At 48.4% G+C, this 137,658-nt stretch overlaps 3 protein-coding genes and 1 long non-coding RNA gene across 12 annotated transcripts; 3 read left to right on the top strand and 1 right to left on the bottom strand.

Moving 5' to 3' along the window:
- Positions 1-31,660: 31,660 nt before the first annotated feature.
- CEACAM1 (CEA cell adhesion molecule 1) lies at positions 31,661-48,902 on the top strand. Of its 2 annotated transcripts, XM_081274484.1 has the most exons (9): positions 31,661-31,777; positions 32,771-33,130; positions 36,913-37,191; positions 37,695-37,949; positions 39,467-39,742; positions 45,218-45,365; positions 46,286-46,338; positions 46,987-47,018; positions 48,102-48,902. In XM_081274484.1, the coding sequence occupies exons 1-9, from the start codon at positions 31,714-31,716 to the stop codon at positions 48,222-48,224; spliced, it is 1,590 nt and encodes a 529-aa protein (XP_081130610.1). In that variant the 5' UTR covers positions 31,661-31,713; the 3' UTR covers positions 48,225-48,902. The 2 variants fall into 2 exon arrangements, with proteins under 2 accessions (XP_081130610.1, XP_081130611.1); XM_081274485.1 differs by lacking the exons at positions 36,913-37,191; positions 37,695-37,949 and having other exon boundaries at positions 31,664-31,777.
- A 4,983-nt stretch (positions 48,903-53,885) lies between these two features.
- Positions 53,886-137,196, bottom strand: LOC308637783. The gene is made up of 4 exons (XR_014019686.1): positions 137,157-137,196; positions 118,564-121,691; positions 60,549-60,625; positions 53,886-54,467 (listed from the first exon to the last, which is right to left on the bottom strand). It is a non-coding gene; the product is annotated as an uncharacterized lncRNA (long non-coding RNA).
- On the top strand, positions 97,130-113,399 carry CXCL17 (C-X-C motif chemokine ligand 17). Its single transcript, XM_081274599.1, has 4 exons — positions 97,130-97,470; positions 107,827-107,907; positions 108,856-108,957; positions 112,863-113,399. Exons 1-4 carry the CDS (start codon positions 97,395-97,397, stop codon positions 112,958-112,960), a joined length of 357 nt encoding a protein of 118 aa, XP_081130725.1. The 5' UTR covers positions 97,130-97,394; the 3' UTR covers positions 112,961-113,399.
- On the top strand, positions 116,505-133,705 carry LIPE (lipase E, hormone sensitive type). Of its 8 annotated transcripts, none has more exons than XM_081274596.1 (11): positions 116,505-116,658; positions 124,235-124,770; positions 127,140-127,230; positions 127,339-127,484; positions 127,687-127,872; positions 128,030-128,324; positions 129,009-129,236; positions 129,473-129,649; positions 131,788-131,811; positions 132,069-132,490; positions 132,968-133,705. In XM_081274596.1, exons 2-11 carry the CDS (start codon positions 124,255-124,257, stop codon positions 133,187-133,189), a joined length of 2,307 nt encoding a protein of 768 aa, XP_081130722.1. In that variant the 5' UTR covers positions 116,505-116,658; positions 124,235-124,254; the 3' UTR covers positions 133,190-133,705. The 8 variants fall into 8 exon arrangements, with proteins under 8 accessions (XP_081130722.1, XP_081130717.1, XP_081130718.1 ...); XM_081274591.1 differs by lacking the exon at positions 116,505-116,658 and adding an exon at positions 116,940-117,118 and having other exon boundaries at positions 132,968-133,703; XM_081274598.1 differs by lacking the exon at positions 116,505-116,658 and adding an exon at positions 117,163-117,282.
- Positions 137,197-137,658: the final 462 nt, after the last annotated feature.

The following is a 137,658-nucleotide window of genomic DNA, read 5'->3' as shown; positions in this document are numbered from 1 at the left end:
CCTTCTAGGGCTCCCAAGGGTCCCCAGTCTACAGACCCTGGGCCCCTCACTGAGGTGCTGTCCATGTCTCCTGCACAGCAGGTGTGGCTATGTGCAGCCTGGGCCTGCGATGTCCCAGCTTCCAGGGTCTCCTTAGTCCCCCTCCTGAACTCCCTACATTTCATCCCTTCTCCCCCTATAACAGGCCCCCAAAGCATGTCCCCCTAAGGACATGGATCCCCCATTTGCCCAGACCACCCCAAGCAGCTCCTGGGCTTTGGGGCAGGTCGCTGAGGCACAGTCCAGAGAGGAGGGCCTTTGAGCTCACCCTGGAGGCCCACCCCATGGTTAATATTCCCCTCTCCAGTTCTGCATTCCTGGGGGAGGCATGAGCATTGGAGAAATGTGAAGGACACCAGGCAACGTCCTTGGGTGAGAAGTCCCTGGCATCTGGACCAGCAGAAGGAAAGGCCACTTGGGTGATGGGTGGAGGGAGCCCACAGCTCTAGAGCATGGGGATACTGAGTTGTGTGGTGTGGCTTCGGTCCTGTGGGTGCCCAGGTGTGTCCTTGGCTGACGCTGGGTCCTGATCCCTCAGTGTATCACCAGAGGCAGCTGGGATTCGGGGGGGGGGGGCTCAGCAGGGCCCAGGAGGGTGAGCCCCTCCTATAGGACCCAAGGCCCCCCATGGCCACACCACATGGCCCTGAAACATGATGTGCAGCCGCAGGACACAGAGACACACGTGCACAGACCTTTCCAAACACTGATCATATAATGAGCCACAAAAAAGCTTTAATAATGTTCAAAGAATGGTATAGGTGTGTAGTATAATGTTTATATATGTGGTGTGTGTGCAGTGTGTGTGTGCTGTTTGCATGTCGCGTGTCTGCTGGGTTTGTGTGTGGATAGTTGGGTGCTGTGCATGCCCTGTGTTGTTTGTGTAGCACAGTTTGGACAGGATGATGTGTTTTGTGGCATGTGAGTTGTAGTACTGTGTGTGGAGTGGGTGTGTGTGACATGTGTATTGGGTTGTGTGATGTGTAAGGAGGTGTGTGTTTGCCAGATGTGTGCCTCCGTGTTTTGTCCATGAATTCCAGGGACACTATGCCTTTGCACAGTCAGACCCTCAGATCAAGCTGAGCAGAGCTGGTGCCACCCATCCTGCTGGCGAATGGCAGTTATGGTGATGGCAATGATCCTGTGTCCACAGGACATCATGTGGCAGACAAGAAATGCCCCTGAGACTGACATATAAGCCAAAGCCCAAGTGTCCATCACAGAATTCCATGGCAGTCGGTTGGTGGGGCCAGTGCCCAGCAAGAGTGTGGCTTCCAGTGGCCTCTTGGAGGACTTTACCAATTTCCTCTTGGTTCTTGTCTCCTGAATATTGAAGAATAAGATCCACAGACAATCATAAAAGGGAAGAGTAAAAGGATCAGGATTTACTTAAGGGAGAAGTGACAGATTCACCATGTGGGAGGAGGCCTGATAGCAGAAAAACCCATTTTGGTGTGCCAACTTAGGAGTTTATACATGGTTCTGGGTAGAGCATGGAGCAAAAGCTATGTTAAACACTCAGAATCAAAGCCACTGTCTTCCTTTCCATTCAGGTTCACCCCCACAGGTCCTCCTATAACTCCCATCTGGGTTCACCCCCACCATCTGGTTTTCCACCTCTGGGATAAAGGAGTTGGCTGGACTGTTCCATAGGACAGTCCAGCCCACAGGGGAGCCTCAGGTCTTTTACATTTGAATTAGGCCTTGATGGTGTTCATTAATGTCTACCCTTAGCCTCCAGGTGTGCTTACTGTGACTGAAGAAGACTAATAGCGATATTCTTACACAGTGTTACCACTGTTCATGTGCTTGCTTAGAACTCTTTAAAGGAAAAGAAGACTTATCCATATGGGTTCTTTCCATTGTTCTTACTTGTACCCACCTTTCACTCCCTTCAGAGGAGTCGGGGATGCAATCTACTTGATTGGCTAATTTTAGAATTAGGGTGGGCAAAAGGAAAGGGCTGCGATTGGATCCAATAAGGGCTGAATACCAAACTGTGAAAAAGAGCCACTAGACTTTCTATTTCTCACACTCAGGGCATCTTCCTGTGGATCACCCTGCCTCATCCTCCTGGGGCTGGGGCCAGAGGCTGCCCAGAGCCCTGTTACAGAAGACTTAAAGGGTCTTTCAATGTGGACTCCCAGAGTGACCCTGGAGAGATGGAAGGTAGAGCTCTAACCAAGAGGAAGCTGCCAGGTAGGGTCACAGGGGGTGTCCCTGGGGCTGGGTGACAGCCCTCTGGAGCTATGGGGGCTGACAATGGCTCACAGGGTAGGGGTAGCTAGGTTTTTCCTGCTCTCTGTTGATTGGTTAATTTGAACAATTTGGGTGGACAAAGGGGCATAGGACTGCCCCTAGTTGTCCTGTACTGGGCCCTGGGGCTATAGGGCAGAGCTTCGTGTTAACAGGAGGAGGAAAGTGGTTAGGGACTGAACATAACTGCTGCTCAAAGACCACACTGGAGTCTCAAGATTAGACCCAGACAACGAATAAACAATAATAAAAAACCCAGCTCCCTACTCAGGCCAGGGTGCTGAGTGCATGGTGAGGGTCGGGCAGCTGACATTCAAATGCACCTGCAGCCAGCGGGGCAAGAGTCTGAGCTGGAAAGGTTCCAGGTTCCCTCAGTCACAGTGTCTCCACCCCATGTCCAGTCTCCCTGCAGTGCCTGCCTTGCAGCTGCATTGGGCCTTCAGGCTGGTGAGCCCCTTGTTGGAAATACCCTGTGCTGCAAGAAATCAGGCACTGCTCAAGTTACTCAGCAAGGCAGACATTACTTCTGCAGAAGGATGTGCTCTGGAACAGTTCAGTGAGAAAGCACCTGGGGTGGGCAGGCTTCCTCTTTTTATCCCTAAGGCAGCACTGCCCCTTGCTCTGATAAGAAGCCCTCAGGACCTACCACCTATGTGATTGGCTCACTTTAAAACTGTGGAAAAGGGAAGCGCTGTAGTTAAAATGGCAGCAACTGGCTCTTACACCAGGCTAGCTAAATACTCATTCTGAAAATGGACCACAGGACTTTGTGTTTCCCCCACCTTCACACCCATCCTCCCTGCCTGTCAACAACCCCTGCACAGTCTCACTGTCCCTTTGAAGGGTAGTGCGACTTAGCGAGACTGGCCCACTGGCTGGGTGGTTGTCCTCACAGACATTGCCCCCCACTTTCCAAGTTTCTGAACTTCTGCTTGAGCAAAGGTGACCCCCTTTGGGACAGTTACTGGGGTCACTGCCAATGTTACCACAGCAACCACCAACGCCTTCTGGCCGCACAGTCCCTGTTCCTCTGGCTGGTGCAGTCTCCCTGGCCAGGCATGGGGGCTGGCAAACTCAAACCCCATTTACCACCCACATTGGCCCTGGATGAGGCCGGTTCCTGGATGGAAATGGGCTGGCCGGGTGTGCCACAGGCGTGGAGAGCGTCCACCTTACAGGGGTGTCCAACCATTGAGTCGCATCCCCAGCCTTTTTTGAGAGAGGGTCTCGATTGTTTGCACAGGCTGGCCAGAACTTGAGATCTTTCTGCCTCAGCCTCCCTGGTGGCTGGGATCAGAAGCATGGCCAGGAGGAAGAGGCTCAAGAGCAGAGGCATTCCCTCAAGCTAGCTCCCTGCCGGTCCGGTCCGGGTCCGAAGCCTGGGGTAGGGAGCTGCAAGCCGCCCTGTCTTCATCCCTTGTGCGTGACGCCGGACCTTTTGCACCCCAGTCTCATTGTGAAGCCTGAGCGGGCGCCATAGTAGACAGCAGCCCTCGGCGGCCGGCGTCCAGAGGGGAGCAGGGAGGTGGGTCGCCGCGTGCCCGCTGCCTAGCTCCCCCTAAAGGTTCCGAAGGAAACCTCGCGCGCGCCCCCAACCGTCGAGAAGGAAACCTCGCAGGCCAGAGGACAGACGGTTCAGGAAGGAAACCTCCCGGGCCAGGTGGGCGACGCCAAGGCAAGTTGTGGGTTTATCTTTACTACTATTTATTTATTTATTATTAAGTTGAAATGGAAAACAAGAGAATTTTAAGAGAACGTCCTGTTTTTTTATTTTAAAAATATAATTTTTATTTTTTTCTAATTAGTTATGCATGACAGTAGAATGTACTTTGATATATCATACATAAATGGAGTCTGATTTCACATTCTTCTGTTTGCACATGATGTAGAATCCCACAGGTATTATAGTCATATATGTACATAGGGTAATAATGTCAATTCATTCTACTGTCCTTCCTACCCCCAGACCCCTGCCCTTCTGTCATTTTTGACAAACCCTTACACTACTGGTCAGGACAAGATGCTGAGGATTCTTTAAAAAGCCATCAGTCGTTGAGTGGCTCTGGCCTGTAATCCCTGCACCTTGGATGTCTGAGGAGGAAGATCACAAGTTTTAGAGTAGCCTGGGCAACTTCAAGACCCTGTCTCAAAATAAAATAAAAATAGGTCTGTAACCCAGCAGTCAGTGCCCCTGGGTTCAATCCTCAGTACTACTAAATGAATTGATTAAATAAATTAAATGAAAATAAATAAAGGGGAAAATCTTTGGAGCTGAGTTGGTGGCAGTGCTACCAGAACAAAGAGAATGTTGAGCCCCACAAGTGGCTGCAGGACCCCTGTGGGCTCAGGACACTTGAGGTAGGAAGCCCAGGCCTCTGGGCAGGCCCAGCTTCAGAAACCTCCCCAGAACCTGGAAATGCCAAGGGTTACCCAGGGCTGGAGGCCAGAGGCTGCCTGGACCTGTGTTTCGGGGTTCTGGGCTGAAAGCAGCAGCCCCTGGGATGCACAGTCGGGGGCTGTGTCCAGTCCCTGCCTGCTGGCAGAAGTGCCAGACCAGTTACACCAAAGTGTGGTCTTGTGCTAGGGGTGCTCCAGGCTGCCAGGAGGAAGAAGGTGAGAATGGGATTGGGGGTGAGGAATCCCTGGGGTGACAGAAGGCTCTTTCATGGCTGCTTGTCAGGAAGCAATCTCCAGGGAGCCAGATGTGACAGGCACAGAATAGCAGAGCTGGCCCACAGGACTAGAGTTAGAGCCCTGGAGAGGGATGACATGTGGACAGCCTTAGGAATCTGGAGACATAAACGAATAAGTTGCTCTGAACAAGGTTCCCAGGCGTAACGCTAGGGCAGTCCCTGGGTCAGTGGCCAGAGCCTGCCTGCCCCCCACTTGAGATGTGATGCTTGCTCCAACACACCCCTGCTGTTGAGGTCCCCATCGCCATCATCATGGGGCCTTCACAAGAACTGAGCTGAGGCAGGTGCCATGGTTTTCCACCTTCAAAACTGAGCTAATTGGCCTCCTCTTTTCATAAAGTTAGCTGCACTGGGCATTTCGTGCAGTGATCCAAGTCTGACTAACACGCAGCTGACATTCATGCTCAGTTCCGCAGGCTCATAGTCCAAGGTCATGGCACTGGCAGACTTGGTGTCTGGAGAGGGCCACTTTCTGGTTGGCAGACATCACCTCTGGCTGTGCTCTCACATGGCAGAAGCTGTGCTCCTTGGGCCTCTTTCAGGAGAGCAATAACGCCACCCATAGAGCCTCTGCCCCCCTGACCGAGTCCTCTCTCCAGTGCTCCACAAATTTCAACATTCAATTGGGGGAGGAGGTCAGGAAGCATTAAGGCCATGTAGTTCCTCCAAAAATACACATCCTTCTCGAACATGTAGAATTCATTTGTTCTCTTCCAGTAGCCCCAAACACCAATTTAAGATGAGTAGGTTTTCAGGAAATGGATGGGGACTGAGGAAAAAAAAAAAGTCTTAGAAATTTTCTAACTTTAAATGGGCACCATTACAGTCCACCCCACTCCCCATTCCCATCTGTTCCTCAGTTTGAGGGCTCTGGAGTGCCATCATCTGACTGGCCATTTGCTGCTGGGCTGCAGTGGGAACCCTATCAAGGCACCTGGGGCAGAGCAGATGTTTCTTCCTGAACACAGAGCACTGTCACAAATTGCAGAGCAGGAGGCAAGAAGGAGCCCAGGCGCAGAGGTGCCCAGGAAGCCCAGTGACTGTGCCTGGTGCAGGATGCCTCAGGACTCTGGGCTGACACCAGTGACTCCATTTTGACTCTGACAATTTCCTCCTCTTGAGGGGCTTTCTCGGAAGACTTTGCTGATCTTCCACCAGGTGGTTTGGTCCCTCAGTGCCGAGGTGGATTTGCCTCATCCTTGGTCTGATCTGGTCCCATATCAGAGGGGAAGTCAGTGTGGAAAGGCCCTTTGGGTCTAACTTGGGTGACAGAGTTAGAAGGAGTGGTTCTTAGGCTGAACCTACCTGGAACCCATCATCAAGTTACATTACAGGAGCTGTCCATGGTCCTGTAAGGCAAGCAGACTCTATTACTCAGAGTTTTGTCCCTGTGAAAAAACACCAGAGAAATCAACTTACAAGAGGAAGGGTTATTTTGGCTCATGGTTCCAGAGTTTCAGTCCATGGTCACTGGCTCTATTGACTCTGGGCCCCGGGTAGAACATCATGACGGGAAGCTCCTGGCAGAGGAAAGCTGCTGGCTTCTTGGGGGCTGGGAAGGAGAGGGAGAGGGAGGGACTGGGGATGAGATCACCCTTCTTCTCCCTAAGCCGCTCATCCTTCCTCCCCACCTTCCAGTATTCTCCTCCAAGATGACCCAGTAAAGGACTGATCCGTCAGCGAGGTCAGAGTTGTCTTGATCTGATCACTTCCCCCAAGCCCCACTTTGAACACTGCTGCCCTGAGGACCAAGACTTCAACACAGGACTTTGAGGGGACAGTTCAGTTGCAAAGACTCTAATGTCTACCATGTGCACACTCCAGATGGACCAGTGCCATGTGCAGGTGCAAATGCTGGTCACTCACCATCACCAACAACAGCACACAACAGATTTGGGTGTGAAAAGCTCAAGAGTTTTGTTTTTCGTTGGTCCTGGAGATTGAGCTGCATCCCCAACTCTTTTCGTTTTTATTTTGATACAGGGTCTCACTAAGTTGCTAAGGTTGTCCTTAAATTCACAATCCTCCTGCCTCAGCCTCCCGAGTTGCTGGGATCACAGGCGTGTGCCACCTGGCCTAGCTTAAGATTTTTGTTTTTGAATCCTGCAAGACTTTCCTGAAACACCAAATGGATTTAAAAAAGTACATTTTAAAGAATCTAATGTAAGCAAAGGAGTGATCGAACTAGAGCAGCAGCTGACATTTTGCAGAGAAGTCCCTGCCGTCCCTGCTGGCATTGGGCCACTTAGTAAAGGGTTCTCAACAGGCAGGAAGGGCCAGAGCTGCTGCCTCTATTAGAATAGCCTTCGCCAGCCCACCTACCACAAAGCAAACTATGTTTCCTTCAACTGACTGCTACCTAAAATAGAAGGCAGCTATTTTAAAGCTTAAGTATTGAATGAGTTGTCCTTATACAAATTATTGACTTCCAGATATTTTAAAATGGATGACAAAAATGATCCTTAAATATCTGAAAACTTCATTGCTCAAAGTCCACTGAAGTATGTCTCCATATGAGATTGCTTTCTAATTGAAGTTTGTTTCTAGATACTTACATTGTTCCTCTAGAATAGTAATTCTCAAAAGATCAGATAATCCTTGATGACATCAGTGTTTTTCTATACCAAGAATCTGTGAACCACATGGAACAGACCCAAAATGCAGTGCCTTTTAACAGACTTCATGAATCTGAGTACTTGATTCATACTTGCAGAGGATGGCTTAGTATTTTAACTCACTTATAAATTATTTGGATGTTTTACTCCTATTACATATATTTATAAACACTTATCCCATTTATCCTCACCAAATTTTTTATTATTATTATTATTATTGTTATTATTATTATTATTTCGTTTGGGGTTTGAATTCAGGGACACTCAACCATTGAGCCACATCCCCAGCCCTATTTTGTATTTTATTTAGAGTCAGAGTCTCACTGTGTTCCTTAGCACCTTGCTAAGTTTCTGAAGCTGACTTCGAACTCACAGTCCTCCCTCAGCCTCCTGAACTGCTGGGATTATAGGCATGTGCCATAGCGACTGGCCACCAGATTTATTTTTAAGTTATTTCTTGATTACCTTCTCATGAAATTTTGAGATCCCAGAGAAGCATTGTTAATAGTTTAACCTAAAACCCTAAAAATTGCTGTAGTAATACTGAATGGCAGGAAACCCCTGGCCCCAAACAAAAACAAAACAAAACAAACGTGTTTCAGTTTTGAAGTCGACTTTATTGTCTCTGACAAATCTAAATTAACCCATTTGTCAGAGATCTTGCTAGGTTAAGATTTTAGCCATGAGTCAAAGCACCATGTATGTAAGTACCAAGTCTATACACAGGCAGTTAGATCTGAGTCGTGCTGTGATCTGCTGAAACAAGCTGAGGTCACGTGGTCGTATGATTTAATTTTAGGATGCTATGTGCAAGTCTTTATCAAAGTCTTCCATGCTCAAACAGTCTGAGAGTTAATTTATTTCCTTCCTTCCTTCCTTCCTTCCTTCCTTCCTTCCTTCCTTCCTTTTCAGAGTGACGATTTATTTAGGAAAGCAGATTCATATTCAAGGGTGCAGGCTAGTTAATTTGAGGATTGGTGGGCAGTCCCCTAAGTAACTTTGAAAAAGTGGAGCTTACCAGCAAAGGAGCAGAGAGGGCCCTAGAGCCAAAAGCTTCCTTTGAAACAAAACAGATGTATAATTTAAGTGTGCAAAACCAAAGGATGAATTTATCACTAAAATCCTCCAAACCCATAAGTCCAAAAGGCAAAAGCGAGGCAGCCGTGGACATCCTAGTGAAGTCGCTCTGGGACTTCTGGGCAGTCTGCTCAGGTGGGTTCTGATTCAGTGCTGCGGTTTCTGGCAGAGGCTGATCTGGTGGCTGAGCTGTGGTCCCTGCAGCCAAACCACTGTCCCTGCCCATCCCCATGGGGCCCAGACACCTCAGGGCTCCTTTAAAACCACAGCCCCCTGGAGAAGTCTGTGGCGGGTGTGAAAGTTGGTAATAAGGACATGCCCCAGCTCTGGAGCCCTGGGGACACTGGGGCTGGCCTGTGGGGGAGAGACAGGCTCTGCCTGGTCACAAGTGCCCCTGGCTGAGGAGCTTGAGGACTCTGAGAGATCCCGGACCTGTGGTGGGACTTTCTTCCCACCCTTCAATGAGACCACACAGGAGCCTATGGGACTCCTGTCAGGGTCAGAAGACCCAGTGCAGCATGGCAGTGTGCATGTGCCTGGGGAGGGCTGGAGAAGGGGAGAAGAGAAAGGGGAGACCCAGGCTTCCCGGAACTGAGCACAGAGGAAACGAGGTTTAGAGACCAGGCGTGGGGTCCCTATTTAGAAAGCAGCAGGCAGAGATGCCCCTGGCACCAGCAGGAACTACATGGGAAACTGGGGCTCTCAAATTCCACAGTTACACTGTGACCCCAAAGCCCTGATGCCCAGGACAGCACCCCCAATGGACAATTCGAAGGAGAAGAATCAGAAACTGAATTGGCCAGGGCTCTTCAGGTATCAGACTTGAACCAATGGGGGCAGAGGTCATTAGTTCCAATGAAACAGACTAGAGGACAGTCAGTCTTGAGGCCACTGACACCCTCTCCAATGACTTGAGCCTGCCCCTCCCCCACCCATTATGACATCAATAACATACTGGATGCAAAGGAGAGAGGGTGGGCAGAGCTCCAACAGACTACCTGGAGACACTTCTCAGACCACCAGGGGAGAAGACACAGTGAGGCACAGGAATGTGGAGGGCACCACCCTGGAGACTTGGAGCAAGGTGGAGAGCTCCTCCTGGCAAACACCTGGCTTTTGGCCTTTGGTGCGGCCCTGCAGGCAGGCTTGTGCTCCAAACCTGCGACCCCAAGAGCACTGTGAGGGGATCTCAACTCCAAGGGCACCCAGGACCCGGATCCATCCCGCCGGACACACCATTTTCTGGCCTTTGGGCCCAGCGGGCTGCGCTCCTGTGCATGACCCCAACCTGCCCGGGATTGCGGAGGTCCCTGGCACCAGTGGATGCGGGGCCAATTTCCAAGGCCTGTGGGGATATCCTGGGACACGCCACCGGGCGCTCTCTGGGCCCCAGGGAAGAACCCTGTGGGACCCTTGGATCCGGAGCAACGCCCACCTGGGCAGGAGCGGGGGAGACTTGGCAGAGGACATCTCCCCACCATCGTGGAGGACCTGATGAGACCCGTGAGAAGGGCACCACTGTCCCACCCTGGCCCAGGTAAGGGGGACTTGGGGCTGAGGGCATCTCCGCAAAAGGGGCCCAGGACTCTGAGGCCGGTGGGTGAGCGCCCCTCGCCCATGAGCACTCATTCTCCAGGGTTGCTGCGGGTGAGCTCCCTCAGCCCCCCAGCCTCAGGCTGCTCAGGGTTTTGGGGGTTAGCGCCCCTGGCCCAGCAGTGCTACTGGCAGACCTGAGTGTGGAGGGGAGCCGCCTGGCCCTGGGTTGGCGGGGGGGGGGGGCTCAGGCTTCCTTAGTTTTTGGGGGTGAGCACCCCTCCCTTCGGCAGTGTTGGGCCTGGCCTGCTGGCTGTGGGTGAGCGCCCCAGGAGGCCTGCAGTCCCCAGGGCGCTCTGGGCCCTGCTGGTGAGCGCCCCTCGCCCTGCCTTGCTCAGTGTGCTCTGGGGTCTGCTGGTGCATGCATGGCGGCCCCCGCCCCAACTCCCCGGGTTCCCAGCCCTGTTCCCTTTCCCCAGGGTCCTGCTTGGGAGGGCCCCTGGGTCCCTGGCATTCATTCTGCACTGCGTCCTGCGGGTGAGCGCCCCTCGCCCGCCAGTGCCCAGTGTCCTCAGGGTCCTGTGGGTGAGCCGCCTGCCTTGTGGGGGGGCCCAGCAGGCTTCCTTGTCCTCAGGGGCCTGCGGGTGAGCGCCCCTCGCCCGTGGGTCCTCTGTGTGCCCGGAACTCTGGGCTTAGCCCCCCAGGCGAGCCAGGGACCAGTGACCTCTGGGGCCCGCGGGTGAGCGCCCCTCACCTGCTGGTCTCCAGTGTCCTCTGTGTCCCCAGGCTGAGCGCCCCTGGCTCAGGCCACTCTGGGTCGGGAGGTGTGAGCGCCCCTCGCCCAGCAGTGCCCAGTGGGTCTCCTCTGGGGCCCGTGGGTGGTGCCCCTCCCTCTCCAGTGCTCAGTCTGCCCTGGGCCCTGTGGGTGAGCGCCCCTCACCTGCCAGGGCTCAGTGTCCTCTGGGCCTGTGGGGGAGTTCCCCTCTCCGGCCAGGGCCCAGTCTCCTCTGAGCCCTAAGGCCACCTGGCGCCTGGGGAGTGAACTGTGTGGCTGGGGTCTTTCTCTCCCAAGCTGGGACACCCTCTTTGGCCTGAGGGTTGAAGAGTCCCTGTGGAGGGAGCCACCCTGAAGACTTGGAGCAAGGTGGAGAGCTCCTCCTGGCAAACACCTGGCTTTTGGCCTTTGGTGCGGCCCTGCAGGCAGGCTTGTGCTCCAAACCTGCGACCCCAAGAACACTGTTAGGGGATGTCAACTCCAAGGGTACCCAGGATCTGGATCCATCCCGAGGGCACATGCTCTCCTGCCAGGGCCCATCTCCTCTGAGCCCTAAGGCCAGCTGGCGCCTGGGGAGTGAACTGTGTGGCTGGGGTCTTTCTCTCCCAAGCTGGGACACCCTCTTTGGCCTGAGGGTTGAAGAGTCCCTGTGGAGGGAGCCACCCTGAAGACTTGGAGCAAGGTGGAGTGCTCCTCCTGGCAAACACCTGGCTTTTGGCCTTTGGTGCGGCCCTGCAGGCAGGCTTGTGCTCCAAACCTGCGACCCCAAGAGCACTGTGAGGGGATCTCAACTCCAAGGGCACCCAGGACCCGGATCCATCCCGCCGGAAACACCATTTTCTGGCCTTTGGGCCCAGCGGGCTGCGCTCCTGTGCATGACCCCAACCTGCCCGGGATTGCGGAGGTCCCTGGCACCAGTGGATGCGGGGCCAATTTCCAAGGCCTGTGGGGATCTCCTGGGACGCGCCACCAGGCGCTCTCTGGGCCCCAGGGAAGAACCCTGTGGGACCCTTGGATCCGGAGCAACGCCCACCTGGGCAGGAGCGGGGGAGACTTGGCAGAGGACATCTCCCCACCATCGTGGAGGACCTGATGAGACCCGTGAGAAGGGCACCACTGTCCCACCCTGGCCCAGGTAAGGGGGACTTGGGGCTGAGGGCATCTCCGCAAAAGGGGCCCAGGACTCTGAGGCCTGTGGGTGAGCGCCCCACGCCCACGGGCACTCATTCTCCAGGGTTGCTGCGGGTGAGCTCCCTCAGCCCCCCAGCCTCAGGCTGCTCAGGGCTTTGGGGGTTAGCGCCCCTGGCCCAGCAGTGCTACTGGCAGACCTGAGTGTGGAGGGGAGCCGCCTGGCCCTGGGTTGGCGGGGGGGGGGGGGGGTGGGGGGCTCAGGCTTCCTTAGTTTTTGGGGGTGAGCACCCCTCCATTCGGCAGTGCTGGGCCTGGCCTGCTGGCTGTGGGTGAGCGCCCCAGGAGGCCTGCAGTCCCCAGGGCGCTCTGGGCCCTGCTGGTGAGCGCCCCTCGCCCTGCCTTGCTCAGTGTGCTCTGGGGTCTGCTGGTGCATGCATGGCGGCCCCCGCCCCAACTCCCCGGGTTCCCAGCCCTGTTCCCTTTCCCCAGGGTCCTGCTTGGGAGGGCCCCTGGGTCCCTGGCATTCATTCTGCACTGCGTCCTGCGGGTGAGCGCCCCTCGCCCGCCAGTGCCCAGTGTCCTCAGGGTCCTGTGGGTGACCCGCCTGCCTTGTGGGGGGGCCCAGCAGGCTTCCTTGTCCTCAGGGGCCTGCGGGTGAGCGCCCCTCGCCCGCGGGTCCTCTGTGTGCCCGGACCTCTGGGCTTAGCCCCCCAGGCGAGCCAGGGACCAGTGACCTCTGGGGCCCGCGGGTGAGCGCCCCTCACCTGCTGGTCTCCAGTGTCCTCTGTGTCCCCAGGCTGAGTGCCCCTGGCTCAGGCCACTCTGGGTCCTGAGGGGTGAGCGCCCCTCGCCCAGCAGTGGCCAGTGTGTCTCCTCTGGGGCCCGTGGGTGGTGCCCCTCCCTCGCCAGTGCTGAGTCTCCCCTGGGCCCTGTGGGATGTCAACTCCAAGGGCACCCAGGACCCGGATCCATCCTGCTGGCCACACCATTTTCTGGCCTTTGGGCCCAGGGGGCTGCGCTCCTGTGCATGACCCCAACCTGCCCGGGATTGCGGAGGTCCCTGGCACCAGTGGATGCGGGGCCAATTTCCAAGGCCTGTGGGGATCTCCTGGGACGCGCCACGGGGTGCTCTCTGGGCCCCAGGGAAGAACCCTGTGGGATCCTTGGATCCGGAGCAACGCCCACCTGGGCAGGAGCGGGGGAGACTTGGCTGAGGACATCTCCCCACCATCTTGGAGGACCTGATGAGACCCGTGAGAAGGGCACCACTGTCCCACCCTGGCCCAGGTAAGGGGGACTTGGGGCTGAGGGCATCTCCACCAAAGGGGCCCAGGTATGTGCGCCCCTGGCTCAGTCCCCTCTGAGTCCTGAGGGGTTTGTGCCCCTCTCTCAGCAGTGCCCATTGGGTCTTCTTTGAGGTCTGTGGGTGATGCCCTTGGCCCTGTGGGTGAGCGCCCCTTGCCTGCCAGTGTCCTCCTCTGTCTTCATCCCAGGTCCTCTTCTTTACTGGACTCTCATTCACTCTCGTCTGCCTTCTCAGTCACCTGGACACTCTGATGACAGCCACTGTTGGCTTCGTGGATTGCCTGCTCAGCCACCTGGACTCTTTTGAGTATTTCTTTTTTGCTTGTTTTTTGTAGAGCTTGTTCTGTGGTTTCTTTTGGTCCCTTTAGATACTGGGAGTTTGAATTTCTTGGCTGCCTATGATGCGGTGCATGACTGCTCTAAATGTGTAGCTGACCTTCATGTCCCCAGCTTGTGATGTTTGCTGGAGACATTTGTCTATCCTGGCTGTTCCTTCCTGGAGGAAGTGTTGGGGATTTAGAGTGGTTTCTCCTTTCCCATCTTGAGTCCAGCATTTTGGGGTCATACTCGCCATGTTCTGCTCTGTACCCAGTGGGAGGAGCAGCACTGAGGGGAGGAGCAGAGCTCCAGGCCTAGCAGGTGAGTGGGGAAAGGATCTGAGTGGGGTGGGCCTGGGCCCTGCGTTGTCCTGGGCCTCACCCAGTGGTGTGCCATGCCCCTTAGCCCTCCTGGGATTTCAGAGGCCCCCAGTGGGCCCCTTCCTGCACCCTACCTGTGGTTCCATTGGATGTGGATCAGCAGGCTTTCTGAAGAGCACTTGTGGACTCATTATTAACTTCGCTGGTACAGAGGATGTCACACACACTTTACAAATCATCTTAAAATAAACCTCTCTTGATTGTGAATTCCATAGATCAAGGGCTTTTCACCAAATGCTTCAGTTCTGGCTGGACTTTTGTATCTGTAGCCAGCTGATAGTTGCCACAGAACCACCATAGACGAGATCAATCTCATAGCAAATGCTTCACTGCTATCTGATTCAAGACAGAATTTGCTTGTGGTGTTCAGTGGCTGATATTGAGTGTAGTTCTGACAAGAATGTTGGTTGATAATTTCATTTATACATAAGACAAAAACAAAGCAAGCAGAACATTCATGTGCATTGCATTACTTTGTGTAGGGCAAAGGGGTGTTTTTGGTTGAATGGATGCTAGTGTTGAGTACTGGAAGTGTAGTTCCACACACTTTTGTAGCTATTCACAATGGAATAGCTACAGACATAAACATTCCTGCATTATTAACCTTTTCTCCATCTCATCATTAAATGGAGACAATTATCAAAACAGCAAACCAGCCTGCAACAGGTGGTGATTGCCAATTTTCCTTTTGTAGATGCCTCATGCGACCCGTACTCTGCATGGCTAGGAAGGGACCTGGAGTGGAGCACGCCATGTTTGCAACTGAAAAAGATTCAAGTGATAGCAAGACTTGGTGGAGAGATCCCCAGGTCGTAAGCCATAAGAATAGCAGGGAACAGGAGGCCCAGAGTCTGGTCCTAGAGCATAGGGTGGGCTGAAATGTCCAAGCATGAGCCCTGCCATGGCTGAGCATGGCTTCTACACACATGTTCCCATGCACAAGGAAACATGCACATGGCATTGAGGGAGGATGCAGCAGAGCTGGCGGGGTTTGGGGCCACAAGGCCAGCTCTGTCCTAGAGCCCAGCTGTGAAGGCTAATACCCTTTTGCTGTCTCCCCTGCTTCCATCCAGCTTCCAGGGCTGCTCTCCCTCCCCAGGCTTCTCCTGGCCCTCTGGTCCCTCCAAATGACTCCTCCTGGAGCCTCCACCACTGCTTCCCTCTAGAAGAACCCAAACCAAAGATCACAGCTTGGCTTGGGCTCTGCAGGGCTCCTCTGAACCTGAAGTTAGAGTTTAAGAAAACCATATATACCTTCATTCAGAGCAACCAACAGGGACTTTCAGGAGAAAAAGAAACCGCTGAAAACTGAGAGATTGGGCAAACGCATCCACCTTAATAGGGCTTTAGGATCTGGCACTCAGAAACATAAATAAAAGCAAAGCCACCCTTCTGATGAGCAAAGATATTTCTTAAAATGAAAATATCAAGTGTCACTGAGGATGAGTTGAAATGGATATTTCCAAATAAACTACAGGCCAAGAAGCTAGTAGGAAGTATATGGAAAGTAAGTTCATAACTGGACCAGCACACAACCCAGCCTCAGCACACATGCCTTGGGCTCAATAATGCAGATGGAACAATCAGAAGGAACTCTGGCTCACTTGTCCACTTCTAGAAATTGTAAAGCACTTGAAAGGGGCAGGAGGAAGTGTTTATCCAGTAAGGCAGGATGTGCCCATGAAATGGACAGTGCAGTGTGATAAGAAAATTCTGTTTCAGACCAAGGGAGGAAACTCCATGTGATGAAGAGTGAAGGTGAAGGAGCTGAAAGCTGGACAGAGTGGGCAGAACATGGTGCAGCTGCACAGAAGGCCACAGGGAGCAGGAACAGACCCAGCTGTCAGATGGTCTCAGGACAAGGCACCCCCTCTCTGCACAGTTCTGGTTCTGAAGTTTTGCCCTTGGAGTTGTGTGCCTTGGTCCACAGGTACGTGTCTGTGGAATATGATGCGTGCATTCGTTAGCTGGTCTTGGGGAAGGTCTATTTGTCTACTAGATGGTATATAGCAGCCTTTCCCACACAGGCCTCTGCCCTGGCTGCTTGCCCTGTGCCTCCAGAGCCCTGCACTGCTGCCGCTGCCTGCCACTCTCTGAAGCTCTCTCCCAGTAGCCCTGGAGCATTCTTTTTTTTTTTTTTTTTTTTTTTTTTTTTTTTTTTTGAGAGAGAGAGAGAGAGAGAGAGAGAGAGAGAAAGAGAATTTTTAATATTTTTTAGTTTTTGGTGGACACAACATCTTTTTTTTTATTTTTATGTGGTGCTGAGGATCGAACCCAGTGCCCCGCACATGCCAGGCGAGCGCGCCACCGCTTGAGCCACATCCCCAGACCAACCCCTTGGAGCATTCTTGTGCAAGCTTCATCCCTCAGCCAGACCTGCAGGCCATCCTCAAGAAGGGCACAGCCACAGAGCTGACACCATCACCCTCCAGAATAAGCAGGGCCCTCTATTGAGCTGTAGGACTGGCCTCTGCCCCAGCACCAAGCTCAAGGCGTGGGACTGAGCCTCTTTTTGTAGGAGGAGAGAGGCAGTAGAATTGGAGGGAAACAGGGAGAGGATGTGAGCACAGAGCAAGTCGGCTGTGTGGGAGCAGGAACTGAGGGGCACTGGGAAGGGACTTCATAGGTCTGGTCCGACTTGAAAAGGCACAAGGGTAGGAAGAGCTTCTGGCTCCATCCTGGGGTAAAACTGGGGAGTAAAGAGCTTTCCTCAGTTGAGAGGTTTTTTCCTACCCTGAGTCAGCAGGATGCTCGACACACCTGATGTCATAGACCACCTGCCTCAAGTCTGTAAGGGAGCAGGGATCCCCTCAGTTTCCAAACGGCAAAGGTGCTCAGGGGATTGATGTGACTTTGTCAGTGGAACCCAAGCAACGAGGGGCAGAGCAGGTACCAGAATCCAGGCCCATCTGCCCCCCGGGCCCATGCTCTGTGTGGTACTAGTAGCACCTTCCAGGGAAGGATGCAGACAGGGGCCGGTTAAGGAGAGGCTGAGTCCTGTCCTGTGGCCTATGAGGCTGTTCTGCCTGACTGTTCCAGTGAGATGACAGGTGCTTTACCAAGCAGCTGTCCCCAAGGGTTGGGGGAGCCCCATGGGTTGGGGGGCTCATTCAGAGACTTGGACATACCTAGACTGAAGTTAAATCTAGGAGCACACAGAAGCCTATGTAAACAGAGTAGGATAAGTCACAAGGCCAAGGGTCCATACAAGACTAAAAGCCCAGACCAAGTCCAGGCTGAGCTGAGCCAGGTCAAGACAAAACAAATGCCAAGATAAAGACCAGGGCAACCCCATCCTAGACACACCTGAGCCAAGCTCAGCTGACAGGGGACAGGCAGCAGGACCAGGCATGTGGAGGCAGGGACAGGCGTGGTGTGCTGGGTACTCGCTTCCTCCACAGGCAGGTCTGGGATCATCCTGGATCCTCTGCTGGCTCTTGGCACATCAGTGTGTGGATGCAGATTGTGCTCCTGACCAGGCCTGAGATGAAGGGTCTAGTCCATAGATGAAAGGGACAGACTGATGGGGGGACTATAACTAGAGAAAAGATCTGATCCACATGGCTTGAGGGATGACACTGATCTGAGAGGTTCTTATTTCTGCCCTTCCAGGGGAAAAGTGGCTGTAGTGACAGGTAACACAAGCCATCTTCACATGGAAAGGCAGCCTTGGCCCTTTTGGAAAATCCGACTGCAGATGTCCCCTGCCCTCTAAGACAATGGCCTTGCTCAGCCCTGCCATGTGGAAAGGAGGCACAGGCCAATGCAGCCCTGGTCAGAGGTGGAGTGGAGGCATCTACCAAGTGCCTCCTGATCAGCTTCAACAGCAGAGTGCTCAAGGTTTGGCTGCTCTGCTGGCCTCCATCTCCCTGCTCACAGACCGCAGAGATGCCCACCTGGCTCCGGGGCTGAGGTCTCCTGTGCGTCTCCATGCAGGCCACCACTTCCTCCTGCTCTCTCCTTCTCCACCTTCCCCAATGACGTGTGCTGTTTTGTAACACAATAAAGATAGAATTTAATTGCAGATCAAATGTTTTCCCAAAGACCCTGAGTGTGAGTTTGTAGCCATGGTCACTGGGTCACTCTGCTGATGCCTCATTGACCCCACATCTGGGGCGTCCGGGAGCCTGTTCCTGATCACAGATGGACTCCCAGCTAGAGCCGCTGGATCCCCACTTTTAAGGGGGAGGATGAGACACAGGAGGTACAAGAGCGCTCTGAGCTCTACCGTTAGAGAAAGTGTCTGGGTTTGGGCATCAAAATCAGGTGTAGGGAGCCAAAGGGTGAATGAGGAGAGAGTGAGGGCTCAGATGGCAAAGTTCTCCATGTAGCCAGGGTTGGGAGGATGGCGAATGAGATGGGAGGTGGGTCTGAGCACCTGCTATGAGCCCCATGTCCTCACGGACTTCCTCAGTGACCTTCGTGGTGGACACCCACAGAGCCCTGGAGAAAAGAGGGGCCTGGGAACTTGCACAGGTCAGTGACTGCAGCTAGAGAGCCTGGGGCTGGGCAGGAGGGCACATGCTGACCAGGCTCGCTCCACACTGCAAGCCCTCCCGGTGCTGCACCTGGCAGACCCCAGGCAGGTGCTTCAGGACTCAGGTAAATGCTTATCCTGGGAACCGCTCTTTCTAAGCCTGTTTTGTTGCTCAAATTTGGCAAAAATTTGATCTTTTGACACTGACTCTTAACAGTCTGTTACTTCCCCTTTAAAAAGATCATTTAGATCAGTCTAAATGACGGGACAAGTCCATCCTGGTGACATGGGCTCAGACCACTTGATGGACAATCAGTAATGTCTTCAGAAAAAGTTATTCAGAGATGCGGGAATTGTCAAAATGAAGAGGGCCCAAACCAGGTGTTGTCAAGGCTTTGGAGCAGGGTTCCCATGCCCTCCACTAGGTGGAGCCAGTGGACGTCTTTGCAGGTTGGCTTTTTCACTCACAAGGTTTGGGTGCCCTTGAGGGGATCTCAGCATCAACCCCTCAATAAAGGGCCAGATGACATGGAGCCCGACATCCCTCAGGACTGTGGGATGGACAAGGCGGAGGACAGTGACACCGCCCAATTAAAATCAGAAAATTTCAAAGAAAAGCTCCTAGTTACTTTTTTCTCAGTCCCTGCCATTTCCTGCCATGTCCCAGCTCCCTGCAGGCTAGAGTTCCTTGACCAGGATGGAAGCATTTGCCAGGCCAAAGCCCTGGCTCAGGAAGAAAACTAGGGCTGGAGGGGACTGACCATGCTCCTTAGCAGGGTCCCCAGGGCGTACCCATCTGTGCCCCCAGGCTTCCTTCCTGTAGGTGACAGTGCTTCTGTGGGACAGGCAGATGCAGGTCAGCTTCTTCCACTGTTTTGACCAAATTGTGATTAAATTCATTTTTCCTTTTTACGTTGTCTTAGTTCTGATGTTGGCCAATACCCCAGTCAATCAGCAGGGACCCAGAAAGACAAAAGTTCTTCTCCTGTGCCTGTGACCCTGCTGGGACTCCCAAGTGTCCCTAGGCTACTGACCTTGGGCCCCTCACTGAGGTGCTGTCCATGTGACCTGCACATCCAGTGGCCATGAGCAGCCTGGACCTGCAGTGTCTGAGCTTCCAGGGTCTCTTCAGTCCCCTCTCGGACTCCCCACATTTCTTCCCTTCTCCTCCTCTGCCAGACTCCCACAGCAAGTCCTCCTGAGGGCAGAGCCCCACCTTCCCAGGCCACCCCAAGCTGCTCCTGGGCTTTGGGGCAGGTCACTGGGGCACAGTCACTGGGGGCACAGTTGGAGGGATATTCCAGAGAGGAGGGCCACCCTTCTGCCCCCCCATCTGCTCTGAGAGCTCTTTGCCTTTCCTGCTGTTTCCAAGGCCTGGAGTCACCTATGGCCTAGACCAGATGGGTGAAGTGGATGAGGGAGGCCATGCCATCCAGGAGGCAGGGAAGGCTCTGGCTGAGACAGACACTGGGGTAGCCATGGGGATGTGTTGAGAGCCACGGCCAAAGGGGCCCCAGCAAACTTCCAGCTGCCAGCAAATCATTGGCTCACAGCCATCTTGCTCATGATCTTCTTCAAGAGATACTGTCAGATCAGACAAGGCAGGCAGCGGCCAAAGGAGGCAGATTTAAAAGGGCAGAACTCGATCAGACCCACAGAGGGGACTGGGGAAGGGCCTGAGGAGAAACTGCGTGGAAGCTCGACCGGACTGGACTTTTATGGGGCTTACAGCAGGAAGGGAAGGGCTTCGGACAGGAAAAGGTGTCTCTAGGGTCCCTTGCCCCCTTGGAGTTGGTCAGGGGAGTTGGCTGAACTCCAGGATTGGCCAGGGGGTCCTGCTGATTGACAGGCGTTAGTCAGGAGATCTGGCTGATTGGCAGGCGTTTCTGCCAGCATCTGATTGATGTTCTTTTCAGGCGCGGGCTGCTTTGTTCTAAGTTGCCACTAAGTCGCCACCAAGTCTCTGCCACCAACCTAACAGATACCTCCCATGTCCTTCCTTTGAGACCTTGGGACAGATGGCCTCTCCTAAGGCTGACCATCCCTGGGTGCAAAAATCTCCCCACTCTGAGCAGCAGTCCTCAGGTGAACTCCCGTCCTCTCCCTAGACTCACCCAGGCAGCCTGGGACCTGCACTGAACAGGACCCACCCTGCAGGCTGAGGTCAGGGCCACCTGGGCCCAGGTTTCAGGGCCAGCTCTCACCATTTAGAACCTGGTCAGCTTCCCTACTACAGTCCTGACACTGGCCACGGGTCTCCTCATGACTTCCTGAAGTGACATTGGGACTCACAGCCAACACTCAACATAGTGTGATTCTGTGTGACAGGAGCGTGGCTTTGGCTGGAGACGGAGGTGGAGATGTCACCTGTGTTCCACCTCAGCCCCTGGGCTCCCTCCCACATGCCTGCTGTCCCCACACTCCTTCCTGGTCCTGGAGAACCCTGCTTGGCCATGGGTCCCTGTGTAGTCCCCTCCTTCCTGGCATCACCCACGGGAAAAGGCAGGGTGACCACAAGAGAACCATCCAGGCAGAGGACAGAGGCCACCCACAGAGGACATGGGCAGGCCTGCGCCTCAGCGGCACCAATAAACAGAGAGAAAAGCTTTCCCTGAAATCTTTCCCCAAGGGCAGCAGAGCCCAAGGTCACCTTCCTCCCACTGCCACAACCTCCCTTCCCAGGACACAGGTCACCTGCCCCTACACACCCAGGCCCTGAAGCTTCCTCTGAGACACTAGAGTCTGGGTCTCTGAGGTTGGGCTGGTGACACCAGATAGAGGGCAGGTCCCTGTACTTGTCATACATCAGTGGGGCCCATTCTAGCCTCCAGAGCCAAGCTGTCCTCCTGGGAGGAAATCCACCTTCCCAGAGCTTTGGAGAACGTTTGGAGAACGTGGGGAAGACGTGGGCCAAATGGGATTCTCTATCATAAAAGGAAATATGCCCAGGGTGAGGGGACCCCAGGGGTTCCCTGGGTGGTGCTGAAAGCCCTGAGGCCAGGACACAGCTGAGGCCAGTGCTGGGTGAGCCACTTCTCTCAGGGGACAGCGTCCCCACCTGCCTTGCTCCTCAGGGTGTGGCATGCAGTAGTGAAACCCAACAGGGAAAGCTGAAGGGACAGGAGGCAGGACTGAGAGGGAGGGGACAGAGAGGTTCCTCCACAGAGACCCCGCCCCCAGCCCTGTGACCCAGGAAAGTGCTCCTGTCCTGGGAGGAGGCTGAGCTCAGAGAGGAGCAGGGCAGCAGGGCTGACTGGCCTGGGCCTCTGCCTCCCAGTGGGTCTGCAGTGAAGCTCCTTCCACAGAGGGGACAGAGCAGCAGGGAGTCAAGGGAAACCTCCATCCAAGCCACCAACACCAAACTGCTCTCTGTGGTCAGGACCTGCCTCTCAGATGACACTGGAATCCTCAGCAGCCAGAGTCTGCAGGTCACAGAGAGCAGGCAGCTGTCCCAGGACCACAGCACCCTCAGCATAGACGCCGACAGACAGGAGGCTGCAGGCAATAGCAGTGTGCGGCTCCCAGCCTGGTCAGTTCCACCCAGAGAGACGCCCTCAGCTGCAGTGTATGATAGCCCACCTTTGGCCCACCCAGCAGTTATTCAACTCTGAGTTTATGTTTCTTGCTGTAACGTGGTAGTTATCAGGCACTTATGTTATTACAGCTGGTGAGAATCATGAAACAAGTGGAGAGTCCTCAGAACTTGAACTGAATCAGTAATGCTCAAAACTGACGGGCCCGTTATTCTTGACCTAAGATCTTGGGCAACACCAGGTCCCACCCTTTGCAGGTCTCACAGGCGCCCTCTCCGAAGCAAGGTGGTATTCTGTAGGGACAGGGGCACCTGGGCTGAGACCCAGTGAGAGATGGTGCTGAGAGGACAAGGCCTCTCCCCTGAAATGGAGTTTTTAAAAAATATTTTTTTTAATTGTAGATGGACACAATATCTTTATTTATTTATTTTTATGTGGTGCTGAGGTTTGAACCCAGGGCCTCATGCATGCAAGGCAAGCGCTCTACCACTGAGCTACAGCCCCAGCCCTCGCCCCATGAGGTTTCACCATCCCCCTGGAAGATGCTCCCAGGCACACCTGTTCCAGGGGACCCAAGCCCAGGCTGAGTCCTGCTAAGGATGAACCCCAAAGTCCCGAGCACCCACCACCAGGCCTGACCAGCCCCTGCAGGCCTCACCCTCCTGGACCAGCAAACACCAGCCCCTACCCAGGGAGTGGTCTTCATCCGCCACGACACATGTAATGTCATTGGAGTGAGGATCACAGGACAGGCCTGCCTCTGTCCTCCCCAAGGCCCAGGGCTCTCTCCTTGTCCTGAAGTTTTCTGAAAACTGTGTACCTCAGAGCCCCAGTTTGAAGAATGGTGCCTCAATGCACCCCTGACCCTATTAGGGACAGCTGGGCACCGGTGGGCATCATCATGGACAACTGCAGAGGTGCCCCATGCCCTGGAGCTATAGAGGGTTTCTGGTAGAACTGCTGGTGGGTGAGCCTCTGCACACTGTAGGCTTCAGATCCTCAACCACAGAGCTCACATGGTGACCTCCATCCAGACTTGTGCCCCTGGAGCACATGACCCCTCAGTCCCTGCCCTGGGCATAGTGGTGGGTCCTGTCCCATAGAGAAGGACTACTCTACTCCCCCATAGAGCCTGCTAAGGGGGAGTTTTTCCAGTGAAGTGAAAAGAAGGGGATTTACCTCAGTGGCGGAGAACTTGCCTAGACTGCGCAACGCCCTGAGTTTGGTCCCCGATTCAGGATAAGAAAAAAAAAAAGCAAATAGTGGCAAGGCACGAGACCCTTTAGGACAGAAGCATCCCTAGCTCCCACCATGGTGGGTGACTAATGAATGAGCAGGCAGGGTCTCTAGCTGAGCTCTCAGTGTGTCCGTCAGGCTCCTTCCACCCCAGCACCCAGGACTGACCACATCACCAGAGAAGGCCCTGGGACAGAGAGCTCAGGGAGAAATGGACACACGGAAGCCCTGGGCCCCTGCTGCTTGCCTTCCAAGGACATGTCCTGAAGTCACTGTCCAAGAGTGGATGCCTCTGCCCAGCCTGGCTCTGTGGACAGGGCCTGGGTCCTCCTGCCCTGCCCCGCACACTCCCTGGGTCCTTCTCCAGGTGCCTCTAGACAAACCTGGTGTGGCTGTGCCCCTGTGAGGTGTGTGGAGAGGCTGAGTCTCTGGGGCATGTGTCTCAGAACCACGTCATGAACATCTCTGGTGTCCAGGACGGGAGAGGAGGGACGGGGCTCCAGCTCCTCCATGTGAGACAGGAAGTGCCAATCCTGGGTTCCCGTAAATGCTGCATGGGTCCTTCTGCAGAGAGTCAGGCCTGGTCACCTGGAGCAAGACCTGGGCCAGGCCCTCCTATGTCAGCGCATCCTGGAGTCTGTCTGGGGAGGCCGATGCTCTGTTCCTGGGACACCAGGCCTTGATGGGACACTTCCTGCCTGACCTTCAGGACGCAGGCCTCTAAGCCCTGAGTTCTGCATGCACAGAAAGGATCTTCCTTCCCATAAATTAAGTGTGTCTTCGCCCTGCTCTGACCCCTCCTCCTCCTCCTAGTCTCAATCACTGGATGGATGTCACAAACCACAGTCACCTCAGAAGCAAGGAGGCCCCATCTCCCCCTCTTCCTGTGTCTCAGAGCCCTTCCAGATTCTTTTCTGACAGACTCGCAGGGCACTTGGGGAGATCTGGGCCTGGTGCTGTCCTGTAATCACAGTAGCTCATAAGGCTGAGGCAGAAGGATCACAAGTTCAAGGCCAGCCTCAGCAACTTAGCAAGGCCTTAAGCAACCTGGTGAAAATCTGTCTCAAAATACAAAGAGCTGGAGATGTGGTTCAGTGGTTAAACGCCCATGGATTCAATCCTTGGTACCAAAAACAAAACAAAACAAACAAACTACTTCAATAAGATCATTAGGAAGCCATTATATAGGACTGGCTCCCATAATGAGCCCCAAAAGGACAAACTCATGTGGATCATTTGTACTAACTGAAACTAATCAACACAGGAGTCTACTCAAGTAACATTGGTTGAGTGACCTTTGGTTACAGCCCCCAGCTTCAGTGGGTCAGAGGTGTCAATCAGTCTGTCCTGGGCAGCCAGTCAGGCTCTGAACCTCACCGCTGTCTCCACACCTCCCTTCTGTTTCCCACCGTAAACCATGCTGGGCCACGTGGCAGCCCCCAGAGGTATTTGAAGCTGCTGGTTCTGAGCACGGCCTGATTCTAGACAGTGGTATAAAAGCCATTCAATATCTTTAACCAAATTTGTTGTAATTGTGTCTTTTGATAAGTCTTACAGCCAGCACCAGACTCACTGATCAAGGCCCCAAGTTGGTGCCAGGACAGGGGCAGAGCCACCCGTCAGAGAAGGACAGCAGAGGACAAGGCAGAGTCACAGGAGGGCTGGTGAGGGGCACCGTGGTAGGGGGCAGAGCTTCCTGAGGAGACCTGGGCCTCGGAGAGGGCAGCTCCAGGGACCTGGAGAGCCAGGCTCACCTCCCTGACCACAGCCCACACATGGGAAGCCAGTGCTGTGGGCCTTTTCTGGGGGTGACTCTGAGGTGACCTCAGGAATGTGGCACTCAGCAGTTTCCCTGCATACACTGTAGACAGAGGGGCCTCCAGAGGACACTCTTCTTGTGGCAGATCTGGACACAGTAGGACAACATGCTGAGCCCTCTCTGGTGAGGCAGAGCTGACTCAGGTCACTCCCCTGCAGTCCACCCCCTGCTCCTGTCTGGTGGGTGGAACTCCAAGGTCAGTGGCCAAGAGTGTGGATGGACAGTGTTCCCAACAGGAAATGAACAGTGAACAAGAGTGGCCCAACCCACAACAGGAAACACCATTTATTATAGGTACAAGTCCTGATTCTTTGATTTTTTTGGTTTAAATAAATATATTTTAAATGGCTCTCAATACCCCTTAGCTGAGGCTGCACGTGTGTGCAGGTATGTGCTCGCTCTCTCTCTCTCTCTCTCTCTCTCTCTCTCTCTCTCTCTCTCCTTCCTCAGGATACCTGGAGGATCTTGGAGAGTGAAAGGAAAGCGAAAAACCTGGAGACAGGTGAGCAAGAAAGACGGAGACCAGGCAGAGATACACAGAAGAGATGATTTGTCAGAGCTGACAAATAAAGGTACATCTCTCCATGAACGAAGAGAGCCAATACAGGCTTGAGTTCCGCGACTTTATGGGGCAGGCTTGGGGATCAGAGCCCAGAGGGTCCTAATGCAGGTGGTTAAAGGTGGGGTCGGTATGAGGAGTGCTGATACTTCCTTGGGCGGGAAAGAATGCGGACAGTGAAGGGCTGGGTTGGTCACTTAAGATGGTCATCCAGATGCTAAGCAAGGACCTGACAGACAGCACCAGAAAGACATCAGGAGCACACACAGCCAATGACAGGCAAGAAGCCCTTGGGCAGCCAGCTCAGAGACTCTGAGGGCTGAGATACACTGTATCTGAATACACTGTTCCCTGCATACACTGTGAATAGAGGGACCTCCAGAGGGCACTCTTCTAGTGGCAGATATAAACAGAGTAGGACAACATGCCTAGCCTTCTCTGGTGAGGCAGGGCGCTGGGGGTGAGAGCTGGGTCTGCCAGGTGGCTGGGGCATCAGAAGCTGGGATCAGGAGGCCCGGGGGGTGGGGGGAAGGAGCATTATTCCCATCAGAGAGCACATCTGCAGCAGCTGCACATGCAGAGAGTCCCCTAAGCCAGGCTGATGGTGCTCCCAATACCAACCCACCACAGAGTGTGGAACCTGAAGTCTTACCACGCATGAATAGCACTGAGGTTGACAGTGACATTCAAGGGGAACTTGCAGTCCAAACCCCAAAATCTAAGAAATAAGAAAAACCTCACATTTCCCATTAAATTCCCTGTTCCCACAGCACAAGCCACCTGCCATCTGCACTAGCACGTTCAGTCGTTCCTGGGTCCCACCCACCCCAGTCCCTCTCTCCAGCTCTGCTCAGCTGCTGCCACCTCGAGGTGACTCACTGATCAGGGGCCCCTGTTGCTGGTCCCTCAGCCCACCAGGAAGGACTCTGCCTTCAGCTGGCCTTTTACCCTGGTGTGGACTGGGGTGTAAGGCAGCCACTCTGAAGACCTGGGGTAGGAGAGAGGTGGGCAGCCACACAGAGCTGCACAGTGAGATGGGGACAAAGTGCTGGTGTAGGACCCAGGGCCTCAGCTGTGAGGGTGGCTGTGGCGAGGAGCTCAGGAAGGGAACTGAGGAGCACAGAGGTGGGGAGTTCCTGAACATTTGCAGGGACAAGGCTGGATTCCCAGAGGACCACTCTGACCACTGTCAGCTGCAGCACTCAGAGCCTGGGCGCCTCCTGGCTGCCCATCAACCAAGAGCTCCCACCTCCATCTCCTAACTCACCTGCTTCCTCCACTGTCTGACTCTAGGGGAAGGTTCCAGATCTGCCTCTGCCCTGCAAGGGGGTGGTGGGAAGCCCAGTTCCCTACAGACAACCAGCAATGGCCCCTGCTGAGGTGAGTGGGCAGGACCACCACGCCCAACTTCCTGGTCCCCACTCAGGGGTGACAGTGAGGCCTGGAGACCTCTTGCTCCCTCAGGCCCTGATGGGCATCTGTGCCTGGTGACTGTCACATCCCTCCTGATTCTTCCAGTGAGGATACCTGGGAGGACCCGTCTCCCATTGTAGAAGGTCCAGTCTGGAATGTTCCACAGCAGCCCTGCTGACACCTGATACCGCTGTTGACCGGTGACGAGTCCTTGCTTCCCCGATGTTGAAGAATAACACCAAAGAAGCACGCCGAGGCAAGGTCAGAGTAGAAAGTAGAAGTTTATTAAAGGACAGCAGAAAAGACTTCTCCCGGAGGAAGAAGGGGACCCAAGAGGTGGAATCCGAGGAAGGGCTGTTGTCTCCCCTTTTTATAGTTTTGGTGATGGAATGTAGGTTGAAAGGCCCGAGGGGTGGGACACTTCTTTGTGATGGGCTATCTTTAAGTTTGCTGGGGGCTGTTCATTAACACTTCTTTGAGGTGGACTTTGGCCTAGGGCCTTTATGGGACTTCATTAACATTCCATGAGTTGTCCTGTGTTTTCCCTGAGTCATTCCCAGCATGGCCTCCATTTTAGATTTCACTCGGTATTAGACCCGATTTACCTAACTACACTGACTACCTAACTTTAAATCTGGCTTCACACCTATTTACAAAAAGCCCAGGTGACACAGCCTTTAGGGACACAGGCTCACAGACATTTCCCCCAGTGGCCACACGGGCAGAGGCATCAGGGTCCTGAGTGTCCAGCCTCTGAGTCTGACATTCCCCCTCCGAATGACCTAGGCTCTGGCGTTGGTTCTGGGTCACCAGTCCAGGTGCACAAACCTCCTACGTGAGGTTCTTCCCTGGGTCCCAGGTGCCTGTCCCAGGAGCTCCCTCTAGAGCAAATCCTCAGCTCCACCCAGGACCAGGACTGGGACAGTAAGGCTCACCTAGGCTCAGGGAAGAGCGTGCACGCCCTCTAGTGGACACTTCCTGCCAGGTGCAAACAGAGGCCCCGTAGAGGGCAGGTGAGGGCTGACCTTAGGCAAAGGGCACCCTCAAAGGATGAAACTGAAGATGCAATGGGAGGGAGCGGTGGTGGGGGAGGGGTGGTGAGGGATGGGAAGAAGCAGGGGGAGGGGAGGCACTGGGCAGGTTGGGAAGGGCACAGAGCAGGGCTCCCCTCTCCTCTCCACTGACACTGGGGCTGGTCATCCTGTGGGGCTGTGTGCTGTGGAGTGTTGAGCACCATCTAGGATTCTTTTACTAAGTCCAGGGGGACCCCGTCCCCCAGCTGTGACAATCAGCAGTGTCTACACCAACCTCCAGTAACAACTCGGCATTTGAAATCCGCCCCCTCTTGGCAGAAGAACTGAGTGTAAGAGGGCAGAGACTGACTGGTGCTTGTCACTACCAATCACTTGAAGTCCCTGGAGAAGACATGTGTCAAGGTATGACCACACGGCTGCCTGAACCTCCGCAGCACTGAGGGCTTCCCGGGTCTGTAGCCACACATGAGTGACACCTGCTGGGTCCATGACATCACGGACGTGGGGAGCTCTGTGCACACTGGGAAGAGGAAGCCTGTGATCTGATCCTCAGCAGTACTTCCAACAAGCAGGATGCGGGAGAATGAATCCTTACCTGTAAAGACGTTCAAATGTGAAAATGAATTTATTTTTGATAACCCTAAAAGTATTTACCTTAGAAGACTGAACTTGTTTTTGTAAACGAGTGTGGACCCATATGCTTTTGTCAAAATTACTTATAAACAAAGAAATGACAGAATAGAAGAAAATATTTGCAGATATATTTCGTGATATGGATTTCATATCTAGATTATATAACAAATGGGTATAAATCTGCAACCAAAGAATAACCTAAATTTAGAATATGCCAAGGACCCTTGCACAGTCCTGGGCATCTGTAATCACAGGTGTCTAAGACACGAGATTCACAAGTTTGATGCCAGCCTGGGCAACTGTCCCAAAACAAAAATAAATAAATACATGTAAAGGCTGGGGGTGTAGCTCAGAGGTACAGCGCCCCTCAGATCAATCCCCAGGGGTGAAAGAGAAGAGGGAGGGCAAAGGGCTTGGAAGGCCTGTCTCCAGAGATGTTCCAGTGGCCAATAAGCACATGACAAGATGCTCAGTGTCATTAGTCACTAAGGAACCAAATCAAAATCACAATGACACCTCACCCCACATCTTCCTACATTCCCCAGGGACTCTGAAGAGCTGCAGTCACAGTGAAGAGCACTTGGGCACTTCCTGCCAGAGCCAGGCAGAAGCCCATCTACCCAGCACTCCCACGGCTGGGCACGTGCCCACAGGATGGCAAACAGGGACTCCAATAGCTCCCCCAGGCTAAGGCTCACCACACCATTCTTCACAACAGGCAGGTGTGGAAACAACCCCGTGTCCATCAACAGAGGAATTCATAAATAAACATGGCTTACAAATATGTTGGATTATTGATTGGCCATAAAAAATAAAGTACTGATGCACATTACAACCTAGGTCAACCTGAAAACATGATTAAACAAGAAGCAAATGGTATGTAGTTGTATAATTTCATTTATATGAAGTATCTAGCATAGGCAAATTCATAGAGACAGAAAATAGATTCAAGGTTATCCAAGGCTAGAGAGTCCTGAGATGTGATAGCTTAATGGTTAGAGTTTTAGTGCAGGTGATGAAAAAAATCCTGGAAATAGTAGTAGTCATTGCATATTTGAATGGAATCATGGCATGTATTTACATGTATTTACATTTACAAGGGTTAATATAGCACATTTTTGTTATAAGTATTGCACAATAAAAAGTTTTTAAGAAAGATGTATAAAATACACCCACTCTGCTTAGATAGTGTGTGTGTGTGTGTGTGTGTGTGTGTGTGTGTGTGTGTGTGTGAGAGAGAGAGAGAGAGAGAGAGAAAGAGAGAGAGAGAGAGGTGAGGGGACTAGGGATTGGCCCCAGGGGCACTCTATCACCAATATACATTTCATTTTTTATTTTGAGACAAGGTCTCACTAAGTTGCATGGGCTGGCCTCAAACTAGCAATCTTCCTGTCTCAGCCTCCTGAACAGCTGGGGTGAGAGGCTGTGTCATGTGTCTGGCCAGAGAATCTTTATAATATTCACACGATGCTCCACTAGGCCCTTTGAGACGAAGATCCAAGGATTTAAAGACAAGAAACAAGCAGCCAACTGCAGACCCAGCTCACAAAGCTAGTACTTCCACCATAAAGCCTCAAGCGACACTTCCTGAGGTCCTTCCTTTGAACCCTCAGACACAGATGGCCCCTCCTGAGGCTGCCCATCCCCTGGGTGCACAGTTCTCCTACTCTGGAGTAGGAGACCCCAGGACAGCTCCCGTTCTCTCACTTCACTGGACAGAATCAGGAGACCTGGAGACGCTGAGTAAGCAGGACCCATTCTGCAGCCTGTAAGTCAGGACCACCTGTGCCCAGGGTCAGGGCCAGCCTTCATCATTTGGACACTGGGCCCCATCCCTGCTACAGACCCTGACACTGGCCACAGTTCTCCTCATGACCACCAGGGGGCGACATGAGATGCACAGTCAACACTTGGCAAATTGATTCTGAGGCTTGGACTAGGCTTTGTCTCAGGAGGTGGAATTGTGGCCTGATTTCCATCCCCAATAGACTGCAGGGTGTCTCCCACCTTCACTCCTTACTGGTTCTGTGAGGACCCTGCACAGCCAGGGGGCTCTGAGAAGGCCCTGCCTCCTGGCATCACCCGTGGAAAAAAGTCAGGGTAACCACAGGAGAATCACCAGGTAGAGGACAGAGGCCACCCAAGGAAGGCATGGGCAGGCCTGAGCCACAGCTACACCAAAAAATGAAGAGTGAGGGTCTCCCTAAAATCTCTCCCTGAGGACCAAGGAGCCCATGGTCACCTACCTCCACTACCACAGTCCTCCCCTCCCAGGACACAAAGGATGTGAAGTCCTGAGATAGCCACTCAGAGGCCAAGCTGGAGACACCAGGACAGAGAGCAGGTCCCCTCACCAGCCATCACTCACTGGGCCTCTTTCTAGACCCTAGACCTGTTTCTGTCCCCTTCCTATTGGAAGGAAAGCCACCTTCCTAGAGCATTTGAGAACATGGGGAAGATGTGTGGCTAACCTGGGATTCTCTGTCATAACGGAAATATGCCCAGGGGTGAGGGGACCCCAGGGGTTCCCTGGGTGGTGCTGAAAGCCCTGAGGCCAGGGCACAGCTGAGGCCAGTGCTGGGTGAGTCACTTCTCTCAGGGGACAGCGTCCCCACCTGCCTTGCTCCTCAGGGTGTGGCATGCAGTAGTGAAACCCAACAAGGAAAGCAGAAGGGACAGGAGGCAGGACTGAGAGGGAGGGGACAGAGAGGCTTCCTGGACGGAGACCCCGCCCCCAGCCCATGTGACCCAGGAAAGTGCTCCTGTCCTGGGAGGAGGCTGAGCTCAGAGAGGAGCAGGGCAGCAGGGCTGACTGGCCTGGACCTCGGCTTCCCAGTGGGTCTGCAGTGAAGTTCCTTCCACAGACGGGGACAGAGCAGCAGGGACCATGCAGCCCGCCTCAGCCTGTCCCTGCAGAGGGTGCATCCCCTGGCAGGGGGTCCTGCTGGCAGGTAAGAGGGGACAGTTCCCTGAAAGAGGGTGCGGGAGCCACAGTCTTGCTGGTGCCACCCCTGGGGAGAACATGACCCTCACAGGGGACACAGGGCTTCATTGGGAACCCAATGGGAACAGAAGACAGACAGAAGCTCACCAACAGGAAACTCTCAGTGTCCAGAAACTGTTGAAGGTAGACGGAAAGCTCAGGGGTTCTCTTTTCCAAGTTAATCACCAGGGGCCTTTATATTTTGACTATCAATGTTGGCATCTCTGTAAGGGCAACCCTCCAAATAGAAAGGGCAACAGAGGGCTGGGGCTGCAGCTCAGTAGTAGAGCACCTGCCTCGCACATGTGAGGCACTGGGTTTGATCCTCAGACCCACATAAAAATAAATAAAGATATTGTGTCCATCTATAACTAGAAAAAATGTTTTAAAAATAGAAAGACCAGTGAACATTGTCTGCAGCCACCAGCCTCAGACATTGGCACACAGACACCTGGACCCTCAGTGTGGGGACCCTGCTTCACTCATCCTCAGGAGGATGAGCCTGGTCCAGGCCCTGGGCTACAACAGGGTCAGACTAGTCTCTGCCTCCTGGAACTTCCTCTCTAGAGGGCAGGAAGCCAGGCCAGAGGGAGATCTGCAGGTGAGGCCAGGTGCTGTGTAGATCTAGGAGGGCAGAGAGCAGGGAAATGTCCACAGGGAAGACCTGGGGGCTGTAAGGAGGTGGTCAGGGGAGGCGGGTGCCCAGGTGCCCTGGGTGTGAGCAGGGATCTGAGGGCACTGAGGGGCCAGCCTTGTAGATACCGGGAGACGATTGTTCCAGAGGAATGACAGGCTTAGGGGTCCTGAAGGAATGCATATGCTGGCTTTGACCCAGGGACTCACCCACTCACCACACACCCCAAGGCTGAGGAATGAGGACTCCTGCTGAGGACCTGGGCCCCATCTTTCCACCCAATACAAAGGGCCCAGTATTGATGGATTTCTGTCTCTTCCCTCCTAGTCTCACTGTTAACCTTCTGGAACCCGCACCCCACTGCCCAGCTCACTATTGAACCAGTGCCTTTCGATGCTGCTGAAGGGACAGACGTTCTTCTCCTCGTCCACAATGCATCACAGAATACCATAGGCTACTACTGGTTCAAAGGAAAAACAGCAGAAGACAGCCATGAAATTATATCATACTCGATACTCACACAGAAAATTAACACAGGCCCTGCATTCAGTGGTCGAGAGACATTATACACCAATGGGTCCCTGCTGTTCATGAATGTGACAAAGGAGGACACAGGATTCTATACCCTACGAACCTTAAATAACGATCTCAGGCCTGAATTAGCAACTGGAGAGATCCGTGTACATGGTGAGTGATACCCCAGGCCCTCGGGGTGTTGGAGGGGTTAATTCCACGGCACACACAGGACCCTGAGACCTCCTCCTGTGAGTTACGTCCCCACAATGGAGTTTGAGCATTTAGTGCAGGACACACAGAGTGCAGACACACTTCAGAAGATCTGAATCCTCTGCCTGAATCCACTGGCAGAGAGCAGGGTGGTCTGGTGGGAGACTCGGCCCAGGCAGAGCAGTCGCAGCCCAGCCCCTGTGTCCTTCCCAGGAGCATGGCCCTGAGAAAGACCCTGCAGGACTGAGTCAGGCCTGGGCTGAGGTCCCTGGAGTCATCACAGAGAAGGTCAGCACCAGGAAGCTCCTGCTCCAGACCTCTGTCCCCGGCTCCTGGCTCCAGGTGACCCTGAGGACATGTGGCCAGGGATGGAGTTTGGCTTCCTGTTGAGGGCTGCTGGGGAGCAATGATTTACTGGCCACCTGATCTGGTAGCTCCTGGAGGTGGTCACCAGCCAGGGCACAGTCCCAGGAGCCACATCTGGGCAAGGGCACCTGGGCATCTCCTTCTCCTGGGACTAGGTGTGGTGAGCACAGAGGGACAGGTGCCTCAGGCCAATCAGGTGCCCTGATGGACTTCTATGAGGCTCCACAGGAAGGTCCATGTCCCCAAGGGGAGGAACAGAGGAAAGAGATGCTCCTGGAGCTCCTGGTCCTCCCGGGACCAGCCCAGGGTGTTCTCACTGGGAGGCAGATCAGAGTAGGGGCTGTTTCTTTGGGGGCAGCTCCTCCAAACCAAGGTCAGGTTACTGTGAAAATTTCAAGGTTAATTTATAGACAACATGGTGAACCAGACACCACTTCCCAGGTATCCAATAAATGGAAACTGAGGAACGGGGAACACAGCTGCTAATCAGGTCACACAGACCACGGGTGGCAGATCAGTGGTGCATGTCACTCTGCAGCCAGAGCCCCTTGCTCTGCATGCTGAGGGCCTATTAGGCATCTGTGGTCCAGAGACCAGTCATTGGCTCAGGGCACTGGCAGCTGGAGGGGACAGTTTGGTCTGGGAGTGAGAGCAAATGGAGGATAATCTACTTTTACTCTGGAACCAAAAAACCTGCCTCAACAGAATGTCCAGGCCTCCCCCTCCCACAGCCGGTCCACGCCCTCCCTCACTGAACTTGAAGTCGCCTGTTTCCTGGTGTGTTGGGTGTCACTCCCTCTGTGGCATAAGGTGTTTCTTTTTTTCTTTTCTGGGGGGAGCAAGGAGAATAAGGGTACCAGGAATTGAACCCAGGGGCAGTCAATCACTGAGCCACATCCCAGCCCTGTTTGTATTTTATTTAGAGACAGGGTCTCACTGAGCTGCTTTAGCCTGACCATTGCTGAGGCTGGCTTTGAACTCACCATCCTCCTGTCTCAGCCTCCTGAGCCACTGGGATTACAGGTGTGCACCACCAGCCCAGCCCTCTGGAGCATAAGGAACAGGACTTTTCTTTCTCACTGCCCACCAGAGCCTGCAGCCAGCACAGGGCCCAGTGTGTGGCCAACTCTCAGAGGTTTTATGACAAGGGAGGAAGGGAAGATCATGAATGAATGACCCTGAACCTCTTCAGAGCCTGGAACCTGCATGTGCAATCCCAGGGGGTTCTGCCAGCTGCTCCCTGTCCCTCCTGGAGGCTCAGGCTCTTGCTCCATCCCAACAACCACCTCTCCTGAGGCCACCCAGGAGCCACATCACAGGATGCCCTTTGGGTAGCCGGGCTGGGGAGGTCTTCAGGGTGGCCCTGGGTCAGTTCTGAGGCAGCCATGAGGCTCTTGGACCTGGGGCTTTAAGTCACTGCATCCCCTCTGCTCCCTGCCATGGCGATTCTGGCTGTCTTGCTCCTGCCTGTCCGTCCTCTCCCTCCTTCTCATTCAGGCAGGACTGGCCCTGCCCTGCACAATGAGCCATGCCCTTCCCTCCTGCACGAATGGCCATCTGTCCTGTCCACTTCCTGCTAACACCTGGGGCCAGGCCACCTGATGGGCAGTAGTAAAGGGCACAGAAACAGTCGAGGCAGGTGCCCCTGTCAGGCTGCATCAGGGGCAATGTCCTCCACTGTGAAGGAGGCCCCACTGTGTCCCATCCAGGGCTCTTTCCTTCCATGACAATGACATGTGAAATAGGCCAGGACACAGGCCTGAGCATCTCCCCCATCTACTCTCTGCACTGACTCAGCGAGGGGGGCAGAGGCAGGACAGGGTGGCAAGACCCTAGGTCCCAGGCTCCTTACACCCAGATGACTGGTGGCTCCATCCTGGTCCCTAAGTGGGGCTCACCCTCCTCCAGTGACTCACAGGACCTTCCCCAAGGGGGCGCTGGACTGAATGGTGCTGTCTCAGGGGCTAACTGTCTATTCCATATGTGCCTGTGTCCCCATGAGGACACCATCACCACAAGGGAGGTCTGTCCCCACATGGTGTGATGCTCCAGCCACGGTCACTTACATTAGGCTCTAGGCTCTGATTTGGATCAATTTGATGATCTCATTGCACTTCCTGGGGTGAAAAGAACAGGAAGAAGGCATTCCACAGGCCTGTGTCAGGTTCTTCCCCACTTTGCTGAGTCTCCATAGCAATTGGGAACATAGACTTCTAGATTGATTAACATGATCAATAATACTTCTCTGAATTAGGTGTTGTGCCTCATTTTACATAACAGAGACCCTCAGATGTCCCCTCTGACCATTCAGTCCTCCACCAAGACCCACAGGTCTCTCCTTACTCAGGAGGCTGCTAAGGTTTCAAAGTGACCTTAGCATCTGCCTTGGGTCATAATGTAACCCCTCAGGACTTCAGAGCTCAGTCTAAGACACTGTGCTCCTTAGAGAAATTTTTCTTTCAGAAAGGAGTCTTAGATCATGGGTATCTAAAACTATTTTCCCATATGGGATAACTTTAACATCCCTCATTTCTACTCCAGGTCTGCCACACACAAGCCCACGAGGGCCACATTTTTAGCAAGGTCCTGGTCCCCTCATTCCACTTCTTAGAGCTTATGTGTTTGGAACCATCCACTGGTCTCTCAGGACAATTCCACATGCCTCACCTGCTCTCTGCAGGGGGAGAAGAGATGTAAAGACCAAAGACAGGAACATGATTCTGCTCTAAACCTTGTCTGTTCCCCTCACCCTAGAGCATTCTTTGGACCCATGCTTTGTCTTTCAGGTGCCACTGGCTCCTGTCAATCACCAGGAAACACCTGAGCAGAACTGCCCCCCTTGTGGCCCCAGCCTGACCACCAAACTGAATGCCCCCTGGTCTCCTAGTTTGGGATTTCTGTTCACACACCCCAATCTCACATCAGGCTGTGGGGTTTTCTTGGGGTTTAAGCACAATGGGGTGTCCCACCATGACCCACCTCTAGGATGGCCTTGAGAACCAAAGGCTCAGAGGACACACATGTGGGATGAGCCCCGGAGTCTGTGCAGCTGGAGGGACTCTGCGTCTCAAGGCCAGCCAGGGCCAGCAAGGACCAGCAGAGACACGGGGTTTCTAACTCCCAGTCCTGGGTCTGTCCAGGACCAAATTCTGCAATTAAGTGCACCTGTGAGAAACTCTGTGCTTCTCCCACACACAGCCCAGGGGGCCCCACGACCTCTGAACCCTCATATCCTCCTACATCTGCCCAGGATACCCACTCTGCCTGGTTCTTCAGGACTCAGATTGGTGGGAGGTGAGAGGCCAGCTCAGGTGGAAAGATGCCTTTTCGGGGATCACAGGTACCACAGGGCAATCCTCTCTTTGTTGTCTGCACAGAGAAATTACCCAAACCCAACATCACAATCAACAACTCCCAACCCATGGAGGGTGAGGACTCTCTAGCATTAACCTGTGAACCTGAGGTTAATTATGCAACCTACCTGTGGAAGATAAACAGTCAGATGATCCCAGATGGTGACAGGCTGAAGCTGTCCAACAACAACAGGACTCTCATTTTATTCAATGTCACAAGGAATGACACAGGACCCTATGAGTGTGAAATCCAAAACCCAGTGAGTGCCAGCCGCAGTGACCCACTCACCCTGAATATTTCCTGTGAGTAACTTCTATTCCTCCATTACCCTGGCTGTGAACTCAAATACACAGGGCCAGAGGCTGGGCCACTTAGTCCCTCTTGGGTCCAAGTTCACAGACCCTCTCTCCTGGGCACCTGGACTGGCGGTGACAATAGCCCCAGGCACAGCCAGGCAGGCCCAGCCTTGGGCCATGAATAAGAGGGGAGGGCTTGTGATTCCCTAGAGAGGCCTGGGGTCAGCCACCTGGGACAGAGAAGCAGGGGAATGTCACAGACTAATTTCAGTGAACAAAGGGGGTTTGGTTGAGACTTTCTGTGAGTGTGTATGTTGCTGAGATTTGAACCCAGGGCCTCATGCATGCTGGGCAGGTGCTGTACCACTGTACTCCCCAGCCTAGTTGTGACATTTAAAAAAAAAAAAAGTTGTGACATGGATCAGTAGTTATATTGTGGTCTTCTACAGTCTAGGAAGTTCCCCTTCTCTCTGATGACATTACATGTGGCTTTATTCTGTTTGCTCCAGATGGCCCGGATGCCCCCATCATAAACCCCCCAGAATCACATTTCCCTTCAGGGACAAATCTCAACCTCTCCTGCCACGCAGACTCTAACCCGCCTGCTCAGTTCTCTTGGTTTTTCAATGGGAGGCCCCTGGAATTCACACAAGAGCTCTCAATCCTCAACCTCTCTACAAATAATAGCGGATCCTATGTGTGTGTCGCCCATAACTCTGTTACTAACCTCAATAGGACCACAACCAAGAATATTACCGTCTCTGGTAAGTGGACCCGGGAGCACAGTATCAAGTATTGGGTAGAACCTTGATTTTTCTGGAAACAACATGGAAGAAGTTACTTCCTAGCCTGGCACAAGCAAATCCTATCTTCGCCTGAGCCTCCTGCTCCATCCCAGAGACTCTCCTCTTGCTTCTGATTCCTTATGACCAATCTAGGGTCCAGCCTGGAATGTGGGGAGGGGCTTCTCGCATACCCAGAAAGTCTCTGGTAGTGGAAGGAGCTTCCCAGAGAGGGGGAGGGTCCTTGAAGTCAAGTCACTTCTTTCCATCACTAACTTGTCCCCCGCCTTTTTTTTTTAAAGAGAGAGACAGAGAGAGAGGGAGAGAGAGAGAGAATTTTAATATTTATTTTTCTTAGTTTTCGGCAGACACAACATCTTTGTTGGTATGTGGTGTTGAGGATTGAACCCGGGCCGCACGCATGCCAGGCGAGCGCGCTACCAGTTGAGCCACATCCCCAGCCCACTAACTTGTCCCTTTCTGTCACCTCTGCTTTCTTTTACCTCCTCCGTGAGCATCCAGGAACCTGCATGGCTTTGCAATACGTTCATCCTCTTTTTCCCCAAATGACAGGAGCAAAGCCCCCTCAGATGGGGGATGAGCAGCTCTGCTCCTGTCCTGCTCCGACTCCATCTGGGGTGGGAGGGGTGGGTGGGTGGGAAAGAGGCCTGGGAGGCCCATCTGGAATCTGGATCAATCGTGTGGTCAGTTGGTGCCTCCCAAGTCAGGAGCAGGGGAGGGAAAGAGCCAGCCTGGGGGCAGATGCTTCTGAGTAGTGTCCTGGCTCTGAAGTCCCCAGGTGCATAGGGTTGGGAACACAAGCCCATGTCATGCACCGCGGAGAATAGCAGAGATGCACACCTGGAGGGACGGGAGCCTCACCTGCAGAGTCCCTGCAAGGCCGGGCAGGGCGGTGCCGAGAGCATGTGTTTGCAGGGAGGACATGGTGCCGGGGTTGGTCAACACTGTGACCTTCATCTCCACAGGTTCCTTTCACTGTGATATTTAATCCACAGGCCAGGAAATAAAAGTCCTCTTCAAACTGACAAATCCTGTAGATTGGAATTTCTCCAGTCACTAAGATCATGAAGACAGGCTGGACCATCTTAATTCCCTGACAAATTATTTAATGAAAACTATACGCTTTGCCTCTGAATGTAAAGCTACTTCCTGCCTGAGAGCCTGACCTTCTAGAGGCACAGAAGTACTAGAAAGAGGTTGCCCAAGAGTGAATGGAAAAATTGTTCCACCTGAGGATGAGCTTGCTGGACAGATCCTATAGAGATGTCCAGGGACCCTCAGGGGTCACCTGGGTGATCTGAGGTCGGAAGGAGGGGCAGCACTTCCTTTATGTTGTTATCTGAATGATGACACCCAAACTCTGCAGAGGGTCAGGGCCACCTTCTGGGCCACCTTACACAACTCACAGTGGGCCCTGAGCACTGGCTAAGGTCTCCGAGAAAGGACCACCTCAGTTTTCCCCTCCTTTTTGTCCACAGAAGAATTGACTTCGCCCCACCTCACAGCTAGCAACACCACAGTGGCAGAAGGGGAGTCTGTGGAGCTGACCTGCGTCCCAAATGACACTGAAATCTCCATCCAGTGGCTCTTCAATAACAAGAGTCTGCAACTCACAGACAGGATGCAGCTGTCATCAAACAACAGCATCCTGACCATAAACCAGGTCCAGAAGAAGGATGAGGGAGAGTATCAGTGTCAAGTCTCCAACCCAATCTCTTCCGAAAAGAGCAACCCCATCACGCTGACTGTGATCGGTGAGTGACCCTCTGCCCCTCCTACATCTTACTGAGGGGATTTCTTTATCAGTGGTATACAAAATGGATAAAAGTCACAGGGGAAAGAATATCAATTAAGACACTAAAGCAGTAAGCAGAATTGCAAAGTGGTTTCGAGTTTAGGCTGTCAGTAAAATGTGTAGTCAACTTCTGCATTCTGCATCTAGAAGTCCTGCATATACCAAAGGATGCTCTAGAGCCTTATAAAGAATGGCATACTTCACAGCAGCTTGGGAAGCTGCCGCAGGAGGATCACAAGTTCAAGGCCAGTCTTGGCAACTTAGCGAGGCTCTAAGCAACTTAGTGAGACCTTGTCTCAAAAGAAAAAAATTAAAAATAAAAGGTCTGGGGACTTAGCTTAGTGGTAAAGTGGCCCTGAGTTCAATCCCCAGTACAAAAAATAAATAAGAATGTCATAGTTTTTGTGTATAACCAACATTCTCCCTATTCCCTATACTTTATTTTGAAGTACTAGGAATGGAACCCAGGGCCTTATGCTTACTAAGCAAGAGCTCTACCACTGAACTACATCCAAGCCCTTTTTATTTTTATTTTACTTTTCAGTGCTGGGGATAGAACCCAGGGCTTCACACATACTAGGCAAGTGCACTGCAGCTGAGCTGTTATTTTTATCCACAGCCCTTTTATTTTTGATTCAGACTCTCACTAAATTGCCCAGGATGGTCTCAAACTTTTGATCCTCCTGCTTCAGCCTCCCAAGTAGCTGGGATTCCAAGCATGTACCACCATGCCCAGTAACTTCCATACACTTTAAATCATCTCTAGATTTTTTTAATATCTCCTACAATATAAATGTTGTATAAATCATTGTTATATGGTATCGTTTAAGGAATAATAACAGAAAAAACCTCTGTACATTTTCATTGAGAACCCAATTTTTGTCAGACTGTTTTCCTTCTGCAGTTGGTTGAATCCACTGGTATCAAGTCCATGGATGCAGAGGGCCAGCTGCACTGAGCTTCTTATCTTGAGTCTGGCATTTACTCTATGACCTCGCACCAGATTCTTTGTTTTTATTCTTTTTTTTTTTTTATTTTTTTGGACAGTACTGAGGTTTGGACTCAGGCTAGGCAAGTCCTCTACCACCAAGTTAAATCCCCATCCCTTCTTATTTTATTTTGAGACAAGTTCTGGCTACGTTGCCCATGCTGACCTCAACTTGCAATCCTCCTGCCTCAGCCTCTCAAGTATCAAAACTACAGGTGTGCACCATGTGCCTGGTTCAAGATTCTTTTCTGTCTGCTTTTCTGTTCACTTTTTTTTTCTGGTGTGTGGTAAAATACACACAACCTAAGATTTGCCATCTTAGCCCCCTTGAAGCGTACGATTCAGCAGCATTAACCACGTTCTTGTGCAGCCATCACCACTGTCCGTTTCCAGAACTTTCCCATCCTGCTGAGCAGTAGATCTCAAAACATATTCCTCTTGTCTGTCTGAAACTTCAAACCCTCTGACCTCCTTGACCACCCAGTCTCTGGTAACCCCCATTCTGCTTTCTACTTCTAGAAATTCAACATTTGTAGATTCCACATACAGGTGAGATCTTGCAGGGTCCCGCTTCCTGTTCCCCGTTTATTTCACTTCCTGTGCTGTCACAGTGATAGAATGCCCTTTTTTTGAAAGGCTGGCCAGCATTCCACTGTGAACATAAGCCACCTTTTCTTTATCTGTTCATCCATTGACGGACACTGGCTATTGGCAATGCTGCATGAACGTGGGGGTTTGGCGCTCTCTGACAGACTATTTCAACTCCTTCTGTGCCTATATTGGGAAGTGGAATTGCTGGATTATGTGGTTGATAATGTCCTTGGATGCATAGAATGTTTCAGCTCTCATGAGGTCCAATTTATCTGGTTTTTGTTATTATGAATACTTTTGTTGTCATAGCTAAGAAAACACTGTCAAGGCCAACGTTATGAAGCATTCATACTACATTTTCTTCTAAGAGTTTTATAACTTTAGCTCTTACATTTAGATCTTTGATCCATTAGGAGTTAATTTTTGAAGATGATATTAGACAAATACTCAGATTCATTCTTTTTAAAAATATATATATTTCTTTGTTTTAATAAATGCTTGTTTTTTAGTTTTATTTATGTGGTGCTGGGGATGGAACCCAGTGCATGCTAGGCAAGCGCTCTACAACTTAGCCACAACCCCAGCCCTTCAGATTCATTCTTTTGTATGGATATCCATCTTCTCAACATCATTTATTGAAAAGATCCTTTTCCCCATTGGACAGTATTAGCACCCTCATCAAAATCATCTGGCCACAGGGGTGTAGTTAGATGGAAGGAATAACTTCTAATGTTCTATAGCACAGTAGGATGTCTGTGTTTGACTACAATTAATTCTAAATTTCAAAATTTCTAGCAAAGATGATTTCAAATGTTCCCAACACATAAAAAATGATATTAATCTATATGTCTTTCTTTATACCAGTAGCATACTTTTTTGGTTACTGTAGTATTGTACCAAATATTGAGTCTTGCAAGTTTGGGCTATTTGGGGTCCCTTGATAATCCATATGAATTTTTAGGATAGATTTTTCTATTTCTGCAAAAAAATGTCCGTGGGACTTTGGCAGACTTGTATTGACTGTATCGATCACTTTAGGTAGTACTGTCATCTTAACAATATTAAGTCTTCCAAATCATGAACATAGGATGTCTTCCCATTTATTTATGTCTTCTTTAATCTTTTTTTCTCCCCAGCAATGTTTTGTAGTTTTCTGGGTAAAAATCTTTAACCACCTTGGTGAAGTTTATTTCTACATATTTCATTCTTTTTGATGCTCTTATAAATGTATTTTTTTAAGTTTCCTTTGGGATCATTAGTATGTAGAAATACACGGTTGTTACATTGCATATTGATTTCATTAGCCTGCAACTATGCTGAATTTGCTTATTAGTCTTAACAGTTTGTGGAATCTTTAGGATTTTCTACATATAAGTTAATGTCATTTGCAAACAGAAATTTTACTTCTTTCTAAGATGTCTTTCTTTCTTCCTTCCTTCCTTCCTTCCTTCCTTCCTTCCTTCCTTCCTTCCTTCCTTTCTTTCTTTCTTTCTTTCTTTTTCCTAATTGCTCTGGATAAGACTTCTAATACTAAGTTGAATAGAACTGGTAAAAGCAAGCATCCTTGTATTTTTCCTGATATAGAGGGAAAGCTTTTAGCCTTTTTCCATGGAGGACAATGCCAGCTTGGGCTTTTCATATAGAGCCTTTACTATACTGAGGTGGTTTTCTTCTAGTCCCAGTTTGAGTGATTTTTAGTATTAAGAGATGTTAAATTTCATCAGTACCTTTTAAAAGTTTTGGATTTCTTTGTTTGTTTGTTTTTATCTTTGAAACAGAGTCTTCCTAGTTTCCCAGTCTGGCTTTGAAATTAAAATCCTCCTGCCTCAGCCTCTGAAAAGCTGGGCTTACCAATGGGCACCAACACAGTTGGCTAGTGCCCTTACTGATTCAGCCTCCTTACTAGTTAGAAATCTGTTCAGATATTCTCTTTTTTCATGATCCTGTGTTTGTAGGAATTTGCATTTCATCTAGATTATCCAATTGATGGCACACCATCAATTGAACTGAAAAATCTACCCTAAAATTAGTATGGATTATCAAGTACTCTTATTCTAAAGAAGAAATAATAATGTCTCCAATTTCACTCCTAGTTTTAGTAACTTGAATCCTCTCTCTCTTTTTTTCCTTAATCTGGTTAAAAGTTGTCAATTCTGTTCATCTTTTTTGAAGAACTTTTGATTTCACTGATTTTCTCTACCTTTTTTTTTTAGTCTTTAATTTACTTATCTTTAATCTGTGCTTTTCTCATGCTACTAGGTTTGGATTTAATTTGTTCCTTTTCTACATCCAAGTTATAAAGCTAGATTGTTGATTTGAGATCTTTTTTTAATGCAAGAATTTATACCTATACACTTCTTGCACAAGATTCTTAACTTCCTTGAGCCGTGGATTCCTCAACTGAAAACTGCAAAAAAGTACTTGCTTCATGGTATTCAATTTAAAGATTGAATATAATAATCAATTTACCTTTCAGAAAAATGCCACACAGAGAAGAAATGTTCCATAAATGTTAGCTTCTATTACTACTATCACCCTTAGCCTCAAGGTCAGGTAGCCAGATCCACCTCTTATTAGCCACATGAATTTAAGTAAGCCTTTTCACCACTTTGAGTCTCAGTTTTTTCATTCATAAAATGGGAATAATGTCTATCTGACAGGTCACTGGTCTGTTGTTGTTGTTATTGTTGTTGTTGTTGCATTGTTTTTAATTTTTTTTAGACAGGGTCTTACTAGGTTGTGAGGCTGGCCTCCAATCTGAGATCCTCCTGCCGTGACCTCCCCATCACTGGGTTCCAATCACTGGGTTTACAGGCTTGCACCACTGTGCCCAGCTATTTGACAAGCTTATAGTGTAGATCAAATGAGATACATACCAAGTATTTAGCACAGGGTCTCCATACCGGTAGACAACAATAGTGTTAGCCATCAGCCTTGAGTTAACTGGTGAAGGCTATACCTAAAATAGTTGCTGCAGAAATAAAGAAGAAACAGATGCAAAAAGTATTATATATGGGCGGGGTGGGCCCGTGTTACACAAAAAACAAAACCACTGGGACTTGGTTACTGCCCAAACGTGGGAAAGATAAGAAGGAAGTTAAGTGCAGACTTTTGAGCCTGGTGTTGGTTTTCATCTCCTGAGATGCAGCCAGGAGGGAGTTAGGGTTAGGGTTAGGGTTAGGGTTAGGGTTAGGGTTAGGGTTAGGGTTAGGGTTAGGAAAGTGGAACAAGACGGGGAGGAGCCTGGGAAAGGCCTCAGACCACAGGGCAGAGCTGATCCCCGGGAGGAGGCTGGGAGGAGGAGGAAGTGTTGGGAGGCCGTGGGGTTCTAAAGAGTTTCTAAAGAGGCCAGGGGGGAGTTCTCAAGACTCACCCATCAGAGGAAAGCCTCATCTTGCAAAATTGGGCTTCCTTTCCTACTCTACAGGGGGCCGTGGGAAGCGGGGACTCCTGCACACATGGAGGTGGATTCCGAGTGCTCCCATCGGGGCTTTCTGTCCATTACGGAGACCTGAGAGGCACATAATCGTGGCTCCCACAATTGCGAGGCCAAGAGAAAATGCACCCCTGAAAGGGTTGGCAGTCGTACAAAAATAGCAACTGCCTTTCCCAGGTTTCCAACGCCTTCAAATGACTGCCGACAGGGCAGCATGGAATTGAGGGGAGACAGATCACCAACACAGAAACAGGGAGTGGAGGAAGGATTGTGAGGATGTAGTATGCTGATCACCTCCCAGCACCTTCCACAGAAATGCATCCCTCAAGGAACAGAGACTACTTGGTGCAAGGCGTTCCCCAAAGCACTCCCTCAGTAAAACCACTTCACCTTCATTTCTTCTTCTCTTTTCTTAACAGCTGGCCCAGGCGGAGATGACATCCCAGATGGACACCCACCAGGTGGACTCTCACCTGGAGCCATTGCCGGCATCGTGATTGGAGTCTTGGCTGGAGTGGGGCTGATAGCAGGCCTGGGGTATTTCCTGTTTTTCAGGAAGACTGGCGGGTATGGTGCCTTTCCTCCTCTTCCATGTTCTCCAAGGCCAACTGCCACGCTTGGGAGAGGGGAAGACTTCTTTACCTCCATCTCTGGGACTGGATCTCCTTTCCTTTCCTGAACTCCTCCTTCTCGGCACTCATTCCTGTGGGTGGTGGCTCTCCCTGCCTTCCTGCTCCCTGCCCTCCCTCTTGGACATGGTTATCCCCATCCCCAACCAGTTTGGAGGAACAGATCTGATTATGTTCCCCTGTCATCCCCCATCAGGAAGCCAAGGTCCAAGAAGGAAAACACAGGAAGAAATGAAAGGAGTATTATTAGGAGAAAGCAAATTACATGCTCTGTCTACCACAGCAGCTGGAGATGGGAAGGACAGGACAGGAGGAGAGTCTAAGAGAAAGTGGGAAGAACCAAAGTCCTCTTGGACAATAAATAAAGGGGGGGGGGCTATAAGCCAGAATGGAGGATCATGGGTTCGAAGCCAGCCTCAGCAACTTAAAGGAAGGCTATAAGCAACCTGACTCAAAATAAAAAATAGAAAGGGCTGGGGATATGTCTCAGTGGTTAAGTGCCCCTGGATTCAATCCCTGGTACCAAAAAGAAAGAAAAGAATAGACCTGTGCAGCAGGAGATGTAGCTCAGTGGTAGAGTAGTTTGTACTGGGTTTGGTCTCCAGCACCAGAAAAAGAAGAGAGAAAAAAAAAAAATAGACCAAAGTGTGAACATCCAGCAAACGGGAAAGGAGTAAGCACCAAAGGAATAGTGGTTATGTTGAAGACTGAGGTCCTCCAAGGGTCAGCAGGACCAACCCAGTGTGAATGGACATCAAGGATCGCCAAAGAATTTTCTGCTAACCGTGTCCTTCCTAACTCAGGGAGCAAAGGTCCTGTGCTTGGGAATAGCAGTCACAGTGTCTGATATTTGTTTAGGGCAAGCGACCAGCACGATCTCACAGAGCACATACCCTCAGCCTCCAACCACAGTAAGTAAAGCCACTCGCCCAGTGAGAACCGTCTGCTTCATGTGTGCCCTGCAGGAAATGCCACAGTCACAGGCCACTCCCTCCCTTCTGAATTCTGACAGAGGAGGTCTCCACTGCCCAACCCGAAATTGGCATAGGTTCTCACACCCTTCCCAGCCACAACAGTGTCTTGAGACTTGGCCCCTGAGACAGGTTAGGCAGGCCTGAGTCAACCACAGTTCCAGGAGCCATTCCCTCCCCCCTCCCTCCTTCCCTTCCTGCTCTACTAGGGATGTGGGCATTCATTCTCCCTTGGTGAGACTTTCCTTATCTTGTGAGTGTGCTGGGTGCTGCGGGTCTCAACGTCCCTCCTTGCCACGGGAGCATGTTACTGAGAAACACATCTGTGCGAAAAATCAAGCCTTGAGAGCTGGTAGACGGGTGGACAGAGGCCTCCTTGGCTCCACCCGTCTCGTCTTCCTCTGGTTCTAATGTGCTGGGTCTAAACCACAGACCCCAAGGGAAGCAGATTCCTTAATGGATGGTGGGCCACCCCCCTCAGCTCCCCACCCCCAACCACCACGGCCTGCCACCTCCTTCAGGTAGAAGCGCAAGGCCTTCATCAGCTCCGCGTTCCCTTGGTTGGTAACTCCTCTTTTGTTTCCTCAGGTCCGGGCCCCTCTGACCACTCTCCTGACAAGGTAAGCACAGCCCGTTTGCTGGCTCATGTTCCCCTGGAGAGAACGGAGTATTCTTGGGGACAAAATGTGAGACCAAGTCTGGGTCTAAGTTCTTCAATGCAACAACAAAGAAATATTGGTTAGTCACGAGTCCACCCCAAGGCGAGAATATGTCCTTTGCAATTGTCCCCATCCTGCATTTAAACCCTGGTGGCAACTCTTAGCTCTGTGCACCCTTGACAGGTTACTTAACCTCTTTAATCTTCAGTTTTCTCACCAGTAAAATGGGCATTCTGCCCACTTGAATAAGCTAAAAGGATTAAGGAGTTAAGTACATAAAACACCCCATACACTTCCCAGCACAAGGAAGGCACCCATCCTTCTCCCATGCCTACTTCAAACAGGTCCTGCTCTTACTAGCAAAGGGGAGTTTCCATTCTAATGGATCTGAGGTCTGGCTCCTTTATTTTATAATCATTTTTACAGAATTTTTCTCATCTTAACCTTTCAATTGATTGCACATGAATACTGAAAAGTACTGAAGTCATAAGTGATTTTTACCACACGTGATCTTTCACAAGGGGAACACACCCATGTCTGCAGTACCTGAATCCAGACACTCCGTGGTCATCTCCTTGCCCCCAAGAAGAATCCTTCTAGTCATTTCCCTACGAGATAGACCTCTGCCCAGATTGAGAGCACCGGAAATCAGGGTGCAGCATATCCCTTATGCATCTGGTTTCATTCAGCATTGTCTTGTGAGACAATTCATCCACAATTGTACATGTTTGTGGTTTATTATTATTTTTAATTTTTTTTTGCAATGCTGGGAATCGAACCCAGGGCCTCAGCATGCCAGGCAAGTGCTCTACCACTGAGCCACATTCTCACTGCCGGGGTATGGTATTCCATTGTATCAACACCGTCATCCGCCTCTTCTAACCATTATTCATGAGGATGCTAGCAAGCAGAAAACCAGTAACCAAAGTCCCCTGCCAAAGCTAAATGTCCAGAAGAGGTGGCCACGCAGTGCCGTTGAGTCCCATCAGCCAGGGTGACACTCTGACCTGTGACACTGAGCTGATTGCTGTTTCTACTTTCCAGGGGGATGATGTTGCTTATTCTTCTCTGAACTTCAACATCCAGGAACCAACACAACCATCTTCACCCACCTCCCCGTCCCCGACAGCCACAGAAACTGTTTACTCTGAATTGAAAAAGAAGTAATGCAACCTGTTCTGCTCGCTGCACTGGTGATGTGCTCCAAGTCTCAGCACCCTCACTAGGAGATCTCTTGGGGGGGAGGGGGGAAGAAGTCCCTCCCCACCCCATTACACACCTCCCTTCTGTGTCAACAAATGGAAAGAACATCCGGGAGTGTTCAGGCACACCAATCTTCCTTCTTGTTGAAATTTGGCAAAGTAGACTTTGGGAGAGAATTGAAGGACCTTCCTGTCCCTCCAGGCTTCCTGACTTAGACTTGTTTTACATTTACTTATCCAGAGTGTACCAATTCCTTCCCAACCCAGTCCTGACCTATCAGATTCTAACCTGAATTTTCCATAACCTTGAGAGTTATGTCCTTTTCCACTTAATTACTTATGCCAGAAAAAAAGAGAGAGAGAAAGTAAAAGCAGTAGTAGTGGCTTTTCCATTCTCTCCAAAACCCACCATCCACAGGAAAATCTAATATATTACCAGTAGTGACCTGGGAAATTCTATAACTTTGTCCACTGTCAGGGTCGCTTACCTACAGGACCAGGGTCTGAGCACCTTGCTGCTTAGCTAGAATACCACCTAAGCCCTTTGGCAGAAATGTTTCCAGAGAACCCACCAGAAACAACTGGAAAAATATCTGCCAAGGTCCATAGGTGATTCCTAAAAAAAAAAAAAAAAATGCAAAAATCACACCTATGCCTTTAATATCTGGATGGGTGTTATTCAAGGAAGTGCCCAGAAAAGAAGAGATTATAGCTTTTGCAGTGGGGAAAGAAAGCTTTTCATAGACAACCTGCTGAGAACTTGGAAAAGGAGTAGAGAGCTCCTCTTCATAAATTATTTAAATTACTGTTAAAGAATGTGTAATTGGAGGGTATTGGGAGTTTTTTTTTTCCTCCTTTTCTGATACTTTCTACCATTTTAATCTTTGTAACTGCTTACTTATGTGAATGGAATTATTCTTACTGGGCTTACCTGTGTAGGCTGATCAGACCGCCTGAGGTTAAAGAAGCCACCAAAATGTCAATAGCCCTTGGCCAGAAGCCTCTGTGGTTTTTTTGACAAGAGCTCCAAATAGAAAACAAGAAGAGGCTTTCCTCATTCGTGCCAGGAATGGACAAGTCACCAGCTCCTTCTCCATGTTTCTGCCCGTGTGTTCTGTCCCTGTCTGCTGGCGTCCCTTAGGGTGTGTTTGGTCCTTAAAAAATGGGAGCCACTAAAGGGAACACTACGGCTCATACCAATGCGCGTGGTTCATGACCCAGAAAGCTGCACTGGTGCTAGTGCCCTTGGGACATAAGGGCTGTGAGAGGGGTTAGGCCATAGTGGGGGATTAGCTGGCCCTGAATTTTCTGCTCTGAAACTTATCTTTTCTCACATAGGGTCAATGAGTCCCCATGTGTTTAAGATAAAAATGAAAGACAGGAAAAGGAAAGGCAAATGTGCTTCTCATGCAGTCTTCTGCTACACAGATGGACTCTCTTTGGGGCTATGAAGGGAAAGGTTGTATTTGATATTTGCTGCTTGATCTCCTGCTCTGCCTAACAGGCCTCCTCCAAGAGAATTCACTGGGAATTCTCCTACTCAGGTACCTCTTCAGGGATTTCCAGCCCTGACAGAGACTGTATATAGTTTCCCTCATCCATCCTGTGCTGGGTTATTTAATTTTGCCAGACTAAGGCCACTTCTGAATTATTTGTAAAATTTGCTCTATATTTATAATAAAAAAAATCATGTATCAGACTTTCATATGCTGTCTCGTGGTTGGTACCACTTTAGACAACGCAAGTTTGCAGACAGAAAAGATTGCCCGTGGGTACACCTATTTTTAAGTCAACGGGTATCTGATGCAGCGATCAGAATTAGCTAAATTCATTTGCATATTTGCTAACAAAGTGAGCACATCTGGAAGCCACAGGTCACAGTTCTAACCTGCCTGGAAGGAATGTGGATCTTCCTCTGAGAGAGGAAATGCCATCAGGAGTAACAGATCTCCCGGCCTCTTCCTTAGGGGCAAGTGACACTATCTAGGCATCTCCAGGTGAATCAGAAATGGAATACAACTGTCACTCACGAGGTGCTCCACAAACGGGGTCATATAGAAATCTCTCCAGCATCTTCCATCTCTTCGTTGCCAGTGCTTTTCTTCTGCCTTCTTACAGAGCCAACCTCGATAACTTTCATTTATTGACTCCATTAGGTATTAACTTATTCTCTCATTCCCATCACTTGTGATCAGCTGAAAGGTGCATGCTCTTTCTCTTCCCCCATCCCGTTTCTCCATCCCCAAGACTGCTGGAGGCAACACAAAATCAGTATCCACCTCCTGGCCAAATTCAAAGGAATTCTCACCGTCCTCACATTTCATTTTTATATCCTCTAACACCACCGATGACCTTTTTTCTTCTGGGCATTCTTCCATCCTCCACCTCTGTGGCACCCCTCTTCCACACTAGAATTAGTCCTCCGACCTTTATGTTTGCCTCCATGCAACCTCTCCTCAGCTGCAAAGAGCTCTGGGCAATGGCTCCTGCATTTATGTCTCTGGCCCCTGCTTCCCAGAACTGACAGCACTCACATCCAAATATCTTCTGAACTAGTCTTTGTTGAGACTGGCTGTCCTCCTCAACACACTCATCTCTGTCAGTGATACCACCAAAGTTCCCTGCTCTGTCATTTCCCAGACTCAATACATCGTCAAAGTCTGTTGTTTTGTTTTGGGGGAAGCTGTACAAGGGATTGAACCCAGGGATACTTTCTCACTGAGCCACATCCCCAGCCCTTTTTATTTTTTATTTTAAGACAGGGTCTCACTAAGCTGCTGCAGATGGCCTCCAATTTGCTCTCCTCCTAATCTCGGCCTCCCAAGCACCTGGGATTACAGGCTTGCACCATCACGCCAGGCCTGTTAATTCGGGGTTTTTTTGTTTGTTTGTTTAAGAGAGAGAGAGAGAATTTTTTAATATTTATTTTTTAGGGTTTTTTTGGCAGACACAACATCTTTATTTATATGTGGTGCTGAGGATCGAACCCAGCACTGCATGCTACCAGGCAAGCGCGCTACCACTTGAGCCATATCCCCAGCCCGCCTGTTAATTCTTTTTAACATCTTTCATTCATGTAGTTCTCTCCATTCCCACAAACCCAACTGACCTGACACTTCAACAACTGCACCAAGTACTGCTTGACTTATTTCCTGAAATCTTTCTTGCATATTACTGCCTCATTACCTTTCTAAAAAGTCGTTCATTCTCCTCCTCAAGAATCTACAGCAGGGCAGGTGTGATTGCCTGTTATCCCAGGGAGCTGGGAGGTTGAGGCAGAAGAATCACAAGTTTGAGGCCAGCCTCAGCAACTTAGCCAGACCCTATCTCAAAGTAAAAAGGACTGTTGGATGTAGCTCAGTGGTGCTGTGCTTGCCTAGTATGCTCAAGGCACTGGGTTTGGTCTCCAGTACCATTAGATCAGTTCAATATTTTTCTCTTACCAATCTTTCTTACCATCTTCATGGCCTTTCCCCAGCATAATTCCTCCATTCTAATTAGATGCATGTCTCTACACATCCTTGCCCATCTATCCAATGTATGCTAATTCTTAGTCCCAATGTTCTGCCTAAAAATGCATTCCAAACAGGGTGATCTCTCCATTATCTGCCCTGCAGTTACCCTCACCCTTCATCACAAGCAACCTCTAACCTCATGGAGGACAAAGATTGCAGCATAAATGTGTGAATCTAAGGCAAAGGACACTGCTACATGTGATTGAGGATCTTTTCCTAATGACTAATTTATGTGATGATGAGAGATAGAGAAATGAGGAAATCAGTGTCCCTGCTCCCAGGAACATAAAGCCTAAAACAGAAAATAGACATGGGGGGTGGGGTTGTGGCTCAGTGGTAGACCGCTGGCCTAGATGCTTGAGGCACAAAGTTCAATTCTCAGCAGTGCATATAAATAAATAAAGATCCATTGACAACTGAAAAAATATTTTTAAAAAAAAGAAAATAGGGGCTGGGGTTCTGGCTCAGCGGTAGAGCGCTTGCTTAGCATGTGCGAGACACTGGGTTCAATCCTCAGCATCACATAAAAATAAATAAATAAAATAAAGGAACTGTGTCCAACTACAACTAAAAAAAATGTTAAAAAAAAGTAAAATAGAGATGAAAAAATAATATTAATATAAAAATGAAAGGGATACATGCCTCAGGAAGACAGACATCCAATGGAAAATACGGCTCCACACTGAAATCACTGGAAAGTTTGTTAAAGGAATACTGATGCTCAGACACCACACAGATTTAGGAGTGGGGCCCAGGTGTTGGTAATTTTTAAACCTTCTGCATGCTACTGATGCATGGCCAGGATGGAGAACCCCTGCTGTCATAGATAGGAGCCGGGTCTACACCGATGGGTTTTAGCTAAGGTTATACAGAGTTGCCCAGGGAATTTTTTCAACATACACCCTCTCCATCCCTGGAGAAGCAGGTACAGTATGCCCAGGCTGTGTATTTTTAAAAACTCCCAAGTGATTCTCCCGTACATTCCTTATTAGAAAACAGTGACCTGGGGCATGGGTAGGATTGAAAAGATGAAAAAGGAGTTGGAAGAACATTGGACGTGCTAGGCATGAGGTGAATAATCTATTCTGCAAGGTGCAGAGAGAAACACAGGAAGAAATTGCTGGTGATGGCTAAACTTTTAAAGATGGGTGATCCTGCTTCTTTTGCATCAAGACAGCTGGGTTGATGTCTGGTCAGTAGAACATTTCAGCAAGAGCAACCCCGGCCCTGTGTGGAACTAGGGGCTGTTTTGAACCCAGGCGGCGATGTATGAGGTACAAATTAATGAACAGGAGAAGATTAGTACAGAAAAAAAGTTAAAACATGGCATTCTGAGAATGTTTGATTGCAAGCACCGACCTCCCGTGGTAATGATGACGCTGGCTTTCAGTGGTATATTGGGCAGGTACACAGAGACGCTAAGATGGTGAGAAAATCCCAAAACATCTCACAGAATGCTGAATGGAGAAGTAGTTGATTAAAACCTGACCCATCACACCTGCAACGTGGATGTTGATGAATACTAATGAAGTGATGAATTGTCCCTGGCTCTAGTCACTTCAGTCTGAATGACATGCCCATTCAGAAAGGCCATTTTGCTGTAAAGTTCATAGGATAGAACAATTTCTAACTAGTACCACAAAGTTTCCTTTTTCTGTTATATGAAAACCTGGTAATAAGAAAAACATCCAGGAAAGGCAGACATGAAGAGTAAGCATACAGTTTGGGACTATGTCTTTTCTTTTCTTTTCTTTTAATTCATAGCTAAACCATGAACTAATAGGTTTTTTAACAGAAAGTTCTTGACTTTCACATAATTAACCTTGTAATCAAATTATTCATGAGCACCTTTAATCACCTCTTTGGATTTAAGATACATAATTGTAATTAAAACTGAGAAAAAGTTTTAATGTAACAAAGATTTATGAATGAATTTAGTGATATTTTTATAGAGAGGTGTCTGTTTGGTCATTGAGCACCATAAGTGGTTAGTAGCCAAGTCATGGAATATTTAGTCCTAATGTAACAGTAGAGAAAGGTGGGGTGGGATATTGAAAATGAAAGGAGAACATAATACAACAATAAAGTTTTTATTAACCTCCACTCCCCCCAAAAAAAAGACTTGACAATCCCAAGTGTCATGAGGAGGGGAATAACCAGAATGCTTATAGATTGCTGATGATGATCCACAATGGCAAAGTCCCTCAGAAAAATGGCTTGATGGTCCTTATAAAGTTTTGACACACTCTATAACCCAGCGATCCCACTCCTACATATTTACTTGAGAGAAATGACAATGTATAGCCGTGAAGAACCACACATGAATGTTCACAACAGCATTTTTCATAATGACCACAAAGTGGAAATAATTCAAATGACCATCAGCAAATGAATAATAAGCAAATTGTGTTGTGCCAATAGGACAGGATTTACTACTCTTCTGCAACTAAAGTGTTCAAACTTGTAAGAAATGGACGAATCTTGCTGGGAGTAGTGGTGCATGCCTGGGATTGCTTGAGACCAGGAGTCCAAGGATGTTCTGAGTGACATAGTGAGATCCTGTCTTAGAAGGAAAAAAAAAAGCAAAACAAAGGATGAATCTTTAAAATATCATGCTGTAGCCCGGTATGGTGGCACACTCCTGTAATCCCAGCAGGTCAGGAGATTGAGGCAGGAGGATCAAAAGTTCAAGGCTAGCTCAGGAATTTAGCAAGGCCCTAAGCAATTTAGCAAGATTTTGTTTGTTTGTTTGTTTGTTTGTTTGTTTGTTTGTTGTACTTGGGATTGAACCCAGGGGCATTTAACCACATTGAGCCACATCCCCAGCCCTTTTTATTTTTGAGACAAGATCTCACTAAATCAACTATCATGCTGTGCAAAGTCAAACAGACACAAAAGAGCGTGTATTATATACCAGTTAAATGATGCCTGCCAAGAATAGGCACTTTTAACTAATGGTGCTAAGAATTCATTCAAGATGGGGGGAATTAATTAATTGTAAAGGCACTTAAAGGAATTCAGGGATGGCAGAAATGTTCTACATCGCAATTCAGGTGTGATTGCATGGGTGTACACATTTACCAAAGTCAAATTGTAAAGTTCAGGAGTGTAGCTCAGCATCATGAAAAAAATCAAATTTTATACTTAAGGTCTGTATGCATTTCAGTGTATTTTAATTTTTGCCTCATTTTTTTTTTTTTTTGTAAGGGTGCGTGTACTGGGGATTTAACCCAGGAGCATTTAACCACTGAGCCACAATCCCATTTTTTGAAATGGTCTCACTAAATTGCTCAGGCTGGCTATGAACTTTCAATCCTCCTGTGCTGGAATTATAGGTCTGCACCACCACACCAGGCTAATTCTTACCTTAATTTTTAAAAGTAAAATTAGATGTGGCTAATTCAATCTATCAGTACAAAGCACCAATATTCATATTCTGTTGCTGCCTTACAAATTACCATGAACTCAGTAGTTTAAAACAACACTTGTTTATTAGTTCACAGAGCTGAGCTCCTTGCAGTCACAGGTTGAGGTTTTCATTGACCTACTGATAACAGGGACCATTCTTAGAAGCTAGAGGATGTTCCAAGGTCCCAGCCCCATGACCGCCCCATTTCAGCAACAGAGAATCTCCCACTCACACTTCTAAAGTCCATGATTTCAAAAAAATAAATAGATAAATAAAGTCCATGATTTCTCTTTCTGAAACCAGCCAGAGAAAACTCTTTGCTTTTAAAAGATTCATGGGATTAGATTAGGTCCACTCAGATAATCTCCTTAATTAACTCAAAATCAACTGATTTGTATCTTTAATTATATCTTCAAAATCCTGATTGCCAGAACTGAGCATGGTGGTGCACACCTTTCATCCCAGCAGCTTGGGAGGTTGAGGGAGGAGGACTGTGACTTGAAAGCCAGCCTAAGCAATTTAAGAGGCCCTAAGCAACTCAGCAAGACCCTATCTCTAAATAAAATATATATATAAAGAGCTGGGGATGTGGCTCAGAGGTTAAGCGCCCCTGGGTTCAATCCAAGGTAACAAAAAAAATTTTTTTTTAAATCCTGAGTGCCACACAAAATAACCATCATGGATGGGAGGTGATAACTCATCATATTCTCCATTCCAGGAGAGGCTGGGGGCCATCTTAGAATTCTTTGTGCCACAACACCACATGAAGCTGTCCCTGCTCCTAAGGATCTTCCCCAAAGAGACCCCTGAGAGACCCTGAAGGGACCCCTGTGGTGCAGGGGGCCAAAGAAGCCAAGCATGATCAGTCCAACTTAAAGTGAGATAAGAGACTGTGATTAGTCTGTTCTCGATGCCATAACAGAGTACGTATGGCACACTGGGCGACTTAAGCAACAGAAATGTGTGTGTGTGTGTGCAGTGCTGGGGTAAATCTCAGGGTCTCTTACATGCTAGGTAAGCACTCGACCACTGAGCTACACAGCCAGGCTTAACCATGGAAATTTATTTCTCACAGTTCTGGAGATCCAAGATATCAATGTGTCAACAGATTTAATTTCTTCTGTTTTTTTAAATTTAAATTAAATTTCTTTTTAACTGATACATAAACATAACCAAAATATACATGTATACATTGTTAAATGTTTAAATCAGTGTCACATCCTTCTCCTCAAATATTTGTCATCTCTTTTTTTTTTTTTTGTACAAGGGATTGAACCCAGGGGCACTTAACCACTGAGCCACATCCCCAGCCCTTATTTATTTTTTATTTAGAGACAGGATCTCCCTGAGTTGCTCAGGTCCTTGATAAATAGCTGAAGCTGGCTTTGAAGTCATGATCCTCCTGCCTCAGCCTCCTGAGCTGCTGGGATTACGGTGTGTGCCACTGCACCCGGCAACATTTGTCACTTCTTTTTGATTGTAAACACTCAAAATCCTTTATTCTAGCTTTTTAAAATGTTGTCATTACCTACAGTCATCTTAGCAACACTTCTTATCAGGTTTCTTCTGAGGCCCTTCTCCTTGGCTTGCAGGTGGCTGCCTGGCTGTCCCCACAGGGTCCTTTCCCTGTGCATTTACATCACTGGTGTCGCCTTTCCTTATGAGGGTACCTGGCAGGTAGGCCCACCCTAATGGCCTGATTTTACTCATCACCTTTAACGGCCTTATCTTCAAATGCAGCCACATTCTGGGTTCTGACCTAAGACTTTGGGAAGCATACAATTCAGCCCATCACAGGAACCCAGGACAGAAAGCAGAAACAAGAAAGCAAGGCTCCTTTTCTCCCAGCCTGTAAACGTCTGAGCCACAGACACACCACAGACCTCAAGCCTTCAGCAATATTCACAGACACAGATGGTAGCTGGCATTTAAGTTAACTCCTAAAAAACGAAAGTTATCAGAGATTGAAAGACATCCCAAAAAACCAAACAAAACCCAGCCAGGATCTTTTAAAGACTCCTGATGTTTTATTCATTCAACAAACACCTCTGAAGAACTCACTCTATGTCAAACACTAAACTAGGTGTTGAGAAAAGCGATCCTGATTCAAACAACCTTGTTATTTGAAAGAGAAGAAGAAAGGAAGTAACTGAAGAACAAAGAAGAAAAAGAAGAGGAAAGGAAGAACAAGTATAAAATAATTTCAGAAATTTGATCATTGGTCACATATTTCTTGATATTATTTTTCAATGTGATAATGTTTTAGTTTTTTGTCTTGTTTTGTTTGGTACCAGGGATTGAACACAGGGGCACTTACAAACTGAGCCATATTCCCAGCCTCTTTTTATTTTTTATTTTGAGACAGAGTCTCACTGAGTTGCTTAGGGCCTTGCTACATTGCTGAGGCTGACCTCGAACTGGTGATTCTCCTGCCTCAGCCTCCTGAGTAGCTGGGATTACAGGTGAGCACCACGCTTGGCATGGTTGTGGTTTCTAAAAGAGCCCTTATGTTTTAGGAGCATCACTGAAATATTTATAGATAAAATAATTTGATGTCTAGGATTTCTTACAAAATAATCCATGTTTGGGGAGGGGGGACATAAAGTCGGAGCATAGATAAAACAAGACTGGACTGGAAGGATAATCATTGGAGTTGGGCGATGAGTACATATAAGTTTATTATACCATTGTCTCTACTTTTATAACTACTTGAAAATTTCCAAGAAAATTAAAAAGTCCTTGTTCTCTAAAAGCTTACCACAGGAATCAGCTAGCCCAGTAAATAGAATTTCATGTAGTTGTTCTATCCACAGGTTCTAGGCAAGCTCCAAGGACAGAGAGTGCCAGAGATGGGCTGAGGGAGTCCGAGGTGTCACAGGAAAGACCCCTTTGACCAGTCTTTAAAGAAGAGTATCCCAGGGCGGACAAGCAGGTAGGAAGGCACGCAGGAGGGACATGGCCAAGCTTCCCGCCCACTCTAGATGACTCTGGATGACTTAGGCAAGAGCAAAGGTTCCTGCAGCCTGACCACCTGCTGTTCCAGAATCCCAGCGCCCCTGGGGTGACCTCAGGCAGGCTTCTTTATCTACAGAACAGGGATTATATCAATACATACAGCTGGTGTCAGGAGTAAAGAAATTAATCCATGTGTAAACACTTAGAAGATACTAGGTGAGCCGGGCACACCTGTAATCCCAACGGCTCAGGAGGATCACAACTTCAAGACCAGCCTCATCGACTTAAGGAGGCCCTAAGCAACTTAGTGAGACCCTGTCTCAAAAAATATAAAGGGATGGGAATGCAGCTCAGTGGTAAAGTGTCTCTGAGTTCAATCCCCAATATCAAAAAGAAAAATTTAAAAAAAAAACAGACTGATGAACAATAAATGTTTTTTTTTTTAAGAGAGAGTGAGAGAGGAGAGAGAGAGAGAGAGAGAGAGAGAGAGAGAGAGAGAGAGAATTTTTAATATTTATTTCTTAGTTCTCGGTGGACACAACATCTTTGTTGGTATGTGGTGCTGAGGATCGAACCCGGGCCGTACGCATGCTAGGCGAGCGCGCTACTGCTTGAGCCACATCCCCAGCCCCTGAACAATAAATGTTAGCCATTAGCCATGGTAGGAGTTGTGACCCATAATCCTCTACCACACACATTTTGAAAATCGCAACGAATTGTTTGTTACCTCTGTCCTTTTGGTTAAGACTGTTAACTTGTAGACCTGTGTTTTTATAGCACCAGAATCCAGCCCCAGGCCATGCCCCTAATAGCCTTTGATCAGGTAACTAACTCTTCCTTCAGGTGGCAGAAAGGGACCACCAACAGCCTCTGTCTGCCCCCCTCCTTATTTCCCTGTGTTACACCTTCCATTTCTGCAGTTCCTGGCCTCCTTCCTTCTGCCCACCTACTCTGCACCAGGAATGTCCATTCACTAACTGTGCATTCCGCCACTGCCTCTCCCTGTCCCCACAGGGACAATATTGCCTAAACAACCTTATTGTTCAATTAATGAAGGCAGAAGGGAGGCCAAATTTCTAGCCCATTGGTCTCCTACCCGTTTGTGAAAAGTAGAAATCTGGAAAAGACAAAAGCAGGTAAGCTGGTAGGCACAGAATGAAGCCCTCCAAGGTAGCCCGAGCCCTGAGGAAATCCTGTAGACACATTTGAACATCAGCTAATGACTCTGTCTGGTGTTCTGGGAGCTCAGAAACAGCTAGAAAGCAGAAGGGGCCCAGCTTCCTACAGGTTTTTTGCTTTGCAAACTTCAGACATCCTCATTTTCCCCCAAGAGCAGACTCAAGGAGGAAGATACCCGACCACAGACCGCCACCAACTCCAAAAATAAAGTAGGAAGGTCAGCAGCAGGTTCTTCTGTGTACCCAGTGCCCTCTGCCCTGACCACGGTGTAGGGCTGGACCATGATCCTGGTCTCCCCAGAAGTGGCAATTACTGGTTGATCATTAACCGACTCCCCAGGCGCAGAAGGAAATGGAAAATGCTCAAGTCCCTCTTCCCCGGGCCATTCCCCCCAAGTTTCCTCTGGGAAGACAATTAAGGCTAGGTCTGCAGTCCCAAGACACGAGGGTTCTATACTGTGAAGAAGGTGGAGAAGGAGAAGGAAGAGAAATGGAGCCCTGGAGAGAGTACACTGAAAAGGGCAGCTGGATCCTGCTCTGTTTAAAGGTCAAAGTCTCACAAAGCAGCACCCGGGCTCTAAGGGATGAGAGTCCTCTGGATCCCAGTGGGCTCCAGAGGGAAAGCTTAAGTCCTAGTGTGTGGTGAAACTGGCTTCCTCGTAGGGCTCAAACTGATTTGTTGTTGTTATTTTAGAGTTTGCGTGTGTATGTGTGTGTGTGGGTGTGTGTGTGTTGCCAGGGGTCGAATCCAGGGCCCTGAATGTAGTAAGCAAGTGCTCTCCCACCCAGCCACACCCCCAGCCCCTCAGATTGATTTTCAAAGTAACTCTATATAATAAGTAACCAAAATATTTTGAGTAGTAACCAAAATTTTTTTTAGAATAAGTGTATATTATTTCAAGGACAACTACTTTTAGGGTGCCCGTGTTGATCTGAATATGATATACTTGCTAAAGGAATCCTCCATCTATAATTGACAGGAGACCCATAATTTTATCATGTTAATTTACATGAGACTGAAGAACAGTCCAATATTAGAGGGAGACTGAGGAAGCCAAGCCCCACCCACTCACCCCCCCCACACACACACCCCACCCCACCCCCGTAGGAGCTTTCCTGGGTCACTCGGTTGGCCAGCTCTACCAGGTGCAAGGGAGTGGGGAGGGTAGGAATGGGTGGAAACAGGTACTGAATTCTCCCGCTTCTGTTAAACCCAGGAAGAGTGCTGTTACCTTTATCACCATTGAAGAATCAAGCTTTGCTCATCTGTTTACTTTTCGTTGGGCAGAGAAACTTGAGTCATGCGATTCTGCAAAGAACCAGTTGTAAAATTGCTTACGACTAAATTAACATCTTATGCTTCCTGTGTTTGTGAGCTTATTCTCCAAAATTGAGCACTCTCTGTTCACAAGAATCTTAAAGACTCTCAATGATCTAGTAATTCCTTTCCTAGGTATATACCCAAGAAACATGAAAACATGTTCACATAAAAACGTGTACACAAGCGGAGCACGGTGGTACACACTTGTAAACCCAGCAACTTGGAGGCTGAGGCAGAAGGATCACAAATTCAAGGCCAGCCTCAGTGAGGCCCTAAGCAACTTAGCGAGACCCTGTCTCAAAACAAAAAATAAAAATAAAAAGAGCTGCAGATGTGGCTCATGGTTAGGCACTCCTGGGTTCAATCCTTGGTGCCAAAAACAAACAAATACTTGTAAACTTGTATACAAATGCTCATAAACAGCTTTATTTGATTATTTGTAATAGTCAATAGCCAGAAGTAGAAACAACTCATATGTCCATCAACGGGTGAATGGAAAAACAAAATAAGTATTATACATACAATGGGATATTATTGGGCAATAAAAATAAATTAAGTACTGATACATGAAACAAGAGGGGTGGACCTTGAAAACATCACTCTGAGTGAGAGGATCCAGGCACAAAGACCACATAGCCTAGGATGCCATTTATATAAAATATCCAGAATAGACAAACCCTTAGGGATAGAAAGCAGATCAGTGGCTCCCAGGAGCTGGAGAGCAGGGCGGGGTGAGTAGAATGAGCAACAATTACTAATGGGTATGAGGTTTCTCACTGATGTGATGGAAATGTCCTAAACTTGATTGTAGTGATAGTTGCAGTATCCAATGAATATACTAAAAAGCATCAAATTATACACTCTAAGTGGGTGAATAGTTTGGCATATGAATTATATCTCAATAAAGCTGTTAGAAAAAAAATAATAATCTAAAAGTCTGTCAAAGGGCGGTGCCAACTGGCTAGGGTTCAGATTGAGCTGCAATATCCCAACAGCCCATGAAGACCCCTAGCAAGCCTGTAAAACTGCAAACACTCTGAATTCAGATCAACTTAAGGGCTAAGGCTGTGGCTCAGTGGCAGAGTGCTTACCTAACATGTGTGAGGCACTGGGTTTGATCCTTAGCACCACATAAAAATAAAGGCATTCTGTCCATCTACTACAAAAAAAAAAAAGAAATTTAATTAACTTAAAAAACACAACTACCATCAAGTCCTGGGAACTTGTTTCTGCTCCTTCCTGACCAGCTTTGTACCTTTTGTTCAACTGATTTAATGGGAAACATGACCAAAGCAATGACAGGGCTCACTCATGATATCACAAACACTGAGCTCCTGTTACATGACTAGTCTGTCCTGGGCCCCGGGAGTCGACAATGAGATGGGGAGTCCCTGACCGTGAGAGGCTTCCTGTCTCCACCAGGCAGTGTTGAGGGGGCACGGTGACTGCTAGCCCGTGCTGGGTACTTCAGAAGCCTGACCCAGGATTGGGTGTTAGCGTGGGATCACAGAAGCAAGGCCTGAAGGTCATCAAAATAAAGATAAGGGAGCAAAGAGGCAAGACAGGAGCATCCCAGACACACAGAGTAGACACAGGACAAAGCAAGAACATGTAAGGGATCAAAGTAGTTTGGATGTGGCTAGAGCACCAGGGTGGGACAGGGAAGGATTGCCCTAGATGAAGCTGGAGGAGACTGAGTTCTTGTAAACCTACTGTAACATGGGAAAAAAAAAAAAAAAAAACAACCTTGGGAGTCATGCTGAAGAGATCAAAGTGCATCCTAAGGGTAATAGAAAACCACTAAAGAGCTGTAATTGTTATTACAATATGATCTGAATTTTGTTTTATAAGACTATTCTGGAGCCTGATGCAGTGGGGCACACCTGTAATCTCAGCAACTCAGGAGGCTGAGACAGGAGGATTGCAAGTTCAAGGCCAGCTTCAACAATTTAGTGAGGCTATAGCAACTTAAAGAGACCCTGTCTCAAAATAAGAAATAAAAAGGGCTGGGGCTATAGCTCAGTAGTTAAACATCCCTGGGTTCAATTCCCAGTACCCAAAAAATAATAAATACTAGTCTGGCTGTACTGTGAACAGAGTATTGGAGGGACATGAAATTAGACTGTGGGCAAGGAAGGAAGCCAGAAAGGAGATCACTGACTGTTGCAGGGATCTAGAGAAGGAAATATTGACTTAGTAGCATGAATGAGGTCAGAGTAAAGGGGTGTTCAGGTTGGAGAGATATTTAGGATGAAGTATCATCAAGACAGGCTGATTTACAATGTGGAAGTGATGAGGGGAGGGCTCAAGGCTAGGTTTCTTGGGAGGATCACTATAAGTCACCAACCGCTGAGATGAAAACATTCTTAGAAGGAATCAGGTTTGGAGTAAGATACGTTTACTTTTGGGAGATGTTGCATACCCAAAAGCAGATGTCCAAAAGAAAATTGAGATATATATATATATATATATATATATATATATATATATATATATATCAACTCAAGAGAACGGAGCCATTCATCACATATTGATTAAAAATTGAAGCCATAGCTGGGCGCATGGTGCTCACCTAAAATCCCAGTAGCTTGGGAGGCTGAGGCAGGAGGATCTTGAGTTCAAAGCCAGCCTCAGCAATTTAGCAAGGCCCTAAGCAACTCAGTGAGACCCTGTCTCTAAATAAAATACAAAAAAGGGCTGGGGTGTGGCTCAGTGGTTGAGCGTCCCTGAGTTCAGTCCCTGACCAAAAAAAGAAGAAAAGGCTGGGGACGGGGCTCAGTGGAGGAAAGCACTCCCGGGTTCAATCCCTGGGGTCGGGGGGATGAAGATTGAAGCCACCCAAGTCTCAGTGAGCATTTGGAACAGAAAGAAAACATAGAACAGAACCCAACAGACCCCTGACATCTAATAATGGAAACATAGAGAAGGTAGCAAAGGAAAGAAGTAGCTACAGAGGTAGAAGAAGAGCCGACAGTGAGGGCCACCGCAGCCACCAGCGTGAAGCAAGGGACACTGTGTAAAGAACTCTGTGACATCAGGTGAAAGAGGGTGAGAAGAGTTCGTGGTATTTTGCAACATCTTTATCACTTGTGATGTCGGTAAGGCAGTTTGGGTTGCACTTAGAAAAAAAAATAGAAAAAAAATCTACTGCAGATAGGAGAGAAATAAATGCTGAGGGTCTCAGACTATAAACTCTTTTTTTTTTGAGGGGGGGGTAACAAGGATTGAACCCGGGGGTGTTTCACCACTGACCCACATCTCCAGCCCTCTTAATTTTTGTTTTGAGACAGGGTTTTGCTAAGTTGCTGAGGCCGGCTTTGAACTTGGAATGCTGCTTCCTCAGCCTCCTGAGTCACTGGGATTACAGGCGTGCACCACTGCATCCAGCAAAACCACTGATTTTGAAAGCATGGAAAATCGGGCCTTCCATGAGGAACAAGGCAGGCCCTGGTCAGACCACTGTGCAGCACCAAGGGCAGCCACTGGGTCCCATGTGCCTGAAAACTAGGGGAAAAGGAGAAGAGCTCAGATTTTAAAAGGGCTCCACGGGTGGAAAGGCATCAAAGGCTAGCATCAGCTGGGCAAGGTGGCACGGGCCTGTAATCCCAGGGGCTCGGGAGGCTGAGGCAAGAGGATTTCGAGTTCAAAGCCAGCCTCAGCAACTTAGCAAGGCTGTCTCTAAGTAAAATATTTAAAAAGAGGCTGGGATGTGGCTCAGTGGTTAAGTTCCTCTGGGTTCAATCCCCAGATCAAAAAAAAAGTAAGTTTAGTTTTTGTGTTCTAGGGTAAAACAGTGGCTGGGAATGTTTCTAAAATCCAGAACATACATGTTTAGTCAGAGTTCTCCAGAGAGGCAGAACCATAGCGTGGGGGGGCAGGTCGTGGGGGTGGGGTACTCGGATAAAAAGAGGGTTGTTGTAAGGAATTATCTCACAAAAGCACAGAGGCAACAAGTCTCAAAATCATCCCTGTGAGTCAGCAAACTGGAGGCCTAGGAGTGCCGGAAGTATAATTTGAGTCTGGAGGCCACAGGCTCAAGGAAGGGCTGGTGTTTCCGCTGCAGGAAACACCAGGAAGCAGACACATCCCAAATCAAAGGCAGCCAGGCAGAGAAACCCTCATTCAGGGACCAGCCCTTTTGTTCTCTTCATGCCTTCAACACTCAGAGCAATCTATTTTTTTTTTAATCATGCAGGGATATTAATTTATTTTATTTTTTTTCATTTTTTATTTTTTTGGCAGTACTAGGAATTGAGCCCAGGGCCTCATGCATGTCAGGTGGACCATCTAACAATGTGCTTCATTCCCAACCTTCTTTATTTAATTTTTTTTTTTAGTTGTGGATGGACACAATATCTTTATTTTATTTATTTATTTTTATGTGGTGCTGAGGATTAAACCCAGTGCTTCACACATGCTAGACAAGCAAGCTACCACTAAGCCACAACCCCAGCCCCTCTTAATTTTGAGATAGGGTCTCACTAAATTGTGGAGGCTGGCCTTCAACTTGGGATCCTCCTATCTCAGCCTCCTGAGTAGTTGGGATTACAGGCATGCACCATCATACCTGAGAAGAACAATCTCCTTTACTTGGTATACCCATTTAAATGTTAATCTCATCCAACCTTCCTCACAAAAATACTCAAAATATATTTACCAAGGATCCCATAGCCCAGTTGACACATAAAAAAACAAGGCACTGGGCTGTGGTTGTGGCTCAGAGGAAAAGCACTTGTCTAGCATGCTGAGACCCTGGGTTCGATCCTCAGCACCACATAATAAAGATATTGTGTCCACTTACAACTAAAAAATAAAAAATGGCACTAAAAGTTAGTAATATAGTTCATCCAGATCATTCATTCAACACTGACCAGGCCCTAGGCTAGTTGCTATGGGACCCCCACAGCTGAATTATATGAATCCTTCCTTCTTGTGGGAATAGGAGTCCATTTATAATGCTAAGTAGAGGAGAATAAGATCCATCAAATTACGTTATGTGCTTATGCAAGTGTGACATAACAAATCCCACTATTATGTATAATTATAATGTAGGAATAAAAAAAAAATACTAGGCAGATAGCATCAGTACCCTGAGGGGTATAAGCACTGAGCTGTGTGGAGTAGGGAGAGATCATTTCTTCCACAGGGTTTTCATGAGGAGTAGCACTTCAGCAAGAAGTTGAATGATGGCAACAATTGGCATAATAGAGGAAGGCATTCCTGACGAAGAAATTTTTAAAAGACAGAGAATCAGAAAAAAATAAAACAGTGCATTGTGTTTCACTGCCATTTAAAGTGGATTCGGAGGAATGAGAGTCATTTGTATTCAGAACTTCCTCATTCCACAAAGGGTCTTTCTAAGAACCTATAATGTGCATCCAGAACCTCTCTGAAATGGTTTCAGTTCAACTGGTAAATATTTCTAGGAAGTAACTTACTTCCCTATGGGTGTGGCGAGGCACACCTGTAATCTCAGCGACTCAGGAGGCTAAGGCAGGAGGATCCCTATTTTGAGGCCACCCTCAACAACTTAGTGAGGCCCTAAGCAACTTAGCAAGACCCTGTCTCAACAAGATAAAAAATTAAAACAGCTGGGGATGTGGCTCAGAGGTGAAGCACCCTTTGGTACCAAAAACAAAACAAACAAAAAAAAAAGAGTGAAGTCATAAAAAGGGTCACAGATGGCCACAGCCTCTGCCACCTGGGTTTTAGCATCTATCTTCCTACCACCACAGTCACGTAGGCCTTTGTAAGGATGAGTCTTCTCTGCGGAGCTCAGCCAAGATGACTGTAATTTTTCTCAGTAGAAAACACAACAACAAGAACAAAAAAAATATATATATATATACCCAAAAGAATTTTTTTGAAGTGACAGAAATTTTTAAGTAACAATAATTGACCTCTAACCTTGTGTCTGGATCTGAACTTGCTTGGATTCCAGATTCAGCTCCTCAGGCTCCTTACCTCCTCCCAACAGGTTTGACCTAATTTACTAATTTACTTTCCACTCCCACTCACTAGGCCCCAGGCAACCATGTTTGTAAACTCAGGTGTCGGGGATGGAGCCCAGGGCCCGGGGGTGCCCTTCCCTTTCTGCTTTCTAAATTCCTGAACTTTAGCCTGATCCCACTTGTCAAGCAGAAACGAACTTTACACACACACACACCACACCAGCTCTTCAGGAATTCCCTCAGAGCCCAACTGCCACCACCCGCTCTGGCACGCCTCTCAACCCCCACTCCTCCCACTCTTGAGGCCAATTGGCTAGGTTGTGTGGGCGGAGCCAAAAGAGTCCCCCAATGAGCAGCTCCGTGGTCTGAAAGGGCAGGGAAACAGTCCAATGAGCATCACTGCAGAGGAGCCAATCAGCTGGAAGTTTGCTGGGGCCACTTGGCTGTGGCTCTCCTGAACTTTAGCCTGGTCCCAGCAGCCCCCACCTAGAGACTGCTCCAATTTTGAGACCCTGGAATTTCTTCTGCTGTCTAACCCAGGCCTGCTAAGCAAGTGCTCACCACTAAATGCTCCCCTAGACCCAGTCTGTCTTTTTATCTCACTTTTCTGGAATACGCATTCATCTTGGCCCGACCTTTGTCAAAGATGGTTCTACCTTTTAGGGTTTCTTAATGGTTTTTACCAAAAAACAACATCCGGCCTCTAACAGCAGGTGCTCCTCATGGACAGAACAATAGAAAACAGTTTATTTTCCATTCCAAAATCCCTTACCCAGCCCCTAAGCCGGGCGTAGGACAAATCATCATTAAGGACTTTTGGGAAAGGATTTGGCAATATTGATAAGAGCCCAAGTAACTCCATCTATTAGCTTTCAGAATATTACACTAGGGAAATAACTAGAAATGCAAAACAAATTTAATACAAAAACACATTCATCACGGCAATGTTTACAAGAGGAAAAAAGAGGAAACAACCCAGATACCCAACAATAGGGAAATTATTGATTAAGCCATGAGTCTCCTATTATAGATTAAGCATCTCTTATCCAAAAAATGGAAACCTGATATGCTCCAAAATGTGGACAGATAACAGACAAAATGCAGGTGCCCAACAGTCTATTCACCATAAAGGCCATCTCAGCCCTCTTCAGCTGCGTGCCCAGATACCCCCTGCCCCTGCCCACAAAAGGTAATAAAATCACACACCTGAGAGGCAACAGCAGGCACCCCATGGTGCCCGACGTGGGACCAGGCCCTACCCACTGCTTCTTTGCTTATTCTCGCAAGACGCCGTCTCAAAATACTTTTAAAAAGGACTAGAGATGTAACTCAGTGGTAACAATTTCTTACTCCTTGACAAACTGTTCTGCTCATCCTCCAGTTGAAATTCTCACCAAAAAATAATGTTTATGACATACTTTCCCAGATGTGACTTTATTAATTCAGCCACTTGACCAGGACATCCTTAAATCAATGAAGAATAAATAGAGGGAAGGGCATACCCCAAGGTAAGTTCCCATCCCATGTCCTAAATTCCAATAAAAATGAATTCATGAATTCACACACTCAGAAAAAGAATAAATATAAAATATTTTCTTGCTGGGTGCAACGGCACATGCCTATAATCCCAGAGGCTGGGGAGGCTGAGGCAGGAGGATCTCAGGTTCAAAGCCAGCCTCAGCAACTTATTTCAAGGCCCTGAGCAATTTAGTAAGACTCTGTCTGTAAAAGATGAGGGCGTGGGAAGGTAGGGATGTGACTTAGTGGTTAATGGTCCTTGGGTGTTTAATCCCCAGTACCAAAAACAAACAGAGTTTCTCGAGCAGCATGCTAGCCTCAGTGAACAGAATATAAGCTGTATTGTCAATCCTTGGAACACAGCCGTGTCTGCCTGGCCTGACCTCTGGCCTGCAATTGCATTGAAATCCTTGTTTGAAGGATTTCGTATGTCGTAAGAAAAAATGATGTCTGACCTCCTTATTCATGAAAACATATACCTTCGAAGTCTGTCTGTAAGCTAGAAGAAGAGGATAAATACATTTTTAACATCAATGATGAGGCTCCTGGGTTGGAGACACAGTCTAGTGTTGGAGCAGTTACCGAGCATGTGTGAGGCACTGGGTTCTATCCTCAGCACAGTGAATAAACATAATAACAACAATAAAGAATCTCCAGCTGTTCATTCATTGACCTGTGATGAAATAGCCAAAATGGGTTTTTTTTTATTTGTTACTGGGATTGAACCCAGGGGCGCTTAACTGCTAAGCAACATTCCCAGCCCCCTCTCTTTATTTATTTTATTTTATTTTTTGTCACAGATGGATTCAATACCTTTATTTATTTATTTATTTATTTATTTATATGTGGTGCTGAGAATCAAACCCCATGCCTCACACATGCTAGGCAAGCGCTCTGCCACTGAGCCACTACCCCACCCCTTCTAAGTCCTTTTTTACATTTTATTTAGAGACAGGGCCTTGCTGAGTTGCCAAGGCTGACCTCAAACTTGTGATCCTCCGGCCTCACCTCCACAGCTGCTGGAATTACAGGAGTGTACCACCACGCCCAGCTCCAGAGTGGCTCTGAATCAAAGTGATTGTGATAATAGTGACAATGATAATAATTGTTAACACTGCAGGAAAAGTGGCTATAAATGACGTGGTGGAAGGTGTGACCAGCTTACTAAAGGACTAGTGGAGCATACATCCGTGACAGAACAAGTAACCATGTCAGTTTACAGAAATCAAAGAGACACCTCTTTCCCAGGGATGGGGATTGAACCCAAGGCCTCGTGCATGCTAGAGAAGCACTCTACCACTGAGCTACATCCCCTCAAGAAGGCTTGTTAGACAAAAAAAAAAAAAAAAAGTTGTTGTTGAATGATAGAGGTGACTCTGGAGGAAACACTTTTAAAAACCACCTGGCAGATTTTTCCTCGTCTCTAGAGCACTTCTTGGTCCCTCAACTTCTTCCAATAATACAGTCTCTCCTGTATCTTTTTAAAATGTCACACCTATAGTCTCAGCTACTTGGGAGGCTGAGGCAGGAGGATCCCAAGGTTGGGTTTTTTTTTTTTTTTAATGTGTTCTAATTAGTTACACATGACAGTAGAATGCTTTTGGACACATCACACATAAGTGGAGTATAACTTCTCATTCTCTGGTTGTATATGATGTAGAGTTACACCGGTTGTGTAGTCATGGATGCACATAGGGTAATAATGTCTGATTCATTCTACTATCCTTCCTATCCTCATACCCCCTCCCTCCCTTCACTCCCCTCTGTCTAATCCAAAGTACCTCTATTCTTCCCTGGCCACCTGCCACTTATTGGGAATTAGCATCCACATATCAGAGAAAACATTTGGTCTTTGATTCTTTGGGATTGGTTTGTTTCACTTAGCATAAATAATTCCATCCATTTACCTGCAAATGCCATCATTTCATTCTTCTTTAAGGCTGAGTAATATTCCATTGTATATATATACACCACATTTTCTTTGTCCATTCATCTGTTGAAGGGCATCTAAGTTGGTTCCATAGTTTAGCCATTGTGAATTGTGCTGCTATAAACATTGATGTGGCTGTGTCACTGCAGTATGCTGATTTTAAGTCCTTTTGGCATAAACCAAGGAATGGGATAACTGGTGGTTCCATTCTGCGTTTTCTGAGGAATCTCCATTCTGCTTCACAAGTGGCTGCACCAATTTGCAGTCCCACCAACAATGTGTGAGTGTGCCTTTTCCCCCACATCCTCGCCAACACTTGTTGTTGTATTCTTGATGGTTGCCATTCTGACTGGAGTTTTGATTTGCATTTCTCTAGTTGCTAGAGATGTTGAACACTTTTTCATATAATTATTGATCAATTGTATTTCTCCTGTGAAGAGTCCGTTCAGTTCCTTAGTCCATTTATTGATTGGGTTTGTTTGTTTGGTGTTAAGTTTTTTGAGTTCACAAAGGATCACAAGTTTTGAGGTTGACCTCAGCAACTTAGCAAGACCCTGTCTCAAAAAAACTAAAGAAGGGCTGGTGATGTAACTCAGTGGTAGAGCATCGCTGGGTTCAATCACTACTACAGGGGAAAAGTCAAAACACAACATGGGGGGCTGGGGTTGTGGCTCAGTGGTAGAGCACTTGCCTAGCACGTGTGAGGCACTGGGTTCTATCCTCAGCACCACATAAAAATAAATAAATAAAATAAAGGTTTTGTGTCCATCTACAATTAAAAAACACCCACACAGCATGATAGCTGGAGACGGAAGAATGCTGTTCTTTGCTGTTGCTGGTGGTTAGCAGGGGATATAGGGCATTCAGGCGGTGTTACTGTGTTGCTTAGTTGCCCTGAACACCTTGCTTTTCCATTGTGTTAATGTCATGTCATATTTTTACTGTTAAGTGCTTACATATGAATGAATGATTGCTTATCAGCAGCATATAAATTCAGTCAGGAACGATGTCAAACAACCACAGATCCTCCACAAGGGTGACTAAGAGTGACATTTTGCTTTCTGATTATTCAATATATACAAACTCTGTTTCATGAATGAAATTATTAAAAATATTTCATGCACCTTCAGGGTATGTGTATAAGATATATGTGAAATGTCAACAAATGGCATGCTTAGACTTCTGCCCATCTCCAAGAAATCTCAATCTCCAAGGTTTCTCATTAGGTATATTCAAATTTTCCAAAATTTTTTAAAAATCTGAACTTGGAAACCTTTTGGATCTCAAGCATTTCAAATAAAGGATACTGAGCCTAAAATATAATGTTGTACAGTCATTTAAAAATGTTTATTAAAGGAACTGGAGGTATAGCCCAGTAGTAGAGGCTCAGGATTCAATCCCCAGCACCAAAAAAAAAAAAAAAAAAAGTTTTTTAAAATTGTAATAATGAGAAAATAACCAGAACTAGAAAAAATCAGCTTACAAAGTTATATACATGATATGATCTCAATAAATAGGAAAATAGGCAAAACTTTTTAGGCAAAGCCTAAAACACATCTAGTTTTACAGGTGGTGGTATAAGAGAATTATTTCCTCTACTTGACAATATTTCTGTAATAAACATGTATTCATGTATGGCTTTACAATCAGAAAAAAAAATTTGGGTACCAGGGATTGAACCTAGAGGCACTTAACCACTGAGCCACGTCTCCAGCCCTTTTTTATTTTTTATTTTGAGACAGGACCTTGCTAAATTTCTTAGGACTTCGCTGAATTGCTGAGGCTGGTCTCAAACTTGTGATCTTCCTGCCTGAGCCTCTTGAGTCTCTGGGATTAGAGGTATGTACCACCAGGTCATGCCAAAATATTGTTTTTCTTAAATATATGATCTTCTATCAACCTCCAATTAGCAGAGTACCTAATGCAAACTGGGCACTTAATAAATATGTGCTGGATTAAGTAACTAATGGATAAAGTAAGCTTCCATTTCCTGTTCAAGGACCATGGAGCAAGGAAAAGATCATTGCCCTTAGAGGGAAAAGGCCTCGTTTGAAAAGACTGAGGAATGACGACCGCTCCTCATCCACAAAATGAAGATAGCACCTGCCTCACTTCCCTCAGGAGATTCTGGTGAGAAGAAAACGAGATAATGCTCATGAAACTGTTTTGTAAATAGGGAAACCCTACTAAAGGAGTCTGGCCAGGCACAGTGTAGTTGCAGGTGCTGGGGAGGCTGAGGCAGGAGGGTCTTGAGCCCACAGAGTTGGGTGCCAAGTTGGGCAACATATGGAGACTTCATCTCTTAAGAAAAAAAAAAGAGTTTGTAAATTAGAAAACTCTATATCTTAAAAGAAACAATAAGGGACTACTGGGTTGGTTTTTTTTTCATATTTTTGGAGTTGTGTATGGGCAGAATGCCTTCATTTTATTTGTTTATTTTTATGTGGTGCTAAGGATCAAACCCAGTGCCTCACTCATGCTAGGCAGGCGCTCCGCCACTGAGTGACAGCCCCAGCCCCAAGACTACTGTTGTTTTTGTCCTTGGATTATTGCAGAACAGGAATGATATCAATCTGACACTCATTAATCACTCTTTTCCTGGAACAGTTTATCAATGTCACTTTTCCAGGTGTCCCAAAGATGGGTGTCTCCTGAGGCGGCATCTTATAGAACCCCAACTGTCATGGAGATATAATGTCAAAGTACCCAAACATCAAAGAACATCTACCAAGTGTAGGTGAGTAAAGGCCTTCCTCACCTACCCCCCTGGAGCCATGAGCAGAAGAATCTCCAAGCCTGATATTGCACTGGATTCCTAAGTAACACTTGTACCTCCAGTTTCTCCTCCTCAAACCAATTCTGCAATTTATTATTAAAACAATCTTCTGTGACTTAGAATCATAGACTCTTTAGCTAGATCATGTGGTCCAAATTTCTTACCTTTTTTTTTTTTTTTAATGTCAGGGATTGAACCCAGAAACACTTATCCACTCAGCCACATCCCCAGTCCTTTTTATATTTTATTTTGAGACAGGTCTTACTAAGTTGCTCAGGGCCTTGCTAAATTGCTGAGGATGGCTTTGAATTTACAATCCTCCTGCCTCGGCCTCCCAAGCTGCTGGCATTACAGGCGTGCACCACCACATCCAGCTCAATGTTCTTACTTTATAAATGAGGGATCTGAGGCCAAAGGAGGTTAAAAGAATGAGCCACTAAATCAAGGTCAAGATATTAATATCAAATCTTTTTTTATTTTTTTTTAGTTGTAGGTGGACACAATGTCTTTATTTTATTTATTCATTTTTTATATGGTGCTAAGGATGGAACCCAGTGCCTCACACATACTAGGTGAGTGCTCTACCACTGAGCCACAACCCCAGGCCCTTAATATCAAACCTTTACCTCCAAAAGCCTTCCGGTAAGTCCCAAGCTCCTTAGCACAGCATAAGCCCTCCTCAACCCAGCCCCAAACTCCCTGTTCAATCTCATCTCCCTCCAGTCTCCCCAACAACCAACCCCTGAGTTCTGATCCCACTGTTTCCTCTAGTCCCTGAACTGATGCTGCTTGACCTGATTCTGGCACTTTCCACAAGTATCCTTCCACCTTCCTCTGCAGACTCTAGACGTGTGCCAGGTTAACCTGACCTGGAAGCCTCCCCTGCTCCGCCCACGGGGCAGCTCTCCACCTAGGCACCCCCACACCCCCCCTCACCTGGGACACACACTCTACAGTGACGCGCCATGCACATTCCCAACTCTGTGATTGACATATTTACCTGTGTTATTGGCTCTCAGCTCATCTAGGTGTCACCTCCTTAAGGGGAAGGGATTGTATTTCATATTGCTCCCCAGCCCACACCTGCACCTCTGGGTGACCCCATGCGATGATCAACCGCTGCAGCGTGTAAGCTGCCCTCCTGGGAGGGAGCTTGAGAGATGTTCTTTAATTTGATCCTCAGGATTTTCTCACCAATGAGTACAACTGAGGCTCAGAGAAGATGAATAAACCGTTGAGGTCACACGACCGAAAAGTGGCAGATCCAGGTCCCTCAAACTCTTGAAAAGTCTTCACCCACAAACCCGGCTGCCCGCAAGCCAGCCAGAGCCTGGATAGGAAGGATGTGCACCGGCTGACCAAGCCGTTCCGGGGCCAGGCAGAGAGCCAAGGTACACAGGACAAGGAAAACAGGACAAGCTTGATGCTCACGTCCTCTGGAGCCCGGGTCTGGGGCTCCCCAGGGCCTTTCAGGGTTTCCTTAGCCTCCTGGCATTGACCCTTCACCCCCTGCCAATTTACGGCCCTGCTTAGTGCTACAGGTAGCTTCTCTGAGACCCCTGACCAAATGGAGGGCACAATGTTAGGAAATAAAAGCCAGATTCTCTGAAGCAAGGGTCAGAAAGAGATTCTGGAGCAACTGGTTTGTGGGCAGGGAGCCCCTCCCTATGGCCACCCAGTTTCATCTCCTGTATTTTCCTTTTGGACCTGTCAAGCAACTGTGGCACGACAGGAACAAGACTTTTGCCAATAAAACCTGCCTGTGAGATTGGACTGGAAGAAACCTTAGAGAAGGAGAACTGCAAACCCCAAGTCAGTGGGAAGACTCCCCTCTCTCCGGCCCTACGCTGACCTAGGGCCATGTCTCCCCAAGCCACACAGAAGTCCATCTTGGAAAGCAGACTTCTTTACTCTGGTGGTAACAGCTACCATGACTGAGTGACTGCTATTTGCCAAGCACGATGCCCACAGCTTTCATTGTTTTTCTCAGTTCATTGGAATTAACATAGAGCAGACTACCCAGTCTAGTGCAGCAGTTAAGGAGACAGGCTTGGGGTCCGACTGTCCTTCAGAACCCCAACTCTGCCACTTAATCTCATCGTGCCACTTCACTTTCTGTGCCTGCATTTCCTTATATAAAAAATGACAGCTTCAGACTGGGGCTGGGGCTCAGTGGCAGAGCTCTTGCCTAGCACGTGTGCGGCACTGGGTTCGATCCTCAGCACCACATATAAACAAACAAAATAAGGACATGCTGTTCATCTACAACCACAAGAAAGTTTTTTTAAAAAATGACATCTACAACCGTACCTAAATCTGTACAGATGATGACAACCAGCTGGATAAATGCCAAGTGTTCCGAATTTATTAGCTATTATTATATATCATTAGTTATTATTATAACTGTCATGTGAGTATTATCTCCATTTTACAGATGTAGTAACTGAGTCTTAGTGTCAGTCAATTATCCAAGGTCATACAGTTAATAAAGGAGAAAGTGGGTTTAAGTTCAGGTCCAATCAGCCTGACTCGACAGGCCCCCACCCCCAGGCTCGAGTGTACTTGGGGGGCCACAGAGTCACAACAGGATCCTGGTCAAATAAAGTTTCTAGAGTCATCCTGGAGGAGTGAGAACATGTAGGGCCCAGAGCCAACACTAAGCAGGTGAGGTCTGGAAACTTGTCACCAAGTTTCCAAACTTGTCACCACTTAACCTCAGTTGTTTTACACAAGTGACATCAGGCTAACATGGGAAAGGCCACCACGGAGCCTTAGAGTGGGAGATAACAGGGAGAGGTTCCAGCTGTGCCTCTTGGCCCCTCATTGTGATAGACAAGATGTGGGCTTAGTGTGTGAGCCTCCAACAAAAGATGGGCACCCCCAGCGGCCCCGGGAGGCTGAAGCAGGAAGATCGTGAGTTCAAAGCCAGCCTCAGCTTCTTAGCAAGGCCCTAAGCAACTCAGTGAGAACCTGTCTCTAAATAAATATTTTAAAATGGCTGGGAATGTGACTCAGGGATTAGTTGCCCCTGGATTCAATCCCCAGTCCACACACACACACACACACCCCAAAAAAAAAAAAATCACTTGGCACCAGTTGGTCTGAACATTCCTTGTGCATCTTTCTTCCTCCTCTACCCTTAGCTGCCCAACATCCGGGTCTGAACACAGCAAAGTAATCATAGTTCCACACAGAGACAATTTTGCAAACCTAAAGTGTCCTGCCATTTCCCTGCTAATGTCATCTTGCTCTTAATGTTCTTAAGAACAGCTAACAAAGCAGGGCATGGTGGTGCCTGGAATCCCAGACTTGAGAGACTGAGGCAGGAGGATGGCAAATTCAAGGCCAGCCTCAACAATTTAGTCAGGGCCTTAGCAACTTAGCAAGGTACTGTCTCAAAATAAAAATAAAAATAAATTAATTAAAAAGGCTGGGGATGTGGCTCAGTAGTTAAGCACTCCTGGGTTCAGTCCCTGGTATCAAAAAAAAAAAAAAAAAAAAAGGAGAAATGGTGAGGAAGAGGCAAGTGCACACAGCATGATGGTGGAGAAAAGTGAAATTATTTTTAAAGGCCAGAAATGCCTTATAGTTTAGAGAAAATAAAAACATAAATCTAACCAATTTCCTATTTGTCAACTTGTCCCTAATTTCTCCAGAGCAGCAGGGTATCTTTGTCCCGGAAACTCTCAAACCCTCTGGGTTCTACTCACAAACCCAAAGGTGATGTTGACTAAGTGTCAGTCCCTAACTCCTGAGACCTGACCTCAGACTGTCAGGAAGGTGGAGGATGTCACCCTCCACCTCCCCACCCCTCACATGATGCACACACCCAAGAATAAAACAAGGTGGATTTCAGGCTGCATTAAGGAAATTTCTGACATCTTATCAGCCTCTGACAATACACGTTAGCAGCACATTGCGCAAGAGACAGAAATGGAGAAACCCAGCTCCTGAATCATTTCCTTTCTGCCTCAACTGCCTTTGACCCCCCTCTGACTCCCACCCACACACTTGGGCCACAGACTCCATTATTCATAGCATCTCCCCTAGACCCTTAGGTGGCAGTGACAAGATGTTTAGACCTGTACGGGTTCACACGTGCGTTACCGGAGCTCCTCAGATGGCATTAACCCACCCATAATATAACCATGCCCCCCCCATGGCCTCTGTGGGACCTGTGTGTCCAGGTCTATGGGGAAAGGGAAAAGATGGAGGGGAAACCTGGTGGCTATGAAGAGCACTTCCTGGTATTTATTTTAGGGAACCACAGCCAGAAATTTTTTCCAAGCATTAATCCGTACCCCAGAAACCGGGGGTGATGAGCAGGAGGAGGCTATAGAGGACATGGAAGAGCAGGACAGGTGGCATGTCAATGCCAAGACGTGACTTGGCAATGATAGGGGACCTGCCCACCAGGCCCTGGTTCCTCAGGGCCAGTGGGGGCTCCTGGCTCTGGAGACTGTCCTCAGCACACCCGAGGTGGTCATCTTCAGCCACAGAAACGCACAGCTGGTCAAGAGACAGAAGTAGAATTCACAGCCTGCTCTCATGGGGACATCCGCAGTTAACCACGAGACTGGAACTTGAGAACAAAAAGGAACATGCAGATTAACTCTGTCAAACCCAACTCTGTGCAGATAAGCAAGCTCCTGTCTGGAGGGGGCGAGTGACACTGTCCTGGTAACCAGGAAGCTGGTGACTCAGCGGACAGCAGAACTGGGTCTCCTCACCCCAGGCCCAGGGCAGCCCGTCAGTTCTGGATCTCTGAGGCCAGAGCTGGGAACATTCTAGAAGGCAAACTGGGCAAGATGGATGTCACCATCCAAAGTTGGGGATCCAACTGGATGGCCCCCTCCGAGCTCGCTAGTGGGTGAAGTAGAGGGAGAAGCTTCACATTTCTCCTGCTTTCCTGCATCTTGAAAAGGGGGAAGACCACACAGACCCCAGCGGAGGGTGACAGGATCTCCGCTCCACGTCTCAGGGTGCACTCCTGCCGTTTCCCACCCTCGGCTCCAGCAGCTGTCCCACTCTGAGAAGCGGCTACACTTTGCCTCAGGTTAAAGCAGCGCCACCTGCCCCTGAGCACCAAGCCTCACAGAGGTTTCTCTCCCTTCCCCCATTCCTGTCCCCACCCAGGTACTAAGCCCCCCCAGGGGACAGGCAGAGAAGTAAAACCCATCCCTGGGGAGGGGCGGGGAGAGAGGTAAATGAAGGGTGAATGGAAAGTGTGAATCAGAGGCCCCTGGAAGACCTTTTATAGCCTAAATGCCTGTGAGATTTCATCCTTTCTTGGTGCCCCCACCCCCAACCCCAGGCCTGCAAGAGCCAGAAAAAGAGGGCACAGACTGTATTGTTGACTCCACGGAGGAACAAGGACCTTGGTGACTGCGGAAGCCGAGATTCCACTGCCTTGCAGACATCCTGCCCACTTGCTAGGTCTCAAACATCAGTGTTGGAAATTTTGCCTTCTGAGCTGGGCATGCGGCATATGCCTGTAATCCCAGCGGCTCAGGAGACTGAGGCAGGAGGATCGTGAGTTCAAAACCAGCCTCAGCAAAAGTGAGTCCATAGGCAACTCAAGTGAGACCCTGTCTGTAAATAAAATACAGAATAGGGCTGGGGATGTGGCTCAGTGCTTGAGTGCCCCTGAGTTCAATCCCCAATGTCAGCCCCCAATAAAATTGCCTTCAGCTGGCCCAAGGTGATGAGACCAATAGATATTTCTTCTCTCTCTCTCTCTCTCTCTCTCTCTCTCTCTCTCTCTCTCTCTCAGCAAGGATCGAACCTCAGGGCACTTACCACTGAACCACATCCCTAGTTATTTTTCTGCTTTATTTGGAGACAGGTTTTACTAGGTTGCTCAGGGTCTCACTAAGTTGCTGAGGCTGGCTTTGAACCTGTGATCCCCCTGCCTCAGTCTCCCCAGCCACTGGGATTACATGCTGGGCTCCAGATCTTAATTTCTAACATCTCAGATAATTCCAACCTAGACTGCCCAGGGACCACTCTAGAAGTCCTACCTTATCACTTTCTGCAGCCCTCCTGCTCCCACATCCTGTCTGTCTTATTTTAAGGCAAAGCAAAGCAGGCAAACATGGAATTTCTGAACTGCTAGTTGGTTAAAAGTCCCCCCAGGCAGGCTAGATGCAAACTCTGGCTCTAGCACACAAGTTGCAAGGCCCTGGGCAAATGACTGTGCCTTTGTTTCCTCACCTGCAAAATGGGGCTAATAAAAAGTACCCAGATGACGCTGTGTGCATCAAAGGTAGTCATGGAGTTAAAGTGTTCAGCACACTGCCTGGCACACAGTATGCACACGATATTTGTTATTAGTATTTTATATTGTGATATGAACATATAAAGTTCATTATGACCAAGAGATTGAATTGACCAGGTCATTTTTTAAACTTTCCAAGGAGATTTCTAGACCTAACAGTTCAGTTTTAAGCTTCAGCCTTATTTATCTATTTATTTATCTATTTATTTATTTATTTGGTAATGGAGATTAAACTCAGGGGGGGCTTTCCACTGAGCCATATCCCCAGCCCTTTTTATTTATTTAATTTTTTAATTTTTGAGACAGGGCCTCGCTAAATTGCTGAGGATGGCCTTGAACTTGAAACCTTCCTGCCTCAGCCCTCCCCAGGAAATTGCAGGTATGCACCACTACCTAGGGCTGAAACTTCTCCTTTATGGTCCCAGTCTCACCCCTCCCTCTTCTGGCCCACAGACACCATGATCTCAACCAAACTTTACATTTACACTGGGCTTTTTATGGTTTATAATGAATGTCTACATGTTTTACAGCTTGCGTTCTGACCCGTCTTCCTTATTATCTTCCTCCGAAAGTCTTTCCTGGTGTTGCTTCTCCCCTTTCCACTTCTCCTCTCTTCGACTCACAGCCCCCACTTTCCAAGACGTCCTGGCAATTAATATGTGACCCCCATGTTAAGAATATCCAACCAAATCCCTGAAAAATCATCGTGATCAACAGAGAAAAGGTCGAGGAGGAGAGGCACACAGCCATGTGCCTGTGATGGAGGAGGCCAGCTGGGCCATTCCCCCGGAGCCTCTGGGCTGGTGATCTTCTCCTCCGTGGCCTCCATGACTTCTCTGCTCTGGCCTCAGCCTCCTAGAGCTTCCAGTGGATTCTTGCTGCTGCCTGAGGCCCATGTCTCTCACCTATGCACACCCAAAACCAAGCTTAGCATCTCAGTCCCTCTGCATCCTGACTTCATCCTTACCCTAAGGCTAAAGGCATCTGATCCACCCAGGACCCAACCAGCACAGCTCAGAGCCACGTCCTTCCCCTCCCACAATCCTTTCCTCTCTTGTCACTCAGAAAGGCCACCACTTCTCCTCCGGTGCTTCTCACTCTTCCCGGCTCTCCTTGCCCGCTGATCTCTCCGCTCACATCTGAGTTTCTCAGGGGCTCCCCATAGACTCAGTTCTACCAACGAACAGCTGCCAGACACATGTCCTGGAACACAGATCTGACCAGGTCCCCTCTCACTTAAAGCCCCAGGTGGTTCCCTCCTCACCAAAGTCCAAACTCCTAAAGCTAGGACCCAGGACTGGCAGGCCCCTACCCTTCTGCTACCAAGGGGCCCCAGAATAAGAGCCAGCCAAAAATATCCACCCATTCCACCCTTGCCTAAAAGGCCAGCTAACTGAGTGTCTCCAAGAATTGAATCCAGAGGCACTTAACCACTAAGCTACATCCCCAGTCCTTTTTTTTTTTTTTTAGTTGTCAATGGACCTTTATTTTATATGTGGTGCCGAGAATCAAACCCAGTGCCTCACACATGCCAGGCAAGTTCTCTACCACTGAGCCACAACCCCAGCCCTTCCCAGCCCTTTTTTTATATTTTATGTAGAGACAGGATCTTGCTGAGTTGCCTAGAGCCTTGATGAATTGCTGAGGCTGACCTTGAACTCACAATCCTCCTTCCTCAGCCTCCCGAGCCACTGGGAGTACAGGCCTGGGCCCACTGCACCCAGCAAGAGCGTCATCTTTAAAAAGGGACGTGATACTTGAGAGTTGGTATGGACATTAGCCAAATTGATTTTATCTGCAGGTGGATCCCTGGGCCCAGAGGGATAATATAGATTTCACCGAGGAGGAACAAAGACAATGCCGGGCCAGTGCATTCAAACTGTAGGCCTAGAGTCTTGACAGCTACATCTTATTTTGCAGAAGGCACAGCTCAGATCTAGAGAGGTCAATCTACTCATTCAAGGTCGGAACTCCCCAGCTTCGGGCCCCGGTCCTGGCCCACAGCTCCCCGTCTTCTGTCAACAGGCCTAGAAGACGTTCCCATGCATGGCTGTCTGGGATTCCCACAAACTTCCCCTTCAGCTGGATAGAATCAGGACTCCCACCCTGCCCCCACGAGCCCTGGGACTTCCAGAAGATCTGGAAGGAGCAGAAGAGGAAGGCTTGAGCTTTGGCACTTGTTCAGGGTGGAACTCCAGGGGCCAAACACAAGGGCTTTTGACTATAGAAAAAAAAAAAAAATAGGCCCATTGTCTTAGTGGGTGGAACCAAACCATCAGCAGGAGCTGGAAACCAGTTTCTTTGTGCCCAGAGATGAGGACTTGGGCCCAAAATGTTAGGGTGGAGAGGGGGAGGGGAGAAAGAAAGATTTACCTTAAGAAAACAGACGCAATTACCAAAGTCCTTACTCACCCCTGGGTTTTCTTTGTTTTGTGGGGTTTTTTCCCTCTTAGAGCTCTGTACATGTAGAAGTCCCCCAGGATCGGGAGGGCTAGGAAAAGGTGTGGCTTCCTGGAGGGCAGAGGAATCAGGAGGAGATTTCGATGGCTCCATTATAAGGCTATTAGAGAAAGAGCTAGCTGTCGTTTCCTTAATTGCTAATGAGAGGGGGAAAAAAATGAAAAACAAACTCAGAGCTCCAGCCTACCCTCAACAAAGGAGAAAACCCTCCTGAAATGCAAGAGGCCTGTGTGGGGCCTGGGCCCTGCCCACCCCGGCCCTGCAGAAAGCCGCAGGAGGAGAAAAGCAGAAAAGGCTGAACCCGAAAGTAGATTCCATAAGAACTTCTTAAGGAAGTCCCAAAGACTCTTTTTATTTTTTTTTATTTTTTATTTTTATTTTTGGGGGGACACTGTGGATTGAACTCAGAGGCACTTAACCACTGAGCTACATCCCCAGTCCTTTTTTGTATTTTACTTAGAGACAGGGTCTCACTGAGTTGCTTAGGGCCTCCCTAAGTTGCTGAGACTGGCTTTGAACTCACAATCCTCCTGCCTCGGCCTTCTGAGCCGCTGGGATTACAGGCGTGCGCTGAAGACTCTTGCCATTAATTCCAGTTGCCAGAATGTCTCCATTCACCTCATTAAAAGTCTCTGATAAATAGACATTTGTGCCAGGGGGTGGTGGCACATACCTGTAATCCCAGTAGCTCTGGAGGCCAAGGCAGGAGGATTGTGAGTTCCAAGCCAGCCTCAGAAAAAAAAAAAAAAAAGTCATTTTGTTTCTTTGAGTTTGAACCATTCGAGCGATGAACCCTTTAGACAAAGGGGACAAAAGCTCCAGCTCACCCTCAGGATCAGGTCCTCTCCTCCTGTCCTGGCAGGAGCTGTCCCTCTACCTGTACATTATTTACAGTACCATGGTGTCGTGCCCTTTCATTGTTTTCTTTTTCATTGCTGGGAATTGAACTCAGGGACTTGCCTAATTTTTTTTTTTTACCTTTAAAAATTATTATGTGAAGTAGGAAAAGAAAATCAATATCTGCTACATTCCACTTTCTACCTATAATCTAGGCTTCCCAGTTTAACATTTTGGCTTATTTCTCTGGGTCTCTTTTCTCTACCTGGAGTCTATAACCCCCTGGGATGCAAAGGCTACCTATGTTTTCCCCCACTTCTTACATTTCTGGAGGTCCTAAGTCTAAAATGGATCTCTTTGGGCTAGAATCAAGGCATCAGCAAGATAATAAACCTTTGGGGATCTGAGGGGTGAATCCAGTTCTTTGTCTGATGCAGCTTCTGAAGGTTGTCTGCATTCCCTAGCTCACGGCCCCCTCCATCTCCAAAGTTGGCCACAGCAAGCAAAGTCTTTCTCACGCCACCCCCTGACTCACCCACCTCCCTCTTTCACTTATTATAATGACACTCGGCTCATCTAGATGATCCAGATTGATGGCACCATCCCAGGATCCTAACCTCATCACGTCTGCAAATTTCTCTCTGCCTTGCAAAGTAACATTCGGAAGTTCCAGGGTTGGGATATGGAGCGGACTTTGAAGGAAGGCCATTATTCCACCTAACACAGGTATTTTTTTTTTTCTTTTCTTTTTTCTATTTTGGTGTTGTGGATCAAACCCAGGGATCTCTTCTACTTGAGCCACATCCCAAGCCCTTTTAATTTTTTTTTTATTTGAGACAGAGTCTTGTTAGGTTGCCGAGGCTGGCCTCGAACTTGCGATCCTCCTACCTAAGGCTCCCAAATCACTGGGATTACAGGTGCGTACCAGCATTCTTGGTACCTTTGATGAATATCACCCACCATGAAAATGGGCTTTGCTCTCCTCCTCTTTCACTTGCTCATCTGATACAGAAGCCAGAAGTCAAACTTCCAAGGGAATCACACTAGCTGTGCTCCTAACTGGACGGATGACCTTGGACCAGTCAGTTCACCTCCTTCAGCATCAGGAAGTGACCAAGATAACTCTTACTGCATCAGAAAGTGACAGTAAACAAGCAAATTAAGACACAGAAGGTACTAAACATAGTGCCTGGTAAGGGATAAGCCCTCGGTAAATACTCTTTCAATCCTTTCCTCAACACACCCCCATTTTCTCTCACCCTCATTCATTTTTCTGCTGTCTCCTTCCTCTTCAGTGACTCGGTCTAACCTAGTGGTTGGCAAGGAGGGCCCATCACCCACTCTCGAATCTGATTCTGCTCCAATGATCTGTGACAGTCTGCTGTCTACTTGTAGCAGCTTGCTGTTTTTATATGGAGAGATCTGTTCTTTAAAAAGGTCTTTTATGTTCACATAAAACTACAAGTTGCAATTCTGCTGGGGAACATTCATTCATTTCCTTATGAGATTCTTCTTCAGTCTTTCTCTTTATACCTTATAAATCAGGACATCACAGGAGACAAAAATAATGACCTGGGCCACAACAGGGAATTCCTTTAGTAAGGTGAACACAATGAGAGACATATTCCCTGTTCCCGGAAATCTATTTCAAGGCTCAGCCTTCAGCAAAACCATTTGAGGATCCAATTCCTAGACAGTGACTGACAGAAGCCACATCCTCTCCGGGTATTCCTGCTGAAAGGACTGTCACAGAATGGGGTGCCTGAGTGATTTCACATTTCCACTTCTGAAACTTAGCCACCGCCCCCCCAAACCATTTCCCTCTCCAGTTGGCCTGTGAGAACCCCGGCTGAAAAACATCCTAAAAGATCTGCAGTCACCACAGGCTAATTACTATCCCTAGGGCTTCACATATAACTACAATCCTCATCCAAAAAAAAAAAAAATCTATGAATGTCATCTTTTTTTTTTTTTTTTTTTTGGTACCTGGGATTGAACCCAAGGGCACTTAACCACTGAGCCACATCCCCAGCCCTTTTTTGTATTTTACTTAGAGACAGGGTCTCTCACTGAGTTGCTTAGGGTGTCTCTAAATTGCTGAGGCTGACTTTGAACTCACGGTCTGCCTGCCTCAGCCTCCCAAGCCCCAGGGATTACAGACAGGTGCCACTGTGCCCGGCTATCACTGTTTTTACAGTTTACAAAAGCTGAGGCAGAGAAGGCAAGTAAATGTCCCAAAGCGGCACCTCTCCATGATGTCACCTCATCTCCCACTTAGTCTGGCCAGAGAATGTCCTAAGATTTCTCCAGTCTCCTGAATGCTTCCAGAATGCTCTCTGCCCTCTGCACTTCCTGGAGTTGACAAGGAGATGGCGTTTTGTTTTCAGCGTGACCTGTCGCTCACGCACCTGTTCCCCGACACCACACTCACCAGTTCATAGCCCTTCATAAAACCTTAATTTTCTGAACCTCGATCCCTTTTAAGGAAAAGGCAGGGCCAGGTCCCCTGTCCTCATAAAAAGCCATTTTTACTGGACAGTCCACTATTTGCCCAGCCATTCTCTGGCCATAAAAGAGATGCATCAGGGACAGAACGAGTAAGAGAAGGAAGTCAAGACAGGGAGAGTCTCTGGAATGGCCACAGAGGGGAGGGGACTTGACATCCAAGAGGAGTAATAAAACACACCCAGAGTTTGTGACCTTTGAACAATGGCAGCCCCACCTGGCTCTTTCCATGCCTAATGGCCTCTGACTTCCTGCTCGGCAGCCCCTCCTCCTCTGGCTTTCAGAGACCAATAGCAGAGGCCTGGAGCCAGGCCTGCAGGGCACCCCGCTCTGAGGGGCAGGGCGGAGGGAACGGGAAAGGGAAGAGGCCCTGGGTCACCCAGGTACATAGCACCTGGGCGGGAGTGGATGAGGAAGACTTGCTAGGCAGAGCTCAGGGCCGGAGGGATTGTACTAGGGAGCTGACTTCCTCTACGCCAATGACTCACTGAGAGCCCAGGGGTGCTGTGGAAAGCATCACAGCCTTTCCCACTTAGAGCCGCTTTGTCCCTCCCTTCTCTGTTGGGTTACATTCCTCTGCCCAAAGGTCACTTATTTACTGAGTTGAGTTCCAGGAAAAAAAAAAAATCTCAACTGGATTCCTTCAAGTCCCAGTTCAGGAGGGTCTGCCATCTTGGTGATGACCAGGCACAACCTTTTTAAAAATTTATGCAGGGGATTATTTGTGCATGTTTGTGTCTGTGTGTGTGTGTGTGTCTGTGTCTGTGTGCACGCGTGCATGTGCACCGGGGATCGAACTCAGATGCTTTACCACTGAGCCACATCCCCAGCCCTTTCCATTTTTATTTATTGTTTTGCTCAGTTGCCGAGGCTGGCCTCGAACTTGCGATCCTCCTACCTAAGGCTCCCAAATCACTGGGATTACAGGTGCGTACCAGCATTCCTGGTACCTTTGATGAATATCACCCACCATGAAAATGGGCTTTGCTCTCCTCCTCTTTCACTTGCTCATCTAATACAGAAGCCAGAAGTCAAACTTCCAAGGGAATCACACTAGCTGTGCTCCTAACTGGACGGATGACCTTGGACCAGTCAGTTCACCTCCTTCAGCATCAAGAAGTGATCTAGATAACTCTTACTGCATCAGAAAGTGACAGTAAACAAGCAAATTAAGACACAGAAGGTACTAAACATAGTGCCTGGTAAAGGATAAGCCCTCAGTAAATACTCTAAGCAAATACACTAAGTTGCTTAAGGACTCACTAAATTGCAGAGGCTGGCCTCAAACTTGAGATCCTTCTGCAACAGCCTCTGGGGTTGCCAGGATTACAGGTTTGCACCACCGCACCCAGCTCTATGGGGAATTTTTTTTTTTTTAGAGAGAGAGGGGGACAGAGAGAGAGAGAGAGAGAGAGAGAGAGAGAGAGAGAGAGAGAATTTTTAATATTTATTTATTTTTTCTTAGTTCTCGGCGGACACAACATCTTTGTTGGTATGTGGTGCTGAGGCTCGAACCCGGGCCGCATGCACGCCAGGCAAGCGCGCTACCGCTTGAGCCACATCCCCAGCCCCTCTATGGGGAATTTTTGACAAGAGCCTTTGAACCACGCATGATATTTTGGGGGATCATAAAAATGAAAAGGAAGGAACCTAATAGATGCTGGGGACCTTTAAATTTGTATCTTAATCTAATGCTCATGATGACTCTTTAAAGGAAGTTCTACCACGCCTATTTTCCAAGAAATCAATGAACTTGCCCCTCATGTCATAACTGGTAAGAGGTGGAACCAGGATTTAGATTCACATTATTCCTGAACCTAAAGCTCCTGTTTTCCACTCCACATGGACCTTTAAGCCTATCTGGATTCGCAGAAAAGAAAGGTCTCTGCTTCTAAAGGAAACTCTCCTAAAGGGCTTCAGGGAAGAGACAGGCTCTGACACAGGCTTAGGACAGAGACTGATTGAAGATGCTAAACAGGAAAGCAAGAATAATATAGGAAGAAGGGGAAGAATTATAGTAAGTCCAGATGTGAGAAATACAATGTGGGTCAGGCCTTGCTGTGTATAGCAGGGAACAGAGGGGGACATGCTACTGGGTTGTTTTGTTGTTGTTGTTGTTGTTGTTGTTTTGTTTTGTTTTGTTTTTTGTATCAGGGATTGAACCCAAGGGCACCGAGCCACTGAGCCACATCCCCAGCCCTTTTCATTTTTAATTCTGAGACAGGGTCTCACTAGGTAGCTTACAGCTTCACTAAGTTGCTGAAGCTGGCTTCAAACCTGTGATCCTCCTGCCTCAGTCTCCCGAGCCACTGGGATTACAGGCGTGAGCCATGGCCCGGCACTGCAGGGCCTTTGAACGGTAGCCTAAGGAGTTTGAACTTCATCATATAGATGAAAAGAGTAATCGGAACAATTTAAGGTCAGAAACTTGACAGACAGCATTTTCAGAAAGATGACTTTGACAGGTTAGGCAAGATAACTTGGGGAAGTGGTTGTTCACTTTGGCAACTCATGAGAATTACCTGGAAGGCTTCTTTTTTAACACTTCATTTTGAAATAATTTCAGCCTTTCAAAAATGTTTTGAAAAAATAGAGTCCTCATAGACTACTCTTCACTCAGCTTCCCCAGATATTAATGTTTTCCATAGCCACAACACCGTCATCAAAATCAATACCTCATCGCTGATACCATACAGGGCACTAACCCACAGAGCTTATTAAAACTCCCTCTACCCTCCTTCCCACTCAGGTGTTCATCCCTGGATGAGGATCCAACCTAAGATCACACATTGAGTTCAACTGTTTTGTCTTCTATGTCTTCTTTAATCTGGGGAAATGCCTCAGAATTTCTTCTGTCTTCATGATCTTAACATTTATTTTATTTTATTTTATTTTTAAAGAGAGAGTGAGAGGGGGGAGAGAGAGAGAGAGAGAGAGAGAGAGAGAGAGAGAGAGAGAGAGAGAGAGAGAGAGAGAGAGAGAGAGAGAGAATTTTTTAATATTTATTTTTTAGTTCTCGGCGGACACAACATCTTTGTTGGTATGTGGTACTGAGGATCGAACCCGGGCCGCTCGCATGCCAGGCGAGCGCGCTACCGCTTGAGCCACATCCCCAGCCCTTTATTTTATTTTATTTTTTGGGTACCCAGGATTGAACCTGGGTACCAACAGGGTCCTTGGGACCTCACTGCTGAGGATGGTTTGAACTCGCAATCCTCCTGCCTCAGCCTCCTGAGCCGCTGAGATTATAGGTGTATACCACCGTGCCCAACAGATTTTAACATTTATAAAGAGTACTGACCAGACCGGGTACAGTGGCACGTCCCTGTAATCCCAGCAGCTCGGGAGGCTGAGGCAGAAGGATCGAGAGTTCAAAGTCAGCCTCAGCTATGGTGAGGCGCTAAGCAACTCTGTAAGACCCTGTCTCTAAATAAAATGCAAAGTAGGGCTGGGGATGTGACTTAGTGACCAAGTGCCCCTAAATTCAATCCCTAGTGCTAAAAGAAAAAAAAAGTACTATGTACTGACCAGTTATTTTGTCAAATGACCCTAGAGGGCTTGCCTAATATTTCCTCATGATTAAATTCAGGTGACGCACCTTGGACAGGAATACCACAGATGTGACACCGTGCCTTGTCAGTCTACCGTAGGAGGAGGCCCATGACATCACTCTCCCTCTCATTATGTGTCATGTTAACTTGAGCACCTGGCTCAGCAGTTTCTACCATGTAAAGTGACTCTTCTACTTGAAAGCATTCTTAAACTACCAAGCCTGGGCCACACCAGAGATCAAACGAACCACATGGCCCCGGGGTCAGCCACAGGCATTGCCAGGTGCTAAAACGCCCCACAGGTGATTCTAACCAGCATTCAGGGTGGCAAATCCAGGGCGAAGATTAGAATCCTGGAAATCAGCAAGGATGCCGTTTCTTGGGGCTTTCTTTTTCAAAGGGTATCCAGTTCCAGGCACAGACAAATATCTGTGGACTTTGGCATGGACCCACGTAGGAAAAAGGGAAGGCCCCAAATCCCCTGATTGGGAAAGTCATGGGAGAGCAGAGGGCTGTCCAATCAAAGAGGAGGCAGGAGGAGAGTTCACCGGCTCCCCCACTCTCCCTTCTCTCCAGACCTCAGAGAAACCTTTGCTGTTCTCAAAGTACACACCGTATAATTTTACTATGATAAGCCTGACGTGAGTGCCCAATTGCCACCAACAGGAAGGGAATCATATATCTTGATATAAATATCCAACCACACATGCAAAAGATGGACGTTTCCGGGTAGGGTGAAACGAGCAACCCACAGAATCCAGGTCAGAGGTACGTGACCCCGGGAAACAACCCGTCGCTCTCACTTGGTCTTTTGCCCTTAATCTCTTCTGAAGAGGGTAAGGACCCTGTTGGAAATTGATGAAACAGGAAGGTGTGCACATCTCATGTCCTCAGGCTACTGAAGCAAGAAGCTGGGGACCTCAACTTCCCCAGCCCCTCCTATGGGGCACCGTCTGATGACATGTCAAAAGAAACACCAATTTCACCCAAATTCACAAGGAGGGAAAACCCAGAGAAGAGCTATCCCTAAGGCATCCACATGACTACCAGGCTCTGGCACTGCCTACTTCCGGAGGAACTGCTGCCAGGCTATAACTGGAAAAGAAGAAAAGAGAGCTCTTCCCACTCAGAGGGGCTTGGTTTTGTTGCTGGTGTTTGCTGCAGTACTGGAGATTGAACCCAGGGGTGCTTTACAACTGAGTCACATCCCCAGCCCTTTTCGTTTTTTATTTTGAGACAGGGTCTTGCCAACTTATTTAGGGCCTCGAGAAGTTGCCCAGGCTAGCCTTGAACTTGCGATCCTCCTGCCTCAGCCTCCTGAGTAGCTGGGATCATAGGAGTTTGCCACAAAGCCCAGCCAGAAAGTACTTAAAAAAAAAAAAAACAGTTCAATGGTAGAGCACTTGAATACCATGTGTGAGGCCCTAAGTTCCACCTCCAGTACAAAAATAATAATAATAATAATTAACTTAATTATCCCTCAATTATTACACAGCCAATATCCTTCAAGTGAGGACATTGGGAGACTCTCCTATGGGGTCTCACTGACAGAGACTGACACATAATTAAATGCTAGTACATGAGTGAAATAATTCATGTCAAGTGAGATCCACTGAGTCAGGAATGGCTCCCAAAGGTTTCATGAAAGAGGCCAGATTCAGGTTAGGCCTTCGAATGGTCAAGCCTTAGAAAAGCAGAGACCAGAAGAGATATAAGCAAAGGGAACCAGGTGTCAGGCACATTGTGGATGCTGGTTCTGAAGGGAATCTCAGAAATGAGACTGGGGGTGGGGCTGGGGGGGAGCTGGGGTGTGGCTCAGTGGTAGAGCACTTGTGTAGCACCCGTGAGACACTGGGTTCAATCCTCAGCACTACATAAAAAAAAAAAATAAAAATAAATAAAATTTTAAAAATGAGAGTGGGTTTGCATGTTATTTCATGTATTCGTTTCAACCCTCCGTAGGGGGTTATTTCAGAAGAGGATGTTAACCCCCAGAAAGGTGAAGTTACTTGTCACCATTAGTGGAAGATCTGGAATTTGAAACTAGGTATGTCTAACGCCCGAGTCCTTGCCATGGTCACCACCATTGAGGGGAAAATGAACACAATATATTTAGAAAACAGGAAGAAGCAGGGATAGCTATCACAGAACCGCACAGTTAAGAAACCGGCAAGGGCCAGGCGTGGGGGTGCTGGCCTGTAACCCCAGCAACCTGGGAGGCTAAGGCAGGAGGATTTTAAATTCCAGGCCAGCCTGGGCAACAGAGAGAGACCCTGTCTCAAAAAATTAAAAGGTCTGAGGGTGTCACTCAGTGGTAGAGCACCCCTGGGTCCGATCGCCAGTACCAAAAACAAAATAAAATAAAAATAGGGAAGTTAGGTAAATTGGCTAAAATGAGACCAACCGCATGTCATAAGGTCATGGAAACCATACAGAGACGTTTGAACTTGATCTTGTAATTGATTTCAGAAGAGCCATCGAAGAATCTGAGTAAGGGAGTAACCAAAAGGACACCTTGAGCAAAGACCAATGGGGGTGGTTAATATGGGAGTTTTGAGTTCCTCAACTAAGGAGGTGGCACTAACAGGAAAGGGGGCCTCAGGATGTAGGGAGTGTTTGCCGGACTAAGCAGCTCAGGGCTTAAGTGCAAGAAGGTACGTTTAGATTCTCTCTCCAGTCTTTCTTCTCTCCATCTATAAATCAGGCGCAGTGAGAATTAATCAAATGGCTTCTAAAGCTTTACTTTTCAAAGTGTGGTCCTCCAGCCAGCAGCAATGGCATGATCCAAAAGCATTTTAGAAATGCAGAACCTCAGCCCGAGAGCATGGTGGCATGTATCTCTTGTCGAGCTATTCAGGAGGCTGAGGCAGGAAGATCCTTTGAGCCCCTGGGTTTGGGGCCAGCCTGGTAAACAGAGCAACACCCCATCTCTATTACAAAAAAGAAAGAAAATTAGAATCTGCATTTAAATGATCCAAAAGCACGTTGAAGTTTGAAAAGCACTTCTCTAAACTGACTTCCAATCCCAAAATGAAGCTATTTCACACTCACCTCAATTCTGTCACTTCACCGGAGGGGGAGGGGGCCTGTTCAGCCTTCTTTGTACCCTTCTTTGTACCCTGATCCTAACAGCCTCTCTCCGGGTTGCCCACACCAGGCAGCCTTCTTAGGAAACACCAATGAGGCGATGCTGCCACCTTGTGGTCATGATGTGCAAGTGCCCTTAAGTCCATTTTCATTAGCGGAGGGGGTTGGATAAGAAAATCACAACTGCACACAATGACTGCAAGTAACTGTCAGAGATTGAGTTCAGCCTGCATCCGAGAGCAACGTTACATTTAAAAGGCAGTTTTTATAATATCCAATAATGTGGTATTAGTGGAAAACTTGGATTCCCAGCCAGGTTCTGCCTTTGTAACATTAAAAATCATTGTGTGACAGCTGAACACAGTGTGGCTCAGCCTATACTTCCAGCAACTTGGGAGGCCAAGGCAGAAGGATTGCAAATTCGAGGCCAGCCTCAGCAACTTAGTGAGACTGTCTTAAAATAAATTTTTTTTTAAAGAATGGGGGATGTAGCTTAGTGGTGGAGCACTTCCTAATTTCAATCCCCAGCATCACCCCACACATAAAGAAAAGCATGGTGACAGGCATTTTCAGTCACCCAGCCCGCCCTGAACTCTTCCAGTAAACAGGTAATTTTCCAAGGAAACTACCTTTTCCTGTGACAGCTCCTTTTCTTCCTGAACCAAACAATGTACGCCCACCAACACTAGTCCTACTCCGTTGCCCCCAAATAAATCTAATACCTTTTCACACAGCAAAGCTTTGAATACCTGCAAACAACAACCATGCACCAACCATGGCTTTCTCTGAGCCATTTTCCAAATGACATAATCAGAAGCCCTACAGCAAGTGAACCCTGGGAGTGTTCCAACCAGGCCAGCCAGGCACACGAATACCTGTTTCCACACTGCACCCGTATTTAGAAAGTCACACACCACCTCAGCAGATTTGGGAGGAGTGATTTTTCCTACTTGGCTGTTTTAGTTGCCCCATGCCTGCATAGGTTTATACTTCTTTTCTGGTCCTGAGGATTGAACCCCAGGGGCGCTTAACCACTGAGCCACACATCCAGGCCTTTTTAAATTTTTTTTTTATTTGGAGACAGGGTCTTGCTAAGTTGCTTAGAGCCTCTCGAAGTTGCTGAGGCTGGCCTTGACTTGTGATCCTCCTTTTTCTTTGACCAGGTCTGAGACAGTTCTCCCCTCTGGCTCCTGCCTTGAGCTACCCGGTGGGGCAGTGAGGTTTACACAGACTAGCAGAAGAGAGAGCACACCAGAGAGTGGCCTTTTATTGGGGAACAAGAAATTCAGGGGAAAATTCCATCCAATGAAGGTCGAGGGGGACAGCATTCCAAGGTCAGGGTCAGTGATTGGTCTCAGGGTCAGTGGTCAGTCACACCCCCACACGGAGGGGCTCTCGCACCTGTAAAGGGTGGGGATTAGTCCTGACACATTTGGCCAGAACGCCTCACACCCAATCAGGGAGGTGCCCAATCCCGTGCGAGAATGGCTTCCCACATATTCCCCCATTTTTTTTCTTAAAAATCAGGCAGTGGTTCACTCTTTTTGCATTCTTGTTCCGAAGACTCGCCATCCTATAATTACAACACAAAAGAGAATTAACAGCAAAGAGAACAATCCAATAATGTACCAGGCCGAGTGTTTAAGAATATTTCCAGGGTTAAATCCATTGAACTCCTTCAATATTTGGTTAGCCAAAGAAGAAGGATCTGAAAAATCAGCTCTATTATTTTGAATGTCTTGGATATGGTGATGAAGTTCCAAAAGATCCAAGCTATTATTATTATTTTGCCAAATACCTAACAAATGGTTTTTAACCTTCTCCCAATCCCAGAGAGAAGCATTGTACTTGGCAGCTGTAACACACACATATTATTTAGTTTTATTTTTTAAGGGATATTTATCAGCTCCTGTGCACGGAAACAACAAAGAGGAAGCGGACCTGGTCCCTGACCACACAGACCTCAGGCCATGGAGGGAACCCAATTCAAAGCCAGATGCCTACAGTTCAGTGCCAAATATCAGGATAGAGGTAAATGCTGCATTTTTGCATTCATTTTATTAATCCCTTGTGAAAAACCTTCCACTCCTGATTTTCTTGGTTCTTCCTTTCAAGATCAAAGTGTAAAAAAAGAGACAGAGGGAGAGAGAAACTGTAAGTGTTCCAGATGGTCCCTTGCACAGTCACAATTAAACTGAGCATTTCTTTGTGGCTAATGAGTGTGTCATGGACTCCCACTTTGTTCTGAATATGCTGGCTCTCCTATAAGGACATTTGGGTATGCGGCAGCATTTTAAAGATAATCTAGTAAATCAGGAAACCTGTTTTAATGTTGTGTCCTTGAGACTGACCAACAGCATTTAAGCTAATCAGATAACTTCCCTGCACTTTATTTTATGTATGTATGTATGTATGTTCTGGGAGCTGAACCCATAGGTGCTTCATCATGGAGCCACATCCACAGTCCTTTTTATTTTTTATTTTGAGATGGAGTCTCGCTAAGTTGCTTAGACCTCCCTGCACCTTAACTTCTGCTTCTGTGAAGTGGGGCAGGGGAACACATCTCCATAGCTCTGCAGATTGCAGGAGCTGCTCAGAGACGGCTTCAATCCTTGCTCTGCTCGGTATCCAACATCTAGCAAATACCAGGTTCACCTCAGGCGCTCCAGCCTTTACTGATTAATGTCTGAGTAACAGCAACATGAAGCGTGGAGTCGGTCAGCAAAGATTCTTGAACACTGGCCAACTGCAGGAATGAATGGGGAAACCAAATAGCCAAAGGAGAGCGGCCTCTGCTCCCTACTCTCACCTGCCTTCTTCCAGGGAGGGGACTTTTAAAAGTCAGACTCAGGGCTGGGGTGGTAGCTCAGTGGCACAACGCTTGCCTAGCACATGTGAGGCCCTGGGTTCGATCCCCAGCACCACATAAAAACTAAATAAACAAAATAAATGTATTGTGTCCATCTACAACTAAAAAAAATTTTTTTAAAAGTCAGACTCTTTGGACACAACAATGTTCCCAAGATGGGCCATAAGGAGTTGTCAGTGTTTATGTGTATGTGTGTGTGTATATGTGTGTTTTGAAGTTCTAGGGAGTGAACCCAGTGGTGTTCAACAGCTGAGCTCCATCCCCAGCATTTTTTATTTTTTATTTTGAGACAGGGTCTTGCTAAGTTGCCCAGGCTGGCCTTGAACTCGTAATCCTCCTGCCTCAGCCTCCTGAGTAGCTGAGATTACAAATGTGTACCACCATGTCCAGCAAAAGTTATCAATATAACTAAGAGAAAAGTCCATTTGTCTTACTGGTATTTTATTGTTTTTTGTTTTAATGTTTATTTCTTGGTACATGGGATTGAATCCAGGGGCACTCAACCACTGAGCCACATCCCCAGCCCTTTTGTATATATCATTTAGAGACAGTCTTGTTAAGTTGTTTAGGGCCTCGCTACATTGGTGAGGCTGGCTTGGAACTGGATCCTCCTGTCTCAGCCTCCTGAGTCGCCAGGATTACAGACCCGAACTACTGCGCCCAGATTATGGGTGCTTTATATCGATGAACCTGAAGGACCCTCAGCTCCCTCCCATGGTACACTCACCCCAAGTCCATGGAGGGGAAAACCATACTGAGAGAACTGACAGGGAGCCAGGGCTTGCTGGGACAGGGTAAACAGAGAGAGGGGACCTGGAGGAAGGTCTGAGGAGCTCCATGACCCCACAGTGACTTCAGCACAGACTGATGGTCAGGTCCACGAAGGGAGCAGATGTCCCTGCCAGGCCCCACGCCTACCTATGCACATTTCTCAATAAGGTTTTTTCCTTCTACTGAATTGCATGTCCACACACCCTCCAAGGGCCTAGGTAAGGGGTTACGGGAGGATCGCTCTCTCCATTCAACAAATATTTGTGGAGTGGAGTGGAGCGCCAGGCCCTGCGGGAGTCCCCTGAGTCCTGAGAATACCAAAATGAGCCATGGACAGCCGCTGCCCTGGGAGACTCCTCAGTTGATTAGGCCAAGATGATTTGAAAACTGAGGGGGAAGGAATGATCGACCAAAAATCAAAAGGAATTTGACCCGAGCCTTGGGTCTCCCCTCCTCTTGGGATCCAATGTCATCCCACCATCTCACTTCTAAGTGGGGGCTTCCAGGTAGGACTTCCTTGTTGTTTATTCCTTTAGCCTCTAAAATACCACCAGGCATTCACGCTGCATCTCTCCTAAAGTCTCCAGAACAGACACCAAGTTTGTGAGTTGCTAAAGTTCCACAACCGTCACAGACTGGATTGTGAATGACCCCCAAAGGTCTGTGCGTTAAAGGCTTGATCAGCCTGTGGTGCTATGAGGAGGTGGTGAACTCCTAGGAAGTGGAGCCCCCAGGAAAACAGTTAGGTTGCCGGGTACAGTGGAGCACGCCTGTAATCCCAGTGGCTAAGGAGGCTGAGGCAGGAGGATCGCGAGTTCAAAGCCAGCCTTAGCAACTGAGTGAGGCCCTAAACAACTCAGAGAGAACCTGTCTCAATAAAATATTAAAAAGGGTTGAGGAGGCTGGGGTTGTGGCTCAGCGGTAGAGCACTGGCCTAGCACGGTTGAGGCCCTGGGTTCCATCTTCAGCACCACATAAAAATAAACAAATAAAATAAAGGCATTCTGTCCATCTACAACTACCAAAAAAATTAATAAATAAATAAAATAAAGGATTGAGTCCAACTACAATTTAAAAAAAATAAAAACCAGCTGAGGATGTGGCTCTGTAGTTAAGTGCCTCTGGGTTCAATCCCCAATACCAAGAAAGAAAAGAATTAAGTTACAAGGGAGTATGGCCTTGAAGGGGACATTGAGACCCTGGCTTCTTCCTGGCTGCCAGGAGGTGAGCAGTTTCCTCCACCATCTACTACGGCCCCATCACAGGCCCCAAAGCAACAGGAACAACTAACTAGCCATGAACTGAAACCTTGAAAACCAGGAGCCAAAATAAACCTTCCTCCTTATAAGCCGATTATTTCAGGCCTTTCATCACTGTCATGCAAAGTGGACTATCACAATAACTCTTACTCTAAGTATCATTAACTTTCTAATTTTGCCCTGAAGCAGCATCCAAACAAGGTGGGTAGCCAGGAGCCCCAGCAGCCTGGGGCTGAAAGGCTCCTTCCCACCTGGGATTCCTGTTTCTCCAGCCCTCTGGGACCTGAAGCCGGTTCCCTCTCCTTTAGACTGGAGCAGCTAAGCCCCAGCCATCTTCCTGATGAACAGCGAGGCCGGTCCTGCCCACTGCTCCTGGGCAGCATTCTGGGCAAAGGAGAACTGCTTCTCCCGGGTCCTGATCACCTTCCCCGGCTGTAGAATAGTAAGAATGGCAAACAGAGGACCGGCAACTTCCCAGGCAAGCCACTACCGCTGCCGATCCTTTGCCAGGAACAGAAATGAGAAGAACAAGAGAAAACAGACGTGTCCTCCTCTCGTCAACCCTTAGTTCCCACTTTGTCACTAGAGACAGTTGCTGAAAGGTATAAGGAAATTTGAATAAGAAAAAAGTCTTCTGAAGATATCAGAGCACCCGGTGGGGTGGGCAGGTAAGAAGGAGGACCAGAAGGAACAGGTATTGCTGCCAAGTTATCAGTCACTTATGTGCTTAAGAATGCTGCATTTCTTTTGTTTGAGTTTTACCTCCCAGATTCCCGTAAAGCACCTGGTCCGGTCTGTTATCTAACCACAAGGGCAGCAGTGCCTTTCCTGGTCTTACCCTCCGAAGGGAACACCAGCCTGGGACTGACGTGCTGACCACCACCCTGAGTGCTGCACCTGGGCCGTCCCAAGAAATTGGGAACCTCTGACTGGGGGAAGTAGCTTCCAGCACCACCCACAGCCACCATGAAGGTTCTGATCTTGACCCTCCTGTTTCTGCCACTACTGCTGATGTCCATGGTCTCTAGCAACCCGAATTCAGGTAAATAAGATTGATTTTCTATGAAGGGGGGAGAAAGGGAGCAGAAAACGTGTTAAAACAGGCCACACATGTGTTAAAATGTAGCTCCTTTTGCTACAAAGATATTGTAAGGCCAGGGGCTGTGGCCCGCACCTGTAATGTCACTACTCAGAGGCTGAGGCAGGAGGACTTTAAGTTTGAAGCTAACGTGGGCACCTTAGCAAGAAGTGCTAGGGGTGTAGTTCGGTAGTAAAGCACCTCTGGATTCAATATCAAGTACAAAAAAAAAAGATATACTGTTCTCTCTCTCTCTCTCTCTCTCTCTCTCTCTCTCTCTCTCTCTCTCTCTCATACACACACACACACACACACACACACACACACACACTAGCTCAACCAAGATTTCCCCTTCTCCCCTCCAACTCCTTTTCCAGAAGAGTAATAAATTTCCCCAGGGCCAAACTATGTGGCAGAGGTGACCGGATGTGAAGGTAAGTGTACGCTCACAGAAGGTAAGGAAGTCCCGTGTTCCTTATACTGCCCTAGAGATGCCACTGACCATTTCTAATGGTATTTAACGGTAAAGTAGAAAACTGCGACTGCCAGGCAGAACCCACAAGTTCTAACCGTACCAAGCCCTATAACAGCTCACCTTCTGGGAAGCAGAGCTCTGGTGAGGCAGTCCTGAATCTGCTCCAGTTTTCACCATAGCCAAAGTGGCTCAGCCCTGTGCACAGCCCAGAGCTTGTCCCCTTGTGTGTGTCTCCTCCAGAGCACCATCCCATCCCAGGGCTTCTTGAAGTGCCATTGCTTGTACTGTATTTGGCATTCCTCAGCCTGGGCTCCACTCCGGACCTGCTTTTCCAGCCCTGAATCTCTACTCACTCACCAAGACTCTCTGCTCCACCCAGACTCCCTGCTGTTCCCAAAACAGGTTCTGCTGTTTTCCTCCTCCAGATCCAAAGCCATCTCCTCCCCCAAGCCTCCCTAGATTCCTCCAAGACAGATAGGGTGCTACCCTCACGGAGCATGCTCAGCCCTAACTTGACTCTCTTTTTGCATTGATCATATTCTGCCTGTATTGAAAGTGTTCGTGCGCCCTCCATCCCCTGCCCCTGCCTTCTAACTGTAACCTCCCTGGTGGCACAAATGGGCCATGTCCCTCACATTATTCAGCACAGGACACAGTAAATATTAGCCAAGTCCTCAGGTTTCCAAGTGCAAAATATTGCTCCTTTGAGATTCTCGATACCAGAGTTTGATAGCAGCTCTATTGACATTTGGGGCTGAACAATTCTTTGTTGTGGGGGGCTGTTCTTTGTATTGTAATATGGCATCTACCTATAGACCTCTTCCCTCCCCAACACGCTCCAGTTAAGAAATCTAAAAAAATGCCAGGCTGAGTCAAGAGGACCACAAATTCAAAGCCTCAGCAACAGCAAGGCACTAAGCAACTCTGTGAGATCCTGTCTCTAAAAATTCAAAATAGGGCTGGGGATGTGGCTCAGTGGTTGAGTGCCCCTGAGATCAATTCCCGGTATTCCCCTCCCCCTAAAAAAAGAAAGCTAAAAATACTTCCAGACATTGCTAAATGTTTCCTGGGGGGGGGGGGGGCGTGGGGGGTGTGGGGGGGGGCGTTGACACTCCCAGTAGAGAACCACGGCTGTATTCCAATATTCTTAAACCTGGTCACATGTTTAGATTCAGCATTTGAGTTAGGAGAACCCAGATCCAAATACCAACTCTACCACTCTCTTTCCAACTCTCCACAAGTCATTTAAGTGCTTTGAGTCTCAATGTTACCATATTAAAACACATAAAATAACCGGGTGCAGTGGCGCGGGCCTGAAATACCAGCAACTGGAGAGGCTGAGGCAGGAGGATCACAAGCTCAAAGCCAGCCTCAGCAACTTGGCAAGACCCTGTCTCAAAATAAAATATAAAAAGGGCTGGGATGTGGCTCAGTGGTTAAGCACCCCTGGTTTCAATCCCCAGTACCAAATATAACGATAATAATAAAACACATCAAATAACATTTCTCACACGGACTTTCGAAGATTAAATGATCTACAACATTCATCTAGAAAGCGGTTGTTCGCACAGAAGAACCAGGCTGGACACAAACTTCACCTATCATTTCAGCCTTTTATTCAGGAACGATGGGCCCACTTTCCAGGTAGAAAATAAGTCAGTGAACAAAGGAGGGGACTGGGCTTCTATAGGTTCTACTGAGAGGTGAGTTAGTTAATGAATGTGTCAGTTTGGGCACTCAGGAATTTGGGGTCTGTTTTACTGAGTGAAATGGGAGGGGGTTTGGGGTCAGAAGTCAGTATCTGATGGGGCTGGGGATGTGGCTCAAGCGGTAGCGCGCTCGCCTAGCATGTGTGCGGCCCGGGTTCGATCCTCAGCACCACATACAAAGATGTTGTGCCTGCTGAAAACTAAAAAATAAATATTTTTTTAAAAAAAAGAAGTCAGTATCTGGGATTTACTTACTGGAATGGATGGAGGGCCTGGGGTCACTGGTTGGTATCTGGAAAGGATTTGTTTAGCGAAGGATCGATGCTTTGGACACCTCCTCCCCAGGGTTTGTTTAAACACCAGGAAAGAATGTACTAGGGAAGGATAGACACTCTCCATGTATGGCTTTCTGTCTCTCTCCCCTTTTCCCAGGCGTCACTGTTTGGGGGGGGGGGTTGTCAGTTTCCATATCTAATAGAGGTCAATAAACGGACCAAGTGCAATTCGTAAAGCAGTTCCTAACACACGATGAACTGGGGAAGGCTCTCTGTGCCACCAAGTGTGGCTATCACAAATTACGAGATGGACGGAGGCTGGGCTCCAGATTTGCTTCCAGCCAAGCAATTTTGCAATCCTGCCAAAGTCTGAGCCAATTCATAATGGAAGGAATGACACCTCTCACTGTCCAAAACAATTCTCAAAACAAAATCTGATCTTACTTTATCTTTTTTTTTTTTTTTTTTTTTGGATACTGGGGATTGAACTTAATAACTGAGCCACATCCCAGGCCTTTTTCTAAACTTTGTATGTTTTAGACAGGATCTCACTAAGTTTCGTAGGGCCTTACTAAGTTGCTGAGGCTGGCTTTGAACTCCTGATCCTCCTGCCTTAGCCTCCCCAGCTGCTGTGATTATAAGTATGCACCACCGCGCCTGGCTTTACTTTACCTTTGAAAATAACTACATCTGTGCTTTTCAATATGCTTTTCCAGCAGAGAGGGAAGGAAAAAATGTGAGAGTATTAGGAAATAAATTACTTATAATAACAGATTATTTACTTCTTGTAATATTACTTATTTATAAAATTGCTTATAATAATACCTCACATGTATTAAGCACTCTATGTTGCCTGGCTCAGTGTGGCTCATGTCTGTAATCCCAGCTATTTGGGAGGCTGAGATAGGAAGCCAGCCTGGGCAGCTTAGACAGGCTCTGCTTCAAAATAAAAATAAAAAGGGCTGAGGTTGTAGCTCAGTGGTAAAGCACCCTAGGGTTCAATCCTCAGTACCACAAACATGCGCGCGCGCATTAATTCACTTTGTCCTCAGAGATCTAATGAATTTTTTTCCTTTCATTTCTCATACTTTCAAAACTGTAAAAATAGATTTCCAGTATATCCTTCATCCACTTTTTTTAAAATATTTTTTTAGTTATACATGGACACAATAACTTTATTTTGTTTATTTATTTTTGTGTGGAGCTGAGGAACGAACCTAGTACCTCACAGGTGCGAGGCAAGTGCTCCACCACAGAGCCACAACCCCAGCCCCCCCCTTCATCCACTTTTTTCAAATAACTTCTTATATAACCATAATACTATTATAAAAATAGGAGATTGGCACCGCTATGATAATGTTAACTAATTCACATTTAAATTTTTGTTAATTATCCCATGTATGTCCTTTTTCTAGTTCAGAGTTTGATTCAAGATCCTACACGGAATAAAAGTGCTCTATCTTCTTGGTATCCTCCAATCTAGGGTAGTTTCCCAGTCCTTCCTTCTTTCATACCTTGATAATAATAATTATTATTATTATTTATTATTATTATTATTATTTTATTTTTATTGGTACTAAGGATTGAACCTACTGAGCCACATCCCCAGCCCTTTTTCTTTTTTATTTTGAAATAGGGTCTCACTAAATTACTGAGGCTGCTCTCTAACTTCCAATCCTCCAGACTCAGCCTCCCAAGTCACTGGGATCACAGGTGTGCACCCAGCCCTTGAGATTATTTTGAAGAATACTGGGCAGGTATTTTGCAAAATGTCTCCAGTTGGGTTCATCCAATGCTTCCTCATGACTAAGTTCAGGTTATTCATTTGGGGCATGTGTCAGCTTTTCATCACTGTGATCAAAATACCTGACAAGAACAATTAGAGGAGGAGACGTTTATTTGGGGCTCACAGTTTCAGAAGTCTCAGCCCATGGCTGGCCAACTCCATTGCTCCCAGTCTGAGATGAAACGGAACATCATGGTGGAAGGGTACAGTGGGGGAAAGCTGTGAACCTATGACAGCCAGGAAGAGGGGGGACAGAGGAAGAGGAGCCAGGGACAAGATATAGCCCAAAGCCACAGTGACTGACTGTCTCCAGCCACGTCCCACCTACTGACGGTTATCACTCAGTACTCAGTACTCAGTCGTCCATTCAAATTAGTAATCTACTGATGAGGTTCAGATCTCATAATCTAATCACGTCACCTCTCAACATTCCTGCACTGCCTGACACATGAGTTTCTGAGAGGACACTCAAATCCAAATCATAACAGGGCAAAAATACCGCAGAAGTGATGTGTCCTTCTCAGTACGCCACACAAGGAAACTCAGCATGTGACCATCTCTCGTTGCTAGTGATGTTAATCGGTTAAGGTTGTGTCTGCTAGTTTTCTCCACTGTAAAGTTACAGTTTTCCCCCTTGTAATTAATAAGTGTCCTGTGGAGAGATACTTGAAGACTGGGCAAATATCCTACTCCTTATCATATGACTTTTACCCAATCAAAAATTTTTAAAATTCATTGATGACTCTTTACCTACAACGATGATTACTGTGGTGTTAACCACATAGTGATTTTCCATTTCCTTCATTCCTTCTACATTTAGTCATTGGAATTCTACTATAAGAAAAAGCACCGGGCACAGTGGAGCACACCTGTGATCCCAGGGAGCAGAGACTCAGGAGGCTGAGGCAAGAGGATCACAAGTTCAAGGCCAGCCTCAGCAACTTAGCAAGACCCTGTCTCAAAATAAAAAGTAAGAAAAGGACTGAGGATGTAGCTCAGTGGAAAAGCACCCCTGGGTTCAATCCCCAGTGCAAGAAAGAAAAAGAGAGCGAAGCTATTCCTCCTCCTTTTACCAATTGATTCAATTATCTATTTTCATCAGAATGGATTCATGGATATTTATGGGTTATAATCCATTACTATCATTATTTATTATATTCATATTATACCTGAATTGGCTACTGGGGCTTCTTCAAGATGACTTTTGTGATCTTTTAATATCTCCATTATTTTTTGAGCAGTTCCTTGCTTTCTGACACTATAATATATTCTAGGTTCATCTTGTACTTTCTTACCCCAGCCCTGAAATCAGTCACTTCTACAGGGAACCCAGGTTCCTTTCATAGGAAAATGCTATTTTACAAATAATGGGCAATACATACAACCTTTGCTAGTGGCTGCCATTACTTCTAGACTCTCTAATGGACAGAGCTGGGAAATAACAACACAATGTACTACATTTCACAAATCAGGTAAACGAGGCACAAATGAGTTAAGTTGGCTAAAATCACAAAGCAAATTTATAGTAGAACTGGGAAACCAAAATAGTAATAGATGTACCGCAACTCCTAACAAGTAACTTTTGTTGTTGTTGTCGTACTGTGGATTGAACCCAGGGGCACTTAACCGCTGAGATAAATCCCTAACCCTTTTCTTAACTTTAATATTTTTTTTACTATCTCCATATTACTTCATGAGCCCTATACATTCCAAGAACATATTTTTACTTTTTTTTTTTAATTTTGAGAGAATCTTTCTAAATTGCTGAATTGGCCTCAAATTTGTGATACTTCCACCTCAGCCTCCCAAATTGTTGGGATTACAGGTGTGTACCACAACTAACAAGTAACTTTTTTACAAATAAATACCTTTTAACAAAAAGCCCCATACCTAATGTTCCAGCATAGACACCATTTTTGAAAAATAACTAGAAGTCTACAGTAATAATCATAATAATAACCACCACGTACTGAAGGCCTGGCTGCACTCACAGTACCTCGTATATTCCTCAGAACTCTGCGAGATGGAGACTACTCTTCTCATTTTACTCAAGGGAAATTGAGAATCAAGGAAGCAGAGGGTCTTTTGTCTAGTTAAGTGATGAAGCCAGTCGCTAACCCCAGGTCTATCTGGATATAAAGGCTACATTTATTCCATGTATCATGGTTTCCCAAAACTAATTTTAAGTGAAACATAAATTCACAAATTTTTTACCTCAGTAATTACCTCATTAATTTGTCTTAATGGATATTAGAAAAAGATCTAAAGCATGGATCAAGCTGTAACTTCACAGATAATATCACACAGAATGAGACTGTTTTGTAAAATAAATTTAGAGGAAATATATGAAATAGATAATAGTTGAGGTGGTATAAATTATAGAAAAAAATCATAAATCCCAGTGGCTCAGGAGGCTAAGGCAGGAGGATTACAAGTTCAAAGCCAGCCTCAGCAAATTAACAAGGCCCAAATTAACAAATTAACAAGAGAAAGAGAAAATCAAAGATAGTCCCCAAGTGCCTGAGGTTTGGAAGACATAATACGACAATTCCAAGCAACTTCATTTTCAGCTGCATGAGACTAGCTTTCATGTAGGGTCATGATAATAACAGACTAAGGGTCTTGGACCTGGGTTTAACATTACCTTTGTGAACTTGGGCATTTTGTTTGCTGTCATTGGGGCTCAGTTTCCTCATCCAAAAATAAAAAGAAATAGTGATTTAGTTCATATTATAGCCCTTTGAAAGCAATTTGATGAAAATGCCAAGAACCATAAGGCCAGCATAATGGCTCACACTGGCAATCCCAGCTACTCAGGAGGCTGAGGCAGGAGGATCACAAGTTTGAGGCCAGACCTAGCAACTTAAAGAGGCCCTGAGCAACTTACCAAGACTCTGTTTCTAAATAAATAAATAAATGGGGCTGGGGATGTAGCTCAATGCATGTAGCCCCATGCAAGTACTCCCACGTTCCATCCCAAGTACAGAAAGAAAGAAAGAAGAAACAAGAACTGTTCTTAAATTTCCACTAGTATTTCCCCTTTGGGAACTCTCTTCCAATGAGAGAGATTTTTATTCTCTTTCCCAAGAAGATAATCCAAAATTTAGAAAAAGTTGTAAAAATGAAAAACTTTTGTCAGTGTCTAAACATAAAGCAACCTAAAGATTCAGCAATGGGAAAACAGTTAAATAATTTGGAAAACAAATACTTGTCGCAGTCATTAAAAATATCTATTATGGGGCCGGGGTTGTGGCTCCGTGGGAGAGCACTTGCCTGCCCTGTGTGAGGTACTGGGTTCGATTCTCAGCAGTGCATATAAAATAAAGGTCCATCAACAACTAAAAAAATAAATAAATTCTAAAAATATATCTGTTATGAAGATGAAATAGCATCATGCTTTATGAAGGGGGGTAGAAATTCGTTGGTGTACTATGATTATCCCTACATAATGAAAACCATATATAGATCACACACCAAAATACCAACAGTTAGTAAGAACAGTGAGTTTTTTTGTCATATCTCAAAACTTTCTCCAATATAGTAGTATTATATTTAGGATGAAAATCCTCCTCAATTAAGGGATTCAACTAAATGGTCTCTAAGATTCTTTCTTGCTCTTATATTGTGTGGGGTTTTTTGGTGGATTGAGGAGTAGAGGTCATGCCCAAGTGAAATATGAGAAAAGGGTAGCGAGCCGAGGCTACGCCTGTTTACTTTTACAACTCTCTAAATAGCATGAGAACATTTGAAAACTAGCACTTGGGGAAATGATGTAACACCCTCCATCTGTGTAGCAGAAAGGGCACAAGTCTGGGAAATAGGAACCTGAATTGGACCAGACGATCTCTAAGGGCCCTCTCCAAACTAAATTGTCCAGCCACTCATTTGAACACACGTTTTCCAAATGCCTGCCATGTGCCAGGAGCAAAGTAGCTGAATGACTACTGAACTGTTGGTTCTAAGTCTAATGATGGAGAAAGATTTTGTTTTAGGATCAGCATAATAAAATATCATAGACATGGTGGCAGCTTAGACAACAGAAATTTATATTCTCACAGTTCTGGAGGTTGGAAATCCAAGGTCAGAGGTTCTACAGGTTTGGTCTCTTCTACTTGGCCTGCAAATGTCTGCTGTCTTAGTTTGGGCTGCTATGACAAATCACCACAGGTTGAGTGGCTTATAAAAAACAGGAATTTATTCCGCAGTTCTGGAGGCAGGACTTCTGAGATCAGAGTGTCAGTATGATAAGGGTCCTCTTCCAGGTTGCACAGAGTTAGCTTCTTGTGTCTTTACATGACAGAAAGAGTGAGAAAACCCTCTGGGTTCCCTTTTATTTTTTTAGAAATATATTTATTTTTTAGTTTTAGGTGGACACAATATCTTCATTTTATTTTTATGTGGTGCTGAGAATCGAACCCAGTGCCTCACGCATGCCAGGCGAGTGCATTACCACTTGAGCCACATCCCCAGCCCTGGGTTCCCTTTTATAAGAGCACTAATCCCATTCATGAGGGCTGTACCTTCATGACCTAATTATTTCCCAAAGACTTCACTTCCTGATACATTGAGTATTGAGATTTCAACATACACACTTCACGGGGACATGGACATTCAGTTCATAATAGCCACCTTCTTACTGGATCCTTGCAGGGCCATTCCACTGTGTACACACACTCCTGGGGTCTTTTCCGAGTGTCCAGATCTTATCTTCTTAAAAGGACATGGCTCAGTGAGTTAGGGCCCACCAAACAATCTTATTTCAACTTAATCACCTCTTTAAGGACCCCATCTCCAAAAAAACAGACATTCAGAGATACTGGAAGTTATGAATCTAAATCCCAGTGACTTGGGAGACTGAGACAGGAGGATCAAGAGTTCAAAGCCAGCCTCAGCAACAGTGAGGTACTAAGCAATTCAGTGAGACCCTGTCTCTAAATAAATACAAAATAGGGCTGGGATGTGGCTCAATAGTCGAGTGACCCTGAGTTCAGTCCCTAGTACCCACCCCCCAAAAAGACAAAGGCAACCCTGTGAAGGCATAATCGACTCCAACAGGAAATATTGCTGTACAGAGTGCACTCTGCAGAGGACTATCCTCTGGGCTCGGCACCTTATTGTTTTGATTCCCTCCGATAGCCCCTCCTCTGAGAGCTGGTGAGAATCTCAAGTCTATAAGCCATTATCCTTGATTGTCAGAAAACTATTTTAAAGTCAGGTGTAGTGGCGCAAGCCCATAGTCCCAGCCATTTGGGAGACTAAGGCAGGAGGACTGCTTGAGTCCAGGAGTTCAAAGTCAACCTGGGCAACACAGTAAGACCCTGTCTCAAAAATATATAAATTTTAAAGCTGAGCACAGTGTTACATGCCTATAATCCCAGTAGCTCAGGAGGCTGAGGCAGGAGGATGGTGAGTTCAAAGCCAGCCTCAGCAAATTTTCGAGGCCCTAAGCAACTTAGCAAGACCCTGTCTCTCAATAAAATATAAAAAAAAAAGCGCTGGGGATGTCATTCAGTGGTTAAGCGCCCCTAGGTTCAGTCCCCAGTAGCAAAACAAAAAAAAAAAAGATAGATAGACAGATAGATAGATATTATCACAATAAAATCAGCTTGGATAGAGGCCAAAAGCGGAGTGTATTTGTTCCAGAGGAACACATGCAAATACCATCCTCTTATAGTTTGAACTGGAATTGTGAATCCAAACACAGTAATTTGGAGGTCAGATGGGAATCTTGGTTAATAGAATAATGTGATCCTTGCTTTCACTCCTGAAGTTATGAGGATTTGAACGTAGGGGACAAGGAGAGGGTGTACAGTCCTGATAACCCTTGACCTTTTGTCCTCTCTTCCATCAGAGTCCTTTCTTTCTTCTCCAACCTTCAGCTCAGCTTTTCTCTAAGCCAGATTTTAAAACTCTTATTCTTTATCCATTTTAAACACTCCTCTCTTGAAGAACCCTAGATCCCCAGAGCAAATAAAGAGATGAAACGGAAATTCTTGACCTAGGCAGCACAATAGGGGGTTTCTGTAGGCCCCTTCCCTTTCCGGTGCCTGGAAGTGACCTGTTTCCTTCCAACAGGGGTCGCCAGAGGCAACAGGGACCAACGCCAGGCTTCTGGGAGGAGGCTCCTGAAAGGCAGCCAAGAATGTGAGTGCAAAGGTCAGTAACTCAGCATGGACACAGCCCTGGCACCACAGTGACCCCAGCTCTCTCCCTGGAGCCCCTCTGAGAGCAGGGCAGATGTTCTCCGAGCTGACCTCAGCATCCAAAACACGCAGCACCCTTGCTGGCTTGCTTGCTGAGCTTCAGGCAAGAACTGGACTCCTCCAAGGCCTAGTGGGTAGCTGGCCAAAATTCAGGCCGTCCTCTTCCCCTTCCTCTTTACCCCCAAAAATCTAGGACTGTCTTCCAAAAGGACTGTCACATTTTCCTGGCTTTCCAAAAGCATCCTAGATCCTATTCTCAGCCTCACTGAACTCACAAGAAAAAAATGAAAACAGAGGTAAAATAATTTGCCCAAGGTATAGCAGCCCTCCAAAGATAATGCCTACGTGCATGAATGAGTCTGTCAAAATAAACCCAACTATTATGTATAACTATAATGCACTAATTTAAAAAAAAAAAGATATTGCCAAGCTCAGTGATGCACGCTTGTAATCCCAGTGGCTTGGGAGGCTGAGGCAGGAGGATCACAAATTCAAAGTTAGCCTCAGCCATTTAGTGAGGCCCTAAGCAACTCAATGAGATCCTGTCTCTAAATAAAATATTAAAAAGATCTGGGGATATGGCTCAGTGGTTAAGTACCCCTGGATTCAGTCCCTAGTACAAAAAAAGAGATAATGCCCAGATCTTACTGTTCATTCTGTGATTTTTCCCAATGCTATCTCCCTCTAAACCAAATCTTTAGAGGTCAGTAAAACAGTTCAGAAATCCTGGTGTTCAAATAGCTGGAGGTTTCCAGCTATTCTGCATTGACCCCTCTCCCCACCCCCACTGCAGTGTAAAAAAGGAAACGGGAGGCCTGGAAGATGGCAAGTAAAGCCCTGCCCAGCTCCCTACTTTCCAATGCACCGACCCTCCTGTCTGAGCAGCAGCCTGTTATTTCAGATTGGTTCCTGAGAGCCTCTAAGAAAAAACCCATGACAGCGGCCGGGCTGCCGAAGAAGCGATGTCCCTGTGATCATTCTACAGTCAGCGTGAAGAAAACCAGTAAGTTTCAACAAACTGGCCTTCCTTAAACCAAAGTCACTCCTGGGTGTCACTAGGGATGGAGCAGAGGCTGAGAACAGAAGAGGAGTGGAGGCCAGGGAAAGCACGCCACTCGGCCCTGGGTCCTCAATGCCGACCTGTGAAGAAAGAGGAAGACAGGGAAAGCAGGGTACAGCCACCAGGTCCTGGAAAGGGTTAGCCAGATTCCTAGGCTTTAGGCCTTCGATGCTTATCGAAGTGGAGAGAGAAGGGGTATTAGGATCTGATCATTGATTTCTGAAGATGACACCAGTGTTAGGGTCAACAGAATATGACTCCTCCCCTGCCTAGGGAGGCTGGTTTGGGTTTGGTTAGTTTGGGGGATGAGATCCTGTCTTGTTGCTCAGACACACAATCTCCTGCCTCAGCCTCCCGAGTAGCCAGGATTACAGTGTTGTGCCACCACACGCAACTAGTCTAGTAGTGTTAATAATTATCAAGAATGGGATAAATCTGGATCCTTATACTCTCTTGATGGAAGTGAATTTGGCAGTACCTATAAAAATTTTAAATGAGTATACCTTCTGACCAGTAATATCTTTTAAAGATATTAAAGAAATTATTAAAGATACATATGTAAACCAGATATAGTGGCACAGGACTGTAATCCTGGCTACTTGAGAGACTGAAGCAGGAGGCTCACAAGTTCAAGGTCAGCCTCAGCAATTTAGTGAGACCTTATCTCAAAATAAAAAATAAAAATAAAAAGGGGTGGAGGTGTATCTCAGTGGTAGAGCACCCCCGGGTTGAATCCCCAGCACCAAAAAAAAAAAAAAAACAAAACAAAGCAAAAAAAAAAAAAAAGATATATGTACAAAAACTATAGTAGTATTTTTCTTGAAAAATAAATGGGGGTAAATGTTCATCAAATAAAATTGGGCAAATCTGCAGCTGTCAAAAATAATGAAGTAAATTATAATATATTGACTGGAAAGAAATTCATGATATATTAAGTAAAAAAATAAGTTTAAGTTGATTTGAGGGGCTGGGGTTGTGGCTCAGAGTAGAGGACTCACCTACCATGTGTGAGGTACCAGGTTCGACCTCCAGCACCACATAAAAATAAAATAAAGATATTGTGTCCACCTATAACTAAAAAATTAATATTTTTAAAAAATGTGAATTTGAAAGACCAATTCATAAGGATATAGGAGAATATATTCATGACTGTGAGGTAAGGAAGGATTTTGTAAACAGAATACAAAATGTATAAACCACAAAGGAAGAGACTGATAAATCTGATTTCATTGAAATTTAAAATTTTTAATTATCAAAATAATAAAATGACAAGCTACAGAGTTGGAGATGATATCTGCAACATATATAACCCACAGAGGATTCGTACTGCCAGGTGCCATGGTGCACACCTGTAATCCCAGTGACTCGGGAGGCTGAGGCAGGAGGATTGCAAGTTCAAGGCCAGCCTCAGCAACTTATCAAGGCCATAAGCAATTTAGTAAGACCTTGTCTCTAAATTAAACAAAAAGAAGAAAGAAAGAAAACAAAACAAAAAAGATTAGTATTTAGTACTGAGAATACATAAAACATTCTCACAAATCAATAACAAGAAGGCAGGTAATACAATGGATAGGTTAAAAGAGTTAAACAGTCACTTCTCAGATAAGGAAATCCAAATAGCTAATAAACATGTGAAATGACACTCAAACTTATTATTGGAAAAATGTAAATTAAATTCCAAACAAGATTATCACTGTTTCATCAGCAAATTGGCAAAAACTTTAAAGTCTGACAAGTTTAAGTGTTGCCAGAGAGTAGAGCAAAGAAACTCTCAGATGCTGCTAATGGGAGTGTAAGTTGGTAAATCACTTTGAAAAACATTGATGGTTATTTTCTAAACTTTAAACTATGTGGCCAAGCAATTTCACTCTCAGGTATATACTCAAAAGTACACCAGGAGACGTGTATGACAATTTCATAGCAGCATTGCCATAACTACCCTAAACTGGAAACTGACCAAAGTCCACTGACAGTAGAATGAATAGGTAAGTCATAATACATTAGAATATTATGTGTGCACACGCTTACACACACATCAGTGTGAATGTACAATCCCTAACAATATAAATAAATCTTGCCTCCATAATGTTGAAGGAAGAAAACAAGACACAGGGAGTAAGTACAGTATGTTTTTGTGTACTGTCTTTATTTTACTTTATTTTATTTTATTTTAGTAATGGAGATTGAATCCAGGGGCATTTAACCACTGAGCCACACCCTCAGCCCTTTAATGTTTTATTTAGAGACAGGGTCTCGCTAAGTTGCTTAGGGCCTCACTAAGTTGGTGAGGCTGGCTTTGAACTCCCAATCCTCCTGCTTCAGCCTCCCCAGCTGCTGGGATGACAGGTGTGTGCCACTGTGGGAGACCAACCTTACACATGTCTGAGTCACACTCCCCGGCTGGGTGCTGAGGCGCTCAGTCGAAGAAATGTGGCAGAGCTTTCCCCACCCTTCTTGGGTCTGAGGGTCAGTGTCTCGTGCATGGGTGTGTCTTGTTACAGCCCCATGGGTGAAGCTACGCTCACCTGTTCCTTTGTAATATAACCCCTTGCCCTGTTTAAGATAGAATCTTCCATGGAAGACTACTGTGCCCTTGGGTGTGGCCTACCCAGGTGTCAGTCAACCTGCTGACAGTGGACATCATGAAGATAGACTCAGCCCCTTGAAACTTGACCCCTTGCTTCATTTACATAGCTTCTCCTCAATAAAAGGGGTCAGTGCGTGCTCTCGCTCTCTCTCTTTCTGCAGACCCTTAAGGTCAGAGGAGCCGTCACAGCCACCCCAAAGAAAAAGGTATTGTGTCTCTTGTGTGGTTATGTTGCGCAGCCCAGTTTAACTGGAGTGACCCCTGAGCCTTTTAGTCTCGAGAACAGAAACCCGGCCATCACGTACTGTCTTATTCCATTTGGACTGCTATAACCAAATACCATAGATAGGATGGTTATAAACAACAGAAATTTATTTCTCACAGTTCTAGAGATTGGGAAGCCCAAGATCAAGGTGTTAGTAGATTCAGAGTCTGCTGAGGGCCCACTTTCTGCTTTATAGATGATGGCTCCTAGCTGTGTCCTCACATGGCACAAGGGACGAACCAGCTCTCTCGGCCTCTTTTATAAGGGTACTAATCCCATTTATGAGAGTTCTGCCTCTATACATAACTTTATGAATTTCTACATATGCATAATATTTTTATAATAAAATATTTGTTCAAGGTGAAGGGCAAAGCAATACATGTGGCATAATTTTTTATTTTTTTAAACTATTGTGTTTATTAAAAGGTTTGGGAAAATATTTGACAAACTTTTAATGATGGTTAGCTCTAAGGAGGAGGGTGTAGTGTTGAGGTTATAGGAAGCCTTTTGCTTTTTGCTGGATATATTTTTTTCATTTAAAATTTTTCCACTGTATGATTCTTACTCTTATAATTTTAAAAGCACTCATAATCCAGGTGCACACACCTGTAATCCCAGCAGCTTGGGAGGCTGAGGCAGGAGGACCTTGAGTTCAAAGACAGCTTCAGCAACTTAGCAAGGCACTTGGCAACTCAGCAAGACCCTGTCTCTAAATAAAATATTAAAAAGGGCTGGGGATGTGGCTAAGTGGTTAAGCACCCCTGGGTTCAATTCTCAGTATCAAAAAAAAAGCACTCATAAAAATTCAATTTTAGGGCTGGTGTTGTGGCTCAGTGGTAACGCGCTTGCCTAGCATGCGAGAGGCAGTGGGTTCGATTCTCAGCACCACATACAAATAAATAAAATAAATGTCCATCAACAACTAAAAAAATAAATTAATAAATGTTAAACCTGCTTTTAACATTGCCCCCCCCCCCCGCCTTATTTGTACCCTAGGACACCGAAGGCACCACAAGAAGTCAAACAAGCACTCCAAAGCCTGCCGGCAATTTCTCCAACGATGTCAATTAGAAAGCTTTGCTCTGCCCTTGTAAGAGCTCTGAGATGAGAGTCTTCTCTCCACATTCAAATTCTCAGCCCAAAAGGCAGAGGACACAAAGCATGTTCTTATTCTTCCCCACTCCCTGTCCCCCCACCTCCACCATCATTCCAGTCCCATCAGATGGCACTTTTTCCAACATCATGGATTATTGCTCCCTCTAGTGCAGCCTCCTCTTGCCAGTCTTTTTCTGTGCCCTCCCTTACCTGGGCTTCAGCTTAACTATGTGAAAGGATCTAGGAAACCCCACTCTCCTTACTGGTCTCACTTTCCATTAAATACCACCTGGGAAGTAGCAAACAGAATTCAATAAATGTTTTTAAATGTACTAGGTCAAAATCATTTCTTCTAAATGGGGTCTGACAACTCACATTGAATCCATATGACTCACTTTACCCTGTTCACGCCAACCCAACCCGGATTCTTCACCTACTTCTCCCTGCCCATGACCCTCAGTCTTTCTCCACTGCCCAACTTTTTATTCTTTCACTCACTCAACAAACCTTTCTGAAGTAAGAGTAGGTGGAGCAAAGCAGGTATAGCCATGAATCAGACATTGTCTTATTAAGGAATAATATAGGTTAAAAAAAGTCAGTTTCCTAGCATATAGGCTGCCTTCAGTATTTATGATTGCTATCGTCATCATCAATAGCCATTGTATTCTGTGGGTTTCTAGAAAGATGGTGTGGAGGATCTCCAATGCCATTCAAAAGAGCTTCAAGTTGTAAAAATGGGAGGACCTCATGGGGTTTTCTTAGTAAGGAAGTGAAATCACTATAAAAAGATTAAACTGGTAACCACTTTTAAGAATGAAGAAAGAGGGAAAATGTATTACAAGTATAGAGACTGCCTCCCCCTTTAGCTCTTTCCTCAAAACATCAGAAGTGGGGGGTATCAAGGAACACTCATCCAGAATCTGGTTTCTATCACCCCAGAAGACTAAATTGGGATGCTACGCTTGCCTTATGAGAAAGTACATTTCAACTGAGTATTGAGTGGGGTGGGGCTCTATTTATGACACAAGAGGGCAAGCCCCTCCCTCTGGTAAGAGAGTGCTGGGCACACAGCTTCTTCCTGTTCCTAATCCCTCCCACCCAAAGTAGAAGGCACAAAGTATATCACTTGGCCCAGGAGTGGGGAGCCTGCAGGGATCCACCCCCTAGCCAGATGCCTTAAAACGAAAGACCAGGGATGCCAGGATGAAGGGCAATGGCATCATGACAGATCTGTGAAGAGGGAGGCCTGGGGTTGGGGGAGCCAGGAGGATGAAACCTGGAAGATCAGCATCTCCCATGAGGGAAATAACAACAGTGGAACCAGGTTCTAAGTCAGTATCCATGTCAGACTGGGAACCTGAGCCACACCAGAAACCTATAACCCAGCCAGAGCCCTCAGCCAACTCAGGATTGAAACCTCAGCAGGAATCCAATACCCAACAGGAGTTTGCATCACAGCAAAGACCCCTCACCCAGCAGGAGCCCCTTGCCCCAAATGAAGCTGAATTCCAGCAAGAAACTAGAGCCCAACAAAAATCTGCTTTGCACCTGAAATTTCTTACACTACAGAAATCACCCTCCACCCAAAAGGTGTACGCCAAACAACAGGAAGCTGCTTCTCAGCAAGGACATGGGCCAGGACAAGCGTGTACAACTCAACAGGAACCAGAATTGAGAGACAGAGATGTAGCCCAGTCAGGATCTAGACCATCTCTAGCTCAACAAGATGCAGAATTAACACCTACCACCCAGGCTATGCCTGGACTCAAAAAGAGACCATCTGTCCAGGCTGAATTTACATCCCAAGAAAGAACTGAACAATCAGACCACACAGCCCAGCAAGTACCTCCAACCCAGCAAACCAAATCCAGGAGGGGATTTTTGACTGAGTGGAAATTTCTAACAAGACTGTACGAAGTCACTACACAGCAAGTAACTCAAGAACAGAAGACATTTTGTGAACGCCTCACAGATTGTGACTTAGAATCAAATGGGAGGCCATCTTCAGAGACAGATCCGCTAAGTATGAGGGATGGAACAAGCACCCCAGAAATGAAACCAGCCTTCAAAAAGATACCTGATTATGATTATGAAGCCATGTCAGGATACAATGGGACACCATTACATGGAAAGAAAACCAGTGCCCAGAATCACAGGCACTACCAGGACACAGGTGAGTCAAACTTAGATCTGGAGCCTCTCAGGGTCAGTCATTCATTTATTTAAGAAATACTAAGAATTTACCATATGCCAGATTAGCTCAGCTCATCCTTCAACAATTCTATGAGATAAAGCTCAGTTATCCCCATTTTATGAAGATCAACATTCTCATCTTAATCATAAGGACAGATCTTGTACAAGATGCTACAGTTAGGAAGCCCCAAGCCCAAGATTTGAGCCAGGGTCTGACTTTCTCACCTGCACAGAGCTGCCTCCCTAGGGAGGATTTGGGGTAAATCAAATAGAGGTAGGAAAGAGCCATCTCCCTCCCAGTATTCATTCATCCATCCACAAAAACTGACCAGAGAGCCAGCTCTGGGGCAGAAACTGCTATAAGCACCAGTAATACAAGGGTGACTATGGCCCTTCCCTCCTGAATTTCCATGCAGTCTAGGCCCAACAACCAGGCATTCATGACCTCAGTGGGACTGACCTCTGCTGCCAGGGAGGCACTTGCTCTCCTTCCAGCTACCTCCATAGGGTTCAGCCAGGCTGAATGGCCCTGAGGCTGAGTTCTCAAGAAGGAGGAACCTGGGAGAGAGAGACCATGGTCACCAGCTTCCCTGGCAAGGTCAAGGAATAATGGAAAGAAAGCTGGGGAACAGTATCAGCAAGTATTGGGCGCAAAACTTTTTGGAGCTCCTCGGAAGCAGACAATAGTGACTCCCGGATGCAGGCTCCAGCTCTAGAGCTCGGGCCCTCATCTTCCTCCCCTTTAGGCTCAAACCCCAGCAGTGGAGAAGGGGGGATGCAAATTTTATCCAGGGAATTGGGGGTTACTTGTTGAGATATCATCGGGTGGGGAGGAATGCAGCCCTAATCCTTAAGCTGAGGGCACGTTGGCCATGGTCTGGGGCAGAGGGGCTGAGCCGAGCCTCTCAGAGCTGAGAATTAGGTATACTTTGGAGGGAAGAGAGGCAGCATGCAAATAAGTGGTCTGAGGCCTGCTTTTTCCAGGGCGAAGGATAAAAGTCTCTCTAGGCCTCCAGATCCCTGTGCCACGCCACGCTTGTTGACTAGGCTGCTTCTCTATAGGCGCCCGTGGCCGTTGGCCATGTGCACTTGAGCAAGCCTCGCGCCTCCTGTTTCCCACCTTTTCCTAGGGAGGCGCGCTCCTCCTACTTCCCTTCCTCTCAGGGACTCAACCCCTTGCCTTAAGTGGTGTGCGTGCTCCAAGTACTCGACCTTCCTCCACCCCTCCATTCTTCCGGGGGAGGAAGAGGGCAAGGGAAAAAAAAAGAGCGAGAAAGAGAGAAATACTAGGTCTAGGAGACAGAGGAGGGAAGGAGGGGCTTCTTCCTCAACAGCTCTCAGGCACAACCACGCCTCCAGTGCGGGCCCTGCCTGGGTTTTGAGTTGCCGAAGGACCTGGCCCACCCCCCCACCTCACCCCCAGGAGGAGGCGCAGCCGTGCTGGGTCTCCCCCATCCTCCGGCGGACAGGCTGGGCCGCATTCTAAGGATCCCTCTTTAGGAAGGTGAGTGGGATAGCGAGACTGAGCATCAGCACGTGTGAAAATCGGGGTTTCCCTGTTGGGGGTGAGCCCTCCAGGGTCTTCGCTAGTCCCGGAGCGAAGGACACTATGACGCCTCCAGGGCTGCATTTTTGTTTGCTGCGGGCCCTTTAAGGCGTACGAGGAGGCGGGGCCGGGCCCTCTTCGCTAGCGGTTAGGGGCGGGTCCTGGCAGTGGAGAGCGACCACGATTGCTCAGAGGGCGGGACCCAAAGAGCAGCAAGCCCGGGATTGGTTGGTATGGGGGCCCGGCGGCGGTGGTGTGTAGCGAGGATTGATCCTCCGGGCGGGTCCTGGCAGCTAGTATTGGGTCCGGCTTGGGAATCACAGAGAATTGATGGAGTCATCCGAGGAGACCTCGAAGAATGGCAAAGGGGGGTCGAAGAGCCACAATCGCCGGCGGTGGCGAAAAGACAAGGGCAAAGGTGAGCTCGCGGGCACCGACCGTAGCCCGGAAAGAACCTCACACACCCTACGGGGCTCTCGGGACCGAGTAGACAGAACCACCGCCACGAGAGTTGGGGGAACCACGGACTGGCCCATTGCCACCTTGCGTCGGGGCGGACGACCCACTATGAGAAGGGGAGAGGTGAGAATGGAATGTCCCACTCAGGCGTAGAGACTACCGGGCGCCCTACTGCCGTCTTGGGCGCAGAGTTCGGAATGCGAGTCTCTTGGACCTCGGTTCCCGTGTGACCTAGGGCAACCGCTGTCCTTAGTGTTTCTGCCTGGAAAATGGTTCAAGCGCTGGTTTTCAGGTCACCAGCACTCTTGAGAAGATAAAGGGTAAGGGGTCTAGCAGCTGTTACCCAAAGAGAAAGTTTAGGGGTGAGTCAAGGAAAGGGTGTCATCATTGGAAATGCAGGGGGGCCAGTTGAGCTCATCAAAGCCCCATTCTCCCACCCTCAGTCCATCCATTCGTCCATTCATTGTCGGTCCACCTGGTCATCCCAGCTACACTGGGGCCTAACCTCCCAACGCCCACCATTTCTAGGACTAGGGTCTCTAGTTTGGATTTGGACCTTCATACCCTCCCTAAGGAGAAGGAGGGAGGGCTGTAGCATTGGGTTCTCTAGATCTCTAGAGGCTGGAGAAAACAGACCAAAGGAGATGCTAAAAGCCTCAGGCAAGGGCATTAAGCCCTGGCTCAGCTGAGTCTTTTAACAATCTCTATGAGGATCTGTGGGAAGTTCCTAAGCAAGAAAGAAACTGCCATGGTTCTTCAGCCCCAGGGACCTCAAACTGTCATGCTCCCTGCCTGCATTAGCCAAGGATAGAACTGCAGTTGGCTCCAGTGTACACACACACACAGCTCAGACAGGCTGAGAGTTCAGACTGGAGTCTCAGGACATTCACTCTCCCACAAGACACAGGAGCCTCATAAGCAAGACAGACACATACCCAGAGGCGATACAGATTATGGGTAACAACCAGGGTGTTGGAGTACTTGCCTAGTGTGTGCCTGAGGCCCTGGGTTCCATCCCCAGCACTGCAAAAACAACAACAACCTGAGTATTGGAGACCTGGCTCCTCATTCTGAGAGTTGTGACATATTGGGCAACAGCCTTTTTCCTGAGCTCTAAAATGAGCATCACCATCAGAGTGCCTGACTTGTAGGACTGTTGTGAGGTTCAAATGAGTGTATAACATTTCACACTCAGCAAGCCCTCAGGAGACACGGAGGTGACTGCTACTGTTAGTCCCCATTAGCCAGTGAGCTCTCGAAGAGTAGGCTTCTTTCTGTCTGCCTTGTTTGCCCTATAATGCCAGAGCCTGGAATGTCAGGCACATAGGTACTCAAATATTTATTGGATTAATAAGTGAAGGCATGCATGAACTGTAATACAAGGATATTAATAATCATGCTTACCTTAGGGTTGTCTTGAGGAGTCAGAAAGAATCTGCTTGGGCTCAGTCAGTCCTGTCACAGACCCATGAACCTACGTACACACAAAGGCTCATTCCCTCGAGCTCTAAGATTTGCCTGTCATTTCTGGAGGCCCTCCCTGGCGCCAGGCCTCAGATGGATGAATCAGACCTCACCCCTACCCTTGGGTATCTGGGTTGGCTGGAGTAGTTCTTATTATCAGTTTGATCTTGTCAGTAATTAGATGAGGCTAGTGTCATTATAATCACCCCATTTCTCAAATGACAACACCTGATTGTACTTACCTGGCCAGTGAAGGCAAAAAGATGGCTGCTCTCAGCCTTTTCAGCCCAGAAGTGTGTGAGTTGGTGATTGCTGCTGTTGTGTATCCGACCCCAAAATTCCCCGTCACACAGATTCATTCAACAGACATTCACTGAACACCTAGTGGTACCACACCTGGGCTCTTAGTGACCAGGACAGACTCCCAGTGGAGCTAGAGACAGAGATGTAATCAAATAAGATCATTATTATAAATTGTGACAGATAAAGAAAAAATCCTGAGAAATATGAAACAGGGAGGCTTCCAAAGGAGGTGACATTGGACCCAAGGATGGACAGCACTAACTGCTGAGCAAGTGGGGGCAGGGAGCACAGAGGAGATAGCATGGACAAAGACCTTGAGGTTCCAGGCAGCAGCACATGACAGCACAGAGGAATCACAGAGAGGGGGGAGGATGGCAACAGGAAACTGGGCAGGCAGGGAAATTAGGGAGGATGGTACCTGGTTGAAAGGCCATGTCCAGGATTTGGAGCTTTATCCTGAGAGCAAGGCATGAGGCATCGAAGGGTTGAGAGCATGTGGCCAGATTTATGTTTTAGAAAGATCCTCTGGTTGCTATGTGGAGAACAAATGGAAACCTGTGGCTCACACAGAGGTTTACAATCATTCAGATGAGGATGCACTGGCATGGACCAAGGAGACAGTAGAGGCGGGAGGGCCAGGTTATAGCAGTAGAGTGAATAGGACTGGGTGACGAATTGGATGGGGTGGGAGGTAGCCAAGATCACACCCTGGGTTTCTGCTTGAGCAAATCGGGAGAAGTCTGTTCTCATCACACACACGAGGAGACTAGGATCCACCCAAATGTGTATATTCATTCATTCATACACAAACATGCTCACACAAGCCGAGAGGAATAGAGATACACTCACAGGCTAAGAAATGCACGTGGGCCATGACACTCGCATACAGACACACAAAGCTCAGACATACCAAGAAACGTGAAAAAATGCCAACCATACATGTGGACAGCTGGCCATGACACACACCTACAAATATATACATGTACATGTGAACCCCCAAGACAGAAGGAGCAACACAGAGACTCAGAAACACAAGCAGAAACCATAGCACTGTCCAGGAGCTGCCCTTTGCTGGCCTGTGACCCTCACCTGTTTTCTCATCTGCCAAAGGGATAATAATGGCCCACCTCATGGGTTATAGGGAGGGTGGCACCAGTTACTTCCAATAGAGCATGTGAAGAAAACAGTGCTGCCCAGTTTGCCCTTTCAGGCAGATACTCAGGGAGGGTCACAACCCCCACATCCCCCACACCCATCTCATTCCAGGATCCTAGGCCTTCCCCTCGCAGGCTCCAGACCCCACCTGTCCTCATCCTGTTACTCCCTTACCACTGTCCTTCTCACCCCGATCTATCCCCAGGGCCAAAGTCCCAACTGGGTCCAGTTGTCCAGTGACTTTTTAGGGCAGAGGGCTGGAGCTCAGTCAGGGGTTGGGCTGAAGCCCTGCCAGTTTCCCTTGGTCCTACCTCTGCCCCACTCAGACCATGTTCACCCATGGTCCCAGTGGGCCTGCCCTTGCCCCAGTGCCTTCTGCCTGGGATTCCTGGCAAGCTTCTGGCAACCTCAGCATCGTCTTCCTGGTTCCCAGCAGCCTGGCCTCAGAACTGCCCCGAGCAAGGCAAAGGGCAGGGCCTGAAGTCACCGTGGCCTGGGATCCAGCCCCTTCTCCCTTGCTTTGTGTTAGTTGCTCATTGTGTTGGTGCCTTTCCTCATTTTTTAACAAAGATCCCTATCTCACATTTAGAAAGAGATCACAGTGTCAGGTGATATTTACCACGTGCACCTGGCACTGCCCAGGACAGACTGAAACAGAAAGTCCTGCTGCAGGGAGCCTAGAAGCTGGTGAGGGAGACAGAGCAAACCACTGTGGAAATAGGTTAGATTGTGACAAGTGCCACAGAGAAAAATAACCCAACCCACTGTTTCCTTGAGATTGAGCAAGCCCACACAGCAAGTGCCACACTGGGCTGGGGGTAGCTCAGTGATAGAGCATGTGCCAGCATGCATGAGGCCCAGGTTTGATCCCCAACACCACAAAAAATAAAAAGAAAGGAAGGAAAAGAGGCTGGGGGTGCACTGCAGTGGGAGAGCTCTTGCCTGTCCTTTGCAAGGCCCTGGGTTTCATCCCCAGCACCAGGAAAAAAGAAAAAAATGCCACCCATGGGTGCTGCTTATAAAGCATGTCACCCAGTCTGAATGGACAGAATGTCCAAGTACAGTTGCCAGATGAGGAAGCCAGACTCATCCAGGATCACCTGCCAAGTGACTGGGTCACATCCCATTGTCACAGTCGCTAGGCTTAACTGCTTCCACAGGCCCCAGTCTGTCCATCTGTTTGCAGCCCCCTCTCGAGCTCCCATCCACCCACTTTGGCCCCCACTCTGACTCTTCACTTTTTCCCTTCCCTCAGGTTTGTTCTAAGCACCTACTATGTGCTGGGCCCCATGACAGGCCCTGGGGCCACCCCCTGTACTCATGGGGATGACAGTCCAGGGCAGAGACAAAGAGGACTTAGCTACAGCCAGACCGAGTGATGCCGGGCCTCAGGGCCTCTGATTTGCACAGGTTCCTTCAAGGCCTTGTCCCTAATTTTGTATAAGTAACTTCATACTCTTCTTCCTAAAGAGCCAGACCCCATACCTTATAAGCTTCATGGCTCCATAAAAGCTGATTCTGTTCTGGGAAAGACATACAACAAACATGTCAACAAATAAAGACTCACCAGGTACAGTGGTGCATTCCTGTAATCCCAGCTACTCACGAGGCTGACACAGGAGAATCATAAGTTTAATGACATCCTGTCTCAAAAAATATAAAAAGGGCAGGGCACATGTAATTCAGTGGCACATGTGAGGCCCTGGCTTCAATCTCCCAGTACAGCAAAAAATAAATGTATAATTGCAAAATGTGCAAAATGCCAGGAAAGAAGAACTAAACATTGCGGGGTACACGTTAGACGTGGAGAAGTCAGCACCTCAAGCTGAGGCCTAAGGGGTGAAAAAGAGCCGGTGGCCAGGAGCATGTGGAATAACGTGGGTAGTGTCTCTTGGAGCCTGTTTCCCCATATGTGAGGTGGGGATGGCAGTCAGCAGGGTGGGCGGTGAAGGGTAGTAGCAGATGGAGGGTGTCTAGCACGTGAACACCACTCAGTAGGACCTGAGGCTCAGGCCCCTAGCTGAGCTTGGCACTGCCCTTAATTGGCTTTTGTCCTCCTAGGAGGGACAGGCAGGACTGGCCACCTCCTTCCCCCCCACCCAACAGCTGGGGACGCCTGTGCCAGGGCCAGCCGAGGGGGCGGGACCTGGGATAACTGGGCCTTTGGCTCTGTGAATCCCCTTAGGGTAAAGGGAGGGCAGGCTCTCTGGGTGAGAGGGGACACTGTGTTCAAGACTGAGACTGAGATTCCTCGGCCCTGAGGGAGAAGAGGGCTGGGGGCCTGGACTCCTAGGTCCTAAGGCAGAGGAACCTGGGGCAAGTATTCCCAGGGGAGTGGGCAGGGAGTGGGCAGGAGGGGCAGAGAGGCAGACTCTATGCTCTGTTTATAGCACGTGGCTCTCACTGTCCTTTCTGAGTGGGAGGTGGAGTAGATGGCCACTCCCTGGGCAAGCTGGTCCCTCCCCTGGTTTATCACCCCAGGCTGCTACTGGCACTAGCCACAGATCAGCAGCCCCAGATCCGGGGAGCTCCAGCTCCATTCAGGCCTGGGAGGGGTGAGTGCATGGTCAGTTAAGATACAGGAAAGGCTGCTGCCCAATTTCAGGGCCTGGAAGGGAGAGGAGAGAGCCTTCCTTTAGGGGACCAAGGGACCATAAACCCAGAGCAAAGGACCATAAACCCAGAGCCAGGCAGGATACGGGCCTTGTCTTCAGGCAGATGGTGGCAGCCCCACCAGTGGGGTAAGAGCAGCTTATCCAGGGCCTGGGTGTTAGGCCATCCAAAAAACAGTGCCTGGATTGAACAGAGATCCTGGAGGACCCTGAAGCGTAGGGAGTCAGGGCAAGATTTTGAGGGTCAGAGTTAGAGGTCCAGCTTCTAGAGTCTTGGGTGTGAGCTGGGCCTAAGTAGCAGTTCTGAACTGGGTTTAAATCGACTCAGCCACTCTGCACCATCTAGTCCTAACTTAACCCCTCTGAGCCTTAGTTCCCTCTCCTAGCAACAAAAGAGGTGTGAACCGAGGCAGTCTGTGTCTCAGAAGGGCCAGAGCACTACATGCACAGACACACAGGAATCCTTAGCCGCATAGGGTCTGGCACGAGTGAGCTGAAGGTCAATGGCAGTGATGAATACTTCTGTCCCAGGCAAGGGAGCAGAGCCAGCCACACAATCTAAGACAACCTGATGGGACTGAAGGCAGGGGACCCAGATTGGGGAGGAATGACAGTGAGCTTTGGGGATTCTGCAGAGGAACAGGGAAAGAACTAGAGTTTGGAGGGGTTTCCACAACCAGACCTGAGGGACAGGAGAGAGTCCTCTGTGAAATAAGGTTGGAATTATGAATTCCTGATTCAAAAGGGGAGCAGTGTCCAGGAAATGGGCACAGGTGGGCATGGGGCTGAACACTACCAAATATTGTTGGAGGGAAGGGCCTATGGGCGGTACCTGGAGCCAAGTAGGAAAGATGGGATGGGGCCTGGACTCCTGGGTCTTGAGAGACTGGCTAAACATCCAGACTTGGAACCAATGAGGCATCTGGGCCCCAGGACAGTAAACAGAGACAGGTTCCTAAAGTCTTGAATTCCTGGAAGGGAAGAGGAGGAGGCCACTCCCTGGGCAAGCTGGTTCCTCCCCTGGTTTATCACCTCTTCATAGGAAAGATGAAGAACCAGGGAATCAGATTCTTGTGGGCTCAGGAGAAGGTCTGAACCTGGGTCCAAGAGAAAAGGGAAAGCAGACTTGAGTCCCAAATGGGAGAGAGCAGGGACTTCTGGGTCCTAGAGAGAAGGGGTCTGGACTCTGGGGTCGAAGGAAAAGAAGACAGGGCTCAAAATCCTGGATTCTGAGAAAGGAGAAAGGCACTGGGGACTTGGACTTATGGGTCCTAAGGAAGGAAGGGGAGGAAGCTCCCAGATGACTCCTGAATCCTGGAGATAAGGGATTAACATCCTGGGCCTAACAGAGGAGGGACCTGGGGTCCTGGGCCCCCGGGTCTGAAGGAAGAGAGGGCTGGGGTCTGACACCCAGGTCTGGAGGGGAAGGGGGCTGGGATCAAACACCTGAGCCTGAGGGAGGAGGGACAGGGCCTAGACTTCTGGGCCCAGCCAACAAGGGGTGACCCAGCCAGCCTTATAGGCTCCCCACCTGCCCACAGCCTCACGGATCCTACAAAGCATGGACCTGCGGACGATGACACAGTCGCTGGTGACTCTGGCAGAGGATAACATGGCCTTCTTCTCAAGCCAGGGCCCCGGGGAGACTGCCCGGCGGCTTTCCAACGTCTTTGCAGGTGTGCGGGAGCAGGCGCTGGGGCTGGAGCCAGCCCTGGGCAGCCTGCTCAGTGTGGCACACCTCTTTGACCTGGACCCAGAGACGCCGGCCAATGGGTACCGCAGCCTGGTGCACACGGCCCGCTGCTGCCTAGCACACCTGCTACACAAGTCCCGCTACGTGGCTTCCAACCGCCGCAGCATCTTCTTCCGCACCAGCCACAACCTGGCCGAACTGGAGGCCTACCTGGCTGCCCTCACCCAGCTCCGAGCTCTGGCCTACTATGCCCAGCGTCTACTGGCTACCAACCGGCCAGGGGGACTCTTCTTTGAGGGTGATGAGGGACTCACCGCTGACTTCTTGCGCGAGTATGTCACACTGCATAAAGGCTGTTTCTATGGCCGCTGCTTGGGCTTCCAGGTGAGTCTCCTGCCCCTGTAGGCCCACAGTGAAAGCACTGGTGGCCCCTGTCCTGGCCCAATAGTGGAATGGAATAACCACCATGGTCAGTATTGGATTGCAAAACCAGCAGAAAAGGGAAGTTGGCTCAGAGCTGGACCAGGGGTCTCAAACTCATGGCCCTGGACCTAATCCACCAAGTTAAAGAAATCTTTAACTTGCATAGCTGTGGGTGTTTTGGGGGGAGAGGGTACTAAGGGTCAAACCCAGGGTCTTGTGCATGCCAGGCCAGCACTCTACCACTGAATGGCCTTCCAGGCCCCCTGCATGATTTTTCCACCAGGATCCACCCTACTCTTGTCTTACACTCAGGAAATTCATTGCACTTTTTTTTTTTTTTTGTACCAGGGATTGAACCCAGGGGTGCTTAACCACTGAGCCTCCACATCCCCAGCCCTTTTTTATATTTATATATTTATTTATAGGCAGTGTCTCTCTGAGTTGCTCAGGACCTCGCCAAGTTGCTAAGGCTAGCTTTGAACTCATGATCCTCCTGCCTTGACCTCCCTAGCCTCTGTCTTTTGCTCTTTTATCTTACCTGTCTGGCCTCTGGAGTCATTTAAGTTTTAAGATCCCTAGGAGGGTGGTCAGTTTTGTTCTCAAAGGCTTGTTCTGCATGGGGAACCCCCTTGAGTCCTCCTCATGGGAGTTCTGGGAGGGAGGAAAGGTGCCAGCCTATAGCTTCCAGACTGGACCCTGAGCTTTTTCACTGACTTAAGTCGCAGAGTTTCATGTAGTCCTCAGGGGAGGACTGATGAGTTCATATGAGTTGATATCAGTGAAGAAGACCTGGTTTTGGCCTCTTTCCTCCCTGAACTGGGCATGACCTTACCTGTAGACCTTCTCCTACACCCAAACCACCCTGAGAGATTCAGCTTATCAGCCTTCAGACTTCTGTAAAAATGTTTTAAGGACTTGGACAATTGGGGGACCATGGGGCACCAGGCTCAGGACAGAGGCCCAAACTTGCCTGTTTGGGGTCCTGTGCAGTCCATCTCCCCCTCCCCACCCTTTGGCTGCATCAGGGAACCCCAGCAGTAGAGCTGTGTGACCCTGTAGTCCTTCCCACCTTCTCTGGGCCTCCCCCAACCCCAGTGGTCTCTCAGCCATCCCACCCCACCCTACCACTCCAGGCTTCCTGCAAGACCGCCTGTCCTCAGCATCCAGTCCAGGCATTACTGGAAACCATCCTGCATCCTAGCTAAGCCCACAAACACTGATCAGCCCATCAGGACCAGCCAGCTCCACCCCGTGTCCTGGCCATGACACTGGAGTCACGAGAAAGAGATTCCGGCCGCCTAAACCAGTATCCCAACCACAATGGCCAGGCACCCTCCATCCCCATGCCCTCTGGCCTGTTGGGCCCCTGGCCAGGGCCAGGGCCAGGGCCAGCTGACAGCTTCTGTGTGAGGCCCAACTTCACTGTAGTGCAGAAAAGCATCTGCCTTCTAATATGTCAGCCCCCAAGAGGGCAGAGGCCTCCCCATCATTGTCACTGCCCAGTCCCTGCTCCAGCCCAGTGTGTAGCCACCTAGGACCTTGACCGGCATTTGCTGAATGAACGGAAAAGCCCCACTAGCCCCTGAGGCTTTATTTCTTTGGATGCTGTCCCTGTTGTTCCTAACTGACTCCTGTCCCCTCCCCAAGACTCCCACTACATCCCCCACTCCTTACAGCAGCCATCTGTCCATCTCTAGGCCTCGGTTTCCCCATCTGGCAATCTTTTTCGATTTTTTAAGTAGGGGGGATTGAACCCAAAGGTGCTTTACCATTGGGCTTCATCCCCAGTCCTTTTTATTTTTTATTTTGAGACAGGGTCTCACTAAGAAACTGAGGCTGGTCTTGAACTTGCAATCCTCTTGCCTTAGCCTCCCAAGTTGCAGGAATTCCTCAACGTAGGCCCTCCCTGAATCTCTGACCTCCCTGCTCCTATCCCTAGGCTGGCTCTGGTCCAGCCATACTGGCACCCTGGCTTTCACTTGCCACGCCCTCTGCGGGGAGTACCCACCCCTCGTTCAGATCTGCCCTGCAAGACCTGACCAAGCAGCCTGACCCCAAGTGACTTCATCACTGTGGCCCTCCCACCTACTATCTTTTCCTTCAAATCATTAGTTGTCCTTGACATCCTATGGCATCCTTCTTCTGCTTATCATCTCTCTTTCCTTAGAGAATACCAGCTCCATGAAAGGGCCCAGACCACTCCCAGCACCCAGGAGCTCAGGAAATGCTGACTGAATGGATGTGTCTCTCCGACACCTCTCTACCCCTCACTGCTGCCCTGTTCTTGTTCCCTTCTTGGGTGGATGGGTGACAGAAGTGTCTCTCCACAGTTCACACCTTCCATTCGGCCATTCCTGCAGACCATCTCCATTGGGCTGGTGTCCTTCGGGGAACACTACAAACGTAATGAGAGTGGTCTCGGTGAGTGCCCGCTGGGTCCTGCCCATGGCCTCTCCTCCTGTCCCTCTTTCCTAGCCCCTGCATAGCAACCTGACCCACAGGGCTCCCTGACATGACTTTGACCCCCAGGTGTGACAGCCAGCTCCCTTTTCACCAGTGGCCGCTTTGCCATTGACCCAGAGCTGCGTGGGGCCGAGTTTGAGCGGATCACACAGAACCTGGATGTGCACTTCTGGAAAGCCTTCTGGAATATCACTGAGATCGAGGTGCTGTCGGTGAGCATAGGGCTAGGCGAGGATGGGACCAGTTACAGATGGGACACTGAGGCCCAGAGACCCATCCAAAGCCACAGAAGGTCACTACAGGGCCCCGGGCCCAGGGATAGCACATGAGGAGAAAGACAAACTAGGAAGGGAGGTCTGTGGGGCACCCCTGCAGCAGCCCCTCTGCAGCACCCCTTCTGTTCCCTCCCTCCAGTCTCTGGCCAACATGGCATCAGCCACCGTGAGGGTAAGCCGCCTGATCAGCCTGCCGCCTGAGGCCTTTGAGATGCCACTGACCTCTGACCCCAAGCTCACAGTCACCATCTCACCTCCTTTGGCCCACACAGGCCCTGGGCCTGTCCTCATCAGGCTCATCTCCTATGACCTTCGGGAAGGACAGGTAGGGCCCTGACCTCAGTCAGGAGCAGGGACAGTGCCCAGCCTGGGGTGCCCTCCAGCCTCTAGCTGGGTTCCTGCCCCATCCTGTTTCTCTAAGCATGCCTCTTGGAAGGATAAGACCCAAACAGCCCCACCACCTCCTCCCTTCCCACCCCCAGGACAGTGAGGAGCTCAACAGCATGGTGAAGTCTGAGGGCCCTCGGATCCTGGAGCTGCGGCCTCGGCCCCAGCAGACATCGCGCTCAAGGTCCTTGGTAGTGCACTTCCACGGTGGTGGCTTCGTGGCCCAGACCTCCAAATCGCATGAGCCCTACCTCAAGAGCTGGGCTCAGGAGCTGGGTGCTCCCATTATCTCCATCGACTACTCCCTGGCCCCCGAGGCCCCCTTCCCCCGTGCGCTGGAGGAGTGCTTCTTTGCCTACTGCTGGGCTGTCAAGCACTGTGCCCTCCTCGGTGAGCCCCGGCCCCCCACTGCCAAGGTCCCTGCTTCAACCCCCCAGCCCGGGGCAGAGGCCACGGATCACCGGGTTCCTCAAGCCTCAGTCTCTTGCTACTGCCCACGCCTTCCCCAGCCAACTTTCCACCTCAGCCACTTCATCTCTGCCTCCTGCTTCTGAGTCTCCGCGGCCTCCCCCTCGGCCAGACTCCATCCTGCCTCTTTCTCCCCTGGCTGCCCCAGCCCCTGCTCCCCTGCTCAGCCAGCCTCCTGGCCCAGGTGTGCCACCATTCTCCAGCTCTTAGACAAACATCTTGGGAGGACAGTAAGGCACAGAGCAGGCTGTGGTGATGCTGTAAGCCTAAACTCATCTTCAGTTTCCCAGACTCTAAAGCCCCCTCCATCTGGAAATAGACTGAGCTTCCCTTTCCCACCACCAACCCTTCCACCACCAACCCTTCCACCCCCCAACCTCCCCAGTCTCCCAGAATGATCTCCTCACCTCCTGTTCCCAGTCTTCCTAACCCTCTGGTAGATCCCTGCCTCCGTTTGCCAATCTTTAATAACAGCAGCCCCCTAGACCTTGGGAAAGCCCACACCCCATCTCCAAGGGCCCAGTTCTCCTAGCCCAGGTCCCACTCCCCAGTCCCTTTCACTGCCCTGCCAGGCTGTGACCAAATCCCTCCCTCCCCCTCAACTAGGCTCTACAGGGGAGCGGATATGCCTTGCAGGAGACAGTGCAGGTGGGAATCTCTGCTTTACTGTGGCCCTACGAGCAGCAGCCTATGGAGTACGGGTGCCAGATGGCATCATGGCAGCCTACCCAGCCACAATGCTGCAATCCGCTGCCTCTCCCTCCCGCCTTCTGAGCCTCATGGACCCACTGCTGCCCCTCAGTGTGCTCTCCAAGTGTGTCAGTGCCTATGCAGGTGAGGCTCACCCCCTTCGGCAGGGGAGTCAGAGTTCATGGGCACCTGGGTCCCACAGGGCCAGGGGCCCAGTCTTCAAGCCTGAGGAAGGAGGGACTGGGCAGGGGAATCCTTGCTCCTTTATAAGCAATGAGACGTTCTTGAGGCCCTTAGTGCACACTTGCCTGGAGTTTTGGATGTTGGGACTAGGTCTAGAAAGAGGAGACCAACTTAGCCCCCCAACATACCCTCTGCAGGTGCAGAGACAGAAGAACACCCCAACTCAGATGAGAAGGCACTGGGCATGATGGGACTGGTGCGACGGGACACATCCCTGCTCCTCAGAGACCTCCGCCTGGGCGCCTCCTCATGGCTCAATTCCTTCCTGGAGTTTAGTGGGCAAAAGTCCCAGAAGACCTCAGCGCCCACAGTAGGTAAGTGGTGGCCTCCCCCCATGTACCCAGCCAGGTGGCCCTCAGGGATACCGTAGCACAGCAGAAGTCCCAGGGAAGGGAAGGGGCCGAGCCCTGGAGCACATGGGGAAGCAGAAACCACCTTCCCAGCTGGCTCTTCCCAGTATTCATCTCTGGCCCTATCAAAAAACCCTGAATTCAGCTGAGGTTATAGCTCAGTGTTAGAACGCTTGTCTAGCATGTGTAAGGCACTGGGTTCAATTCTCAGCACTACATGTAAATAAATAAAATAAAGATCCATTGACAACTAAATATACGAAGAAAAAAAAAGGCTTGACTTTCTATGCCAATCCACATTCTGGAAATTCCAGGACTTTTGGTCATCTAAGCCATCTCAGAGTCCCAGGAATTGCTTTTCAAACCAAATCCTGGGAAATTACTCCTGAAGATATGCCATTTGTCCTGATGTTCAACAAGAACTCCACCTGAAGAACCAAAAAAATTTTAAAATAATTTTCATTTATTTTCCTAAAAAAAAAAAAAAAACTACTTGAGTCCTCTGGGCCCTTAGGTTGGGGGTACACCCTCCTCAGTTCTTTCCATGGATTTCTGACATACACACATAGCTTGTAACCCGCCAGCAGCTGGCTTAGGAGCTAGGGTGGGTAAATCCACAGATGGGACAAACCTTGGGTGGGAACTGGAAAGTCCCAGCCCTGTCTGGGCAGGTGGCAGGACCCTCAGGCAGCCAAAAATTACTTCTATCCCAGGGATCCATTTTTTTTCCCCACCTTAATATTTGAAGGATTTTTAAAGCACAACCATCTATAGGAAATCCACAGTGTTCTCTGAATAATAGGAATTGCACCTTCAAAACTAGATGCATTGGGCTGGGGATACAGCTCAGTTGGTAAAGTGCTTGCCTCACATGCACAAGGCCCTGGGTTCAATCCCAGCACTGCCAAAAAAAAAAAAAAAAAAAAAAAAAAAAGTAGATGCACTTCCTATTATGCAAAAAATCATTCCAATCAGGTGCAGTGATACACACCTGTAATCCAGGTAACTAGGGAGGCTAAGGCAGGAGAACTTCAAGTCAAGACTAGCCTCAGCAACTTAGCAAGACCCTGTCTCAAAATAAAAAATAAAAAAAGATGAGAATGTCCCTGGGTTCAATCCCCAGTACTACCCTACCCTTGCAAAAAAAAAAAAAAAAATCATTCCAATTAAGTGTTTTATTTTAATGTTTTTAATTTTTGGATGTTCAGATAGATGAAATATATATACATAAAAACAATTAAAATGGGATTGAATTGGAGGCATGTTACCGTTGATCACTGGGGTTTTCCCTGTAGGACAGAGGTGATAAGTGCAGCCCCTGGAGGTGCACACTGCATTCTAGCTCCCTATTCTACCAGTTGCTGGGTAGCATGGGCAAGTAACAGTATCTGAGTCTTGCTTTGCTCCTCTGTAAAATGGATACAGTAAGAGGACCTGCCTCATGTGTCACTGTGAGGACTGTATGCATCCATTTGTGTCCAATGCCTAGCATAGTACCTGGCATGCAGTAGAAGATGCTGCATCCTATGCCCTGTATTAGCCGTCCTGTTCCAGAGGGTCAGAGAGCACTCAACTGGTTATTCTCACACTGCCATAAAAACTGAAATGTAGGGTCCTGGGCCTAATGATAAGCATTGTTTTAAAATTAATTTGAGGCCAAGGTGGGCACAGCAGGTAGACTGGAAGCATTTGGGTACTTGCTTGCCTGGTCACTCAAAGGGAGAGGATAAAACTGAAAAACCTAAAGGAAAATTTCACAGATCAATATAGCTACATATGTGGGGTCCCTGGGAATCTAACATACACTCCCGACTCAGGTCCTTGTGAACAGAACCTCCTTTCAAGCCCTATGGATCTGCTCATTATTCTACTCACTTTGATGCATTCACACTTTGGTGTCAAGCAGCCACAAAAAGTTGGCTGAGCCTCCTGCTGTGGTCCAGGAGACAGCTGGAACAGGGCACCAAGCATGGCAATAAAGCCTCATGCTGACAAAATCTCAAAGGGGGTTGTAGTACGTAAGCCTATATAGCTTGCTCCATTGAGTTCTTATATCCTTCCAGCATTATGAGCTAAGGACTGTTTCTGTTTCCTTTGTACAGAGGAAGAAAATGAGGCTCCCAGAGGCAAGATGACTTGTACTTCCCAGTCATTATACACACACCCTACCGCTACAGCATAGCCAGCCCCTCCAAGACCACCCTATGACTCCCTCTACCCGCTTAGAGTTGCAGTGTGGGGCACAAGAATCAGGGGAATGTCCTAGGCCTCCACAGCTGGAGAGGCCACTGCCCTTCCCCTGACCTTCCCAATCTGCCACACTAGCTAACAGCCAGGCTTATCTGTGGCCCCATCCAATCCCCTGACCTTGCCCTTCCCACAGAGTCAATGCGACGCAGTGTGTCAGAGGCTGCCCTGGCCCAGCCTGAGGGCCCAGTGGGCACAGACTCCCTCAAGATTCTAACACTGAAGGACTTGAACCTGAAGAGCAGCTCTGAGACATCAGAGACCCCTGAGATGTCGCTGTCTGTGGAGACACTAGGCCCCTCCACACCCTCCGATGTTAACTTCTTTCTGCGGCCTGAGGAAGCCAGAGAAGAGGCAGATGCCAAAGAAGGGCTAAGCGCCAAGGACGGTAGCTCCCGGGTGAGCAATGCCTTCCCCGAGGGTTTCCACCCACGGCGCACAAGCCAGGGTGCCACCCAAATGCCCCTTTACTCATCACCCATTGTCAAGAACCCCTTCATGTCGCCTCTGCTGGCACCTGACAATATGCTGAAGACCCTGCCACCTGTGCACATTGTGGTGAGCCAAGAATTGGGATGGTGCAGCCAGGCCCGGGTGGGGTGAGGCAGGGCTGGATGCAGGTGCCCCAGGAGGAGCAGTGGAGAATGGGAACAAGGTAGTTAGCAGGCAGAGGAGAAAGGTGTGCCACCAGGAGAGGACAGTGCCTGGGGCGCCAGAAAGGTGGACAGTGGGAATCCAGCTGTCCTTCCCATTTGCAATTTTGTGGAACTCCAAGAGCTTGGGCAGGGGGCTTAGGGAGAAAAGCTGGGTCTCTGGGTGGGCGGGGAAGGGGAGACAGGGCAAAGGCCAGGGAGTGCAGTGACACCCTCTCACCTTTCCTTCAACTCCACCTGTTCCCTCCATTCTCGTCCAACTCCCCGCCCCCCCATATCTCTGGCCTCTGTCCAACCCCTGTCCGTGTCCACGTGCTCCCTCTCCCTTCTCCGTTGTCCAACCCACGTCCACCGTCTGTCGGCCCCCACGTGCGTCCCACAGGCGTGCGCCCTGGACCCCATGCTGGACGACTCGGTCATGTTCGCGAGGCGACTGCGCACCCTGGGCCAGCCAGTGACGCTGCGTGTGGTGGAAGACCTGCCGCACGGCTTCCTGAGCCTGGCTTCGCTGTGCCGCGAGACGCGACAGGCCGCGGAGCTGTGCGTGGAGCGCATCCGCCTCATCCTCACTCCACCAGCCGCAGCCGCCGCGCCGCCGCTCTGAGCCCGACCAGGCCGTGCGGGGAGATGGGGCTGCGGGACGACACTAAAGACCTTGTTCCCACCTGCACCGGCCTCCGTGGTGAATGCGGTGAATGCGCTCAGGGACCAGCCTAGGGGCCCCTTGCGGGGCTCCAGACTCTTCCGGCCCCAGGCCGGGTGGGCGGGGGTGGGCTGTGCCTTAAGACCGGGGACCACAGGGGCGGGGCAGGAGCCGGAAGCTGAGACTCGGGCCAGGGGAGGGGCGCACACACACTGGTCACCGAGACAGCTGGACCTGCACTCCACTACTGCCGTCTGCTGCTGCTGGTCGGTTCTTTTTTTCTAAATAAAAATATTTAATTACTTTGGCCTCTCTCAAGTAGGCGGGTGGTTGCCCAGTAGGGGGCAGCATCGGACTCAGCTGGGGGGAACCAAGAAACCTGGAGGGTGTGGGGGTTTTGTTTATTGGAGGAGATTCCTACAAACACGAGGCCCCTGGGAGTTAAGTCAGGTAGAACGCCTAGAGACCCTGGGTTCCAGAGCCTCCCCTTGCAGACCCTCAGTGAGATGGACTCTTCCAGATCAGTGAAAGGCTACTCCCTTTCCAATCTCAGAGTGGGCATCCATCAAGGAAAAAAATACATAAACCTCTTGACCCAGAGATGCCAGTGGCCCAAACTCCCCACAGAACTGGAGCAAAGTTGGCAGGAAACCAGAAACAAACTGGTCACCCAAAATACTGGAAATGGAAGTTCTGCCCAGTTGGACAGTCCCTCCCTCAACCAATTCTAGAGGCTTTACCCCTTGCGGGGCCCCAGGTTTGGAGTGGAGATGATTTATACCCAGGAAATGTCCTCAAGAGGCTTTCGATCCTGAATTCAAGGAGGGTGAAGGGGCAGACAGGATATTACAGCCCCTAGGGGTTCTGTGTGGTCAGGAAGGGTTTCACAAGAGAAGGTGATCAGAGCTTGGCCTTAAAGCATGAGCACAAATGAGCTAGGCAGAGAAGTATGCTAGGCTGTGAAAGGCCGGTGGGCAGTGATCAGGGTCTCCATTTGGCCAGATCAGGTGCAAAATGGGGAAGGAGAGGCTTGGAGTGGCCAGCAGAGGCAGGTCCTGAAGAGCCTGGAGCGAAGCTGAACTACAGCTAGAGGGCAATGGGCAGCCACAGAAGCACCCTAGGGAAGAAAGGGCCAGGATCAGTTCCAGCACAGGAAGAGCTTGCTGGGGCATTAGGGGATGGACTGAAAGCAGCAAGACTGGACCCCTGGAGGCAGAGGAGGAGCTTGGGGATGAGGTAGGGCAAGAACTGAGCTGGAACAGAGACCACAAGGGTAGGGAGTATAGGCAGAACATCCCAGAGCCATAACTGAGGTTGGACAATTAGGATTTATTGAGGTTATGGACAAAGTTACAGGGGAGCAAGGATGAAGGTCTGGCCAGGGGGAGCAGGAGGACAGTGAGCCGTCTCTTCATTGGGAGGAGGCTCAGTGTGTATATGTGAAGGGGGTGATGCTGAGAGCTGGTGTGGACACAGATGGAAGGTTTCTTTGAGACCCTGTAGAGGGGCATCCAGGAAACAGGAGGAGAGCAGTGTGGGCACTACCTTTGACTGGGACCTTTCTAGGAAGAGTAGGCACTGTGCCAAGTAAAGAGGTCGGCAGGGGAGGGAAGTGCTGGTGGGTTGAGGAGCAGCTGGAGAGAAAGGAAGGAAGCCAGGAAAGAGGATGTAAAGCAAAGGGAGTTTCAGGCAGGAGGAAGTGGTCTATGACAGAGGAGGATTGAAATGTTATCCTCAGACCTCAATGAGTAGGTGAACTTGGGCACCTTGGGCAGAGCCCTTGCAGGGCCATGGGACATGGGCAGCCAGATATGGTAAGTTGAAGAGGAAATAGAAGAAAAGGAATTGGGCCAGTAGGTACCACAAGTCTTTGGCAGCAAAAGGGATAAGAGAGAATTCACAGAAGTTTGATGCAGGGTTGTGACATTTAGAGATGATGGAACATGCTCTAATACCGCCAGGAACAGAAGATGAATAAGCACAAGAAAGCAATTTCCTGCAGGGCACGGTGGTGCGCACCTGTAATCCCAGCAGCTCGGAAGGCTGAGACAGGGGGATCCCATGTTCAAAGTCAGCCTCAGCAACTTAGCAAGGCCCTAAGCAACTTAGTGAGACCCTGTCTAAAAAAAAAAAAAAAAAAAAAAAAAACGTGCTGGGGTTGTAGCTCAGTGGTAGAGCGCTTGCCTAGCATGTGTGAGGCACTGGGTTCAATTCTCAGCACGACATAAATAAATAAAGGCCCATCAACAATTCAACAACTCAGGGGCTGGAGTTGTGGCTCAGCGTAGAGTGCTTGCCTAGCATGTGGGAGGCCCTGGGTTCGATCCTCAGCACCACATGAAAATAAGTAAATAAAATAAAGGTATTGTGTACAACTAAAAAATAAATATTTTTTAAAAAATCAATAACTCAAAAATATTTTTAAAAAACATGTTGGGGGGGCTGCGGTTGTGGCTTGGCGGTAGGGCATTCGCCTAGCACGTGCAAGGCACTGGATTCGATCCTCAGCCCACATAAAAAATAAATAAATAAAGGTATTGTGTCCAATTACAGCTAAAAAAAAAATTAACATATTAAAAAAAAATGTTGGGGATGTGGCTCAGTGGTAAAGCACTTCTGGGTTCAATCCCCAGTACCAAAAAAAAAAGAAGGAGGAGGAGGAGAAAAAGACATTTCCCGAGGGGAGGAGAAGCAGTGAGCGGATCCCCATCTTAGAGGCCCTCATTCACCCCAACAACTGACTTGAAGTCAAGACCTATGATGGGGAGGAACCACAGCCCAGAATTCCCCGGAGCATCCAGATCCACACACTGCTCCTAGGACCTCTAAATTCATCTCTGTCAAAACAGTCATGACGTGCTAACCTGTTCCTTTTTCCTGCCCCCCATCCTGGGAATGGCACCTGAGAATGGCACCTGGGAATGGCACCTGGAATCCTGAGAAGGAGAAGAGCACTAGGTCTTGTCCAGATCACCCCCTCGTCTCATAGCCCATCAACCCCATATTCTGTTCCCTCTGCCTCCTGAATCTCGGTCTCATCCCCTCAGCTTCTTCCCTGATCCAAGCTCCATCCTTTCATGCCTGGGTCCCTGGAAAGGCCACCACCTGGGTCACTAGCTTCCAGTCTCATTCCTCCAGTTCTGATCCCAGCTCTGACTGGGCCACCCCTAACTCGAAACTATTCTGTAGCTCCCCATTCCCCACCCCAGCCTGACCTCTGCCCACTGCCTCATCTTCATACTATTCCAGCCTTACAGTTCCCTTGCTAGAGGTCATGACTGGCCCTCTGCTTGGGCACCTAATGATCCTGCACACCTCCCTGCCTTTGCACAAACTAAAACATCCTTCCCACACCCTCTTCGCCTTTGCCTGGCACCTCCTGCTCTCCCAAGATCCAACTCCAATGGCTCCTCCTCTGGGAATCCTTTCCAGACAAGTCAAACCCCCGCCCCCCAAAAGGCTCTCCTGGGCTGCCCCACCACTTCACACCCCTGCCCATCAATGTCCTTCCTCCCATCTGACTGAGGCTCCTTAAGGGCAGGGCCTAAGCTTGACTCATCTTGGTCACCACCATCGCCCAGCACCAGGGCTGGCACACCAGAAGCCTCAGGAAATGTTTGTTTAAGTAATAGGGGCGGGGTGAGTGAGGTGTGAATGGCTATACGAGGGAATCTGCGAGTGAGGGAATTAAAGGGAGGAGGAAGACTAAACGGAAGGAAAAGCAGAGCAGGCAGGGGCAGATGAGAATCAAGTTCAGGGTGGAAGGAAGGGATGCATGAAGATCCGAGATCATGCGTCCCTGGACACTTTCTCCAATAAAGCAATATGGGTTCGCCCTGGTCGAGCTCCCCCCTCCGCCGCAGTCTGGCCGTTTCCCGTCCGAGCTATGGTCAGAATCCCAATACTGGTCATTCTGGAAAGGGCTTACCCGGCTGGACCCGCAAAACTGGTTTCCCCGCAAGCTTGCCATGGCCTCTGCGGAACCGACCTGGATCGGGACCCAGCCGTTCCCAGACTATTGGCAAACTGGCGAGGACTGGAGGAGACTGGCACTTACGAGAACCTATCGCCGTCGGACTTGGGCTGCGGGCCCCGCCCACTAGCGAAAGCGTCCGGAGTGGCCTGGGGAGGTGGGAAGCGGAGCGTCTATTGGCTGGATGATAGTGACTGACGTCATGGGTAGCTTATTGCAAGCTAGACTCCAGAAGAATGCCTCACGTGTCAGACCCACCTCTGAAGTGAGACTGAAGAGCCTGGTGACTGAGGGCGCGGTCCGAGACAGAATGGCCCAGAATGGGGTTTCTGGTGCCCATACCTGACTTCTTTGCTGATCTCATCTTTGGGTCTTGAGGGAGGATGGGGTCTTGAGAGGCCATGGGTCTTGAGAGATCAAGGCCAGGCTCCTAGATCGTGAAGAAGCAGGGGACTTT

The sequence above is a fragment of the Spermophilus citellus genome, assembly GCF_964194105.1.
Source record: "Spermophilus citellus genome assembly, chromosome: 18".
NCBI classification, from domain to species: domain Eukaryota; kingdom Metazoa; phylum Chordata; class Mammalia; order Rodentia; family Sciuridae; genus Spermophilus; species Spermophilus citellus.
This window is presented reverse-complemented; position numbering and strand designations above follow the sequence as displayed.

Bases quoted from the DNA above. Each gene is read 5' to 3' on its own strand.
- CEACAM1 (XM_081274484.1), top strand. From the start codon at position 31,714: ATGCAGCCCGCCTCAGCCTGTCCCTGCAGAGGGTGCATCCCCTGGCAG. The intron at 46,339-46,986 runs GTAAGTAAAGCC...TTGTTTCCTCAG, and splicing joins ACCCTCAGCCTCCAACCACA to GTCCGGGCCCCTCTGACCAC. The intron at 47,019-48,101 runs GTAAGCACAGCC...TCTACTTTCCAG, and splicing joins CTGACCACTCTCCTGACAAG to GGGGATGATGTTGCTTATTC.
- CXCL17 (XM_081274599.1), top strand. From the start codon at position 97,395: ATGAAGGTTCTGATCTTGACCCTCCTGTTTCTGCCACTACTGCTGATG. The intron at 107,908-108,855 runs GTCAGTAACTCA...CTGTTATTTCAG, and splicing joins CCAAGAATGTGAGTGCAAAG to ATTGGTTCCTGAGAGCCTCT. The intron at 108,958-112,862 runs GTAAGTTTCAAC...TTTGTACCCTAG, and splicing joins AGTCAGCGTGAAGAAAACCA to GACACCGAAGGCACCACAAG.
- LIPE (XM_081274591.1), top strand. From the start codon at position 117,031: ATGGAGTCATCCGAGGAGACCTCGAAGAATGGCAAAGGGGGGTCGAAG. The intron at 124,771-127,139 runs GTGAGTCTCCTG...GTCTCTCCACAG, and splicing joins GCCGCTGCTTGGGCTTCCAG to TTCACACCTTCCATTCGGCC. The intron at 128,325-129,008 runs GTGAGCCCCGGC...CCCCTCAACTAG, and splicing joins CAAGCACTGTGCCCTCCTCG to GCTCTACAGGGGAGCGGATA.